General features: G+C 35.7%; 4 protein-coding genes and 1 pseudogene across 10 annotated transcripts; 3 read left to right on the forward strand and 2 right to left on the reverse strand.

The window, feature by feature from the left end:
• Window positions 1–2,281: 2,281 nt before the first annotated feature.
• Window positions 2,282–5,929, forward strand: LOC108324291 (putative disease resistance RPP13-like protein 1). Its single transcript, XM_052875514.1, has one exon. It carries the CDS (start codon window positions 2,470–2,472, stop codon window positions 5,698–5,700), a length of 3,231 nt encoding a protein of 1,076 aa, XP_052731474.1. The 5' UTR covers window positions 2,282–2,469; the 3' UTR covers window positions 5,701–5,929.
• A 5,647-nt stretch (window positions 5,930–11,576) lies between these two features.
• Window positions 11,577–41,557, reverse strand: LOC108326633 (uncharacterized). 3 transcript variants are annotated; one of them, XM_017560237.2, is made up of 23 exons: window positions 40,870–41,554; window positions 40,161–40,222; window positions 39,849–39,986; window positions 39,447–39,722; window positions 37,789–37,875; window positions 31,760–31,861; window positions 31,607–31,672; window positions 30,734–30,841; window positions 30,582–30,643; window positions 29,640–29,684; window positions 18,265–18,338; window positions 17,510–17,577; window positions 16,342–16,410; window positions 16,147–16,241; window positions 15,980–16,061; window positions 15,810–15,888; window positions 15,642–15,729; window positions 15,394–15,547; window positions 14,642–14,830; window positions 14,487–14,546; window positions 13,540–13,802; window positions 12,029–12,134; window positions 11,577–11,750 (listed from the first exon to the last, which is right to left on the reverse strand). In XM_017560237.2, the coding sequence occupies exons 1-23, from the start codon at window positions 41,387–41,389 to the stop codon at window positions 11,697–11,699; spliced, it is 2,847 nt and encodes a 948-aa protein (XP_017415726.1). In that variant the 5' UTR covers window positions 41,390–41,554; the 3' UTR covers window positions 11,577–11,696. The 3 variants fall into 3 exon arrangements, with proteins under 3 accessions (XP_017415726.1, XP_052731274.1, XP_052731273.1); XM_052875314.1 differs by having other exon boundaries at window positions 40,148–40,222; window positions 40,870–41,031; XM_052875313.1 differs by lacking the exons at window positions 11,577–11,750; window positions 12,029–12,134 and adding an exon at window positions 14,266–14,314 and having other exon boundaries at window positions 13,663–13,802; window positions 40,870–41,557.
• LOC128195989 (uncharacterized) lies at window positions 21,973–23,414 on the reverse strand (annotated as a pseudogene).
• An 11,549-nt stretch (window positions 41,558–53,106) lies between the features above and the next one.
• On the forward strand, window positions 53,107–87,507 carry LOC108324864 (serine/threonine-protein kinase Aurora-3). 5 transcript variants are annotated; one of them, XM_052874402.1, is made up of 7 exons: window positions 53,110–53,597; window positions 53,774–54,016; window positions 71,969–72,064; window positions 85,183–85,397; window positions 85,472–85,544; window positions 85,642–85,726; window positions 87,434–87,507. In XM_052874402.1, the coding sequence occupies exons 1-7, from the start codon at window positions 53,400–53,402 to the stop codon at window positions 87,490–87,492; spliced, it is 969 nt and encodes a 322-aa protein (XP_052730362.1). In that variant the 5' UTR covers window positions 53,110–53,399; the 3' UTR covers window positions 87,493–87,507. The 5 variants fall into 5 exon arrangements, 4 of the variants coding, with proteins under 4 accessions (XP_052730363.1, XP_052730362.1, XP_017413284.1 ...); XM_017557795.2 differs by lacking the exon at window positions 87,434–87,507 and adding an exon at window positions 86,621–86,823 and having other exon boundaries at window positions 53,113–53,597; XM_052874403.1 differs by lacking the exon at window positions 71,969–72,064 and having other exon boundaries at window positions 53,107–53,597.
• A 10,277-nt stretch (window positions 87,508–97,784) lies between these two features.
• Window positions 97,785–101,023, forward strand: LOC108325462 (putative vesicle-associated membrane protein 726). Its single transcript, XM_017558539.2, is given in 6 exon segments — window positions 97,785–98,039; window positions 98,707–98,848; window positions 99,086–99,206; window positions 99,358–99,420; window positions 100,818–100,856; window positions 100,858–101,023. Coding segments are annotated over 6 exon segments (576 nt in total). The 5' UTR covers window positions 97,785–97,849; the 3' UTR covers window positions 100,879–101,023.
• The last annotated feature ends 20,506 nt before the right edge of the window (window positions 101,024–121,529 follow it).

A 121,529-nucleotide genomic window follows, 5' to 3' on the forward strand; every position in this document is an offset into this window, starting at 1 on the left:
GGCCTTGGTTTAGGAAGTCTACTTATGAAGAGACCTATAACACCATCATTTATCCTATCAACGGTCAACATGTGTGGGAGATTACACCATATTCAGATGTATTACCCCAAAAGAAAAGGGCAATGCCAGGAAGGCCCAAGAAAAAATGAAGACTACAGGCTTGGGAGTTGAAGAAGAATGACAGTGAATTAAGAAAGGGTGGGAGCAAAAAAACATGTGGTCTCTGCAAAGAAATGGGTCACAATAAAAGATCTTGTCCACAACGACCTACAACAACAGAAGTGTCTCCTAACCAACCTAGTCAACCAACACAAGTGACAATACCTTCAACACATGTCCCTATTGACCAACCAACTTAGGAGTCTACTGTGCTTCCTTCTCATCAATGAAGTCTTATTTACTTCCATTTTGAAGACACTGTTTTAAATATCATGTAATCTGTACTGATGAAGGAACAATGTTTTATGAGTTATCTTTTGGTGTAATTTCATTAGGTTGTTATCAGGTTTGTTATGCACTGAGTAAGACAATGTAATCTGCATTGGTGTAATATGTATTAGGTTGTTATCTTTTGGTATAATTTCATCAGGTTTGTTATGAGGTTTTGTCATTGTAAGACAATGTTTGTTTTGTTATAAGATATTATAAGACAAAGTTTATTGACCATTACGTATTGATGTGGTGATCATTCTTGTATGATGGTTAACCATTACGTATGATGTTACTTGTGCACTTTCTTTAACTTATTGCCTCAAATTAGCAAGTATTTGGATTAGCAAAGGAAATATAACAAATAAGACAAATAAGACGACAATATTAAACACTAACAAGTCACCTTTATAAATAAAACAGACAATAACATTCCAAATATCAAATTATATTCCATAACCTTTCACTAACAAATCAACCTAGTTTCACCAACATTGATATCACAATTACATTACAAACACATATAATAACCACCATCCCCGTTAACACCTTCAACCACTTTTGCAGACTAACAACACTATTATGTAAACAGGCTATTTTCAGCTTTTCAACATCTCTCTCTTCCATCTTCATCAAACTTCCACCCACTTCTCTATTTCTTCCACTTTCTTCTACAGTAACCACATTTCCTTCATGAATTACATCTTCACTGCACCATTGAAAGAAGTTGCATCCAGAAGAACAATCTTCACTCCCACCCTGTCCAAGAAGAAAACACACTCCGTGAACGCAATCTTCACTCCCACCCTCTGGAAGAAGAAGAAAACCACATTAAAAGTCAGATTATTGCATCCATTAAACTTACCTTGAACTTGGGGCATCCCCAAAATCTTTTGCCCTTGTTTTAGGGGTTCTTGCAATGTGGAAGACTGCATTCTAACCACAGAAGCAAGTGGGTTTTATACCCAACCTGCTGACACTGCCACAACTCTGTTGAAACCCCGAACCCAAGCATTTGCAAGAAGAGGATGAAGTAGACATTTGATGAGTATAAACACTGCTTCCACAACTCTACTTCCAGCACTCTTCCTCCCTAGCACGAATAAGTATAAACTTTCGATGTCAGGGTTGATTTAAATATTAGGGCTTAGGGCTACCAACATAAAAAATTTAGTTGTCCACGTGGAATGTTTCATTATACAAAAGAACACTCATTCAACTTAATACATATTGCCACGCATATAAAAATATTTACAACTCACCATGTGCATACGGCGTTAGTCGAAAATTAACGGATAGGGCTTTATTGTCTCAAATTAACAAGTATTTGGATTCAATTGGGACAAAAAAAAAACGAGGACCCAGTTGAGATTCGCGAACAAATATGATGACCAAAAGACATTTTTAACCTTATATTAAAAATAAAATATGTTAATATATATTGTAGGAACTATTTATCACAAAATTAACTTATTAAATTATAAGTATTTAACTAACTAGTTGTTAAACGTAAAATAAGGTAAAAAAATAAATATAACTTACATAATTTTATTATATGATTTTATATTTATTATATTTCTTAGTGTTTTTATTTATTTTTAAAAAAAATATATTTTTATTATAATGAATCATTTCTATAAAATGAAAATAAACAACAAAAAGTAAAAAAGAATAAAAAAGATACACATTAAAACATAAAAATTAATAATAAAATTCTTAAAATAAAATAAATTGCTTTAAAATATTTTGTTAAATACATATTTTTGTAAAAGTAACTTTGAAGTTATTTAAATAAGCTACTAGCCAATTAGCCTCATCCAACATTTCTGCTTTATAGAAAAGGGATTCCATGTAATTCAGAGATTCCTTAAACTTTTCGGAGTGGTTGCCAGCTGCAGAACGCCGACATTGACTTCAAATAATCATTCAACTCTGCGATCTTTCAACACTGCAAAGCCAAGCAAACAACATAATTACAGCAGTTACTCCACTTTACCATACACCAAAAATCTATAATCTTGGAACACACACAGCATAGCTATGGAACTTGTCGCTGGGCCATTAATGGGAGCTATTTTCAACGTGTTGCTTGAAAGGATAGCTTCCACTGAGGTTGTCAACTTCTTCAAGAACAAAAACTGTGAGAAGTTGCTCAAAAGGTTGAAAATCATCTTGCTGTCAGTCAATGTTGTTCTCAATGATGCTGAGGAAAAGCAAATGAAAAATGGGGCAGTGAAGGAGTGGCTTGAGGAACTCAAAGATGTGGCCTTTGCTGCTGAGGACCTACTTGATGAGATCTACACTGATGCAAAGATCAAGGCAAAACAGGTAAACACGCTTCACTCTGGTCCTATGAGTTTTTATTGTAAAGGGGTTGAAGAGAAAATTGAAGATGTTCATGAGAGATTAGAATTTATCATGAGACAGAAAGAAGTGCTTGATCTGAAAGTGGGTAAGGAAGTCAAAATGGCACACAAGACTCCAACCTCATCTGTAATGGAAGCATGTGATGTGTTCGGAAGAGATAATGATAAAGAATCCTTGGTTGACTTGGTGTTGACTCATAATGAGAAAATAGGTATTATTCCCATTGTTGGAATGGGAGGAATTGGAAAAACCACCTTAGCTCAACTGATATACAATGATCAAAGAGTGCAGAAGGAATTTGATGTCAAAGCCTGGATTTATGTCTCTGAGGAATTTGACATTTGTAAGATTACAAAAACCCTTTTGGAGGCTGTCACGTCTTGTAGTTGTGACGTTGAGGATTTAAATTTTCTGCAGAGGGATCTAAAAATGCATGTAATGAACAAAAAGTTTTTGTTTGTGTTGGATGACGTGTGGAATGAAAATTATGACAATTGGGACAAGTTCAGGAGTCCATTTAAGCATGCTGGGGAACATGGAAGTAAGATTATTGTAACTACTCGAAGTGGGTGTGTTGCATCCATCATGCAGACTGTTTCACCCTATAATCTCAGAGAGTTGTCCAATGAAGATTCCTGGAATTTATTTTCAAAACATGCATTTGATTATGGTGATTCAAGTTTGCAATTGCATCAAAGTTTAGACAAAGTTGGGAGAGAAATAGTGAGGAAGTGCAAAGGGTTGCCTTTGGCTGTGAAGACACTTGCAGGACTTTTGAGGTGTAAAAGTGATAGACAAGAATGGTGTAAAGTACTGGACAGTGAGATGTGGGATTTGCAAGATTCTGAGAGTAACATTCTTCCGGCTTTAAGATTAAGTTACCATTATCTCCCATCACATTTGAAGAGATGTTTTGCTTATTGTTCAATTTTCCCAAAAGATTATGAATTTGAGAAGGAGAACCTGGTTTTGTTGTGGATGGCAGAGGGTTTTCTCCAACAATCCAAAAGACATAGAAGAATTGAAGAAGTTGGCAATGAGTACTTCTGTGAACTGGTATCTAGATCATTTTTCCAGCAACCAAGGCGTGGCAAGTCATGTTTTCTAATGCATCACCTTGTAAATGATTTGGCTCAGTTTGTGTCAGGAACATTTTCTATCAGAATGGAATGTAGCAATTCTAATGAAATCAAAGAAAGAACTCGCCATTTGTCACACATTATTGCAGATAGTTCCTCATACGTAAACCTGAAAGATGTTAGCAAAGCAAATTGCCTACGCACTTTTCTGCAAATAAGACCAGTAGGTACATCCATTGATTTGTTCAACAACATGCCAAATGATCTGTTAACAAAGTTAAGGTCCTTAAGGGTGTTATCTTTGGTAGGAACACATATCTATAGCTTACCTAATTCAGTAGGTGAACTAAAGCATCTCCGCTATCTGGAAGTGGCTGATACTGAGATTGTGAGGTTACCCGAATCCATCTGCAGCTTGTTCAATTTACAAACTCTCAAGCTAGTTGGATGTCACAATCTTATTGAACTGCCAGCAAGTATTCATAAGCTTGTTAATTTGCGCCATTTGGATATTAGAGGAACAAGTTTAAGGTGGATGCCATTGCAAATCAATGAGTTAAACAGCCTCCAAAATTTGAGTGACTTTTTTGTGGGAAAGGGATGTGGATCTTCCCTCGGTGAATTGGGTGAGTTAATATGCTTACATGGAGAATTGTTTATTCATTGCCTAGAACACATTGTTAGTGACAAGGATTGTGAAAAGGCAAAGTTGAAGGAAAAGCATGGTCTTGAAAAGTTGTCTTTGGACTGGTGTAGGAATGGTGAAACTGAGAACTCTCAGAAAGAAAAAACCATACTGAACAGCCTGCAACCACATACAAATTTGAAGAAGCTGGATATCTATGACTATCCAGGTACAGAATTTCCAGAGTGGTTGGGGGATCACTCCTTCTACAATTTGGTGTCCTTAATGCTTAATGGCTGTAAATACTGCTATAGGCTGCCTCCCCTTGGACAACTTCCAATGTTGAAAGAGCTTCAGATCAGTAAATTTGAGGGACTAGTGAGTGTGGGATCTGAGTTTCTTGGAAATAGAACCTCTTATTTAACTAATTGCTTTCCTGCACTAGAAATTCTAAGGATTGAGTCTATGCCATTATGGGAGAAATGGTATCCTAATGCTGAAAATGCAGGAAGTAAAGCTTTCTTTCATCTTAGAGAGATTCATATTGGAAACTGTCCCAAACTGAGGGGGAATTTACCAGATAATCTTCCATCTTTGACATTACTTGTAATCAGAGATTGTAAACGTCTACTTTGTTCACTTCCTAATTCTCCATCTCTGCGCGTGTTGAACATTCAGAATTGTGAGAGTCTAGAATTCAAAGTACACTCACCTCTGTGCCACCAATCACTAACATCATTGTTCTTGCATGGTAGCTGTGACTCACTCGTGTTCTTGCCTTTAGATCTCTTCCCCAATATCAAGTCTTTGGATATATGGGGATGTAAAAATCTTGAAGCACTTACTGTTTCAGAATCAGATGCAACCCGTCCAAATTTGAAGTCCCTCCATTCCTTGCGCATAAGGCACTGTCCAAATTTCACATCATTTCCCAAGGGTGGATTTGCAGCATCAAAGCTCACTTTGTTAACCATCAACTACTGTCAGAAGTTGAATTCTCTGCCTGAACAAATGCATGACCTTATGCCAAGTTTGAAGGAAGTTCAACTGAGGGGATGTCCCAAAATTGAGTCATCAAGTACGAGGCCACTAAGGATCAGGATTTGCAGCAAACACATGGAAGGCAAACAAAACCTCTCTGATCCTCTCTTTGCAAGGTTGAAAGGTCTGGCTACTGATCAAAGCCCCTCATCAAGTTAGACAAGATAAATGCAATGATAGGCAAGCAATCACAAGGAACTATGATACAAATTTACAGTGTAGTCAAGTAACATAACCTAGATGATTAACAATGGGTTTGATCAATCATAGCTTCTACCTATTACGTATATAATGTAGAACAATTCACTAATGTTCTCTTTGTAAGTTTAGCTTTTGGAAAAGATGATTCATGGGAGAAACATTTGACTTCTTCCACTTAAATAAATAATCTAGGATTAGACTCCAAAAACTAATCATTTTTACCTCATTGGATAAGAGAAACTATGATGACATACTGTATGATGGTAAAGGAATAAAAGAAAATAGAGCAAAGGAATTTGAAAAAAAAAATGTAAAAGATTAATTATAACTAGAAAAGGTATATTATATGGAAACATCACTCGTACAAAGTTAAAGTTTAGATCTATATTTAAAAACCAGAGTGATTAATTCCTAAAACCTAACAACATGTTATTCCTTTACACTTAAAAAGTGCGATTCTTTTAATTATTAGAGAAAATAAAATATTTGTAAATATAAAAAGAATACAATATCATGAGAGTTTAATTTTATAATTTTCAAGAAATTTGAATACACTAAATTGTAAAGGATTTCCTTTCAAATTGTTTAATATTTTATGGGTTAGATATGTTTGTGGTTATTTAATTTTACGTGAAAATTAGAATTAATCCATTGTTGAAACTTTTAGATCAATTTAGTATCTTATTTTTATAAATGTGTGAATTTAATCAATTCACTCAAATTTCAAATTTTATTAAGTTTATTTGAAGTTTCAAATATGTTTTTCAATTAACATTGAAGTAAAAATATGTTAAATATGTATACAACTTAAATGCTACGGTGTTTAAAACGTGAAATAAACTTAATAAAATTTTGTTTAAATAACCAAATTTACGCATGTCTAAAGTTGCCGGAGTGTAACATCCCATTTTAGTAATATAAAATCATTAAAATAAGAGATACAAAAAAGACAACTTACAACAAACTTTGAGATTTCAAGAGAAGAAAAATCTAGACCTAAAAAGCAAAAGAGACTAACTATATTGTTGCTTCACCACCAACCCCTATGCTAAGACAACTGGAAAGATGCATTCTCTAAGCTCACACCCATAAAGGTGATCATCGCAAAAGAGAAAACACACAGACAAACAAAAACAAAAGTAAGGGTAAGCTAGATTCAAAACATTACATCATATCAATTGAAATATCTCGCATAATAATCATACAGATAGCATAGATCAACTCAAACATCTTAATGTAAAAAGACCTAGACCGAGTGTCCAAACTTAGAATGAATGTCGAGCTATGGCAGGTTGTTTGTGGTGGTCTCTACTGCTTTGCAAAGTCATTGCTAATAGGTTTCACCCTACCACACTCACAAAGGTTAGTCTATTTCATGCCTTGGATCATACTGGAAGCATTCAAGACTAAGACCTCTTGCTACTTTCACCACATGTGTAAATCTTCTCTACTTGAGAATGAAAGACCATTAGAGTTTCAGGATAACCCCCAAGAATGAGCTCCTTGCATTCATTCTAACACACTTGAAACCACACCAAGAAGTTCCACCTTGGAACTAACATTCATAACTTTGAAACCATTGATATCACTTCACATTCACATAGTACACCAATACATGAGACTATTGATCATACATTAAAGAAATAGAAACAACCATACAAGTCATCAGAAATCACCCAATAACAATTTATTCATGGCATCTTGATACTCACATTTAGGTAAGGAAAACAACTCTGAAACTCTCATCAACAACTTTGGAAGGGTCCAAAACCCCAAAAACGACCTAAAGAACGTCCAAAACAGACATCCAGAACCCTGAAAACTCCCCAAAAATGTTGTAGTGCAGTCTAGTGGTGCCCAACGGCACCACACCGTGCCGCCTAGCGGTATCAGACCAGTCAGCTAGCGCCTAGAGACACCACACCTGTGCCGCTCAGCGGTATGACAGTAACCAAAACTACTACGAGTTTGACTTTCGGGACCTTACCCCTAACTTCTATAAAACCCTAGGACCCTCCAAAACTTGAGAAAACTTAGGGAACCTTGCTGTCACTCAATTTGACACTTGAAAACTCATTTTTCAATCCTACAAGCTACCCAAGTTCACTTCTACCCTTTTAAACCCTCAAACCAGTTTGCAACCTGCATAAACAAGTTTGATTGCACTTGCTAAGACACTCCAAAACCACATAATACTCCCAACTGTCCTACTTCTCATTTTCATCCCTTAGAACCTTTAAAATGGGCTAAAAACTCAATCAATGAAGTCATTTTCCATTTCAGAACAGATTTTACCGGTTTAAGCACCTAAACAAGTCCTAATAGGTGTAATAACATACATCTAACCTTCTAAAACAGTGCAGCCCACTTACCTCAACATTTCACTACTCAACACCCTCTTTTTACACCAAAAACACTTGAAAACAACCTCTATAAACTACCCTTTTTATTTCACACAGTTTTTAACCATATAATCCCTCCTAACAAGTTCTAAATTATCTCATGACAGTCCCAAAACAGATCCCATGGCATTCCCATACCTATTTCTAAATTTCACTACCCAAAATCCCTTCTTTTAAGCTTAAAGTACTCTCACAACCACTTGAATTCATTTTCAAACAATCAAATATCCTTATCACACACAATTAAAACATTATACAGTAGCAAACATATTATCACATTAATTACAATAACATCATATCATTAAAATCACCAATTTACATACGTCAATTTATCCAAACACACCATATTTTACTAAAACGTCTAAAATTTATATAATTACTAAATTTACACTACAAACATAACTAAAACAAAGTCTAGCTTCTCTTACCTCAAAATAACAGCTCAATCCACGAAAGTGTCCCACCAATTGCTTGAAACGCAAGAAATTCCTAAACGGACCCTACGAGGCACCAAAATTGAAACAGACAGAGTTCTTAGAACTCTAAATTCACCAAGAGCAAGAAAAGATAACTAAATGATACATGAATTGACCGAAGCAAAGAGGATAGAAAAATGAGTAGAAACTTACTTGCTCTAAAACAGAAATTGGTCGGTTGGATTTGTAGGCCTTGACGTCGTGATCGTCTAGGTACCTCCTTATCGTCAAACACATGACTTAGGAGCAAGAAGATTTAAAGAGAAGGTAGAGAACTCTAGAAAATGGGTTTCTAAAGAGATGATGTCTTTTAAAATAATGAAACTCGTTTATAACAAAACTATTTATAATAAAACCGTTTAATATTAAAATAATCGAGTCGCACTATTTTTACACTACCACCACTTCTAAATTATAACAAAATAAAAAAAAATATTTTAACATTAAATAAAAATTATTAATTTAAAAAATACTTGTTAATAATTTTTCGGTACACACTAGCTTAGTTTGTTTTTGTATAAAGTCCACCAAAAACGTTTCAATTAACAAAGTGTTTTTCTTCTTTATCAGTATTAACATATGTTATTTTTAATTTATGTTAACCATAATTATTTGTGACAAAAATTAGTTATTCTTTAAAGTTTTTTTTTGCTTACATTTGTTTTCCAACTTCTATATCTTTATTAGTTGACATTTTTTTCTGGCAAATATTGGCCACAATCCTAGGAATTGTTGGTTAAAATATTTCGGGTGTTGCTCCCTCCATCACCTCAAGTGCTTCTGCATCTCCTCACCATTTTTTTTATTCCAAAAATACTCTACATCTCTCCACTATTTTCTTTTATTCCAAAAATACCCTACATCTCCCCACTATATTCAACAATCTTTCTCTTTCTCTCCATATTAATGGAGCATTCACATGGCTCAGATTTAAACTTGTGATATATTACAAAATTTTATTTACACTTTCCCTTAAATAAGTTTGATTCAATCTTATTTTCACGGTTCAATATATTTTTTTTTCTTCAAATTACATAATAAATGGTAAAATTTTGTTCTAAATTTCTAGAAAAATGTTTATATATATATGTGTGTATTTTTTTTACATTTAATATCTATAACTTTTAACATTATATTATGTTTTAACTTACCGACATATTTGACTCAAATAACTTGAATAAAGTATTTAATTTATTAGATAAATAATATAAAAATATTATTAAATACTTAAAATATAAAAGAAAAGTTAGTTGTTAAAGATTTAAAATTTATTTAGTTATTTCGTCATTATAAAGTTAGTATATAATAATAATAATAATATATTATTTACTATTAATATTATAATGTTTGTTATTTTGTATTTGCATCTAACTTTTAAGTTTATAAAATGGAAGTGGTAGAAGCACTAATATTGAAGTTTCCTCTCAATTTTATATTTTTCAATATATCAAAAGTTTAAATCTAAGCCATATGAATACTCTATTAATGCAGAGAGAGAAAGAGAAAGATTATTGCGGATAGTAGAGAGGTGTAGGGTATTTTTGGAATAAAGAAAAATAGTAGGAAGGTGTAGAATATTTTTGGAATAAAAGAAAATAGTTGAGAGATGCAGAAGCACTTGTTTCTCACTAAACATTCGGAAAAAAAATCCTAATAACAATGAACCACAATTTCTAAATACACCATAAAATAATTGTTACATCTTCAAGTGAAAAAATATGATAGACATTCACCAAAAAATAGCATCAATAACACTGGTCAAAGAAAATCATGACTAATGTTGATACTGAAATAATCCTGACCTACATCACCAGATAAACAATCTTAGCACTATCAACCAAAACATAAAATTTTTCAACATTGACAAAAGTATTGACATGCACAAGTGCAAAAATAGTCTTACAAGTGTTGACAAAAAAAATCCTAACTAGTATTGGTGAAGAAATCATCTCAACCATTATGTTGATTAATATTCTCAAGAAAAAGAATAACATTAATTGAAAGTTATCTCGATCAAAAAATGTGTTTAACACTAATAAAAAATGCATTATCCTGATGTTAACCAAAAAGACTTAACTAATATTAATTGAAAAATAACATTGACCCCATATCAAGCTTTCACAAAGACACCTAAATACTAACTACCAAAAAATAATCGAATTCAACTTTAATATGAAAGAAACCACCAACAATATTAGTCAACAAAAAGATATTAAGTTGACGGCATAAATGAAAGTAACCAAATTATGTCTTCACCAAAATAAAGTTGACGAGAAATATAAAGAAAAGAAACAAGAATTTTAAAAACGGGAGAATATGAAGAATAGTAAATTCTTATAAGTGAAATTTGAAATTATACAACTTTAAGTAATTAACATACTCTTGTTGAAATTAGTCCCACAACCACCTCAACTAATACCAAACAATTTTGACTAACATCATTCAAAAAGTGCAACAGTAAACTATTAATTAAATCCTTCAAAGTGCATATATTTAGCCATCATATTACGATCTAAAATTAAGGAATTCATAAATGAGTTTTTAAAATTTTAAAAGATATGTATGATTTTAGTATTTAATGTTAACTTATATTTAGGAACCAAAATAGTAAGTGCTTAATTTTAAAGGTTAGGATAAAACAATAGAAATTTTGAAAAACATATATTATATTTCTTTAGTTTTGTAATTTAATGGGATGCATTTTGAGGGACAAAATAGTAGTTTACTCCCAAATTTGAATTCCAATTCACATTTTGACAAGATTCAATTAACCTGCATTATCTATATAAAAATCTGCATTGAAATTTAGCTATGTGAAGCAAGGGGCTGGTTGGGAACATAGACGATTAGTTTTTGCTGAACAAATTAACTTTTAGATGAGTAAACTGTAATCATAAACAATTAGTTTCGTTGACCCTGCCACTCCATTCCCTTCATTTTGCAAGTGAAAATGATAAACAGCAAAAAAGACCACAACTAAAATTGGTAAGAACTTTGATTCTGAAACATACAACAAAGCTAATCTAAAGGGAACTATGGGAGCCCATGAAGATAAATATATTATTTGCTACACCCATTAAGATAGAAATTCCCGAATACGGACAGGTCTTTTGACTGCATTAGTAAAGCCCTGCAAAGAAATCAACAAGACACAATGACCGTATTAACGAAACAAATATTGCTATTAACTTAAATCATAGCTCCATTTTTCTTAAAAGTAGCGAAATTACATGCAATAATTTTGATAATATGTTTCTCTTATCGTCTCCAATGCTCTCGAATATGGCTTTGAAACCACAACAATGCATCTTTATTAATTAAATGCAATTACATTTTATTTTTCTATCAAGTGCAAGATAAAATAAAGAAACTTCCATTTTCATTCATTACTAAAGAAATGTAGTGTACCTCATTAAATTTAAAAAGTAAAGGGTATCGATCTTTCTCCAAGATAGCTTCTTCTGGTAGAGATCTGTCATTACTTTGTACGCCCTTAGTATTTACCTTTTTAAACCTGCCATGAAGCAAAGAAAGATAAGCAGTAAACAAGGACTATAGAAAGACAATCATTTAGTAAGGAACAATTGCCATCCATTAACCCAACAGTACAATATAAACATCCAAGTGGAACCATTACAAAAACCAATGGACATAAAATCTTTTTTAATTAGTAGTAATCAGTTGAAGAGGAGATTTTCATTGTGTCTTTGCCCGATTTTACCAAAGTCAAAAATAAAAATCAAAGAAAAAGCCAATAATTAAAATAACCTTGATCCAGGCCTTGATGTAGCTGCCGACAGAATCAATATTTTTACCAGATATAAACATAGTGATATACTATGAACAACTGTAAGACAAAATAATGTGCTCTCGTACTAGATGTAGGTAAGAAAATGAATAACTGTTTCAAGAATCATGACGCGGGGTAACTTCTATGGGAGATAAGACCACCAAAGAGATTTATTGCACTGAACCTACTAGGAAAAAGGACTTTGGAGTGCGTGATTTCTCCTAATCGACCATTTACAACTCCAAGGTGCTTCTCCCTCCTAAATTTTTCTATTTGACAACAGTGATAACAACATCAACCAAGTAACTTCTCCAAAGAAGCTTCACCCAGTTAAAGAACCACTTCACGTTGAGCCCTTTTCTGTTCTCCTAGTATAAAAAATCCATAAAAGGAGGTCTAAGACGTGATTTCATTAAGCACATCAAATTTGAACTAAATTCTAGAAATACTTTTTAGGTACTGAAATCAATACCATGCAAGCCCAGGAAATATCTCAACCTGGACATACAAATTTATTAAGGAATATGGACTTCAGCTAGGTTTCAATTTAAAAAGACAAAATAAGTTTCCAATTTCAGACCCTTAATTAAGTTTCCCAAATTAGAAGCTCTTATTACAGTATATAGATTAGTTTAGCAAACATGATTCTCATAAGTCTTATTTTCAACAGTGGTATCAAAGTCAAGTTTGTCTTGATGACCGACTCAAACGAGTATAATGATCCCTATACCGAAAGTCTTCCTGGTAAAGGATATGCAGGTAAGCAAGTCCCGTTAAGATACGGCTGTTGGAAAGGGCTACTCGTGGTTGTAGTTAGTTGGGAATGCATCCGCTAAAGGGGGAGTGTACCTATGTGGAAGAGACTCACCCTTCAGGGGGAGATTGTTGGGAATCCAAGTGAGTCCAAGTCCCACATCGGATAGAAATGAGAAAGTAGAGCAGTATATAAAGGTGAAAGACACATTAACTCATAGCCTTAAGGTTTTGGGTAAAGAATGGTGTTGATCCCTTATATAGTTGGCTCAGATGTTATTGGTATTTGTGTAACCCATAGGGAACCTCCTACTAGACCCAATAGTTTTAAGAAATAATAATTGACTCGACATACAAATAACTCAGGAAGAATCACCTATCAAAGAAACTGGAGGAACTTCTGGTTGCTTTTTTAATATTTCCCACGTTTTGTGGTTTCCCAATATCTGTTGTACTTGAACTTTTATTGGTATTCAAGTTTGATGAAACTATTGTGGGATTTGCATTTGATTTCCTTGCCACAGCATTGGTATTGGCTAATGGGATGTTGTGAGTTTCAGTCTCAATGATTCCATGCCCTTCATTTGCTAAAGCCCTAGTTTTGTCAACACCAACTTGTAAAATCTTATGCTTTTCAACCTGTAACCATAAAATAATGGAGCATAAATAGAAATGAAAAATGGATATAGACATCCCTAACATAACTACTATATTTTGAATAAGTTTTGGATAGTCAGATTATGAGTCAGTTTGTTTAAAATTAAAAAATAAGTATTTCTGAAATAAGCAATTTTTTTTAAAAATCACTTATTTTACAAGTAGATGGAACTTTCTTATTAAAAAGAAGCATAAAAATATTTATTTTTAAAATAAGCAAGTTAGATAAACACAAAAAAAAAACATAAATTTGCTTATTTTATTAAAAAATATTTCTTTCTCAAAAAAATAAGCGCAAACAATACCTTATATTTGACATTCAAATTTCATTTTCATTCTTTCAAACTTGAAGCTTTAGGCAAAACTAATTGTTAACCCTTCAGTCAGAGCATTAATTATACAAATAGGTATAACTATAGGTGTTTATACAAGTTGTAGAGCTAACCTAGTTGGGCTTGCAACTTATATTGTTATGCCAAAACCTTCTTTCTTTCCTTCGATTTAAAAACAAAAAGGACTATCATTGGTCAACAGACATATTTTGCATATATAAAAATAAGTTATACAAGAGGAGACAGAGGCCAAGGTTTGAATATCCTCCTTAAATAGAAAAGGATGAGAAAAATTTGTAACTAAACTAAAACGTCAGAGTTAATGAAATCTAACCTCATGCACCAAAATCTGCTTCATAGCTACAGAAAGCACATAATGATTTGAAGTATAATCCTGCAGAAATGTAGAGAATAGAAAAGATATTAAAATCTGGCTGAGATTGACATACTTCAAAGACAGAAGTATGACCCATAATCCAAAGTCCAAACCTTGAAGTTTATAAAGTCACTGATAGGAGGAACAAAAGACAGTGCCAAACCATCTGCTACTTCAGACTTCAGGGTTTGATACGGCATATCTGATTTCACAGTTTTATATGTTATAGCATATGATACCATTTTGCTAACTAATTGAGTAAGATCATTCTTCTCCGTGTCAGATAGTACTTGTAATGCCACCTAAAGACAAGAAATCCACATCAAAAAAGGGAAAAAAAACAGTGCAACTGGGGCTGAACCAAGCAAATGAGTCAACTTGTCTTTCAGAAAAAGACACCAAGTCCGTTACTACAAACACTGGATTAAAAATCAAAGAACTGGTCTTTATACAGTTAGGAATTTATTAATGAAAACATAAACAAAATACATGAGCTAAATTAAAAAACAGAATTAAAGAAAGAAAACTAACAATGAAGGATCTTCATAAACAGAACTGTAAAAACAGTCTTACAGTCTGTTGCAAGGCTGTGAATAAATCAAACTGGACTAAGGTTTTGTTCGAACTGAATTCAATAATAAATAATAAGACTAAGGCTTTCTTCATCTTGACAATTTCTTTGTCATAAACATTTCCACAAATAATTTATCAACAAAGAATAGTCTCTCTCTACCAACACACTTGAACATCAAATAACAAGGAATCTGCAATTAAATCTACTCAAGCAACTATAGAGGATGAAGACAAGGTGACAAGTGATTGGATAACAAAACCATATTCAGAACAAATAGAATTAGTACATCACCGGTCTTATAGTTGGCGGGGACAGAATATGTAACAATGGAGAAATTAAGTCTTCTACAAAGGAACTAGCTGATAAGTGCCTTGCAATATGCGGTGGGATTTTGTGGTGCCAATTATTCAAAATGTCCATCTTTTCCATCATCATTGTACGATATCTGAAGATGTTTATAAGATACATCAGGAAATTTGTTTTGTATGAAAAGTGCACCATAAAATTTTTCTAAACAAAATACAAGAAGAACAAGATACCTCTGATAGGACTTTGGCCATTCAATGTTTGGTTTCTGAATTTGAGATACTATATGATGTACAGTAATTGCAACTAGGGGCAAATATACTGATGAAAGGAAAGATAGAGAAGTAAGAGCGATATTTAACTTGTAAACAAAAATTAAAGTAGGCCAATTATTTTCTTACCATAAAGGGACATATTATGTGTATGCACTATATATTGATGCAATAGATCATAAACTCCAAGATTGTTGAAGCACTTGACCTTCAAACAGATATCAAAACAAAACTCTAAATGATTCAAAAGAATAAGTGAATGAATCCAAGGAAATAAGTTGTGTTTGATAAATGCTTACAGTTTTCTGCATCAGTGGGTCATGATAATTGAGCCGCAAAACATTTTCATGAATTCCATCCAGAATCAAGTCACTATCACCTCTGCATATAACTATTCCTATTTTACCATGAAGATATATTTGAAGAAAAGAGGAAGAAACAAGTAAGACAGTAAAACATGGCCAACCGTTTTGACACAAGGGAGTACAGTGAGTCAAAGTCAAAGGAATTCCCTCTATGAGATTTTCTTTCCAACTTTTTTGTTCTTCGCTTATGAAAAATCTACACAGAATTTCAATCAATAATGAACAAGGTCAATTTAAAGTTGTAATATTAGATAGCTACTGGATAAATAGACAAATTTAGTAGAGATGAATCTTACCTCTTTCCAGATGTCAAAAACATTCTTTGATGTGTCCTTCTGGCCAACTACTTGAGCACCAATATCAAACTGTGCACCAAGTAAAACAAGTAAAAAATAATGCAGCATGTAATGAAAAAAAAAACACATTTCCTCACTCAAAAAAAATTGTTCTCCAAGTTCTGAAGTGAACATAAAGCCAAAAAAATGCTCATGAATTATAAGGCCAAAAAGAGACACGTTTCTCTTCTTTATAATACTATATGCTGACAGGAGCTTTATAATACAACTGGATTGACGAGGTGCTATTGGCATATGGTCAGGTGACGGTTCAGAGTTGGGAAGGAGTGGGGTAGGCTGGTGTCTAGTATATGCATAGCCAGGTTTAAACCGTTCCACTTTGAGTGGTACAATAACCCATAAATGCACATTGGACAGACTGGGCCTCAAGTTTGTGACGTTCCGAAGGTGGAAGGTGTACAAAACATCAACAACCAAAAGGGTGAAGATCATCATAACTCAGCTGTCTGGAATAAAGATGAAAGAAAGGAGAATCGAGGCCAAGAACTTGGGAGGGAAGGCAATTGATCAAGTAGACAACAATGGTCAATGTCTCAACCCAAAAATGAGAAGGAAACGAAGCCTGAAGAAGTTATGTTGATCATTGTTTATTCATTGTTTTATTTTTCTTATTTTGTAATACAGTTGTATCTCTTTTTCTGTTTCTTTATTTTCTTTTTATTTCTGTAATTTTCGGAGGTTATACACTAGTTTGTAACCACCCATAACTACTCAACTTCTTTCTTTTTCTCTATAAGTTCTGTCTCGCAGAACTGCAAAATGTATTGTAGGCACCCATATCTCTGAAATATTGTTCTCCCTTATCCATTTTTGAGCCACAAAATGAGAACACATTTAAAATGTTATTCTTCTCAAACTTGTTTTCTGTTTTAGAGACAACATCTCAAATGTAACAAAGTTATCTTTCTATTTGATTTGATTTTTTCACTCAAACCACAACTCTAGTATTGACAAACTCTAACACGCATTTCAAACGACACACTATCACTGTTGTTGCACCCACTTTCAAAACATTCTAACACAATATCCATATAACAAATTTAATACTTATATGAATTCACTAGGCTTAAAAAATTTATCAGAACTTCGTGATCACACTAAATCTTACCACATTGAGAGCTTCTTTCTTCTTTGAGAGAAATTGGAGAGTGTTCAAGCATGATCTAATATCACATTCTGTAATGAATAAACAGGAGAGCAAGAGAAGGATTAAATGATTGCAAAGATGAATTGAAGAATGTAACATTGAGCAAAAAAAAATCTTTAACTAGACAAGGTGTCAATATGGACACATCACATAATCATTACCTTTATCATGAATCAACCATTCAAGATGCGACAAAGACTATCCGTACTACATAAAGATTAACACAATATTTTGAACATGGGAGCATGTGGTAGATCACAAAATGGAAGTTCTTGTTGCTGAAATGGGAGAGGTTGTGAATGTGGTTAAAATGGTGACCCATTATTTCGTCAAGACAAGGCAAATCTAGAAAAGGAATTCTTGTATGCTGAACATAAGCCTAGACAGTATGTTGTATGCCAGTGAGTGAACGTCATTTCCCTTTGTTTTGCACTGTACATTTCTTTAATTGCTGTAATCTATTATAGTGTATTTTAAGTTTAGCAGCAGCTTATGACCATATATAAAGCTGTACCTTTTGTTTCATTTTCTACAACACAGATTCTCTCTGCTATATTCAATAGTATAAAGAGTGAAAAAACTCCTTATATAGACTTCTTTCCACTTTTTCCCCCTATAATTAACGCCAGACACTAAAGCATGCAAAAATGTATGAGCAGCACCAAATAATATTAACTTGCACAAAGGCACAAAATTAAAAATTATAAGAAAAATACCTGTATATTCTGCAAGAGCAGTGAGTGCAATTGCACTGGCTTTCATCCCCTCCTTCTTGCATATGTATGTCAGCCTACAAAGATAGTTTGTTTTAGGATGAATTTATCAAATTAAATGAACAGAGAAGACACTGCAAAAGATTAATGAGGTATCAAATATGTAGTCTAGAAACAACGAGCACTAATCCATAGAGTTTACAATTCAATCAAAGTTAAAAGTACAGCCGCAATCCATATCTTATTAAAATGTGGCTTAAAAACAGTGAATAGCTAGTTTGGTAAGTTTCTGAAATTTGTGACTTGGTTCTAAGCTTGGTGTCAGAATTTCTCTTCTTTAAAAAATACTATTTCCTAATTTATTATATCCAAATTAGGAAAGCTTATATTCTACAATGAGTAGGCAGATATTTACTCCTAATATGTACAACTTATAACAGGAAACAAAATAATTAACAGAATCCCTTATTGGCATCCGCTCTCAAACTGATGAGGCTGATTATCAATTTGCTAACAAATTGATTGTAGGGCTGATCAAGGTATACAGCCTTGGTAAAGATGATTACAAGCTGAATTGAGATGTAACATGGGGAAAGAATTAACATGTGGAATGTCTCTTGAATAGAATGGAAATTCACCTCGATATGCTCCATACGCTCATGAAAAATTGAATTATCAAGAATCGTAGCTAAGTCAAGAGTCCATGGAGCCAAATGATTTCAGATGAAACCATAGACTTAGCTTAATACTCTAATTCAGTTGAGGACTTAGATACACAAGATTGCTTTCTACCCGTCCAAGAGAGCAATGTGGGGCTGAGATACACACCCCAACTAGTGATAGATCTTTTTGTATCAAGGTAACCTGCTAAATCTGTAACACTGTAGCCAACCACAATGGCGGCTTCTCCATAGGAAGGAATAGGTTGCAAGTCGAAGTGTCTTCAAAGAAACAAATAATAAGTTGAACAATGGCCATATGAAGATGCAAGGGGAATGCATAAATTGGCTCACTTGTTGGGCTGCAAATGAAATGGCAGGGCATGTAATGGTCATATAATTATGACTTCCAACAAAGTAGTAGTATAATAAAGGGTCTATTAAAGGACCTCCCTCATCGCAATGAAATTTGACACTAACCTCAGGAGGAGTGTCCATTGGAGAAAAACACTTGGGGAGTCAATATAAACTTCAAGGGCAATAAACTAGTGAAGACAACTCGATCTTTCAAATGAAAAGAAGCTTGGAGTTGTTGCTTAAGACATTGAATGGTTGCACGATCAAAACTAATATTATTGTATTGTCTTCAACATATATAAGAACAACAATTCCAATGTTTCTATGATGAATGAAGTCATAACTAAGTGAAAGAAAACCAAAGAGAGTAGAACAAAACATTTCAAACCATGTACAAGGAGCTTGTCACGAGCTATACAAAGAACCTTTAAGCTTGCACAGGCCATTAGATAAGGAAAACAGGCCCGGAAGAAGAGTCACATAAATATCTTCTACCAAGTCATTGTGAAGAAAGACCATCTTCAGAACAATTTGAGCCAATGACCAGCCTAGAGAGGTAATGTTGTAAATAGCATATTGTTAATTTAAAAAAAAAAAATCTCAATAACTGTTCGGGTATAAGGTGGGAGGTAATGATAAGGGTTGGGAGGTAATGAGAAGGAGAAGAAAGGTAGGAGGGAAGTGAGGCCGAAAAGTATTGTTCGTAAAGACCGAACGGTGGAAGGCATTGAGAGGTAAGGCCGAACAGTGGACAAGGGGGAATGGTCGGACCGAACGGTGGACAAAAGGGGAGCGACCAAGCCCAACGGTGGGAGGCAGGAAGCAACCAGGCCCAACGGTGGGAGGCAGGGAGCAACCAGGCCCAACGGTGGGAGACAGGGAGTGATCAGGCCGAATGGTAGAAAGCAAGGAGCGATCATGCCGGTGGGAAGTAGGGAAGGACTGGAGCCGATCGGTTGAAGAATCACCATCTTAACTGCGCAGCAGTTAGGGGGGGCGAGAGCTAATTACAGTAAAAGGAGCCACAATAGGAGAGAATATTCAGTATAAGTTAATTAGAGTAAATAAATATATATATCCTAGGAAATATTCAATATAAGATATTCATATTAAATATAGAGATATTTATATTAAATGCAGATATATTCTAAGGAAATATTTAGTAAGAGATGAGGCAAGAAATAATTAGTATAATTAGTATAATTAAGGGTATTTTTTTATTATTGAGTTTTGTAAAGGAGGTTATGCTCCAGAATAGTTGATGGAGGTTATGCTCCCAATTATTAGAAATAATTGACGGAGGTTATGCTCCCAATTATTGTTTGTTTTCTATTTGATTCAGTTATTCTTATCAATAAAAGATATACATTCGTTCAATTCCATTCTTTCATTATTCTTTTTCTTGTTGTGAGAGGGTGATTTCGTTACGTCTCCTACTCGGATACGTAACAATAACCCATAGTGATTAGGAAAAGTATATCTAGAATCTTCCTAATTATTTCAGCATATTTTCATTTCCTTATTTTAAGGAACTAATTATTACAAATAGAGATGATAAGAATGTAACTAGTGTGATTGTTATAAATAACTATTTATTTTCTTACATAGTTCAAGTTAGTATCAAAGCACCTAATCTTGGGAGCTTTGTTTCTACTGCCACTTTAATAGCCATCACCGTTGTTATTCGCCATCACTTGCCAATGAAGGCCCAGAAAGGTTTACCTCACTTTAGCGATCACAACATAGATAGTTGCATCAACAATAGAGTTGCCAAATCCCATCACATGCCAACAATGATATCAACACATATAGAACACTATCCATTGCCACAAAGAGGGTTGACGGGACCTCTTCAGCTCATTCCAAGGAGTGTGACATCTCTTTTGGCTCCAATTTGAGTAAATATAAACCTTTTGGTTCTTTTGCTAAATAGGTTCTTTGTTATGTCTTTGTTTTAGTTTTCTTCAAGGTCTGATATGAAAAGCTTATAAAGAAGAACTTGAAATTTTTTAAACAATGAGTCAATTAATGACTAAGTCCTCTAGATCATATACCATGTACATTTAATACTATTGGCCCTTTGTCTTAGGGTGTTTGGCTTCTTTATTCGAGAGCATCTACACATTTCATCGAGAAAAGGAAAAAGATAATGTGTTATATATCCTATTTCTCAGTAAGTCTACACTAACAATCTTTCTGATGAATCGAAACTTTATTGTTGTCATTGATGCCACAAAAATCCCTACCTCAATCCATGAAGCCATAAAAAGTGAACTTGTTAGGTTCCTTTACTCAGGGAACCAAAATAGATCACTCTATTCTCACACAACTCTCAAACAGCATAATATGATAGTATATGTATGTGTAATGTATTGAAAGAAGAAAATACATGTAAGTATCCCCCTCCCAAGGAAGCCTCCCTTCCTCCACTTGAACAATATATCTAGTCTATACTCAAAAGAAAAAATATCTAATACCCTCCTCAGCCAACTCAGCCTTTATTTATACTCTCTTTCTCCCCTTAACAAACTAACAAACTTTCCCGCTATTTAATTCCCTAACATTAACTCTCTACCGTTCGGTATTATCACTTTATATTGTTCGGCCCTTCACTCCCTCCTCCCTTGCAGCCACCGTTCGATATTAATATATATAAACCGTTCGGCCCTTACTTCCCTCCTCTTTTATTCCTCCTCTCATATACTTTTAACTTCCTAACATTACCCTCCTCCCCAACATCAACCTTGTCCTCAAGGTTGAAGTCAGGAAACTGTTGTCTGATGTAGTGTTCCTCCTTAAGTAGCACCATCCAAACCACCCTCTTGCCATTGTATTAAAACTTGGGGTATTTCCTCCCCTTACTGCTGCTGGTTCCTTCGTTGTAGCACTTTTCCGGGACTTTGCAAATCCATGATAAACTGAAGGAGTAGCCACTTGATAGATGTAGTGCAGAAAGGCATATTCGTCCAATTTGACAGTAAGTGGAAAATTTCATTCATAGTGTATATTCACAAAGAACTAGAATAAGCCAGTCACCATGGCCAGTTTCCTATAAATCAAGGCCTGATAGAACATTAGCCTCGCTACTACACTCCAACAGTGTACCAGATGTTGTCTCCTTGCAGGCATTGTGCATTGACTCTCTCTCAACAGAATTAACTTGATCATTTTCAAAAGATATAAACCTTGCTTCGTCCTTAAAGCATTTTGTCTTATACGTTTTCTAGTCATTCTTACATATGATCTGTTAGACTTAACCTTAAACTGATTATCTATAGCTACGATCCTTATGCTATTATTCAAATCATGATATGCTCCTTCCTAGCAAAGTTGTTGAATTTCTCCACTTCTTCAGAAAGAGTTTCATTTTTGTAGCTTTCCTTCCTCAAAAGCATCTAATAGTCCGCTAACTGGTTGTCATTGGCAGCCTTTAGCAAAGCGAGCTCGACTCTCAAATCATTGACTTGTCCAAGAAGCTCTTCCTTCTCGGTCTTCAAGTGCTCTATGACATCTTTTGCAGCGGACAAGCAATTGATGAATTTATAAGTTGTTGTTCTTCGTTAAGGTGTTCCAAATCAGATAGTTTCTTAGTCTTGACTTCGGTGTACTTGTCATGGAGCTTCGTGTACAGAACCTCCATTGCGCTCACAAACTGTACTAAGTTAATTTGAATTTGAAGTCTATCTTCCTTCAATGGGATTCGATGGTCTATTTTCCTCTCAGGTGGCAGCCCCTGGGGTTCTCGACACACCCCCTCGAAATCTGCCAGAATTTGTTGCAACCCCGCTTCCTGCACTGGTGCCAATCTCTCTGCTTCCCATTCTCCCTCAGTCACTTCTGCTTGGCTTAAGCTCCAAACTACAGTCATGGTTTCTATCTCCCTCTCCTTTAACAATGCCTCAAGAGTAACCACTTTACGTGTCAATGTTGGATCCCCCTAAATTTCTACTTCCTTTTTCTTCTGACTCAAATCGCATCATAAGTTCTCCCCAGTTTACCTTAATTTCTCCCAGTCTTGCTAGCCATGCCACCCCTAATATCACATCTACTCCTCCCAAGTCAAAGAGGTAGAATTTCTCTATCACTTCTAGTCCTTCCAAAACTAGTGGAATATAAAGCACTCTATTATTAGATGATATAATTATTGCGGGAGATGGCAAAACAAAAAAATTGGCAGCCCAAATTGAAATGAAGCACCTAGAAAACTTGAATTTCCTTGGAATTGAGGCTGCTTATTAAAAAAAGAAAATGGATTTTCATCCCTAAGGGAAAATATGTACTTGAAATCTCTATTGGAAATGTCACATCAACTAAAAATAAGGTCAATTTGCAGTATATAAGTGGGTGCAAATCTCACCTTACAAGTTTTTGTACTTTTTAACATGATATTTGAGTCATGAGTTAAAGTTTATCCCAACAAAGTTTGTAATTCCCTGAATCTATTGTTCTACCTAATATCAAGCCGCTATTGAACCATCCATTAATGTCTAGTTTCACACTCAAGATGTATATGCCTCAACGTTAAAGGGTGTGTTGGAAGTTCTATATCTACTAGAGATAAGACTAATTTACAATATATAAATAGGCACAAATGTCATCTTACAAGCCGGTTTTGTGAGATTGAAATAAACTTAAAATTTATTTCATAACAATCTCCTCAAAGAAACATATAAGCTAGGATGTAGAACTTCAAAAGCTCCTATTGAATTGAATCACAAAATTGGAACTAAAGAGGGTTCTCATGTAAAAAAGACTTAATGTCAGATATTGGTAGGAAAAATAACTTATTTATTGCACATGAGACCAAACATTACTTGTGCACTAAGTGTGGTAAATCATTTTGTGCATGTTCCGAGAGAAAGACACATGCATACAGTTGACAAAATTCTTCAATACTTGAAAATCATGTGAGGGGTTATTGTTCAAGAAAAAAAAAACACTTCAAACCTGGGGATATATACTACTACAAACCATGCAAGTTCTATTATGAATAAAAATCTACCTTTGGGTATTATATGTTTATTGGAGAAAGTTTAGTAACCTAGAGAAGCAAAAAACAAGATAGAGTGATAGGTTCTTGGTCAAGAAGGTCCAAGAACTATCAAGACGCAATAGTAAAACAAACACCCAAAACCAGAAAGAAGAAAAGAATTGTATATTTCCTCTGTATAGTATTCCCAACTGTACAAGCCTCCAAAAGGGGGATGAATCCCACCTCCACAGGATATGAATTGTCCTGTCTATACAACAATCAAAACAATCGCTAACCCTCTTACAGAGTTATACAACCCTTGGCATGTTTAACCATCTGATCTTGAGCCTTCTGTAGATGGAATTTGAGTTGAACTAAAGCCTCATCTCGAGTCAGTAATTCCTGCGCCACTGCCTCCACTGCGGTCTCACCCGATATGTATCTCGTCAAGGCTGGTGGGGGTCTACCATACACTGTTTCAAAAGGGGTGCACTTCGCTGACCCTTGGTAGCTGGTATTGTACCAGTACTCTGCCCAGGGTAAAACAGCACATCGTTTCTTCGGCTGTTCTGAATAGAAACAACACAGGTAAGATTCCAAAATTATGTTTAGGACTTCTGTTTGCCCATCTGTTTCCGGATGGTAAGCCATGCTCATGTTGAGCTGTGTGTTCTGGAGTTTGAACATCTCCTTCCAGAATATACTTAGGAACAACGAATCTCTGTCATTGACAATGGACAGAGGTACTCCATGTAGCTTGACTACTTTTCTGCCACTGTCTTGGCTGTGTAGGGGTGCTTCAGTGCTATGAAATGGGCATACTTGCTGAGCCTATCCACTACCACCATAATAGCATCAAATCCTTGTGACTTTGGCAACCTTACTATGGGCAGGGGTTGAAGCAACCCTTGGGGCGAAGCTACCAAATACTTATGTTGTTGGCAGATTAGACATCTTGCTATAAATTATGTCACCCTTTTCTTCATCCCTATCCAATGTAAGGATTAGGCAATCTTCCTGTAAGTCCTGTAGATGCCAGAATGACCTCCTGTGGGTGTTGCATGGAATTCCTTCAACAGTTTTGGAATTCACTCAGACGCTGCAGATATCATTAACCGCCCTATATAGTGCAGCCTATCATTCTCCAAGGTATAGGAAGGGTGTGAATCAGCATCAGCTTTCAATCCTTCCACTATTTTCTATAGCACTGGATCCTCCTCCACCTCACTTAGTATGTCCTGAAAATCCTGCCAATAAGGCCTGGATATTCCCTTCAACTCCATTTCTCCCTCTTCCTACATTTCTCCTTTTCGTGACAGCGCAGCTGCCCCTCTGTTAGAGGCTCCTGTTTTGTACTGGATCTCAAAATTATACCAAAGCAGTTTTGCTAGCAAGTTCTGCTAGTTCTGAGTTGTAATCCTCTGCTCCAGCAAGTATTTCAAACTCCTCTGGTCAGTATGTACTATAAACTGTTGTCCCAACAAATACGGTCGGTTGTGCTGAATGGCTAGGACCTGGGCCATGAGCTCTTCTTCATATATTGACTTGCTCAAAGATGTTGCTGAAAGTGCTTTACTGAAGAAAGCCACCGGTTTTCTATTTTGAGATAGCACTGCCCCTACTCCTTTGCCTGAGGCATCACATTCAATGTGGAACTATTGTGAGAAATCAAGTAATGCAAGGACGGGGGCTGTTGTGATAGCCTCTTTCAGTTTCCTCATTGACTCACTGGCCTGTGGCGTCCAGCAGAATTGTCCCTTCTTCAAAAGATCTGTCAAAGGCTTAGCTATCTGCCCATACCCCTTTACAAACCTCCTGTAATACCTTGTTAGACCCAGAAACCCTCTAAGAGCTTTAATGCTTCTGGGTTTTGGCCAGTCTATGACTGCTGCCACCTTGGCCTTGTCCATTTCCACCCCTTCGTCTGTTATCAAATGCCCTAGGTAATGTATTTTCCTCCTTCCAAAATCACATTTCTTGTTGGCATACCACTTCTACTCCATCAAAGTTCCCAATACCTCCCTGATATGTTGTATGTGATCTGCCCAGGTGCTACTATAAATCAAGATATCATCAAAAAACACTAGGACACTCTTCCTCAAATACTTCTGCAGCAAGTTATTCATCACGCACTGAAATGTTGCTGGTGCGTTTGTTAGGCCAAATGGCATGACCAAAAATTCATAATGGCCTTGGTGTGTTCGAAACGCAGTTTTCGGTATATCCTCTTCTCCCATCCTTATCTGGTGGTACCCAGCTTTTAAGTCCACCTTAGAAAAAAACATTTCCCCCTTGAGTTCATCCAAAAGCTCCTCTATCACCAGTATAGGGAACTTATCCGATATTGTTGCCTTATTCAATGCTCGGTAATCTATGCAAAATCTCCAGCTTCCATCCTTTTTCTTCACTAGTATTACTGGGCTAGAATAAGGACTATGACTCAGCCTTATGATTCAAGATTCTAACATCTCTGCTACTTGCCTCTCCACTTCAGACTTCATTGTATAGGGTATTGATACAGTCTTATATTCACTAGGTCGACCCCTTCTTTGATGGGTATCCTATGATCCCATTGCCTAACTGGAGGTAAGCACAAGCACCTTCCTCCCATTCACACATCCCTGCAGCTTCATAGTCTTAGGCTAGGTGAGGCCCCCTGCTGAAAAATATGAAAGCTCCATGGGTTTTTGCTCCTCTTCTTCCCCGTTTTCCCCCTCATCTTCCCCCTCGTCCTCGGCCAGAATAGTCACCCTCATGCTCCTCTCCGACAGCGGTGACCCGGGCTGTAGGGACCTTCACAGCAGAAGCATCTCCCTTCCTCTCTCCTCTTGATATATTTTGAATAAGGCAAATTCCTCGGACCACGTCCTTTGGTTTCACTCCCCACTGTACTCGCTCCCCTAGCCCCTCGTTCATTGGGTTTCCTTCCTTCCTCACAGAACCTACACTCTTTGCGTCGCATGTTCGCCCCGATGTATTGCGATTGGGTTCAACCCGCGTCACTGCTCCCGTCGTTCATCGCCACGACGCTTGGATTCGTCTCGCATTTCCGTTCCAAGCCTTTGCTCCCCCATGGGTATCTTCTACATCCCTTGCGATCCACATCGCTACTATCAATTCTTGCGGATCGTGCGGCCTAACTCAATTCCGAATGTTTTCCTGGAGATCCACCAGGAAGTACCCTAGCAGTTGCTCATCCGACACTCCTCTCGTCTGACCCATCAAGATTTCAAAATCTTGGACATATTCCTCCACTGTTCTGATCTGCTTACTAGTCGCCAATCGCTCAAAGATCGACCCCCTGTTTCTTTCCCCAAATCGCCCTATCATCGCCCCGTTCAAACCTTCCCATGTGCGACTTTTCGCCTTAGAATCTGAACCAGTAGCCCGCGCTACCTTCCATACTGACAGAGGCCAATCGCACTTTCTCATCTTCCACTACCCCCTGTAACTCAAAGAACCTCTCTACTCAGTTGATCCAATTCAAGGGATCCACTCCTTCGAAAACAGGTAACTCCAACCTTTTCCTCCAATTAGTTTGTGCTTCCGATCGACTTCCCTCCCGTCCGCCAACTTCTTCCTCTTGCCTCCTCCGGTTCTCGTTGACTAAGGCTTGACTGCCATCCGACTACTGGCCCTCCTGATTTCGTGCTCTCCCGCCCAACATCCTCATTGTTTCTTGTAGATCTTGGCGCATTGCAGCGGAGTCTTGACGCAACGCCATTGTTTCTTCATCCCATCCACCGCAATTTCCATCGCTTCAAGTTGGCCTTCTACCACATTCAACCTTCCATCCATTCTCCCCTCCATCACCCTTTCCTCTCTCAATTGGATCCGACAGGTCGGACCAATTTGATAGGTTCTTGGTCAAGAAGGTCCAAGAACTATCAAGACGCAACAGTAAAACACACACCCAACACCAGAAAGAAGAAAAGAATTGTATATTCCTCTGTATAGTATTCCCAATTGTACAAGCATCCAAAAGGGGGATGAATCCCACCTCCACAGGATATGAATTGTCCTGTCTATACAACAATCAAAACAATCGCTAACCCTCTTACAGAGTTATACAACCCTTATATAGGTTGCTCTCCCCCCCCCCCCCCCCAACAGTCTAACTAACTACCCCCTACATTAAAACAAATGCATCTCCCCTTACTCACAGTAGTTAACTAACACATTAACAGTCTATATTCTCTTCCTTCTCTCGTAGACTCTTAGTATCCTACCATAGAGCATCTCATTCGAGTTTTTAAATTGAATTTCAAGCCTTTGGGCAAGGTGTGTGAGAAGTACTCTAGATGATTCAGCATAGTGTTGTGAAGAGGCACAGTAGACTAGCATCTAACATAAACATGACATGGTTTGAAAAATTCCAGAGAATGAGAAACATAAAGCACTTAGAGAGGATAACAAAATCGTTAAGAGTTAAAATATAAAAAAATATCTAATGGTAAAAGAACCAAACTCCTAGAGATACTAAAGTGACAAGAGGTTGCATCATAACACAAAAAATCCTTTGAACGATACAATAGCCTAAGATTGCACACATAATTGATTAGACCCCATTCTTGTGACGTTCAGGAGGTGAAAGTTGGACAAAACAAACACAACCATCGGAGTGTAGATCAATATAATCAAGATAAACTTGAAAACGGTGAAAGAAAAGAGAATCAACCATAAGAACCTGAGAAGGAAAAAGATTTAACTAAAAGACAATTGTTGACAGAACCCCAACCCAAATATTGGAGAATAATAACACCATGTTACTTTTCCCTTATTCTAGAATATTCTCTTTTTTGTTGTACTCTCGGTTTGCTATGAAAACTATCCTTTTGTTATTTTGATATTTGTATTAGCACTCTTATACCTCTTGAAATGTAATCTTTCTTTATTATTATTATTTATGTGTGGGAACCCAACTGTTAGGTTAGGGTTTTAGGAGGTGTCTGACCTTTTGTATTCTGCACCTTTGTACTCTATAAATAAATAGTAAATTGTAACAGAGTAATAAGAAAAAATACACTGTTTTTACTTCATTCAAGTTCTTCAACTATACCTTAAAGATAGCTTCTATAAAATGCTCCCTTTGCACACTATTTTTGGTGTTGAAATAATGAAAACCCCCCTTTACATTTTCTTCTTCTCTAACATGGTATCCAAAGCTCCTTAATTTTTTTTCCATGGTCCCAAACCCCATCCCTTTCACATCACATTCTTTTTCCACCATTGTCATCCAAACACTTGATAACTTCAATCATCTTCCTTTGCTAATTTAATTTAAACATTAATAATATAATCTATACAAACGTTTTTTTATCAACAGTCTTACTACGTCAATTTTGTAATATATCTGTACGAGGTATGAACTATTTCAAGCTAATCATCACCTGCTCACTGCACGATTGACTGTTGGTTGAACAAATATATGAACCCTGACATGGAACAAAAGTATGTTGTCAACAAATCAGATTATATACACATTTGGACATACAAATTAAAAAGATGCAAATAGGAAAGACAGGAATGCTAGCTTAGAAAAGAGTAGTATTTAGGGATAAAGAATCAAAGGAGTAGCAAAAGAAACGCCATCTGAAATTCAATATATTAAAAGGTGTAAGAATATAAGATGATTATCCATATGGACGAATCCTTGTGTGTTTGAGCACAGTCAAGGAACTTATTATAAATAGATTGTTAGAGCCCAGAGGAACACTTTTACTTCAGCAATAATGGGAAGAAAAAGTTTGTATAAGGTGAGGAGGGGTTTGGCTGATGATAGTTGCTGGCTGTAAGCATCCGTTCAGCAAAGGTCAAAACATAGGCGATGTTGTTGGCAAGGACACTAGTTTTTCAAAGTGCATGGCTTGAACATGACTCGAAGTCAGTTAAAAGAGAACAAAAAAATATTAGCATGAAGAAAATAATTTTATCGATTATTTCATATAAGCAGAGATAAATTATATAGAAAGAAAAGAAGGAAGAAAATGAAAAGAAATAAAACAAAAAATACTCCCAAAATTAACTAGTATTATACAACACTAATAACTAGGAATGAGACACAAATAGAGTAACTGACAGTAATCCTTCCTATTAATGAGGTACCATGATTCTCTAACAACTCAGGAATCGATTTCCAATGAAAGTTTTCCGTCAAAGGTTTCTCAAATAGCAGGATAAGACTTCAGTCGCAGCTGTTAGGGATGAATTTTGTTTTTAAAGTTGTGGGAAATAATAATAGTAAATTTATGCAAAGAAAACAATGTACGATACTATGGAATATTTAACACCTAAAAAACTAAGGAGATTAGTTATCAGAATCAGAAACTTACTTAGCTACCTGACGCAATGGTCTTAAGGCAGGTGCATATAGATCATTGCAAATGCATATCACCTACATTAACAATCAATATCATCATCACTGCAAATGATTTGTCTGGTAAACAATACTAACAATATGAACATCAGAACATCCAAAACTCACAGGTCTTGAAAGCGAAGCAGTTTTCGAACCCTTTTTTGATGACTTTCTCTCCAGTTGTCCTTTGCCCACAGTTTGTTTCCCTGCATAAGGCTTCCTTTCGGTAGAAATCTGCATGATTTGGTTTGAATAGAGATTTATGATTTCATATAACAAACTTTCATTAAAATATTTCCATGTTACTGTTGTTTATACTTTTCCTAGAAAAAGGGGGCTCCACCTCAATCCCAACTTCCCCTACCCTATTCGTTGTAGGTTTACCAATGTTAAACTATATTATGAAATAGAAAGACATTCAACTGAAATAGCTGATGCGGGATCTCTAATAACCTATATAATTTTATTTGGTTGGAAGAAGCTACATATTAGTGGTAAATATTTGTATTTTAATTAAAGGTAGTTAGTCAATTACAAGTGAAACAATTGGCAAGGAGCTTCAGTCCTCTCAACCTAGGGAAATTTGTTAAAAAAGGTACAATTCTAAAACAAAATGCATACAAACAATACTTCAGATAATCATTTTGTTCAGATCCCCAACTCTACCCTATCAAAAGTGTATATCTACTTTTTAAAACCAGAAAAACAAAAAAATTGCATTCAGTTACATACAAATGTCAGCAAGCCTATCACATGTCTAGTAAGAAAATTTATGTTCTTATATTGTTCTCATTGATGAATGCGTAAATAGTGAACACAACCAGTAAATGAATTATATTGAAACCACAAAAACATCGAGGTATAAAACCTGTTTGATCATTGTGATGAAATTGAGACCTTGGACAATATTAAAGGAATCTTCAATATGACTACAATTAAATAGGTTTGCTTAGACAGCACACTTTAGGAGACAGATCAACATTTGCATCTAGCACTAACCATCTTTAGAAGAACCTCCACAGCACCCTTACCGTCACCAAGAGCTCCATCAATTTCATCCACCACCTAAGGAAATGGAAACAGATAAGCATTTCACCTTCATGCATTGATACTAAGATACAAAATGAAAATATTGAAAGAAAGAAAAGCTACCAGACACTTCGGCCTTGAATCAGACAAGACAGAGTTCATTTGAACCACATCAAGAATCTTGGCTTCAATTGTTGATGTAGAACGATCATCACTAGCATTAATCTACAAAATTTAAAACAATTGTTTAGTATATACGTTGAAATTATAGGAATTTATGTAGAGTGGGAGGAAAGAGAGAGCAAGCCAACGAATAATTAGGATCTGGTATTGATGTGAGTTGATAAGAAATACAACTATTACCACTAACCCCTATTTATGATAATACTAGACATCTAGACCCAATTAAATAAGGAAGCATATCCTGATATTCAATGACCAATGCCATTATGATACTTTAAATATTCTAACATATATAAGAACATGAGAATACTATCCAGAGATTATAACATTCTCCTTCAATGTAAATCTCACAAAGCTTTTGAGGGTGTTATAATTAAACAGCTAAAAGAGAAAAAAGGTAAATATAGCATAATGGCATTCAACAACTTAGACAAGACCAAGGAATACTGGACTAAAGACAAGGTTAAACTGAAACTGGGACAGAGACAACAAATGTGAGTTGTAGCCAATACAAATGATCAGTAGTATTATTCATCATCAGAGATAAGTCACCCACTGTTTTTTCATTCCCACAAATACCCCTCCTTTTGAAGTAATGCTGTTCAATGTATGGTTAGGAACTAAACGTAGGCATCTTCTTCAACAAAGATTCAAATATCAGTTCACCATATTATGGGGAACTAGCCTTTCCTACTACAGTGTCACCATTGTATAGCAAACTTCACACATGATAACACAAACATGAACAAGTTAATATTTGTAATATAATCATTATTAATATTTGTAAGATAATTATTATTGCAATAAAGGAACAGCTTTGTGTTTATGAAATTCAATTATCCCTTTTGTTCACTACAAATATGCGAACCTCTGAAATTCAACATTCCAACATTTTCTTTTCAACTTGTTATTCTTAATCAGTGGGTTAATACTAACTTAGTCTTACAAAATTGACTTGTGAGATGAGAATTGCAACTCACTTACATATTATAATTTTTATAATTTGGTTTTATTCGTAGTTAATGTGTGATCTCCAACACACTCAATTGCATAAAGGAATGAACATCTCGAGTGCATTATTAAATATTTACAGGTGGTCCAACAAAAGGCTGATAACGATGACATAATAGCTACAGAAAAACTTGACTAGGATGAATTTTGATGTCATCTTAGCAAGTAGGTTTATGTCTAACTCAACTTACTTATAACTTGAGGATCGCACTCCACTTATATATTATAATTTAGCCTTATTCTTAATCAAAGTGGTATCTCTAAAGGTTAATAAAATTTAGGTTTAGATCCTAGCCAACCGTAATATTCTCTTTTTGTAGCTTCCTTAACCCCAAGCCAACCCAAGTTCAGATCTCTACACCAATGCTCCTTTCATGATTAGGCCACCACAGCCAGAGGCATACTTAGTTATTGAGCTTGCCACCAACCATGCAATCCCGTCACATTCTTCCCATTAATGCATCCTCTTCACAAACCCTAGTTACTCATCAACCCCAAGCACACCGTAGTGCTTTTTTGGCCTGGTTCATAACTGCTACAATTTTTAGGCTACAACTGTCCAATTGTGGCTTCAAGGCAAAGGTTGACAAACATACACTTTATCCCAAGGATACCCCAACCAAGGTCCAAGTTCATTATCACCAAATTTTGTGCTTCTCCATTGATATTGGATCCCAAACAGCAATCTCAATGATAAGCGTTTAAGACATGCTATGATGTCTAGATAAGGCCAAGGTGTACTCAAATGACATTTATCATTCTACAATGTTGTTTACAACCTTATTTCAGTTAAGGTATAAACCATGGACATGCTGACATGTGAACATACCTAAGCTTGATAGTTTAATTGTTGATTTTCGTGATCACAAGCCTTACGATAATAAAGTAATACAACATCTTTGTTGGAATAATTAAGTCTACTTGTGTTAGTATAATCTGTACAACTAAAGTGGGGAGTAGTGTCTTGAGTTATCTCTTACTGTACTTTTGTGCCTAGCAGTCTAGGACAATCCCTTGATCTTTCATCTCCCCATTGTATTAGCTCTTCATCAATATAAATAGAAGAACATAAGAAGAGTCCCTTAAGCCCTCCAAAAATATAAGTTTTCTATGTTTTAATATTAAGTTGGTATCAAAGTGGGTTGATCCCAAAATACCTATCTCCGTCATCAACGACAACCATGTCCGCCGTTGTCCGACCCCATCGGTCTCGAAAGTTAATTTGTCCCCTTGTCCCCTTACATGGTAATGATCCTTCGTGCTTTACATCCAGACTTTGATCAAATAAGAGATCAACTTCTGACCAGTCATGATGAGGACCCTTCCATGGATAGCTTGATCACATGTCTTCTTCGATTCCCAATGCCTCAAACTAAGGAAGCTCATGAACTAATGTAATCATCTATCCTTGTTGTCACACGAAAAAGAGGACGTGGCACTACAAGAGGAGAACATGGAGGTCAGGGGCATCCTTAGTGAACGTACTGTAAAAGGATGGTTCATACCTATTGGAAGTCCAACATCGACTACAGATAAAACCAATTTAAAGTATATAAGTGGGTACAAACCTCACATTACAAACCGATTTGTTAAGATTGAGTTAGGCTTAAAGTTACTTCTTAACAATACACAAGAAAATTGTTTTTCCTTGCATGGTTTTCCTACCAAAACAGCCAATGTCTATAAAGTTGAAATTGTCGACTCCAAATTCACTAAGAGTGTCTAAGGTTAAATTCTATTAGCTTGGCACAAACATCTAAGACTCCAAGTACATCAACAATGTGCATTACCCAATCCATGGTAGGTCAAAATTCATTGGTAATTGACTCAGGTGCTTCAGATCACATATCTGGTAATACCTTTGTTCTCAACCATTTCCTTTTAAGAAAAACATCATTTATATAACCTTTGCAAATGGCTCTAAAATTTCTTTAAAGGGAGTCAATCAACTCTCCCTGTCTCCCTCCACAAATCTAAAGTTTGTCCTTTTTGTCCTTAATTGTCCTTTCAATTTAATTTCCTTAAGCCTGTTAACCAAAACGTTAAATTGTTCAATAACCTTTGATAACAAATCTTGTTATATAGGAATGTGGTTCAAGGAGACATATTCGAGAAGAATATCAAAGTGGAGGATTATACCATTTTGGATCTCGTTCACGTGTGTCCTGTGTTGCAACTTCTAGTCCTAAAATGTTACATGATTGACTTGGTCATCCTCATTGTTCAAAAATTTGGGCTAAGATGCAGTAAAGCAGATCATTCAGTCTTCTATTGTCATACCTCTCTCAGGAAATGTGTTTACTTAATAGTATATGTTGATATACTCATTACAGGAAATGATATTGTTGGAATATCTCAACTGAAGGAGTACTTGTGTAGACATTTTCAAACCAAGGACCTTGGAAGCCTTAAATACTTCTTGGGCATTGAAGCTCAATCAAAAGATGGAGTTGTAATCTCACAAAGAAAGTATGCTCTTGATATATTACAAGAAACAGGTATCACTGATTGTAGACAAATAGACAATCATATGGACCCAAATCAAAAATTCACGAAAAAGGTGAATTATTCTATGACCTAGAGAGATATAGGAGGCTGGTTGGAAACTAATTTATCTCACTATTACAAGACCTAGTCTATTTTTTTTTTCAATTAGAGTGGTTAGTCAATTTATGCAAGATCCATGTGTTGGCCACTGAAATGCCATCATTCACATTCTAAGGTACCTCAAAAAGGTTCCCAGACAAGGGTTGTTATATGAAGATAGAGGAAGCGTTCAAGTCTCTTGGTACTTAAATGCAAATTAGGCAGGTTTGCCTATTGGTAGACAAACTACTGTTGGATATTGTTTTCCTTGGATGAAACAGTATTTCATGGAAAAGTAAGAAACAAAATGTAATGGCCCGATAGAAAGCTAAAGTTGAATATAGGGCAATGGCATCACTAACATGTGAACTTATATGGGTGACGCAGTTCCTTAAAGAGCTTAACTTCTATGACATCCAAACTATGAAGATGTATTGTGATAATCAAGTTCCTTAAAGAGCTTAACTTCTATTGATTGTCATTTTGTTCATGAAAAGAAATATGCATTGAGTTTGTTGAATCAAATTACCAACTCGCAAATGTGTTGACCAAGTCCTTAAGAAAACCTCGGATTGAGTTTATTTGTTCCAAACTTGATACATACAATTTGTATGCTTCAGATTAAGGGGGAGTGTTAGAATAATTATTAAGTGTACTTATGTTAATGTATTCAATAGGACTAAAGTAGGGAGTAGTCTATTGGGTTATCTCTTCTTACTATACCTAGTTTTGTGCCTAGCAATCTAAGACATTTTGTTGATCTTTCATCTCCCCATTGTATCAACTCTCCATCAATATAAATAGAAGAACATGAGAAAGGTCCTTTAAGCCTTCCAAAAATATAATTTCCCTTTGTTTTAATCTTAAATGTTTTGAACAACACAACAGTTTTTTCTTGGTCAATGCACTCGTTAGTTGTCTTCCTAAGCTTAATTCAATTCATTATCAAATATTGTTTGTCTGCTTCTTTTGGTCCGTGTAGAATATGGGTATAAATATTGCACACTTCTTGTATAATTAAATACAGAATTTTGTATAATAAATATAGATTTGGTTGCAAGAAATCCCAACATTTAAGGGATTGGGATTAGACATTCCTAATTTATAGTCTTTATTTCCAAAGATTTATTCCCTTTATCTCATGATACTTATCTCCTTTAATTGGGATTATATTTTCCTTAAAATACCTATATAATGTTTCATTTTGGAATCAAGGAAAATAATCCAACAATTATTGCGTACTGCATACACAATTTGTGCTGCAGCATCTCAGCTCTAGGTTTTCCTAGAGTTGTGGTCTTTGTTCTTACCACATTGGGCCTTCATTGACACTTTATCTTCAGGTGGGTTCAGCCTCCATTGCTGCAATTTCGACTTGCCAATCTTTATTGCTACTTTTTTTGTAAAATCAGTCATCAGATAATAAGTCATTGATTTGCATCTCCTTGATTTTTTATCCAAAAACCCAAATGGAGGATCCAAATTTTCAAACAATACTGGGGAACTCCAAGGCTTCATACAGACTAGACAAAGAAAACACTCTCAGATGGTCCCTAACTTGTTTGGACCTACTTAAGGTAAAGGGATGCCTTTGTCATGTTTTGGAAAAGGGTAATGAGGATCCAAAATTTTTTACATGGGATGAAAAATATCCCATCCTCTGACCAAGAAAAGGAAATGGAGGAAAGGTATAATCGGGAACCAAAAGAAAAGTTGAAGAGGACCTCCATTCCAGCAAAGCTAGAAGACAAAAAGCAGGTGAAATGGGGACAAGGGAAGTCAACAAAACCAACGGAAGTGTCACAACATCCTCCTGATGACAAGAAGGTTGGGGTGTATATGTCACGCAGCTATGTAAGCCACACAAAGAAGTGTGCTTGCTGCCAGGTGGTGAGGAAACATCCTTTGTGACTGATCAAGTTTGACTTTACTCGGAAAAGGTGCTGCAGATATAGAGGTCATCAGCCAAGCAGAGGCAAATTACATTTTATTTTCCTTCTCCTTTGTCGATAGTGAGAAGCATGGCAGAATCTACTTGCTCTAATACCAACTTCAAAAAAATGAGGAAAGGAACTTCAGAGATATCAACTTAGATCTCTTTAGATTCACTTTCATATTCTTGTAACAAAAGTGCAAAGAGAGAGCAAGACAAATAAAAAAAACTTCACTAGAACTTAGAATACATAACAAAAGTGCAAAGAGAGAGCAAAACAAATAAAAAAAAAAAAGACTTCATCACTAGAACCTAGAATACAAATAGTTACAGCACAAAAACAATTATTGCTTAGAAAATAATTTAAATTATTCTAAAAAAGTAAACGCGTACACAACTTGAAGACTTGTGATTCCATATGTAAAATAATTCAAAATACCTCTACCACATGATATCCACAATGCCTAGCAGCTACATGTGCTAGTGTTGTTTTCCCAAGACCTGGTGGTCCACATAGCAGAAGGATCTGTAATCATTTTAAAAATCTAGTTACCAATGGGATTCAACACTCGGCATCTAATATGATTGATATCATAAAACATTAATATAAATAAAATGGTTCCATCTCATGTCATGTACAAACAACCAAAGAGCATACTGCAATTGCAAGACTACAAGGATAATAATACCACCTCCAGTCCTTTATATAGAAACAAAAGAGAGCACTTTTTTATACTTATTATAGGATACATGCACTTCAAGTGTATTAATTGCTAAATTCCATATACGGTAATTTATTGTAAAGTTTGTTAATAAGATAAACAACTTGTATTTCTTGGCCTATTAACAGCATAAGGCACACATTGGCAGAAAAATTATTATAGGAACAATGGTAATAATATATGTATGAGAACGGCAAACCATTATTCTTGTGCTTATATATGTAGAAAAATCATTATTAGAACAATGGCAAAACATAATTGTCTGTTTACTTTTGAAATAAAACTCAAATTTATGACATTGCTAATCAAAACTAACCAACTTTTATTGGTCTTGATAACTTACTTATTAGTCTCTTTTGCATAGAACTGAACATAGTATTATCAAGAACCAATTTTGTCAAAATTATCAATAAACAACTTCACTATCACTTTCTAAGACCATAGTTTTTTTTTTCCCTTAGGCCGTATAAAAAACACAAAAATGTTCCTTTAGGTCCCAAGAGTGCGTCTTTCTATGATATTTATCTCTCTCAAAGGAGACAAGTGCTTGTCTTCCCGTGGTCACATTTTTGTTTCCAAAGATTGTTTAAAATGAGCACAAGTTTCCTAATCCCACTTTATTTCCTTACTTGCAACCTCATCATCCTTTAGTAAATAGGTCTATACTCATTTCAATCTACAAAACTAGTAATGTTTGCACTTCACTTATACAAAATAATTTGATTTTATCTCTCGTCCATGTGGAATCTTTAACACTCACCACCTCATTCTATTTTTCTTCCTTATATACCTCAAACTTGCCCAGCTTCTCACCCTCTCAATTTGTCCCTTCTCCACTAACTTCATATGCTTCTCCTTGTGACCCCCACCATCCTCACTCATCATTACAAACCACGACCCAATCTACATCCTCAACTTTTCAAGATGTTTATGTTGATTCCTCTATGCTCATTCCATCCTCAACTATTGATATACACATCTTTCACAAAAAGTCAATCCTATTCAAATATGAACCAAGTTTGGCATAGTTTAAAGACATCTTCATCTCGATTACTTACTCGTGTTGAATCAATATCAATGAAACATGCCCTTGTTGATCCCACTTTGATATCAAGTTTGGAAATAAAGTTTGTTATTAGTTTAATGGATCTTTTTATCTTACTCGGTCCAAGTATGTTCAGGATATACTTTCAAAGACCAACATGTTAGCGGCAAGTCCAATTTTCTCACCAGTGGTAGAAGGTTGCAAGCTAACCAAAGATGGTTATGTTCTGATAGGAACTGAGATTTTTATTCAATCAAGAAAAAATCAACACAGGGAGTGTCCCTGTTGTTGCACACAATAACAATGGAAAACTGAGAATCTTATATATACCTTTTGTTCTGGGGGACCAATATTCCTTGACTTCGTACTCCATGCATCTTGAGTACTCTTTGAACTACCACTGTCATCCATACTTACAGAATTTACATACCTTCCCCCATTACTCCATTTGGATCCTCCATTCTTCCTAGGAAACTTTGAATTCAAAGGTTTCTGATTGTGGACAATAGAAGAATGGCGTTTCAAAGCAGACAAAACATCATCTGATGTGCTCCGAATTTCAGATCCAAACACAACAGAATCCCATTGCTTCAACCATAACAGTACCTGTCCTAGTCAACCAATCAAATTAGTCACGGCAACATAAGCCAAGCCTAGAAAACCAAAGAATGAAATCCTTAACTGCAGCAGTTCTAATAAATTATTTCCATAACTAAATGGTACTTTAGATACCTCACGATTTGTCTGTTCATCACTGAGAAGCTCGGTGAAGGATTTCGGAGCATATTTATCAACCCAAAGTTTCTCATTAACCATTTGTGCTTCAGGAACATCTGGAACACTTTGACCTTCAGAACTAGCTTCCAAGGCCTTCAGCATCACAAGAACAGGAATAAGCAATCACTAACATCAAAAAGCTACATTTGATTACCAAATTCAGATGCATTCCAAGTAACAAACAACACAACACAAAAACATTGAAATTTTCATTCAAGTTTCGCCCTTAGAAGCTCAGAAAGCACATTGTTAACCTTGAGTCCAAACCTTAGCAAAAGCCTCTTGCTCCAGCCTCTCAAGTATAACATTAATTGGTTCGGAACTAAGCTCTGCAACCAAATACAATTCATGCAAATAAGCTCAGTAATCAACAAGGCTCGTTATCAAAATTTAAGCCAAAACCTCACACCCAAATAATAGGATTCCTTAAGACATGTTTGGGTGACGGATTTTGCATTGGAAAAAAAGGGAATATATTTATTTATATTGAAAATCAAATCGAATATTTTGCGTTTATTTAATAGTTTTTTATAAGCAAGTCATATATCTTATCTAGAGGAACAAAATCTCCCCCGATTATATGCATCTATTTACTTTACAAAAATTAAATTAACTCCCTTAGTTAAAAAGTTACCCTTCCTTCTTTTTTCCAAAACCTTTCCTCCAAAAACGCCCAAAGGACTTGAAATTGTGATAAACACAGATAATATTAGTGCATATTCAGTTCAGGGTTTTTTTTCTTTCAGAAAAAACATTAATCTCATTTTTACCAGTTTCATCCCAACCACCAAACTATTAGCCTTTACCCTAAGCAGCTCTTCATGAAAATAAATTACTCATGTAGACTTAGAAATATTAAAATCCATGTACCTCAAACATTGAAAGAAAATAAAAACATCATACTAATCTCAAATCTTACAATTAAAAGTAATAAAAAATGTAGAGAGAGAGACAGTTCGCGAGACAAAAAAATTACCAGCAGAATATCCATTGCAATCGAGCGTCTTCACGCGCTCTTCTCCTTGAAACCGGGTAAGCTTCGCATAAACCCTGTCGCCGTTGGGCGCGGTGATCGGCATGCACTCGCCGTCAATCTCCGAGGCGAATCTCGACAACGTCTTCTCCTTCGCGAACGTTGTTTCCTTCGCCGCCGGCTCCTGCGGTGGAGGAGAGTAGCGAAGCCAGTCCTCGTCGGCGGCCTCCTCGGCGGAGGAAACCTCCTCGACGGTAACCCTAACTTTCGCTCTCTTGTCCTCTTCGGGAGGTGAACTCGAACGCGACCGCTTGTGACCGCTTGATTCGATATCCACCGAAGGAGCCTCGAGATCTGGTGGCGGTTGTGGAGAGTACGGTTCAGCCGGGGGTTCGAGGTCTGCGAAGTGATAATGATGATCTTCTCCTTCTTCTTGATTTTGCTCGGGTTCGTGAAAATTTGATTCCAGAAACTCCAGTTCATCAGGGAGCGGAATATCCATTTCCATATCATCTATGTCCATTCTTGGAGTTTGATTCGTTGTACAAAGAAGCGAGAGAGAGAATGAGGTTTCAACTTGTGTGAGGAGAAAGGGTTTGTGTATAGGTTAACTGAAGAAGGTTTTGGCGGGAATGAGGCAAAAAGGTGCCATATCTGTGCTGTGTTGTGACGTGAGTTATGTTATACAAGTGTACTACAAAAAACAAAGCATGTCAAGGCTGATCAACCGTTGATTAAGTAGAATAAGGTACCACATATTGACCGCAATTGTTTCATGTGGAAAAGAAATATAATTAGCAACGTTTGATTTGAAAAAATACATTTTGATATACTATTATTTTCTTGAAATAGTTCTTTTTTCTATTATCCAGAATTTAGAAAAAGTATTCATTTTGGTCTTTTTTTTAGAAAACTAAAATATTTAATTAAGTGTTTTTTTTAAATGTATTTTTTGGCTGTTTATTTATAATTTATCGTGAAAGGATTTATTTAAATAGTTTCATGCAATAAAGAATATATTTATATATTTTTCTCAATTAAAAATTCATGAGTAAAAAGTTTCCAGTAAAGAAAGAATAGTGATCTTTTGTGTTGATTCGTTATAAATATAATTTTACAGCTTAATTATATTGCCATATCATAAATAATTATTGTAATCTAAGTATTGTATCATAAATAATTATTGTAATCTAAGTATTGTATCATAAATAATTATTATAATCTAAGTATTATGAAGTCTTTTGATTGAGTCGGGTTACACTAATACATAATGATGGGTTAAAAAGCTATTTCTTTATTTATAACCATAGTTTTGAAATCTTTTCTTTCAAAATAAATTGGTAGATCTTAGTTTTTATAACTAATTCTTTCATTAATAACTATAATTTGGAGAGTAACTTACGGAACATTGAGTGTGAAATGATTTATTGAATGTTATCTTATTCTTAGGAGATAAGATGTTTGAGTTTATTTTGGAGAAAATTAAGTTTACTTCTTTTTTCTACTATCCACTCCCAAAAGTATTTTCATATTTCTTTTTATTATCTTATTACTTACTCCACCTTTATATTGATATATTATTGTCTTATTTGATTTTATGTTCCTATATTTTACTCAAATGAAAGCTTTCACACTTAATTCTATGGATTAAATATGTTTAGCGGTGAGCATAATTGAGTTTCTTTATCTATCTTGAATTCTCTTAACATAAAAATACAATGAATTCTTAAACTATTTCAAATTATTTCATAAGTTTAAACTCATTTGTTATGTATTTTAGTAGTTAGGAGTAATTTTATGTGTTTGTTGACACTCTAAATAATTACTTAATATTTTAAATATTTAATTGATACTTGTGATTAGGGATGACAAAAAAATCTGCGAGCACGAGTATCCACGGGTAAAATTCACGTCGGGTAGTTATTGTCTGCAGATATTTACTACCCGCGGATAACGGGTAGCGAGTATTTTCATACCCGCTTCTAAATGGGTAGGATACGGATAATATACTACCCGACCCACGAGTACTTGTTACCTGCAAAAAATAATAAAAAAAATAGTTAATATATTTTTTAATTAAATTTAATCAAAAATAAAATTATATTATATTTTATTAGATTAAATTTAATTAAAATTAAATTTTAATTTATATATAATTTAATTTATATATATATATATATATATATATATATATATTGTAATTTTATTTTAAAAATTTATAAAATGTTTTTTTTATCCGCGGGTACGCGAGTATCCGCGAGTTTTAAAATACCCGCGGATATTTTCTAAACGGATACCCGAGTGGGTTGCGGGTAGGCAATCCGTGCCCGACCCACCAGTTGTCATCCCAACTTGTAATATTCATTCTTTAAAATTGTGTTTGGATGAAGTAATTTAAGAATAGATTTATTTATTTGGGAAATTTAAAATATTTCAAAAAGTAAAATAATTTGTTTGGATGAAACATTAAAAGAATTTTAAAATTAAAGAATTTTAAGGATGTATTAAATAACTAAAATAATATAATTTAAAATTTACTAAAAAGAAGAAGAAAATTGAAATTTTACAAGTTATGGAATTTTTCATTGGTCAGAATGAAGAAAGTTTATAAATCCAAAAAGTGAATTCATATCAAGTTTCGGCTTGATCAAATCATCTTGACATTTAGTTTGAGTCGACTCAGCTCAACTATGAGTTTCAACAAACTTACTTTACCTTCGGTCAAAACCAAATATGAAGTGGACTAGGTTTGGATCAATGGTCAAGTTGAATGGATCGGGGCCAAAATTCAACCCAATTCATCAAGCTAAAGGATGAGTTATGTCAGTTCTTGTAAATTAGACAAAAACCAAAGCTCGAGTCGATTCAATCGGGACCAAAGATCAAGTTGAGTTAGACTGGGCCAAAGGTCGGGCTAAGTTAACTTGAGTAGTCGAGTCGAGTTAGTTTGGGGTAAGGTCAAGTGGAGCTCAAGCCAAAGGACGAGTGGAATGGTACGACCCAGAATTGAACTAGATTAAAGGTCGAATCAAGTAAGCTTGGACCGAAGGTCGAGTCGAATCAACATGGGTCAAATGTAAGCCGAGACAGTCAGGGTCAAAGTTCGAGCCAAGTTGGTCCAAGGTGAATATCCACTCAGTCAGTTAAGGTCGAAGGTCGAGCAAAGTCGATCAAGGATGGAGAGGAGTGGAGTGGCCCAAGCCAAATGTTAACCAGAGTAACCCCAGGTTGAAAGTCAAGTAAATTCGGTTTAGGACAAAGGTCGAGTGAAGCCAGTTTAAGCTTAAGGTTAAGCCAAGTTAGCCTAGGTCAAAGGTCGAGTCGATTTAGTCTGAGTTGAAAGTCGAGCCAAGTTGGTCCAGGCTGAAGGTCAAGTAAAGACAACTTGGACCAAAGGTTAAGCCGAATTAGTCGGGGTTGAAGATCAAGCCAAAGGTCCACCCGAGCTAGTTGAGGCTGAAGGTTAAGTGAAGTAAGCTCAGGGTGAAGGATTAATGGAGTGGCTTAGGCCAAATGTCAAGGGACAAGGCTTGGGTCGAAGGTCGAGCCAAGATAATTTTAAGTCAATAATCGAGCCGATTAAATCAAGTCAAAGGTCAATCCAAGTCGAGCAACAGTGATGGTTGAGCCAAGTCAAGCTTAGCCGAAGGTATAGTTGAGAAAGAACAGGTCGAATGACGAGCCAAGTTAGCCCGAGAAGAGTTAAGCTAAATCAACATAGGGGGAAGGTCGAGCTAAGTTGGTTTGGGTTCAAGGTTGAGTTATGTCAGTTCGTCCCAAAGGTTGAGCCTTGACAACCCATCCCAAAGATCGAGTTGAGTCAACCTTCTTGGAACAATCAGTACCGATTTTGCGCAGCGGAAATAACAAAACAAAGTATGATACGAATTGTTTAAAAGTGAAGAGCTTGTTCTGTCAATTTAAAAAATGGTTCCTTTAATTTTCTTATAAACGTTTTAATTAATAGTTGATGTGCAAAAAATATAAATAATGTAGGGAGTAGAAAAATCACACATAAGATTTGTATCTTGTTCGAATCAAAAGATCTACGTCTAGTCGTTAATCACTATAAATAGCGATTAACCTTTTCACTAAAATATTGTTTCACAATTCCAATATGATGAATAGAAATTAAGTACAGCAAAGAAAAACCTTCATTCGACAAACGAACAAGAAGAAACCACTCAGTAAACATGAAGAGATCCACTACGACCTTTAACACACAAAGCGCGAGCTTCTCCTATTCACAAGACTTGACAATGAGCACATTATCTCTTTGAGAGCTTCCTCAAACAAACTGTATTCTCAAAATGGCATAAATAATGTTGAAAGGTTTGAAAGAGAGTGTATATAGCCTGCTCGACTGAAATTGAAACGACATATTACAACTGTCAGTGATAATCGATTATTGTAACTGATAATCGATTATCAGCAAGATTTGGAATAGTTTGAATATTGACATTTCAAATCAGTCGGCTTCAGTTCTTCAACTCCTTCTACCATTCAACTTGAGCCCTGATTGCCTTCTGTTGTTCGGCTCTATTCCTCACTGCCTTTGATCATTCGGCTTGAGTCCTTATTGCCTTTTGTCGTTCGGCTTGTCTCCTTAAAGTTTTTCAGCATTCGATGCTAACTGCTCAGTCTCGATCATGCTCTCCACTGCTCGGTCTCGTTCATGCTCTCCACCTCTCGGCTCAATACTTGTAAACTTTCCAACCTTAACATTTTCCTCTATAGTGTTAGTTGGACTCAACATCGTCCAGCTTGTGTTTGACACCGTTCGGTCTTCCACTGTTATGCGCCATTCAGTCTTTTAGCAGTGTTCCGCCTTCAACTGTGTTTAACACCGTTCGGTCCTCAACTTGTGTTCGGCCAATGTTCGTCATCCATTCTGTATTCAGCCTTGAACTACGATATGGTGTTCGGCCTTTATTGTTAGTGATAGTTTGGTCTTCAACTAAGTTTAGCCAATGTTCAACTCTGTTCGGTCTTGTGAATGTATGTTTGGTCTTGAACTGTGTTTGGCCATGAACAGTGTTCTGCCTTCAGCTGTGTTTGGCCTTCATATGTCATTCGGTCGTTGACTGATAGTGCCTTCAATTGTTATATGTCGTTCGGTTTGTATCTGCGCTCTTGTTCTTTTCCTCGCGGATCAACATATTAATATGCTTTTAAACTCAATACGATTTTCATATTCTTCACTTTGTAACATCATCAAAATCTTTATTCTTAATACATCAATGCTCCACATTGGTAAAAATCTCCCCCTTTTGATGATGATAAAAAATCCCTTGTTTAAAAGCATCTTTGTGTATCTGCATAGAATACAAACTCACAAACCAAGACATGTTAGAAGTAATTGCACTACTTGAAAACACTTTCCCCCCCTTTTTTATCATAAGCAAAAAAGAAGTTAAAAGAACTCCCCCTCAACCAATCAATTTATGCAAGAAATGATAACAAGAGGAAAAAATTAATGTACCATATGGATCGTCCGGTTTAATTAAAAGAAGGAAAACCCAATTATTGTGTACTTCTTAAACCCGTTCGGTAGCTGACGTACTTCTCCCTGTGTACCATATGAACCGTCCGGTCCGTATCACAACTATAACCGAACAACAGAGCATGCGTCGTTCGGTAAATACACCAGGCAACCGACGTAATTAAAAAAACGAGCTAGGATAATCGATTACAGCCTCTTAATAATCGATTAAATACGCTAGACTTACGAAAAACTCAAAACTATTATGAATTTTACTTCTAAGACATATTTATTACTCCCAATTCTCTTATTAGGTCATAAAAATAAAGACAGCCTCTCAAGTGGCTTTCACCCTCAACAAAAGAACGATGCAATTCAAATATTATAAAATTTGAAAATTTATAAAATGAGAGGCAAATACATGATGACATACCAGAGTATAGATAAATAACAAGGTATCTAACAACCTTATATATCTCCCCCTTAAATGGGTATCAAGTATCACAAGATCATGACATAAGATGTTAAACAAAAATTTCTCCCCCTAAATGTGATATTTTCCTTAAACTCAAAAACAAATTCTGAAAAATATTTTAAGATATGTTCAGTCCAATGCAATGCAGAAATGCTTACAAGCCGGTTCAGATTAGTATTTGCAATTCCAAACCAGTTTCAATAATTCTTAGCAAATCAAATTCAGCTTTTATCAAACTTAATTAATTCATGAAATCAATAGTCATTTTTCAAGCGGTTAAGATATTAATGATTCAGCAACTAATTTATAAACTAAAATAAATGCAACAACACAGTTTAAAAAACACTTAGCTCAATCACGTGGCGCTCAAACCAAGGCTTTGGATACCACTTGATGGAGTCACTCCCTGGCTTGGAGCATCAATTCCAAAAACAACATACCATAGAGCTCTTTTCTCCTTTTTGTAAACTTATCCTGCAAAATTAAGCAAGAAAGTTTTTGGTCCCCATTTAGTACATCATCAACCGTTCTTTTATGAAAGGGACCATTTAGTACAGCTTCCTAGATGCCTCTGTCAACAGACCCCATAAAAATTTCCATTCTGACTTTCCAGAAGGCATATTAATCACTAGTAAAAAGGGGTGGTTTATTGATGGAAGCACCTTCGACATATACTTGATTTTGATGACCGAACATTTTTCGAAAAGTTTTGAAAGAATATCAAAGCAAGCTCTTATACCAATTGTTGTTGGAACAATCAATATCGATTTTGCGAAACGGAAATAATAAAACAAAATACGATACGGATTGTTAAAAGCAAAGAGTTTGTTCGGTCAATTTAAAAATGGTTCCTTTAATTTTCTTATAAACGTTTTGATAAACAGTTGATGTGCAGAAAATGTAAATAATGTAGGGAGTAGAAAAATCACACAGAAGATTATTATCGTGGTTCGAATTAAAAGATTTTACGTCCAGTCGTTAATCAGTATAAATAATGATTAACCTTTTCACTAAAATATTGTTTCACAATTACAATATGATGAATAGAAATTAAGTACAACAAAGAAAAACCTTGCTTCGACATTCCTCACTGCCTTTGATCATTCGGCTTGAGTCCTTATTGCCTTCTGTCATTCGGCTTGTCTCCTTACAGTTTTTCAGCGTTCGGTGCTAACTGCTCGGTCTCGGTCTAGGTCATGCTCTTCACTACTCGGTCATGCTCTTCACTGCTCGGTCTCGGTCATGCTCTCCACTATTCGGTCTCGGTTATGCTCTCCACTACTCGGTCTCGGTCATGATCTCCACCTCTCGGCTCAATACTTGTAAACTTTCCAACCTTAATATTTTCTTCTATAGTGTTAGTTGGACTCAACACCGTTCGGCTTGTGTTTGACACTGTTCGGTCTTCATAACATGTTATTTTAGCATGTAATACTATTCAGAACTTTCAAAGAAGAAAAAAAGTAATGACCTTGTAATTGAATAGTTGCAGAACTATTGAAAGAAATAAGAATTTAGGATAAGAAAGTTTAATTAAAAATGATGATAGGGGAAATTAATTGAGAATAACGGGAATAAGATTTTGTATTCATACCTTCTGCTTCTGTGACCAAATTGGTCCTCTCACTTGACTGAATCAACCCTTATTCAATCTGCACAATCTCCTTCTCTATTATCACAAACATATCTAGAACTTCTGGAGTGCTTATAAATCTAACAAACCTATTGAAAATGAACCAAAACAGACAAAAAACATCGGTCTTATAAAATCATTCCACGTGATTATAATCTGCACACAAGTAATTAAAGAAGGCTAAACATTCTAATCCAATTTATCTTGGTCTGATCTAAAATTCACAGTTTTCTGCATTCAGAACATTTTAAACCAATTTATTAAACTCCCAAATGTTTGAAAACCAAAAGGAAGAGTAGAAGTATACAACCGAAATAAGTATACAACCGAAATAAGTGTAAAACCAATTTATCTCACCTGATATTGTTCTCTCTAGGATCAGAATGTCATTCATACAGAAACATATATATATATATATATATGAAACATAGATCATTCAAATTTTATTGATTCACGTGACAAGGTCATGAAAAAATTAAACATGCGCCAGTGGGAAACATGGATCAGTAGATTTTATTGATTTTATTTCAGTGTTTCGTTGGTGTTTCATACAGTATCAGTTTGATTTGCATTGCAGGTACTAAGTTCTAACAGCCAAGACAAACAAGTTACTGAAATTTAACAAAAGAAAGAAACTGACTGCACCATAATGATATAGTCGGTGCCTTGATCTTTGGGTGTAATATATCTTTTTGAAATTGGGAAATCTAACAGATTTTAGCAAACTTCTCCTAATCTGTTATATATTTGTATGTATCCTACATTTTTCGTCTGTTTATGAGAAAATCTAAGACTTGTCTTTATTGCTATCACACTCTTACTCACAATAAAAAAACGCCCAGCTAGAAAGAGTTGAATAGTTGTGGGTTGTCATTATCTTCTAGACATCACTAGTAATTAATGGTGTCACTTTTTAGTATGTCTCTCAGACTTCCTACCCTTCAAATGTTTCAGTTTATCATTTATCTTTCATAGATTAAAGACATGCTTTAATGCTTGATCCTCTCTCAGTGCTACTTACTCGGATGGCAGAGAAGTTTATTCAAATAGTCTTGCAAACTTTCAATCACGTTTAACTCCAAATTTAAAATAAAATTTTTAACTGGACAAGCAATGTTCACAACATACATTTTACAGATACTTCAGAATTATAGTTAGTAATCATTCAATCCAACTCACTATCAAAATTAGCAATCACATACCGTTCGAATATATTATGCATCTTCATACTAACATATTACAACTTCAACATTTAAAAGTTATGCTAAAAATATATATACTTACCTTCAATGGAGGGTCTAATTCAAAAGGGGTTTTGATTGGTGGAGATTGTTCTGAGAAGTTGGGGTTTTTTAGAGTGATTGCTTGATTGTAGAAGGCAACGATTGGTCATGCTTGTTCAAGATGTTGGGATCGCGGGGGAGTGTTCTCTGCATTTGAATTTGGGATTTTAGAGATTGAAGTAGGTTTGTGCTTGTAAGAGAATGATCGGGGAAGAAAGTTTCTAAGAGATGTGAAGGAAATGATGCTAGAAGAAGGAGTTGTGAGAGTGCAACAAATCTCTTGTGGGGTCAAGACCCATGTAATCGAATACCAGAGGAAAAATGATCATTTGTACAGAAACTTCAACTGTACTCCCCAGCTAGATGAACAACCTCCCCAACTCTGTTTTTCTAACCTTTGCTACTTGTTTTCTTCTTAACTTTCTCTACCGAACTCCAAATGACTTGATTCTTGTTTTGTTGGAATCTAGACTCAAAGATCTTTCAAATAGGTGTCAAGTGCATCAAAACAATTTACCCCACTCAATTGTGGACAAAATAGTTCATATAGGTGTTTAAACCAAGGTAGGTGAAGTTCATATAAGTGTTTGGCTTGTGCTAGTAGAATCACATCACACCTTAATTATACTCCTATTTTACCTTGAATTATGGAAAATTTATACAGAAATAAAATAAATTAGAATAATATAAGAAACATGAGACAATAACGTGAAAGTAAACTCATTTAGGAAGCTTAGAAAAGAGTTATTTTTGGGAAATTAACTGCATGTACTAAAGTGATCTAAAAATTATGACTTAGTAATAATTTGAAAGATATTTGAGTCTACATTCCAACAAAACAAGAATCAACTCATTTGGAGTTCGGTGGAGAAAGTTATGAGCAAAACAACGAGCAAAGGTCAAAGGTGGCAGAAATATATAAAACGTTAACTTTAAGGAATTAACTGCTCCTACTCAGGTGTCCAAAAATTATAAATTAGTACAAAAAGAGTTTTGAGTCTACTTTCTAATAAAAAAATAATCACATCATTTGGAGGTATGTGGAAAAAGTTATGATTAAAACAATCAGTAAAGGTCAAAGTTGACAGCATGGGTTATCTTATATGTATATCTTTCCCTCTTGTTGACAGATCTATTTTTTTTATTGAAAATGCCTTTTAAAATTTGTGCATTGTAACAACATTAGATGACATATTTCTTAATTAATAAAATGAAAATTTTTCCAATGAGACTCCGAGAAGGAATGTCACAACAATGGTCATGCACCTCACCTCAGTTGGAGAAAACCACCTAAATAGACATTTTTTTAAGGAAATCAGTGACCTCACCTCATTATTGGTGCAGGGAGCACACCCAATAACATTAAACTCACTCACCCATCTCAAAAAATGAAAAATTCAACAAAAATAGAGCATGGGGAGTAGTGTCCATCTAGCTGGGGAGTACAGTTGAAGTTTCTGTACAAATTACCCTTTTTCCTCTGGTAATCGATTACAAGACCCCTGTAATCGATTACCAGAGGAAAAAGGGTAATTTGTATAGAAACTTCAACTGTACTCCCCAACTACATGAACATTACTCCCCAAAGTCATTTTTGTGTTCCTATAAGTGATTTTTTCTATTTTTTTGCATGGATGACTTGCGTTGCTCATCATTGTTGGTATCAAGTGCATCAAAACACAGTTTGGCCCACTCAATTGTGGATGAAACACATGTTGGTTATCATTGATGGTGTCAAGTGTATCAAAACACAGTTTCCCTCCACTCAATTGTGGAGGTAAAAACTCTTATAGGTGTTTGAACCAAGGTAGTTCAAGTTCATGACGATTTTTGCACAACTCGTAGAGCACGAACTTATTAACTTCCGCAATCAATTTGATTGACAACCACCTTCTTAGATTACATTACATTGTATACTATTATGTACCTTTTCATTTCAAAACTTGTTGTTTCTTGAAATGTCATTACGTTTATTTATTAATGTATGTGCTTTTTAATATTGTTATAATTTTTCATTACTCAATACCCTTCATTATTTCTTTTATATTTGTTTAATATTGAAGTATTCCAACTTGAAGTGTTCCATTAATGTTCCATCCACAAAACTTTCAAAAGACAGCGAATCCAAAATATTCACGGGGAGTGCTTAAGCCACGTTTGGGTAGCACTCTTCAACTTTCGGTACAAAAGGGGATTTTTCTACTGGTAAGCGATTACCAGCTCCCTGTAATCGATTACAACAACATCAGTCCTGTGTCAATGGTGCAGGAACTCACCTCTCAACCTAGAAACACTTTAATTTGGTCTTCCATCCACATGAGACTGACCTAACTTGAAATTTCTTGTTGTGAACACCATCAACCATGGCCAACAGGGATAATCAATCCACACAACATTGAAAACACACTCGTAAGGACCCTTGGAGAGTGCTTAAGCCATGTCTGGGTAGCACTCTTCATCTTTCGGTACAAAAGGGGATTTTTCTAAAAACATCCAAATTGCGTCTTCGAAATAATGGACTTGTGCTCCTCACTCAAAATTCCATTCAAAGTAGCAATACACTTTGTTTTCAATGATGACGAACAAACAACTACAAAAAAAAAATATTTGTTAGTACAAATAACCAACAAAAGTCACAACCCAAAAGCAAAAACCAGCAAAATGTCCAACAAAGGCCAAAAGCAAAAACCCAACCCCAAAATACGAATACGGAAAGGGAAAAGTTCATACCTTGTTAGAAGAGCCAATGTCAGCGGACGAACCCATTGCACAAAAAAAGCTCAGAACTTTGACAAAATCGACACCGAACAAGACACTTTCAACATACCAACCACAGAGATCGCTGAACGTATATCGTTGAAATCACGAACTCGAGAGAGAAAGAGAGACTTCGAGGCCACCGACGACGAAACTTCCTCAACGTCCAGAGAAATTGCTCAACTTCACCAAATGGAGGGAGAGAATATCAAATGAAAAAACTGAAAACCTAAAATGGAGAGAGGAGAGAGTGTTTTGGAACAAGGAGAGAGTGCTGAAAGGAAGGAGGGTGGTTTCGGAATAAGCAAATGTCCAACCCTGACCCCTTTTCCAAATCAGTCTTTTTTTTAAAAATAATTTCAAAATAGACCAATACAACGCTGACACGTGACGTTGTCAAAACGTTGTTAAAATTGCGTTGTCAACATATCGTGATCCAAAAGTTTAAATACTTCATGTTGATCTTTAACCCAAACCTATTATGCCAATTAAACTTTAATTTTGATTAGAGAACACGAAATGCACTAAGGATTTCTATCTACGTTTTGTCTTTGACATTATAACTTTATCTGTTAATATTGGGTTTTCGGTAAATTTCTTTTTTAAGTATCTGGTTGAGTTAAATTTTTAAGTATCTGACCTATCCCATCTTTGTTAGCAGCAGCACTAAGTAGAGCTCAACTATTCTTTGCTTCCGCCATCGTTCTTCGCCCTTTCACCGAATAAAATCACGATTTCTTTCCATTCCTTTGATTTAATCGGTGAATCCCTCTTTTCCTCCGATTAGATCTCTTCTTACCTCTAACCCTAAAATCTACACCGATCAAACCTTCGAAGCCTAGGGTTCTTGAGTAGATTTGTTTTCTTCCGTTCGTTTCTTCAGCTCGATCAAGTCCAGATTTCATGTTTCTCGCTGATGTGCCTCGAGCCGCCGTGTATCAGAAGCTCCACGGAATTTTGCATTTTCCTCCAAAAATGGCTTCTCAAAATCCAGCGGAAGAAGAAAACTCAAAGCAAAATTGGTCCCTCCAAGACTTCGAGATCGGTAAACCTCTCGGCAGGGGCAAATTTGGTAGAGTTTATGTTGCCAGAGAAGTCAAGGTTCTTAATTCTCGCTTCATTCCTATTTTCTTTAACATATATTCTCTGATTCATTCAAGTAATTGAAATATTAGAATGTTCACTTAAGCAATGATCTTTAGAAGTGTAGATTTTGTCCTCTGAGTAGCCAATAGAGTTAATTTTTTGTATTTAATATAATTTGAGTTTGTTTTCAGAGTAATTTTGTTGTGGCGTTGAAGATTATATTTAAGGAACAAATTGATAAGTATAAAATTCATCACCAACTAAGGAGAGAGATGGAGATACAGACCAGTCTTCGGCACCCTAATATCCTGCGTCTTTATGGTTGGTTTCATGACACTGACCGTATTTTCTTGATTCTAGAGTATGCTCATAAAGGTGAGGTCTACAAAGAGATGAGAAAGAAGGGTCACTTTACAGAGAAACAAGCTGCTACGGTAATCTATTTTCTCAAGTGTGTGCAATGTTTTGAAGATCTTTCATAATTCATGAGGGATTTTCTTTTTCCTTCCAGCTTACCAAAATTGATTTGTGTACTTTGGTTTTTGAAGAAATTATGAGTTTTCTGAAAGTTAAGTTTATGATTCATTTTTGTATCGGAGAGAAATTCAATTTTTACCATCTTATTCTCTTACCCTGTGAGTGTTTGTAGAGAAGTTTATCCAAATAGAACCTAGCTCTATCATTACTTTCCTCTGGCTTGATTTGGAGGAAGCTTTCATCTTTCTACTTGCAAGGAAGATAAATGTTTTTAATTGGTTCTTGCCATTTTTCAATTATTGGGTTTTAATTCTTGAGAAAAGATGAGTATGAGAAGAAAGCAGCTGTAGTTTTTCTAATTTTAGAAATTTGATTTTTGTTTCTGAAGAGGTTGAACAGAATGCAAAGTCGGAGTAATCTTTGAAAAGTTTTTAAAAATAAAATTATGAGTTGTTTATGATGACTGCAGCAGATGTCCTAGTTGTAGTGGCCTGCAGTGTGAAATGTTAATTTAGAGCAATGATACACATACACCTCCATATTATCAATACCTATTCTATACTTATTTTTTCTTTCTATCTCTCTCTTCTTATAACCTATAACCTATCATTTTTACTCTCTCTAGGTGTATATTAAGTGTTGATGCACCTTTTTAATATTCATGAATAATTTTTCATTGATTTATAGAGATGTTAATTGTGTAAACTTCGTCAAAAGTCCATGGAGTCGTTTTCTTGTGTATTTTTTTTCTACGTGATTTAAATTAAAAGATATGTATACAAATTATGGATATTTTTGTATTTTTTGAATTAAAACAAGAAAAAAACAATATTTTAGGGATTTTTGCGAGCAAATGATAATTTTTTCGGAAGTACTGAAAAATCGTGCAAGAGAATTCCTTTTGTTTATAAAATAAATAAATGGACACTATGTTATATTATATTTTGGACAAGGCTGTGTTATGCATCAGGATCTAACAAAAGATAAGAAGAAATTTCAAATTTTCATGTGTCTTTCTTCTTACACAAATAGATCTTATAAAGATCTTGAATTGTTTTTGTGAGTCAATTCCTAACTGACATTTGTCTCTAATTCTAACGAAAATATTCCCAAGTATTAGATAATGACATTGACATCTAATATCTAGATGCAATTTTTGAACTTTGATATTTTCGTAGTGGGCCTTTATTAAGATATTTTAGGAAGTTTCAGATTTGATTTCTATTGTTTTTAATTTTGTCTACTGGGTGTATTATGTTTTTATTTCTAGCATATCACTCCCACAATCTTAGGAGGTGAAGGGAAGCATGGTTGTGTAAGAGTTCGGTTGTACCGTGTAGGGTTATGAGGGAGCCATTGTGAGTAAAGAAAGTTGGGTCTGGAAAAGTTGGCCTATAAAAGGTTTAGAGAATGTAACCAATCCATACTGAGAATCATGTCACCTCCTTCCAAAGGAATGAGGTAGAAGTGAATAGTTAATGTCTGTGTTTGGATAAAAACCATGACATTGGGACAAAGGAAAAAACATTGGATTCTTTCCCATTGCCAACCATAACGGAGAAACATTGAATAGAGATAGTACAAAGGTGAAGGTGATGGGCTACATGTGTTTGTAAAATGTTATAGGAACTGCTAGTATCAATTAAGATTTTAATCGGGAAGTTGTCGATATGGCCTTGAAACTTAAGGTGTGAGCTGAGGGACTATCGGATAAAGCTTGGAAAGAGAGATAGACATTAGTGGGGTCATCTACGAGTAAGCGGCAATGGTGTATTCTGGTGTGGCTTCTTCACTTATCAAAACTAACACACGACTAGTTGTGCATTTGTGGCCAGAGAATACTTTTCATCACAATTGTAACATAAACCGGTGGCCCATCTATCTTGGAGTTGAGTTGAGGTAAGTTTTTTTATACTAAGGGAAGGTGTTTGACAGGATATGGAGGGTTTATGAGAGAAAGAGAAGAGCTATGAGAGGGGGAGAGAAGAATTAATGAAACTTAACTGTAATAACAGTTAGGGGGGCAAGAAAAGAGCTCATATAAAGATCTATTATATTGTGTACAAAGTTAGATTTTGTTTTCATTGTATAGACAAGACTCTTTTATCCTGTGTAGGGGGAATTGGGCTCCCTTGGAGGCGTTGGGACTGTACAATGGAAGAGATATCAATACAGATTTAGTCTTTTGTCATTTGTGTTCTTGTTTAGGTGCCTGTGACACCCGGGCATTGACGAGGGCGGGGAGTGATCGCCGGTGCAAGAGGCATGGTGCAAGGGGCACTGACAAGGAGCGACTCCTGGCAGGCTTCCAGTGGAAGGGGTACAGGGACAAATCAAACATACACCGGGATGAGAGGGATCTAGAGACTGTATAGGTATGAGACTATACAGTTGAAGGATAACTTAAAGGGATTGATTTGGATACTCATAAGAACTCCATGGTTAAGCGGAAGGGGTACAGGGACGAATCGAACATACACCAGAATGAGAGGGATCTAGAAACTGTATAGGTATGAGACTATACAGTTGAAGGATAACTTAAAGGGATTGATTTGGCTACTCATAAGAACTCCATGGTTAAGCGTGCTTGGCCTAGAGGTTAAGCGTGCTTGGCCTGGAGTAATTTAGGGATGGGTGACCTTCTGGGAAGTTTTCCCGGAAAGTGTGCGAGTGATGACAAAGCACACTGGAAAGCCTCGTGGTGATGTGTGGGGGCCCTGTAAGTTGCCGGGACGTTTCCTGAATGCCGTCTGGAGCCATCCGATAAATAGAGAACTCCACTTCTCGCGAAGAAGGTAAACCAGGAACTTCTTCAGGGAAAACATCCATGAAGTCATTCACAACCAGAAGGTCTACACTCTGGTTCCCATGCGCTGAAGAGTTTAAATTAGAAGTTCTATCCATATGAAACATGATTAGGAAGCAGCTGGCACCCTCGAAGATGTCTTGCCTCAATACACAGAGTGATAACGACATGTCTTCATCTTCATCAGGAAATATTAGCTTCTTACAACCGCAATCTAAAATGTCCTGACTAACCCAGCTGCTGCCAGCCTAGCGTGGTTGTGGTCCTACCCTCCTAGTAGTAGGACAGTCTCTGGCATAGTGTCCCTCTTGCCTGCAGATATTACACCTCCTATACCCTTCTAACTGAGGGCAAGAAATCTAGAGGTGTGGTCCACCACACCTGAAGCATCTAACGGAACTGGCAAAACTGTATTGCCCCGATGACTGAAAGGAAGAACCCCTGGACCCGGAGGAAGAGGGTCTAGAGAAACGGGTCCTTCTAGAACTGAAGCCTCCCCGGGATATCACAGGTCCACCAACCCTAAGTGGTTGGCTCTGCTGTCTCTGAGGTCCCTCGGGTTCTCCCTTAGTCTTTTCCATATCACGGGCCATCTCTACCAAGGCGGAGAATTCTCTAATGCGCAATCCTTTCACCAGTAACTTTATATCCTTCCTCAAGCCATTCTCAAACTTGCGACACTGCCATTCTTCATTTATTGACATGGTATTGAAGCGAAGCAGGGTGTTTAAAACGATCTGCATACTCCGATACCGATCTGTCGCCCTGAGTCAACTCAAGAAACTCTACCTCCTTAGCAAACCTGACACTATCTGGGAAGTATTCAGTGTAGAATTTAGTTCTGAACAACTCCCAAGTGATAGGAGTCCCGTTCTTCTCCATGATCGTCTTCACACTGTTCCACCAATGTCCAGCTTCTCCTGTCAGCAAGTACTGGGTGTAGGCCAGCTTCTTCTCATCCGGACACCCTTTGGCTTCATAGATTTGTTCCATATCTTGGAACCAATGATCGACCTCATCCGGACTGCACTTGCCAGTAAACCTGTCGGGATGATGTTGGAGAAAACTCTCCAAACTCCACTCCTGAACTGGAATGGCAATAGGAGTAGAAGCACCAGAAGTAGGTCTTCCATTAGCCATCATTTCCCTGATGTACTTCTGAGTGTCCTCAACTGACACTTTTGCAGCCTCTAGGTTTTGAAGAGCGATGGTGTTTTGTTGCACCAAGGCAGCATTCTGAAGTTGCATAGCCTCAAGTACAACCTCCAGTTTTCTGGCCTTCTCAGAAGGCTCAGGCTGAAAAAGAGGAGGTGGTGGTCTAGGTGCCATCTTCTGCTCATACAGACAAAAACACCATTAGTCCAATCCAAGGAAATAAGGACAACCATCCAACACAAGACTAAGAGTACACAGCACAAGCAGGGTACACACATACCCTACAGGATCCTCTAAGGACATAAACTGCTCTGATACCATAAATGTGACATCCCAATTATATACGTCATGCATATATAATAAATACGTCATCTGAATGACTGTAATCCTTAATTACTCTTGACTGCTTTCTTATATTATGCTGCCTTGGTGCAACAAAACACCATCGCTCTTCAAAACCTAGAGGCTGCAAGAGTGTTAGCTGAGGACACTCAGAAGTACATCAGGGAAATGATGGCTAATGGAAGACCTACTTCTGGTGCTTCTACTCCTATTGCCATTCCAGTTCAGGAGTAGAGTTTGGAGAGTTTTCTCCAACATCATCCCGAAAGGTTTACTGGCAAGTGCAGTCTGGATGAGGCCGATCATTGGTTCCAAGATATGGAACAAATCTATGAAGCCAAAGGGTGTCCGGATGAGAAGAAGCTGGCCTACACCCAGTACTTGCTGACAGGAGAAGCTGGACATTGGTGGAACAGTGTGAAGACGATCATGGAGAAGAACGGGACTCCTATCACTTGGGAGTTGTTCAGAACTAAATTCTACACTGAATACTTCCCAGATATTGTCAGGTTTGCTAAGGAGGTAGAGTTTCTTGAGTTGACTCAGGGCGACAGATCGGTATCGGAGTATGCAGATCGTTTTAAACACCCTGCTTCGCTTCAACACCATGTCAATAAATGAAGAATGACAGTGTCGCAAGTTTGAGAATGGCTTGAGGAAGGATATAAAGTTACTGGTGAAAGGATTGCGCATTAGAGAATTCTCCGCCTTGGTAGAGATGGCCCGTGATATGGAAAAGACTAAGGGAGAACCCGAGGGATCTCAGAGACAGCAGAGCCAACCACTTAGGGTTGGTGGACCTGTGATATCCCGGGGAGGCTTCAGTTCTAGAAGGACCCGTTTCTCTAGACCCTCTTCCTCCGGGTCCAGGGGTTCTTCCTTTCAGTCATCGGGGCAATACAGTTTTGCCAGTTCCGTTAGATGCTTCAGGTGTGGTGGACCACACCTCTAGATTTCTTGCCCTCAGTTAGAAGGGTATAGGAGGTGTAATATCTGCAGGTAAGAGGGACACTATGCCAGAGATTGTCCCACTACTAGGAGGGTAGAACCACAACCACGCCAGGCTGGCAGATCTATTCAGAGGGGTGGGAACAGACCTTAGGCAGCCGGGAGAGTCTATGCGTTGACTGGGGCTGAGGCAACCAGTGCAGGTAATTTAATTGTCAGTAGTTGCTTGGTATTTGGAGCTTCGTGTGTGACGTTGTTTGATTCGGGGGCGATACATTCTTTTGTGTCTAAGGCTTGTGTGGAGAGGCTTTGTTTAGTTGTCAGAGAGCTTCCATGTGATCTGGTGGTGTCTACACCAGCAGCTGGGTTAGTCAGGACATCTAATGTGTGCTCCAGATGTCCTATTGGGGTAGAGGGGCGCAGGTTCAGAGTGAACCTTATTTGCTTACCTCTGCAGGGGCTAGAGGTAATTCTGGGAATGGATTGGTTAACAGCCTATCGTATTCTTTTAGATTGCGGTTGTAAGAAGCTAATATTTCCCGATGAAGATGATGAATATCGTTATCACTCGGTGTATTGAGGCAAGACATCTTCGAGGGTGCCAGCTGCTTCCTAATCATGTTTCATATGGATGAGACTTCTAATTTAAACTCTTCAACGCATGGGAACCAGAGTGTAGACCTTCTGGTTGTGAATGACTTCATGGATCTTTTCCTTGAAGAAGTTCCTGGTTTACTTCCTTCGCAAAGAAGTGGAGTTCTCTATTGATCTGGTCTCAGGAGCAAGGCCAGTATCCATAGCCCCTTATCGGATGGCTCCAGCTGAGCTGGCTGAGTTGAAGAAGCAAATTGAAGGGCTGTTAGAGAAACAGTTTATCCGACCGAGTGCTTCGCCGTGGGGTGCGCCAGTGTTGCTAGTAAAGAAGAAGGATGGTAGCTCAAGGTTGTGCGTTGACTATCGACAGCTGAATAAGTTGACGATCAAGAACAAGTATCCATTGCCGAGGATCGATGATCTGATGGATCAATTGCACAGAGCTACGATATTCTCCAAGATTGATTTGAGGTCGGGTTACCATCAAATTTTAGGGAAAGCCGATGATGTGCTGAAGACGGCATTCAGGTCCAGGTATGGCCACTATGAGTATGTGGTTATGCCTTTTGGTGTGACTAATGCTCCAGTAATATTCATGGACTATGTGAATCGAATTTTCAGACCCTTCTTGGATAAGTTCGTGGTGGTGTTTATAGATGACATACTTGTCTATTCTAAAACTCGGGAAGAACATGAAGATCACCTTAGGGCAATGCTTGAAGTGCTGAGAGAAAGAAGATTGTATGCCAAGCTGTCCAAGTGTGAGTTTTGGATGGAAGAGGTTCCTTTTCTTGGACATGTGATTTCAGCTGGAGGAATTGTTGTTGATCCCGCTAAGGTGCAAACAGTACTTCAATGGGAGAGACCTAAGACTGTTACAGAAGTCAGGAGCTTTGTGGGTCTACTATTGCCGTTTTACTGAGAGCTTTTCGCGGATTGTGGCGCCGTTGACACAACTGACTAGGAAGGATCAACTTTTTGTTTGGACAGACCGTTGTGAGACTAGCTTCCAAGAGCTAAAGAAAAGGTTGACTAGTGCGCCAATTTTGGTTATCCCTGACACGGGTAAACCTTTTGAGGTTTTTTGTGATGTCTCTCATCAGGGATTAGGGTGTGTACTGATGCAGGAGAAGAAGGTAGTATCGTATGCATCAAGACAACTCAAGGTTCATGAGAAGAATTATCCCACTCATGACTTGGAGTTGGCGGCTGTGGTATTTGCTTTGAAGATTTGGAGACACTACCTGTACGGTGCGCAATTTCAGGTGTTTAGTGATCATAAGAGCCTGAAATACCTTTTTGATCAGAAGGAGCTTAATATGAGGCAAAGGCGATGGATGGAGTTTCTTAAAGATTTTGACTTTGATCTCCTTTATCACCCTGGGAAGGCTAATGTGGTGGCGGATGCATTGAGCAGGAAGTCAGTGCATATTTCAGCCTTAATGGTCAGAGAGTTAGAGTTGGTAGAAAGCTTTAGAGATTTGAGGTTGCAGGTAGAATTTGAAGCTGACAGTATCAGATGCAGTAATTTGGTGGTGTCCAATGACTTGTTGAAGCGTATTAAAGAAGAGCAGTCGAAGGATGTTAAGCTCCAAACGTCATCCAGTTTGATTGGGACTGAACAAGGTAAAGATTTTGCCTTGGGGGCTGAAGGTATTTTGAGGTTCAAAGGTAGGGTCTGTATACCCAACAATTCAGAAATGAAGAGGTTAATCCTTGAGGAAGGTCATAAAAGCCGTTTTAGCATACATCCTGGCATGACTAAGATGTATCAAGACCTCAAGGAGTCTTTTTGGTGGTCCGGTATGAAGAGAGATGTAGCTCAGTTTGTTGTCTCTTGTTTAACGTGTCAGAAGGCTAAGATAGAGCATCAGAGACCGAGAGGTTTGTTGCAACCATTAGAAATTCCAGAGTGGAAATGGGATAGCATTGCTATGGACTTTGTTACCCATTTGTCACGCACTGTCCAAAGACATGATGCAATATGGGTAATAGTGGACCGATTGACCAAGAGTGCCCACTTCTTGGCAATCGATTTGAGAATGTCTATGGCGAAGTTGGCGCAACTGTATGTTAAGGAGATAGTGAGGTTACATGGGGTGCCTTCGAGTATTGTATCAGATAGAGACTCGAGGTTCACATCCAGGTTTTGGCAAACCCTTCAGAGTGAGATGGGAAGCAGACTACAGATGAGCTCGACTTATCATCCCCAAACGGATGGACAGTCTAAGCGGACGATCCAATCGCTTGAAGATTTGTTGAGGACTTGCATTTTGGATCACCTAGGGGTATGGGATGAGATATTGCCACTGGTTGAGTTCACTTACAACAACAGCTACCAGACTAGTATCGATATGACACTGTTTGAAGCTTTATATGGGAGGCGCTGTAGAACACCTCTTTGTTGGTTTCAGGATGGAGAAGCAGTGTTGACAGGACCAGAGCTAGTTCAGCAGACTACAGAGAAGGTGAAGCTTATACAAGAGAGGATGCGGGCATCTCAAAATAGGCAGAAGTCCTATGCTGATCGAAGGCGCAGGACGTTAGAATTTGTAGTTGGGGATCATGTGTTCCTCCGAGTGACTCCTATTACCGGTGTAGGAGGAGCCATTCGTGCTAGGAAACTATCTCCTAGATATCTTGGTCCTTACCAGATCCTACGACGTATAGGACCAGTAGCTTATGAGATAGCCATGCCACCTCATTTAGCAAACTTGCATCCAGTGTTCCATGTATCTCAACTGAGAAAATACATGTATGATCCTTCTCATGTGCTTGAAGTTGACAATGCACAAGTCAGAGAAGATTTGTCAATTGAAGTGCAACCAATAAGGATTGAGGAGAGTCAAAACAAACAACTTAGATGAAGAACTGTCAGACTTGTCAAAGTTATCTGGAACAATGGAACGGGCGACTCTACCTGGGAGTTAGAGGACGAGATGAGAGAAACTTACCCCCACTTGTTCTGGTAAGCCTAATTTTCGAGGACGAAAATTTTTGTTGTTGGGGAGAATGTAAGGACCGCACGTTTTATTAAAAGGAAGTGGTGGGGGAGGGGCTTCATGTCCAGCAGCAGCTGGTGGATGGTGAGTCATTCCACCTTGAAGTGCTCCAGCCACCAGGAATCATCATCATCCATCTTCATAGTGGGCATGGCACTGAGGAGGGAAGGGAATGGCTGAGGACCGTCCAGCTAGCACCATCCAGTGGAGTGCACAAATTTTCTTTCTCTTAAAGGGAAGAGCCCATTGATTCAAAAGGGGATTGGGTTCTGCAATTGTGGGGAGTGAAATCCTTGCTGTAAAAATCCGTGAGAGAGGTGAAGTTGAGAGCTTCTGGAATTGCAAAGAGGCCAAGGTACTGCAAGTCTTGTGAAGGTTGATTCAAGGTCTATAAAGGAAGTCTTCAAGAGATATGGGGAGCTAGATCTGTTTCTATAGATTGTAGGAATAATAAACTGTGTTTGAGATATGTGATATTATGTTGTTTGATGAGAATCTGGGGAAAAAAGGGGATGAAAATGGGGCTCTGGACGTCTGGTTGCGATTCTGCATAATTTTGCAGAACGCGCGTTCGTCCAAATAGTGCTCGCTCAAATAAGGCTCGACCAAATAGTGCTTGGCCAAATAGTGTTCGGTCAAATAGTATTCGACCTAACAGTGTTCAACAAATAGCGTCCGGTCTTGGTTTGGTATTCTCCTGTAGTGATATTTAGTGTTAGATATATTATATCTTTTATCTTTTAGTTAGTTTGTTATTATTTCTCATTTGTATTTTGGGCTTAGCCCATATTTCTTCTATTATAAATAGAGAACCTTATGTGTGTATTCAACACAAGGGAGATTAATTCAAATATAGTTTTTCACTATATTCAACTTGGTATCAGAACAAGTTCTCTGATCTCTTCTTGTGGCCTTTGCTGTCTGTCGGCGGCCGTCCGCCATGGCTGTCAGCAGCCCCTAAAATATCAGTCGGCAGTCCATTTTCTCTTCTTCTCAGTGTAGCCAGTCGTCGACCATCGCCGCTTTCCACTGCCGTTGCTGCTATCGTTGTCGCCGCCACTTTCCGTTGCCGCCACCGCCGGCCACCGTCACAGTTCCGACGGGTGACCTGCAGATCTGGACTGTCTCTTCGAGCGACGACCAACCACGCCGGTTTCGAGAGCCAGTTCTCAGTCATGCGTCGCCACGCAGCGCTTCTTTCCAGCCAGTCCGTTGCCGGTCGCCGTCACAGTTTCGACCGGTGACCAGCAGATCTGAAGCGTCTCCTCGAGCGATGGCCAGCCCCGCCGGAGACAAGCACAAACTCTGCTCAACGCGCTCCACGCGCCGCCTTCTTCTCGTCAGATCTCGGGCGCGTGTTTTCCACACGCCGCCTTCCCGGTGTCAGAGTTTCACCGCGACACCTCCATAGCTCTCGCCCGATCTCCCTCTCTTTGTTCAGACCTTCCAGTGCAGCCATTGCTGCCATCTTCGTCTGTCTTCGTCTCCGCCGTTGATTGTCCAGGCACCGTTTTCCGCTGTACAGGCACTGTTTGCCGCTGTCCAGCCACTGTTTCCCGCTGTCCGCACCGTCTGCCGCTGTCCGGCACCATTTTGCCGTTGTCTGGCATCGTTTTGCTGCTGTCCGACGCCGTTTGCCGCTGTCCGGCGTCGTTTGCCGCTGTCCGGCGTCGTTTGCCGCTGTCCGGCATCGTATGCTTCCAATCACTGTAGGCCCCTATCACCTCGTCAGTTAGTGATGGCAGTCCCTGTAGTTTTGTTGCTTCCAGCCACTACAGGCCCCATCAGTCAGTGATGGCAATTTAGTCCCTACAGTTTTATAGTAGTCAACCGCCGCTGCAGTCGCTACCGCCTCAGACAGACGCAACTGCGTCAGTTCTTCTTGGGCTAGAGTTTAGCCCGATCTTCTTGTGATACACGGCTAAGTATCACCACTTGGGAGTTGTCCAGCAAAGAATTTTGGACCTCCAACGTATCTTTGGATCTTTGATGTCTTTGTTTCAGCATTGTAGCTTAATATTTTGTTTTGTTTTAGTGGTCCAGCAACTGTGATATTCCACATTTTCGCCGTTCACACTGAGGGGGAGTACGTTTCCAAGACACTGCAAATATATATGGGTGTAGTCCCTGCAGTTTTGTAGATTTCAGCTACTACTGTTGATCCCGTCACCCATCCATCATTGATGAGGATTTAGTGTAGTCCCTGCAGTTTTGTAACTCTTAGCTTTCAGCTGCCACTGTTGATCCCGTTACTCATCCATGATTGATTGGGAATCAGTCCTTGCAGTTTGTCATTGTCCACCACTGCTCTCCTTCATCCACTTTTGAAGTTGAAGTTTCACAAGCTGCTGTTAGTCCATCTATGTTTGCCTCACACTCTTGAAGACAAATCATCTAGTTCAACACTTAGTTCATCTATTCCAAGCTTAGTTCATACAATTTGTATGCTCCAGCTTGAGGGGGAGTGTTAAATATATTATATCTTTTATCTTTTAGTTAGTTTGTTATTATTTCTCATTTGTATTTTGGGCTTTAGCCCATATTTCTTCTATTATAAATAGAGAACCCTATGTGTGTATTCAACACAAGGGAGATTAATTCAAATATAGTTTTTCACTATATTCAACATTTAGCGTTCGACCTTAACCATGTAATAGTGATTGTAGCGATCGGTCTTGAATTGCTATTCTCAGATTTCTACTGTTAGCGTTCGGCCTAATAGTACTTGATTTCTTGGCGTCCGTCCAAATAGTATTCAACCAAACAGTATTCGACTTGATAGTGTTCGGCCTCTAAGAGTTCGTTCAAACAATGTTTAACCTCATAGTATTTGGTCTATATGACCTTCGTTCAAACAGTGTTAAGTTTGATAGTGTTCGGTCTGTAAGCGTTCGTCCAAACAGTATTCAACCTCACAGTATTCGGTCTCATAGTATTGATCTATCGCGTTCGTCCAAACAGTTTTTGAATTCATAGTATTCGATCTAATAACGTTTGGTCTCTTAGTGTTCGTCCTAACAGTGTTCAATTTAATAGTATTCGAAGTGATAGTGTTCGGTTTATAAGCGTTCGTCCAAACAGTGTTCAACCTCACAGTATCCGGTCTCATAGTATTTGATCTATAAGCGTTCGTCCAAACAGTGTTCGACCTTATAGTGTTCAGTTTCTAAGTATTCGTCCAAACAGTATTCGATTTGATAGTATTCGGTCTCTTTGCGTTCCTCCAGACAGTGTTCGACCTCACAGTGTTCGGTTTGATAGCGTTCGGTCTCTCAGTGTTCGTCTAGACAGTGTTCGACCTAATAGTGCAGTAAATAGTGTTCGACCAAAGAGTGTTCGTCTAAATAGTGTTCGGCAAATAGCGTCCGTCCAAATAGCTTTCATCCTAATAGCGTTTGGCAAATAGTATTCGCCAAATAGTGTTCGGCCAAATAGTGCTTGACCAATAGTGTTCGATTCTAAGTCCATTTGCTCTTGTTCTAGGTTGAATTGAGTGTGCACAATGTTTGGAATATATATACCGTGATGTGATTTATGTGAAAAGTATGTGAATGCATAAGATATGTTGGATTTACTGTGATAATATGGAGGTATCTAGTTATTCATGACTTGGGTTAAGTTTCATAGTAATAGTATGATTCATGGACGTAATTCCATGATCCTCAAGGAGAGGATACATGGTGGTGATTTGGGGGAATATAGAATGATTGCATGGTAGCTCAGTCTTGGGGGTTTTTCTGACGCTCCAATGGTCTTTCATTCTCAAGTAGAGAGGATTGATCCATGTGGTGAGGAGTAGCAGGAGGTCCTAGTCGTGGAGGCTTCCAGTATGCTCCAGGGCGCGGAACGGACTAACCTCGTGAGGGTGGTAGGGTGGAACCCATTGGCAATGGCTTTGCAAAGCAGTAGAGGCCACCACGAGTGCATAACCCGCCATAGCTCGGTAATCATTCTGGTCCGGACGAGTCGGTCTAAAGCAACGAGTCGGGATATAAAGTAACAAATCTTGTGATGTCAGTTTACCATGTTCGGATGACTTATGCATGTCGTGTGAGGTTGTATAACATGCTTTTTATATCTAGCTCACCCTTGCTTGTTTGTATTGCTTGTGTATGTTTCTTTGGCGATGATCATCCACTTAGATGGGAGCAGATGGCGGGGAGGATACTTTGGGAACAACTCTTGATGGAGACGGCAGTGTTGCAGCTTAGATTTGCTAGTTTTATTCCATGAATTCATATTATATGAAAGAACTTTTGAGTATTTAAAGTTTTAAATTCTCTGTAATTTCCAGGGAGAAATTCTAATACTCTAGTTGTCAATTTCGCACTATTCTAAGGATGACTGTAATCCTTAATTACTCTTGACTGCTTTCTTATATTATGCATGATGACGTATTTATTATATATGCATGACGTATATAATTGGGATGTCACACTTGACCCACTAGGCTGGGTTTCTAGAGCCGAGAAGTTTTTCGACATACAGAACGCCACGGGGAGAGAGAGACTTCGATTGGCTTACATATGCATGGAGGGGAGTGCTAGTTACTGGTTCTGATTTTGGAGAGCCAAGGCCAATAATCCTTCTTGGGAGGAACTGCAGGAAGCTTTGGTGAGGCGATTTGGCGGACGAGACAGAGGAAACGTGTTTGAGAGACTCGTCGCGATCAAATAGAAAGACTCAGTGGATGAATACATCCAGGAGTTTGAGATGTTGGTAGCGCAGACGAAGGGGGTGACTGGAAGACCAACTCCTAGGATATTTCTTCGCTGGCTTGCAAGGCGACGTAAAGAGTCAAATTCGACCGCACAACCCGAAAGATTTGCTGAATGCCATGGAAGTCGCGCAGGATGTGGAAGAGGCGCACCAAGGGGCAAAAACAAATGGAGGAACGATGGCCAAGAGTGGTCAATCGTGGGGGCAATATTAGGGAAGTATGGGAACGATTACAAGATCGGATCCTTCCTGCTACAGTCATGGAAGGTAGGGGATCATGAGAACGAAAGTGCGACCAAGAAAAAGGGAACTCTGGGAGCGGTGGCGTCAAGAACGGGGAGCAACATGGTGAGCAACGCTCGCGGCAGAGGCATGGTAGTAAAAACCTGCCATACCCTAAGTATATCAAACGAAGGGAGGAGGGAAGGTGTCTTCACTGTGGGGGTCCCTATAGTCTGGGCCATCGATGCCCTGAAAGGAGTCTAAGAGTAGTGATTCTAGGGGAAGACGAGGAGGAGGAGGAGACCGAAGAGGAACGGGCAGAAGAGATGGTTCAAAAGCAGATGGAACTCTCTTCGTTCTCGGCGGGAGGCCTCACCCAACCCAAAACAATGAAGCTGCAAGGGTGGGTAAGAGGAAGGAGGGTGCTGATTGTTAATGGTTCGACAAGTGTACCAAATCGTATAAAGTAATAATAAATGGTAAGACCAAGTATCGTTTTCTAAGAGACTCATGTTACTAAACAATTATGTAATACCTTAACTAATTAAGACTGAAGAACAATTTATTTGAATTAATTTTTAATGCAATAAAAGGAAACATAATAACAGAATGTAAAATTGCAATTGAGGCTAAAACAAGAATAAATAAATGATATTGAATGATATGAGATGATGATGTTGTTGGGGTTTAGATTTCACCTACTTCACTTTCATGCATATTAGAACTCATCTTCTTCATTGGAATGTTAATGTCATTTACGAAATAACTTAGAACTCGATCCCTCGGCGTAAAAAGCCTAGCCTTAATTATTAGACCTCAATCCCTTGAATCCCTAATAACCAATTCCGCATTACGAAAAGAAGCTTAGACAACCAAACGTCCTATCCCTATCCCTAGGCAATATTCCCTTTGGGTGAAATTCTCCAGATCATGATTCATAAGATATTTCCCAATACTCAAATAAATCAAACATCGAGTCATGAATGGCCAAAACAAGACAAGCATTACGAATAGGAGAAAATCACTAACATTCAATGAAAGAAGCATAAAATATTTAAAACATGTTCAAATACATGAAATTCAGAGGTTACATCTTCCCCAACAACAAATGAGTTTAATTCTCCATTGTCATGGAGAACCTTGGCTTACAATGGAAGAATGAAAATGAGATGGAAAACCTAGAAAGAGATAAGGAAAGCTCTCGCATGCCCAATCTGCCTCAAAAGTGTCGAAAATAGAGTTTCTGTGCTTCAGCCGTCAAAAGATGTGAACCCTAATGCGAGCAAACCCTTAAATAGATCAAAAGTGGCCCATAAGCCTACGTCGCCAGCGCTCAACGCCCTAACTAGGGGCAAGCAGGTGAGTTGCGAGGAGACTGGTGCTCAATACCCTGGTTGAGGGAAACCAGGCGTCCTACGGTGCATGAAATTGGCGTTGAGCGCCCCAGAGGAGGGCAAGCAGTCGTGACTACGTGACATCTCCGCTGAGCGCCCCAGAAGAGGTAAGCAAGCATCCTGCGTGACCATTAGCGCTGAGGGCCCCTAAAGAGGGCAACCAGGCGTGGTTGCGTGACAACTAGCGCCCAGTGCCCCAAAAAAGGGCAACCAAGCGTCCTTTAAGCCTTTTGCAGCCTTCTCTTCTTGTGCTTTTGTTGTCCTTCTTGAGTTCCAACTCCTTGATACTTTACTCCTCTTCCAAAACATACCAATAACCGACAAAATTGAGGGAATTTAGTGATAAAATCATTAAGTATAACCTCGATTCACTTATTCACAAAATTAAACTAAAAAACAAGAGTTTAAGCAAGCTTCAAAGTCAGAAAGGGTTGATTTATTATCAAAATTGCGTCACAGATAACGGTAAAATCAATCGTTATCACTGATCTTGATTGAGAGTGGCGCTAGCCACAACTTCATAGCTAAGGAATTAGTGGAGGACTTGGGACTGCCAGTGGAGGACACATGACCCTATCAAGTGTGTCTAGGTGACGGTCAAAAGAAGAGAACCCAAGGATGTTGCAGGGGAGTCTCGTTACAGATGGGGGAAACAGAGATAGAGGAACAATTTTATTTGTTCGAGTTAGGAGGGGTTGATTTGATATTGGGGGTGGACTCACTGGCCAAACTAGGGGAGGTTACCATCAATTGGGGGAAGCTAACAATGGCTTTTAGGCAAGGGGGAAAAAGGTGACCATCCAGGGAGATCCCACACTTGCAAGAGAAGTAGTAGAACAAGAAGCAGTGTTAAAAATGAAGGAAGTGGAGGCTGTTACATTAGAATGGAGTTTGGGGCGGACAGAGATGAGTGGGGAGGATAACGCTAGTCAAGGGCTGACGAGGGAACAAAAGGAAGAGTTGGAGCAAGTGTTGGAGCAGTATGCAGGGGTCTTTCAGGAGCAGACATTGTGACTATCCATGATCAGTTTCCTAATTTCAACCTTGAGTACAAGGTTGATCATCAGGCGGTGGATAATGATAGGATATGGAGGGTTTATGAGAGAAAGAGAAGAGCTATGAGAGGGGGAGAGAAGAATTAATGAAACTTAACTGTAATAACAGTTAGGGGGGCGGGAAAAGAGCTCATATAAAGAGCTGTTGTATTGTGACAGAGTTAGTTTTTGTTTTCATTGTATAGACAGGACTCTTTTATCCTGTGGAGGGGGAATTGGGCTCCCTTGGAGGCGTTGGGACTGTACAGTGGAAGAGATATCAATACAAATTCATTCTTTTGTCATCTGTGTTCTTGTTTGGGTGTGTGTGTAGAGTTTAGATAGGTTTCATATTCAGAAACCTATCAGTGTTGAAGATGGACTTTGAGTTTGTGGTAAGGGACTTTAGGAGGGTTGAGGAAGGGTGTTTAGGGTTCATGTATTGGAATCGTTATTTTAGATTCCAAAAGCTTGGCAAGACATAGAGCTTGGGTGATTGAAGTGGGTTGAAGGACGACTACTCTGTGAATCTGAGGGATGAGGCCAGAGATTAGACAATTAAGTATCATCTCGGGAGTGAGGCCCAAAACACTTTGAAAGTTTTGCAAATCTGTTTGATATGCTGTAACAGTGCCATGTTTGCAGAGTTTGAATAGCTTGGCCTAATTGTTGGCATATGTTGATGGGCCAAAACGAAGTTCTAGAGCATGATTGAAACAATTCCAATCACTGAGTTGTTGATTCTAGTACATCCACTTGAGCCAACTGAGTATCTCGCCTTTCATATAAAGAACAAACATGTTTAATAAAAAATCCTAAGAAATATTATAAAATTCAAAAAATTGGTCAGCTTGAAATAGCCAATCTAAGGAATCTGTTCCATAAAAAAGAAACATATGGATTTTTGGTGGATAGATAGGGGAAGGGATTGATGGTGGAGGAGAGTGAAAAGGTGGAATGGTGGTGGTTGTTGCTGTAGTAAAAATGGTCTGGAAAATATTGGGAATTGGGGTGGAGTGGAAGGCGTGGTGCCTATGGACATATTGAAGAGTGTCAAAAGGTATATTGTGGGGTGGTATTGTGGTAGTAGTATGAGAAGATAAGGTGGATAGTAAAGTAGTGAGCGCATGGTTGATGGTGTCGAGCTTGGTTTCCAAAGCCGTTTGATGAGATTCCAAAGCTTGTTGAAGGGTGATGTAGCGACCATCGTGGTCTTGAGTAGTGAGAAGTTGTGTTTGAAGGTTGGCTAATTTGTCCAAAAAGGTATCCAAGGTTTCATCTAGGTCATTTTTTGGTTTAGGAGACATGGAAGTAGGTCATTGAAAGCACCAGAATGTTATGCACCGGAAAGAAGATGAAAATAAACTGATGAAAGATATGAAGAAAATGCAAATTTTACTCTCTATCTTTCTTGTTACATGGATAGGTCTTATAAATACCTTGAATTATTTTGGTGAATAAGACCCTAAGAGGCATCTGTTGCTTATTCTAGCATAAAATATTTCCAAGTGTAACATAATAACAACTAATACCTAGATGTACTCTTTGAACCATATGGGCTTTCATATTTTTCTGGTGGGCCTTGATTACTCTGACATGCTATCACTTTGTGTCATTATCTTTGTTTGCTCCTTTATTGAGGTAAATTGTTTTATGTTGACTCATAACTCGTCTTTTATTTTTATAATTCCAGTATATTTTGAGCCTTACAAAGGCGTTGGCTTATTGCCACGAGAAGCATGTTATTCATAGGGATATCAAGCCTGAAAATTTGTTGCTGGATCACGAGGTATGCTAAAATATCTTTCCTCCGCCAACGATGTATTTTTCCACACTAGTGTTCACTTATGGCAATGTTTGGAACTCTCGTGCCTAGAGTTTTAGTGTAGGTGCTCGAATCTGTTTTTGCTGTAATGCTAAAAGATATTGATGTCAAATCTCTAATGCCCTTTCTTGAAAAAGAAAATGAATTTTATTATTTTCATTCATGTCTATTACATTCTCCTTACCTTTATTTGTAACAATCTAATCTTCTAAAAAAAGAAAATAAGGAAAAAACATACTGAAATTAAAAAGAGAACGTAACACACACTAACTACACAAACACACCAAACAGAACACACCAAACAGAACACAACAAACACTAACGACACAAACACAGATATTAAAAACAGAACACACACACACTAAACAAAACATAAGACAGAACATTGGTCCCCGGCGACGACACCAAATTTGATGTCGAGGCCGCACTCGACTTATTGAATGAACACAGAAATCATAAATACATATTATTGAATGAGAGGGCTTAATTCCTTCTCCTACATTAGCATTACATTTATAAGGGAAGAAAGTAACTACCCATTTGCTTTCCAACTCACTTTGGTTGGAATACAACTCACACACACAGCTCACACACAACTCATACTGACAGCACACACACTAATCATTCTAATAATAATTCTAACACTCTTCCTCAAGCTGGAGCATATAAATTGTATGTACCAAGCTTGGAACTAATGAATTCAATTCTAAGTCCTCTTAAGGTCTTAGTTAACATATCTGCAAGTTGATCATTTGACCCAACAAACTCAGTACAAATTTCTTTGGACAACAATTTTTCCCTAACAAAATGGCAGTCAATTTCTATATGTTTGGTCCTCTCGTGAAACACTGGGTTTGATGCAATGTGGAGAGCAGCTTGATTATCGCAATACATCTTCATGGTTTGAATGTTATAGAAATTGAGCTCTTGAAGAAATTGCTTCACCCATATAAATTCACTTGTTAGTGATGCCATAGCCCTATATTCAGCTTCAGCTGTTGATCGGGCTACTACATTTTGTTTCTTACTCTTCCATGAAATGATATTTCCCCCAAGGAGAACACAATATCCAGTAGTAGACTGTCTATCAATAGGCGAGCCTGCCCAATCTGCATCATAGTATCCAGAGACTTGAATGCTTCCTTTATCTTCATATAACAACCCTTGTCCAGGAGCCTTTTTTAGGTATCTTAGAATACGAATGATAGCATTCCAATGGCCAAGACATGGAGCCTGCATGAATTGACTGACCACTCCAACTGCAAAAGATAGATCCGGTCTTGTAATAGTGAGATAAATCAGTTTTCCAACAAGTCTTCTGTATCTTTTTGGATCGGAGAACAATTCACCTTCGCTTGAAGCTAATTTTTGATTTGGGTCCATAGGACTGTCTATTAGTCTACAATCAATCATTCCTGTCTCTTGTAATATATCAAGAGCATATTTCCTTTGAGAGACAACAATTCCATCTTTTGACCGAGCTACTTCAATGCCTAAGAAGTATTTGAGGCTTCCAAGATCTTTGGTTTGGAAATGTTTGCATAAGTGTTTCTTCAGCTGAGATATTCCAACAACATCATTTCCTGTAATGACTATATCATCAACATATACTATTAGATAAACACATTTCCCAAGAGATGTAGTACAGTAAAAAACTGAATGATCTGCTTCACTTTGTTTCAAGCCAAATTGTTGAACAATAGAGCTGAATTTTCCAAACCAAGCACGTGGTGACTGCTTGAGACCATATAGAGAGCGATGCAATTTGCATACCATTCCATACTTTCCCTGAGCAACAAACCCTGGAGGTTGCTCCATATAAACTTCGTCCTCAAGATCACCATGAAGGAAGGCATTTTTTATATCTAGTTGATGAAGTGGTCAGTGACGAATAGCTGCCATTGCAAAGAATAGACGAATAGTAGACATCTTGGCCACAGGAGAGAAAGTCTCACAATAATCAATGCCATAAACTTGAGTGTATCCTTTAGCAACTAAACGAGCTTTGAGACGATCAATGTTGCCGTTTGAATCAACTTTAACTGTATACACTCATCGACAACCAACTGCCTTTTTACCCTGTGGAAGAGGTACCAACTCCCAAGTTTTATTTTGTTCGAGAGCTTGGATTTCTGCAATCATGGCCTCTCGCCAACCAGGATGAGCAAGTGCTTCTTCCATATTTTTAGGTATATGAACTGAAGACACTGAAGATATAAGTGCACAATAGGAAGGAGATAATCTGTGATAACTAAGAAAGTTATAGATTAGATGTGGGTTGCGAGTGGAACGAGTACCTTTCCGAAGAGCAATGGGCCAACCTGAATCATCTTCGGGAGTCGTGGGAGTAAGTGACGGTGAGGAAGAATCTGAAGGAGAGGATTCACCATTTTCTGGATATTCTACCTGTGTAACGTTGGGAGATGATGGTTCAGGGGAACTAGGACGCTGAGTTGGAGACACAGGAGGAATATTTGACTCAATCATGGGAAGAGGAAGGACCTGTTGGATAACCTCAATCTCTTGTTCAGATGAAGTGAAGTAGGGAGTTTGTTCATAAAAGGTAACATTTGCAGACATAAAGTACTTTTTAGTTTCAGGAGAGTAACACCTATAACCTTTTTGAAGCCGTGAATATCCCAAGAAGACACATTTGATTGTGCGAGCTGAAAGCTTATCTAGTCCAGGAGACATGTCATGAACAAAACATACGCAACCAAAGATTCGAGGAGAGGTGTGAAAGAGAGGTTGGTTGGGAAAAAGAATGGAAAAAGGATTTTTATGATTAAGAGAAGAAAAGGGCATCCTATTAATAAGATAACATGCAGTTAAAACGACATCGCCCCAGTGATGAGTGGGAATATGGGTACTAAGCAAAAGAGTACGGGTAGTTTCAATCAAGTGTCGGTTTTTTCTTTCTGCTATACCATTTTGTTGTGGTGTATGAGGACAAGTAGACTGATGTAGTATACCATGAGAGTTTAAAACTGCAGAGAAATTTGAAGAGAAGTATTCTTTTGCATTGTCACTTCTTAGAATCTTGATAACTTGGCCAAATTGATTTTTGATTTCATTTAAAAAAGAAGTAAAGATGGATAACAATTCAGAACGATCTTTCATAAGATAAACCCAAGTACATCTTGAATATTCATCAATGAAAGTAACAAAATACCGAAAACCAAAAGACGAGACACGACTAGGTCCCCAAATATCAGAATGGATAATGGAAAAACTAGAATCACACGTTGTTTGTGACCTTTTAGGAAAGGAAGACCGAACGTGTTTTCCGAGTTGACATGACTCACATTCTAAACTATTGACATTACCAAGTTCAGGGAACAGTTTTTTTAATTTTAACAAATGAGGATGACCAAACCGATCGTGTAACAGTTTAAGAGTAGGAGCTGCAACACATGACACATGGGGATGAGATCCAAAATGGTATAATCCTCCCGCTTCATATCCTTCTCCAATCCGTTTCCCTGTCCCACGCTCCTGTATAACAAAGGAGTTGTTATCAAAGGTTATTGAACAATTTAATGATTTGGTTAACTGACTCAAGGAAATCAAATTGAAAGGACAATTAGGAACAAATAGAACAGATTGAAGATTTAAGGATGGAGACAGGGAGACATGACCAATGCCCTTTGATGAGACTTTTGAACCATTTGCAAGGGTTATTAAATGAGATTTTTCTTGAAAAGAAAGGGTTGAGAACAAAGAGGTATTACCGGAGATATGATCAGAAGCACCCAAATCAATTACCCATGAAGTTTGATCTTTGGGAGATTGAGAAATGCACGCTGTACTTGAAGATGTTTGTGGCATGCTATTGGATTTTAACCGTAGGTACTCTTGATATTCATCTTCAGTAAATTTTGAATCTGAAGGGTTAGACTGAGAGATATTAGCGATTTTTTGAGGAAAACCATGCAATAAGTAGCAATTCTCTTGAGTATGACCCATCCTTTTGCAATATGTGCACGGACCTCGCCCTCGATCTCCACATCCTCCTCCTCTAGTACCACGTCCTCTTCCGCGTGCGATAAGCATGACAGATTGCTCTACAACCCCAAAAGTTTCTTGAGGGTGTGGCATCGAAACCCGAAGAAGACGTGTGGTCAAGGATTCCATGGAGGGAACTTCATGACTGGTTAGAAGTTGATCTCGGATATGAGCAAGGTCGGGATGCAGAGCTCGAAGAATCATTACCATATAATACTTGTCTAACCTTGTTTTGATATCTTCAGAAGATCCTGCTTCTAAAAACATCTGCAATTCTTCAGTAGCGGATTGGGCTTCAGCCATAAAGGATACCATATCATGGTTTTCCATTTTAAGGGATGCAAGTTTATTTGCCGTGTCATACAGACGTTGAATGTCATTGGCATAAATGCTTTGAGCTTTCTTCCAAAAAGAGTGACATGTCTTGAAAGCTCTAAGGGATATGAAGATTTGTGGTTCTACGGATTGCCACAACAAAGCACACAGTTGGAAATCTGCTTCTTTCCATTGATCTGCTTTTTCAGCTGGTACGTGTGTTCCATCTTGCTCAAGATGATCATAACATTCGTGACCAAGAAACCACATTTCAACAGCAGCGGACCAAGATAAATAATTTTTTCCATTCAGTTTTTCAGAAGTGATATTGGGACTTCCTGACAATGAGATAATGCTGCCAGTTGCCATTGCACGGTGTCTATGAATCTGAAGTCCTGAAACTCAGAAATGGCTGCGGCGAGTTGACTGGAAGCAGCACGAAGTGATTCCGACGTCGGAACGGTGGCGCGTGAACAGTACGCGCCCAAGCTCAGCTGGAGAAAGGTGGCGCGTGGAGGCGCGTGGAGAGGATTTTTGGACTGATTCCAGTGGGGTTATCTGTCGCTCGGAGAGGCGCTCCATTTCTGCTGGTCGCCGGACGAAACAGACGTCGGAACGGCGGCGCGTGAACAGTACGCGCCGAAGCTCAGCTGGAGATAGGTGGTGCATTTTAGACTGATTCCAGCAGGGTTATCTGTCACTCGGAGAGGCACTCCAGATCTGCTGGTCGCCGGACGAAACTGGGTTGACCGATGGTGGCGGACGGCGGCGGATGGCGGCAGACGGTTGACGGACGGTGGCGATATGTGGTGATGAGTGTGCCAAACAGTGAATAAAGTTTGAAAAAAAAAGAGGTTGATATATGATTATGGTAGATGATGAGTGATAATGGTGGAGCTATATCTGATAGCTCAACTGAGGAAAGAAAAACCAGAGCGGGATCGACCCGCTCTGATACCATATTGAATGAACACAGAAATCATAAATACATATTATTGAATGAGAGGGCTTAATTCCTTCTCTTACATTAGCATTACATTTATAAGGGAAGAAAGTAACTACTCATTTGCTTTCCAACTCACTTTGGTTGGAATACAACTCACACATACAGCTCACACACAACTCATACTGACAGCACACACACACTAATCATTCTAATAATAATTCTAACACGACTCAAATTGAATTGTGCAATTAAGTGCAGTATACTAGGATGTGACTCCTAGGTCGTCCCTTAAGGACCAATTTTGGTTCCGTCAAAGGATCAAACACGTAGTGGGGGGTTTTGAGCAGATTTACGAATTGAAATTAACATAGCAAACAACTTAAACTAAACAATGATTAAAAACAGGTTGGCTATTAGTTCAATTGCAATGCTTCCAATCCTGGATTAGCAATAATTCATCCGCTCCTCTCACCACTAATCCAACACAAATTAATCAACTAAGTGAAGATTAAAACGGTTTTCATAATAGTGAATTAAGAAAATGCAATGCACATATTTAATCACTTCTAGCGCCACCAGAGATTAAGCAACTGCGGCTCTAATCAACTAAGCGGAGATTAAACACAAATTAGACCACTAAGTGTGTACCTAATTGCAAGCACATAATAGATTACATATGATGCAAGGTATGAAGAGCAGAATCACAATGACAGTGCAATAATCTCAAAGAAGCAATGCAATCTCCCTGGTTACCAACCCAGCAAATTCAAGCTTTCACTAAAACGAATTGGAAACAGCAAAACGAATTGGAAAACATCAAAGACAAAGGAGAACGAAATTGGAATACGAAAATGAACTGGAACACGTGAAATTGGAAAATGAAAGTGCAGAAGCAAGAGCATTAAAATGAAATTGCAATGAAAACGAAATTAGAATGAAAACTGAAAAACGAAAAATACAAAAACCTAACACAGAGCAACTCTTTACATCCCAACACAATGGAATGGAATAAAATGTTTCAAAGTTCAACTGCATGGGTACAAAACCCTAGGCAACAACCCTTAAAATGGGCTTCTCCCTAATACTAAAAATGGGCCCAAAGTTTAAGTCGGACCCAAAATACAAAGGAAATAAAATTCCAAACGAAATTAAAATAAAACGCTGAGGTGGACGATGGTAGATGACGTGGCAGCCCTCTTGAAGTCCAAAATATAATTCCAGAATTGTCCTAAAAGTAATAATGGGAATAATTAAGCTCAGATAATTCAAATTAATTAAAATATGAATTACTGGTCAAATTAAGTCCAAATAAAAAAATTGAGAAAATAATGGACAATTAAGCAGAATTCAATAATTAAATTTGGTACAAAAAGCTAAGTGAATAGGAGAAAATAATGATTCATAAGACAACCTTCTTGGTTAAAGAAGGATCCCCCTTGATTATCACTTCTTTTCCTCCTTGGATGAAAAATTAAACTTATTGTTAACTCCTTCCAATTGATTCTAACTTCTCCAAGTGTTGCTAACCAAGCCACCCCTTAAATAAGGTCCACTCCTCCTAGTTCAAATAACAAAAAACCTTCCTGTAGTTCCAGCCCTTCCATCTGCAAAATTAAATCTTTACAAACTCCACTTGTAACTTTTTGATGGCCATCTCCCAAACTAACCTTACAAGGAAGGGTTTTATCTACTTCCAAACCCAGTTCAACTACTAATTGATTAGAGATAAAGTTGTTACTGACATCACTATCAATCAAAATCAAAATTTCCTCCCTTGCAACCATCCTCGTAACTTCATTATATTTGTTTGAGTTAACCCTCCTGCAGAAGAAACAGATAACTCCATCTGTTTTTGCTCTTCTTCTCTGTCTTCAAATTCTTCTTCCTCTTCATTCTCTCCCAAAATTAACACCCTAAGATTCTTTTCAGGACATTTATGGCCAGGACTATATGGCCCCCCACATTGAAAGCACCTTCTCTCTTCCCTATGCTTGATATATACAAGATATGGTAGATTTCAGAATCCCCTGGTCTTGTTTTCCTCTGAACTAGAACTGCCCACCTTAGATTCCAAAGTTACTCCCCCTCCGTCTCTCTTTGTCGTGCTCAAGTGATTGGAGCTTCCTTGTTTAGTTCGAGTTCCCTTCATGGTTTCTACTCGAGAAACTATTCCCTCTTAGCTTGGATATAGATTATTCTTGAACGTTGTCAGTTCTCCAGTCTTGACATCCCTTGAGACTCCTTCCACATCCGTTTCAATCTCCGTTGCTCTCATTAAATCTTTGGGATTATGTGGTCAGATCTAGATTCTAATATTGATATGCAATCTTGCAAAGAAGTATACCATTGACTGTTCTTGCGTCAAATCCGTGGCTTGTCCAACTAATATTTCAAATTCTTGTATATAGTCCTCCATTTCTCCTTTTTGTCTAACAACGGCCAACTTCTCAAACAATGTTGCTCTATCCTTTCCTCCAAATCTCCTTATCAACGCTTCTGTCAGATCTTCCCACGTAGGATTGTTGGTTTTCTTCCTCCAAAATCAAAACTAATGATTGGCCCCTTCTTCCATACCAATAAATGTCAACTTAATCTTCTCCCTGGGTGTAACTTCCTGTACTTCAAAAAATTTTCAGCCTTAGAAATCCATCTGATAGGATCCCTTCCTTCAAATGAAGGTAGTTCCACCTTTTTCATCGACCCCCGCTAGTTCTCTGTTTTATCTTCCTCCCATTCTTCGTCTATCTCTCTTCCCTTCTTCCCACTCTAGCACCATTTATCGAATCCTTGCTCCCTTCAGACCCCTTTTCAATATTCTTAAGTTTGCGCATGACATCATCCTCCATCATTTCACTGAGTCTTTGAAAGTTGACTCTGGATTCTTCTTTCATCTTCTCCATTGTCCTCTCTAACATGCTCATTCTACCCTCCATGACTCTCACTCTCGATGTTTTGGTATCCAACAGGTCAAACCAATTTGTTAGGTTTCTTAAGAGTAAGAAACAAGTCTTCAGATCAGTTATACGTATAAAACACTCAAAACTTATAATTCAACATTAATTCACACTACCATTAATGGAAAAATGTAATTAAGAGAACATTCAACAACACTTAAGTGAAATAAATCCCTTCATACAGGATAAACCCTGTCCAAACTATGAAAAAAATGCATCACACCCACCAAGAGGAACCGTTTCCCCTTAAAAGAAACCTTTAAAACATAATAACTACCAATAACTACTGTACTAACCACTCCCCTAAACCATCCAACCTCTCTTAATTGCCCTGTAACTTCTGGTTTGACTTCTTCGTCCTAACATACACCTTTAAAGTCCTATTAAAGTACTAGATCAAATGATGGCTTCCTATTCTGAGGTAGTATGATTTACCCATATTTGAGCAGACCCTTTGTTGTTTCCCATGTGCTCAAGAACATTATTTCTTCCATGAAGTTTGAAGCATGTTTCCTTGGTATGTTTAGATCTTTTACAGTATGAACAATAGTCTTCGCGATTACTTTTTTCAAATGACTTTCCCCTAACATTTGTTCTTTCCAGTTGTCATGTGTTGGAGATCTTCCCATCAAGCATGATAACTCTCCGAGTTTTTTCCCTTCTTACCATAAAAAATAGTTTTGATAGGGATGATAATTTTTCTCTTTCTAAGATTTGTACCCAAATTAGGTTGTACTCATGATTTAGGCCATGGAGAAATTTAAAGATTCTTCCTCTTTCCACAGCTTCAACATGTGCGGCAGCATCTGTTTTACACATCTTTATTGTTTGGCATTGATCTAATTCAATCCAAAGTCCATTCAGGATTCCGAGATATTCTGATATGGAAAGGGAGTCCTATTTTGTGTTAAATATCCTGCTTTCAATGTCATAGCTTGCAACTTAATCCTTTTTTAATAAAAAAGTACTCTGTAAATCATTCCATATCTCTTTGGTAGAAGAATGAAACATATAATTTCGACTTATCTCAGGAATCATGGAATGCCACGTCCAAGTCATAATTAGTGAATCTTCATTGTCCCAAATAGGAAAATAGTGTCGTCTAGTCCTGACCCTCCTCTATCTTTGTGATCTAGTCTTGAATGTCCCTTGAGAATCCTTCGAGTCACTGTTATCGAACTCGCGAGTGAACTCGTTAACTCGGTCGAGTTTACGAGTTCACATAGTGCTTTTGAGTTAACTTGTAAGCAAACTCGGTTTTGGTGTAGGATTGGTGGAATCGGTGGTAGACTCGATAAACTCACCTGAAATCGTGAGTCTGGTTCTGATTTTGCGAGTTTGGGAAGAAATTTCGAAAACATAAAACAACTTCGTTTTTAGGGCTCACCAGATTAGGTTTTTGAGCTTTCGTTCAAGAGATTCTGTTACGTATCCCAGTAGGAGACGTAACTAAAACAACCTCTCAATCACTCAAAACAAACAAAAGAATGACAAAAGAATGGAATTGAATGAATGGATATCTTTTATTGATGGTAATGCAACCAAACAATGGAAGAAAAGTGAAATGCAAGTATTGCTCAAAGATTGTAAGTTGAGGCATATTTAAATTTAAGCATCATCTTTTTGGAACTAGGGAAGATTTTGAACCTTGTGCTTCTGTTTCAGATGAAATAAAAAATTTGATGATAAAAATAGTTGTGGAAGCTAAGAATGCTTCATGAAAGAAAAGAAAGTTAAATATCATTGATGAAGATGATGAAGAAAGTGAGAGTGTTGAAGGAGGACATAACGTATTCAATTTTAAAGGAAAACAAAAAGTTGCTACTACTACCAAGGGGGGAGTTCAAGCAACTATAAATCAAATGATGAAAAAAGGATACAAAGAAGAAGTTGATGCTCATGTGGCTGAATTCTTTTACACTAGTGCAATTTCTTTTAATGTAATTAGAAATTCAGCTTTTACAAAGATGTGTGAAATGATTAGTAAGTATGGAGTTGGATACAAACCAACATCTTATCATGATATTAGAGAGAAGCTCTTGAAACAAGCTGTGAAGAAAATAGATGTAGTTCTTGAGGAATATAAGGAGGAGTGGAAGAGAGCTGGATGTACAATTATGTCTGATGGTTGGACGGATAGAAAAAGATGTTTTATTTGCAACTTCTTGGTGAATAGTTCTAAAGGATGATTTTTCTTTATTCACTTGACACTTTAGACATTTCAAAAATAGCTGATAAAGTTTTCAAAATGTTGGATGATGTTGTCGAGTTTGTTGGAGAAGAAAATGTTGTTCAAGTTGTCACTGATAATGCTGCAAATTTCAAGGCAGCCGGAGAGTTGTTGGAGCAAAAGAGGGAAAATTGTATTGGACTCCATGTGCATCACATTGCATTGGTTTGATATTTGAAGATTTTGAAAAAATTTGAAGGTCCATGAATTGACCATTAAGAAGGGAAGAAAGATTACCACTTACATTTATGGAAGATCAATATTGATTTCCTTGTTGAAAAAGTTCACTTAAGGTAGAGACTTGATAAGACCGGGTGTGACTAGATTTGTCACGGTTTATTTAACTCTTGCTTGTCTTCATGTATTGAAGGCATCATTGTTGACCATGTTTAGCTCTGAGGAATGGAAGACAAGCAAGTTTGGAACTTCACAAGAGGGGAGAAAAGCAGAACATGTGGTATTAGATAGTCGGTGTTGGAAGAATATCTCCACATGCTTGAAAGTTGCTGCCCCTCTTATGGTGGTCTTAAGATTAGTGGACTCAGATGTAAAACCCGCAATGGGTTTCATTTATGAAGAAATGGATTGTGCAAAAGAGAAGATTAGGTCTAACTTTAACAATATCAAAAAGAGGTAAATTTTCAAACTTTTACTCAATCAATGTTTAATTACTTATGTGTGAAATTATTTCTGATATAGCATAATTGATGTAGTTATGAAGAGGTTCGGAGAATAATTCATGCTCGATGGGATAATCAACTTCATAGGCCTTTGCATGCAGCTGCCTATTTTTTGAACCCCATTTCCACTATGAACCTAACTTTAGATGTGATGATGGTGGAGAGGTGAAAGAAAGATTGTACATTTGCATGAGAAGATTGATACCAGATATGGCAGAAAGAAGAAAAATTAATTTACAAATTGTTGAATTTCATTATGCTAGAGGACTTTTTGGAATGGAAGATGCAAAGGAGTGTAGGAAAGAGTTAAATCCTGAGAAATGGTGGGATATGTTTGGTGATGCAACTCCGGAGTTGAAGAGATTTGTTATTCGAATTCTAAGCTTGAGTTGTAGTTCTTTTGGATGTGAGCGTAATTGGAGCTCATTTGAAATGGTAATTTAAATTATTTTTAATTTATAAATTTCTTTATTATGTTTATATCTTCACTAAAAATATTATATTTCATTTTAGGTTTATACGAAGAGAAAGAATCATTTGCATTAAAAAAGATGAATGATTTAGTTTATGTGATGTATAACTCCAAGTTGAAAAGTAGACAAATTCGAAAAATTGTAGCTCTTCCATTTGATGACATTGAATCAGATGATGAATGGATAACTGAAGAGGCAGATGATGTTGTTGAGATTGAACAAGTTGAAGGTGAAAATGATGGTGAAAATGTTCACTTAGATGGAGCAACAACATATCCTGCTCTAGATGCTCTTGATCTTGATAACATAACATTTGGGGACAATGAGGATGCACAACATTCATCAAAGGAAGAGTTAGATGGGGATGATGATGCCATTATTAGAGGATTAGACATAGAGACTTTGACATTTCAATTTATGTTTTACAATATTTCTATGAACTTATGTATTTGAATTTATATAATTTTGTTATCTTATTTGAATTAGAAATGTTATTTATATATTTTTTTCATGCAAAGTAAATTCTTACGAGTTTACGAGTCGAGTTTATTGGACTCTCACGAGTTTACGTAAACTCTCGAGTTTACGTAAACTCTCGAGTTTGACAACCTTGCTTCGAATGTACTAGATCCATTGTAAGAAATTCCGACCATCCTACCGATAGGCACCCACCACATTTGGAACATCATTAGGACCCAAAGGAATAATTTTTACCTCAGACATCCCTTGGAACACAATCAGGTTTCACCGGTGGCCTTATTCGAGACGACGAAGACGTGTGGGCTACACTGGGAAAAAGAAGCAGAACTTAAAACTCAGATCTACTCAAATCTGGGCTAGGACGCTCCAGGGACCTGTGGAATGGACTCAAGAGGCTCCGACGACCCTTTCTGTGATGGTTGCAGTGAATGGGTCTCGCCGGAGCTAGGCGTGTGGGCTACATGCGTCGGCAATAGTGGTGGCGTGTGGCGGCGTCTTTTCCAAAGCGATTTCTAGCGTTGTGTGCGCCGGAGTTGGGCACACCTTTCTACCCTATCAACAAACCCAATCGACTATGGCGGCAGCCGTAATGGCAGACAACGACGATGGTGGCTACTGATGAGCGGAATGGAACTCCCAAGATTAGGAGTTCTGATACCATCTTGAAAAAGAAAATGAATTTTATTATTTTCATTCATGTCTGTTACATTCTCCTTACCTCTATTTGTAATAATCTAATCTTCTAGAAAAGGAAAATAAGTAAACAACATACTTAAAAATAAACTAGAAGATTATATAGATATTTTCTCTAATTAGAAAGATTTTATAAATATTTTCTTTAATTAGGAAGATTTTCCTCTAATTACAACACCCTTTTCCCACTCTCATCAAAAAGAGACTAAATGAAAGTGAATCCATTCGGTAGATAGTTGGAGCCAATTGATTATATTTGGGGTTTAAGGGCACTTGTATGTTCAACTAATAGTGACTTGATTGCAGGGTCGTCTTAAAATTGGAGACTTTGGTTGGTCTGTTCAGTCTAAAAGCAAAAGACATACCATGTGTGGCACATTGGATTATTTAGCACCAGAAATGGTTGAAAATAAAGCTCATGACTATGCTGTTGATAACTGGACTCTTGGTATCCTTTGTTATGAGTTCCTCTTTGGTGCCCCTCCATTTGAGGCTGAGAGTCAAGCTGATACCTTCAAAAGGTACAAAACTTCTTGGGCTATATGTTTATTTAAAGTAGACGTTGTTCTTTCATTGTGTATTTAGCTTTGTGTAGGATAATGAAGGTTGACCTAAGCTTCCCTTCCAACCCTTCTGTTTCTTTAGATGCCAAAAGTCTGATTAGCCGGGTAAGTTAACATCCCAGTATTGATATCTTGGCCAAAGTAAATTCTTTCAGTGAACAAATTAGTCGTCTTTCTGACAGCAATCTATAAAATAATGTAGCTTCTGGTGAAGGACTCCTCACGAAGGCTCTCTCTTCAGAAGATAATGGAACATCCTTGGATAGTCAAGAATGCAGATTTTTCGGGTATTTGCTTGTAATACCGACTTAATTACTCATTTAACTGGGAACGAGGGATTAAAACTGAATTCTGTATGTGATGTAAAATGCAAGCAATGTGAGTGTTTTGTAGTGTACTATCATCAGCTTGAATGACTCATTATCTTCGCCGTGAGGTTAGGAGCATTAGGATTGTGTATATGCTGATCTAAACCAGGCATGACGAAGATTTATTTTTGCATGCTCAATACTGAATGTCACCCCTCAGATTTAACGATTTCTCTTTGATGAGTTAGTCCTATGTTGAAATTTGGATAATTAATATTGATATTTTGTCTTTCTTTTTCGTAAGTTTTAAATGGAAAAATGATTTTATAATATGAAATCAGTTACCAAATTAGGATATTTGCTGTTCATGATGAAATTTGGATTCTAATTCCAGCGGAGCTGCTTCAAAGGGTGCTGCAATTCTAAAACCAAAAGCAAATTTGTCAAATAACGTGTCCTGTGATATTAACTTATTTATTATTATTATTATTATTATTACTTCTTTCTCTGCCTTTCAATCAGAGGAACAGAATTTTTGTGTTGTCAAATAATGTGTTCTAGGTTGATGAGATTAACTGTGAATGAGTACTTTAATAAAAATAAGAAAAACTAATGAAATAGAAGTCCGTTGCATACAATTGAAACTCTAATAACACACGGATACTTTAGTTGATATTAGAATCAAGAAACAAACGGATACTTGCAGACAACGTATCTCTTTATGTGTATGTTCTCTTTGTTTGAGTATATGTACGTTTTTCAGCTTTTTCGTCAACTTCTTTCTATTTTCTCTTGCTCTTTTATTGTTGTTCTTCAGAATGTATTGGGTACTAACTAAACTTCTGTTCTTCATTGATCTCCAATTATGATCAGCTTGATTTGTGCTTTGAAAATCTTCATGGAGTCATCGATGTAATCTGCAGCTTTGAAGCTTTTGGATAATTGGATAACTTTATTTTTGCTTGACTTTTGCAACTTCTACTTTGAGATCTTAGCATCATCGCTTTGTATCGGTATCCTCATCTTCATGGATTATCTTGATTTAACTCTTCAATGCATCTATTTCCGTTTTTATATCATTATCTTCATTCTTTCCTTGAATTACTTCATTCTTTCAATCATAGTTGTAGATGACCTTGTAACATATATTTGTGTAATTTGATGAATTTAAGGATCATGCTCAACTTGGCATTTAGAAATTCTTGATTGAAATATTCTTTTGTTGCATCATATTATCTTGTTTCCTTTTCTTGATTAAGAAGGCTTGGATATTTTATCTCCGACTTTCTGAATTTTTTTCTTTAGGAAACTTTTTTACCATATTAAATAATATCTCAAATATATTCAGAGCAAATAACTCTTGATATGATTTATCAAAGAATGAAACAAATTTTATGTCAATAAACCTGTTAGGACCCTTAAGATTTCCTGTTAGTGGAAGACAAGTGTAGGTACAAGGGTTTCTAAAAATCAGAAAGTGAAAGACAGGTGTGCAGCGTTGAGTGGCCGATCGGTTTAGTGACGGTAGTATTTAAAGCAAAATTTCAAATTTGGTGTCACTTTTCTGCGTGTACCCCTTCATCTTCAACCTTCTGGGTTCTTCATTTTCTCCTTCTTCTCTCTACAATCTTCTTCTTCTCTCTATAAATTCTTACCTTTTCTTTCATCTGATCATCATTCAAGCAGTGTCTGAGTCTTCCTGGTGTCAAGGGCTTCACTTTGCACCGATCAAGTTGTGGTTTTAAGCTGGTGAGTTCCTTCTCTTCTTAGAATGTTCGTTTTCTGACACATGCAAGTCAAGTTCTGGTTGCATGAGTTTATCATCTCATTCTAAGCACCTTTCTGATCTTTTGTTTGGTTTAGTTTCATAAATCGTGATCCGTAGGATTCTAAGATTTCAGGTGGTGAGCTATTCTATACAAACTGTGAGCGTTTGGTTAAGTTTAAGAGGTAAGGGAAACTTGTAATTTAATTATGATTCTTGTTTTGAATGTTGGCTTGGGTGTTTGATGTTTTGTATATATATATATATATATATATTTGGTTGAGATGAATTATAAAGGTTGTTGTATGATTGTCTGTATGTGAGTGATGGTTATACATGGTGAAAACTAGGTATGAATAGAGTTTGAGTTTCAATCTGCGTATTTCGTAATTGTTTTCGAAAGTCAGTCTTGACCGTTCGGTTTTACTTTGAGCATTCGGTTTGAACTGGATTCTTCTTCTGTAGAAAATTTCAGTTAATGACCGATTGGTTTTATATTATTATAGTTGTAAATAAGCGTTCGATCTGGGTATAGTTTTCTATTTTTACTTCTTAAATCAGCTTAGTTAAGGTATTCAATAATACTTAAATTCTTAAATATTATATTTATTCTTTGATGAAAATAAGTTATATGTATTTGTATTTAGAATATATTCTTTCATTGTATAAGCTCAGTAGTGCTCGGTCTTGAACCAAACGCTCGGTCTTGTCATAATCTTCAATTATGTACTTATATTTGAAACTTGGAGTGTTAGGTCCAACTTAGTAGTGTTCGGTTAAAAGCTTGTGGTGTTCAGTTTAAGTTCTTAGGTTTCGGTTAAAAGTTTTCATGATTTTAGGGTAAGTCTAATTATATGCATTTCGTACATTCTTAGAGTTCTGTATAGTAAAGACCGTTTGGTCATAACTGTTGAGTATCAAGTAAACGTGTTGTGTCACCAAAGTCTTACCTAGTATGGACTGGTCGGTCCTATTCTGTGGATAAGTGAAAGACCGCTCGGTCTTACACTAAGTATTCCATTAAATTATTCTAAAAAATATTCTCTCGTTCGGTCTTGCTTCTAAGATGGAAGTTGTTTCTTTCATTGCTGTTCTAAGATGGGATCTTATTTTCAGTGTTCAGTCTGATTGTATTGATGATGAAATATGATGATATTTAAAATGTGATATGAATTGAATAGTATGGATATGAAAGAGTATTCCAGAGAGGAATATCTTAGGATTTGTTATGGAATGGTAAAATATGAATGTGGTCATGCTAAGGTAGCGTTTATCCTGATATTTTATGATTACTCATTCTCAAGTAGAGAGGAGTAAATCATGTGTGAGAATGGCAGGAGGTCCTAGTCCATAAGGTTAATATGGGCGAAGTATAACAGACTAACCCCGAGTGGCAGCTGTTGAGGGCATCCCAGTTACTACATCACCCGGGTGCAAAAACGTCGTAGCTACACAAAATTCATACAGTCCGGACAGTCAGAGGAAAGTGGTCGGTCATTGCATGCATTGATGTATGGTTATGGTTGGAAATGCATGATTGGTTGTTGCATGATTGACTATTGAATTATATTAGGTTTATGTGAAATATATGTTTTACTGAATTAATTAAATTACATAAGCTTACCCTATTTACTGTCTTGTCTATATTGTCCGTTCGGCCATCATTTCCTGTTACAATGATCATCCTGTGGATATGAGCAGGAGGAGAAGAGTGTCTACTGGAAGAGGCTCTAGAAGAAGTGGAACTAAAAGTTGAACCGTAGGACCGTTTGGTCGATAGAATTAGTTCTGTTTTAATATAAACTTTCGGTGTAGGTTTGGTGTTTGAACCGTTCGGTCTAGTTTATTGTTTTGTAGAGTTTAAATTCTGAAGTCTGGTTGTAAGGCTGTTCGGCCAAGAGCGTACCTCTTCCCTTTCAAAACTGAACTGTAATATTGTTAATTGTGAATATTCTATGGTATTAGTTTTGGGATGTTACAAAACCAATGATATAATTATAACAAGTTAATCATATAGAAAAATATTTAATTCAAAGCATAAATCATTCAAACAGTGAATCAAAACATTAATAAACATGTCAGTCATTAAAGTGTTAGTTGATTTCTTATAATCGTTTGATGGTTATTAGGAAACAATTTTGTTCAATCGTCTGATCATGACATTTTGAACCATTTGGTCTAGTGAAGGTTTCATTTATTCCTCATTGGTAGTCGTATGAGGATCAACTTTAGTGGGCTCATATCGTCTGAGCAATGTAACTTATAGCGTCTGATCAATGTAACTATTGTATGGTCTGATTAATACTTTTCACGGTATTATTTGATGATTTTGAATGATTTTGAATAACCAGTTGTAATCTAAAATATTATGTGTTAGATGATATAATCAATTCTTTGTCTATTCCTTGTAAAGCATAGTTGGGAAAACCACTTGAAGCATGGGGTTTGAAGCATGGGGATCGTACTGTATGGACTTAACAATTATTGTATGATGTAAGCTCTGAAAATTGTTATACATTGATATAATGAAATTCTAAAAGATGGTTCGTAAAGTAATACATGTACTATGATACTTTATATAGTTAAATGCTTATGATTTATTCCTATAGATTTGTCATCATAAAAAAAAGGACATAAAAAAAGGGTTAAATATGATTTTAGTTCCTAAACTATCAAGTGATTTTGTTTTTAGTCCCTCTTTCAAACTAAGGTACCTTTTGGTCCTTATCCTTTAGGAAAACATAATTTTTCGTCCTAAAAAAGAACGATGTTAAGTAGAGGCTGAGCTGGCTAACGTCTGGCCACGTATTCAGATAGATTTCCTTGGTAAGTTTTGGCACGTGTTATTGGAAGTTTGATGACATGTCTCCAGAGAGACGAGGCTGTGAAAGAAATTAGGGTTCTTGGGATTTATTCACGCGAATGAGATTTGGTTTTGCGATTGTTGTGGCTCGAGTGAAAGAAATTAGGGTTCGTGTTCGATCGATTTGCTTTGGCGATTGTTGTGGCTCGAGTGGTCTCAAGGGTGAAGAGCAACGACGAGAAAGAAGCTTCAAGAGCAGAAGGTTGGATTTCATCTTCTTCAGCATTGTTGCATTTGGTGACGTAAGTTCACTCTTCTCTTTCGTTTGAATAAAGGGATGGATTTGTCATTTATAGTTTTGTTGGGACTAAAGGGATCTTTCTTTACTTTCGAAATCACTGTTGAAGGGAAATGAAAGCTGACAGTGGTGGAATGGTTGCGCGTGAAGGGGCATTGGTTCAGGAATGTCCCAAACATGTGGATCCTCCTCTTAGTTGGGTTCAAAAATCTGTGGTTGTGGGGAACAATTGTTGTTGTTGAAGGCAACTACATTGAAGAACAAAGGGAGACTATTTTACAGATGTAGAAATTGGGCAGTAAGTGAGAAGAAGTGCTTTACTTATTCTACATTGTGTTTGTATTCATGATTTGTAATTTTTTTGCAGAGTAATTCAAGCTGTAATTATGGGTTGATGAAGGAGATTATGAAATTGAAGGAAGCTTCCAAACAGAGAATGAAGAAGTTGAAGTCTGTATTGAAAAGGTTGTATTGGATTTGAGGAAGAAGAAGGAGAAGTTGAAGAGGAAATTAGAGCAAGAGAGAAAATTTTTGAAGATGATGATGTTCTTCTTTGTATTGTCATGGACATTAACAATAATGTTTTGTATTATGTTTGTGTTGAAGATAAATTGGAATTAGATTGGTAATGGTGTGATGTAACAGAATTATGGCCTGATGTTTGTGTTATGTGCATTTGTATCGGCATTAGTGTTGTAATTTGAAATGAATGAGTTTGAACATATAAGTGGGTGTTGTATCAGTAAAGATGGAAATGAATGAGTTTGTGTTCTGTTTCATTTCTATCAGCATTAACCAAAGCAAATTAAGAGAGTGTGTTAGACCGTTCGACTTGCTTCACTAAAGTTTCAAAATGAATGAGTTTGTGTGTGTCATTTCTATCAACATTAACCAACACAAATTAAGAGAGTGTGTTAGACCGTTCGGCTTGCTTCACTAAAGTTTCAAAATAATGAGTTTGTGTTCTGTGTCATTTCTATCAGCATTAACCAAAGCAAATTAAGAGAGTGTGTTAGACCGTTCGACTTGCTTCACTTAAGTTTCAAAATGAATGATTTTGTGTTGTGTGTCATATGTATCAGTGTTAAGCAAAGCAAAATAAGAGTGTTAGACCGTTCGGATTGATTCACTAAAGTTTCAAAATGAATGATTTTGTGTTGTGTGTCATATGTATCAGCGTTAAGTAAAGCAAATTAAGAGTGTTAGACCGTTCGACTTGCTTCAGTAAAGATTCAAATTGAATGAGTGTGTTCTGCTTGCATTAAGGGTGTGTAAAAGATTTCATGGCAATTTGCTTTGCTCTTCCAGCTTTCCAGGGAGTAACTCCAACACTAAAAGATTTTTTGATTTCATCTACGATTTGGATCACAGTCATGCCTCCGACATTAACAAATTTGTCTATCAATACTTGTGCAATCCACTGTACACTTGCACTTTTGTTACCAAAAAATCTTCCACACTTGTGACGCCCAACCAGTGTTTTCACTTTAAGAGTTTGGCTACCTCCTTCCTTGCCAGCCATGATTACAAAACCACATCCCTTTTTACAAACTACCCTCACTCTATTCAAATCATTCTTCACAAACTTCAATTCTTTTCCATTTAAAAGAATATGTTCCTGTAGCGCACTTTTAAAATCTTTCAATGACTTAAACTCCATCCCCAATTTAAATTTGAAGCTCTTGGTCATATCATCCGCTCTATACTTTGGAAACTTCCTGTTATTCTCACTCACACCCTCATCACTATCTACATTTGAAGACAACTCATCTGAAATGTAGTCTTCATTTATGTCATGCTCTCCAACTTCTTCGTTAATCATAAATGACCCATCACTCTCTTGGTTTCTGCTCCTGATAGTCTTATTATTCTTCTTCATTCTACTCCACCTATCCAAAATAGGATTAATATTTCTTCTCTTTGCCTCCACCCTATCATTGTCCATCCCAAACCCATCATCATCATTTGCCATTCTTTCCTCTTCATTGTCATCAAGATTGTCAATCACTTCGGCCTCAACCACATTGGCCTCTTCCTCTTGCTCTTCCTCTTCCCCATCCTCTTCTTCTTCATCGACATTACCATGTTCTTCAACAACATCACCATGTTGTTCATCCACAATAACCTGTTCTTCGTTATCCATGTTTACCTCTTCCTCCATCTCCTCTATCTCTACTTCAGGTGCCTCTTCACCAAAAGTAACAAAGTTAACTTCAACTGGCTGACTAGGTTGGACATAGATTTCGACCTCATCATTTTCTGCCTTTGCATAGTTAGCCAACAACATTGCTTCGCTGTCATCGCTGAGTATTCTCAGATTGTTCATGGCCTTTTGTTTCGACTCGTTCCACCATAGCTTGAACTCTGCATCATACTTGAATTCTCTAACAAATCCCATTGCTTCAAAGTAAGACCACCTGTTGGGATCAATTCCTTTTATAACATGTATTTCTCCTTCTACATATTCTAGCCCCTTGTTCTTCACGAACTTCCCCATGTGATGCAGAGAAACATAAAAAACCATTGCTAATCACTGGATCGACAATGAAAAATAATTACCTTGTTCAATGAATAATGCATCCATAACATGGTAATATGAAAAATTTACACACACAATGCACCGCAAACACTGCATCCACAGTAAACCAAAAGTAAATAATTACCTTGTTCGATGGAAGACGAATCCTAATCGCGAACGTAAATAATCACCAACCACTCCAGCCAAAACAATGCTGAAGAAGATGAAATCCAACCTTCTGCTCTTGAAGCTTATTTCCCGTCGTTGCTCTTCACCCTTGAGACCACTCGAGCCACAACAATCGCCAAAGCAAATCGATCGAACAAGAACCCTAATTTCTTTCACTCGAGCCACAACAATTGCGAAACCAAATCTCATTCGCGTGAATAAATCCCAAGAACCCTAATTTCTTTCACAACCTCGTCTCTCTGAAGACATGTCATCGAACTTCCAATAACACGTGCCAAAACTTACTAAGGAAATATGTCTGAAGACGTGGCCAGACGTTAGCCAACTCAGCCTCTACTTAACGCCGTTCGTTTTTTAGGACGAAAAATTGTGTTTTTCTAAAGGATAAGGACCAAAAGGTACCTTAGTTTGAAAGAGGGACTAAAAACAAAATCGCTTGATAGTTTAGAAACTAAAATCATATTTAACCCTAAAAAAAGGGAGAAATTGTTAAAGTTCTAACGATACAAACTTAGAAGAAAGCTTCCCAATGGTTTTCTAATTATGTTTTAATGATAATAAAAGCTATACAATAATGAATATATATGTTAATATGTCTAACATATTTTCATAAAAAGGTCTTTAAGTGTATAAACCTTCAATTACAAAGAGTTTTGCAAGGAACAAATGAAGATAAAATTATATTGTCTAACATATAAGCTAAGTTTTAAATGGATATTTAAACCCATAAGATAATACAATGAAATGTGTTCATCAGACACTCCAAAAGATTAGAGTCAGATGACACAAAGTTATCAAATGCTCCAAGGTATAAGTTGATTAGACAATTGATCAAACAAGTTGGTTTTCAACGATAAGACAATTAGTTTTGGTACAATATCAAACGACTACTTAAATTTGTCTACTATTGATACAAGTTGATTAAAGAATATAAGCATTGTTTATACTCGAGTTCAACAAACACAGATGCATAAACATGATTTGTAGTATCAAATTATTTGGATGAAGCCACGCGAATGAATTCTAGACATTGGACTTAAAACACTTCATTAAAAGCACGACAATTGTTTGATCCATGTCATTTGGAATATTCCAAGACAAGTGAATGAGTTGTCACTTGAATCGCCTTTCTCAAGATAAGACTCTCAATCAAGAACACTAACTCTCCAAAACGACAGAGTTTTGTTACTCATTAATCAAGTATGAAAAACTTATACAAATGATGCCATTTATTTATAGGTAGATATGCTTAATGGGGAAATGGCCAAAAAATATAACAACTTAGCAAAAAGTAATAACGTAACGAAAATTCAATCCCCCTTCTTGCGATAATGTGCGAGGAGCACCAAACAAATAGAACAAAAAATAGAATCCAAAGCACAAAGAGACACCAACAATTTTTAACGTGTAAAACCCCTCAATATAAGGGTAAAAACCATGAGTCGTCCAGACCAAAGAAAAATTCACCATAATCAATAATAGGATACAAAAGAGTCTCCAATAATAACACCAAATGGTATTTTCAATAAGCCAATTTAACTAAGCACAAATGCTTACAAATGAGAACAAAAAAGATGAAAATTCTCCAAAATAGGGCTGCTGGTGCGGGACAGTTTTCTCCCCAATTAGACCTCTGATTCATGATCCGACCAGTCATAATGAAGAACCATACATCTGGAACCCACTGTCTAAAAATTAGCCCAATCCAACAGTGAACGACTTCACAACGACGAAAACACCAATGCAGGTTTAGGGTTATGCGGGAAATGCTTTCTATCTTCCTTTTTCTCTCACCTGGCCTTTTCCTCTCTTCAAATGACTCTAATGTGCCCAACTAATCTGACCCATCTCCATTTAACCTTGTGAGACATAATGGTCCTCATTATTTGAGCCTATTTTCCACATAGGAAGGGAACCCAATAACCTAACAAATCTTCCCCTCACGACTATGTGGAGATATCCGCCAAATCAGCGATCTCACAACAAACTTCAAACTTTCCTCTTGGCAATGCCTTGGTCATCATATCAACACCATTATCATCTGTATGAACTTTAGCTAATTCCAACAACTTAGCATCCAAAACATCATGTATCCAATGATACCTCACATCAATATGTTTGGATTTAGAATGAAAACTTGGATTCTTACCAAGATGAATAACACTTTGACTCTCACAATACAACAAGTATTTACCTTGCCCAAAACCAAGCTCCTCTAAGAATTTCTTCACCCATAACAACTCCTTACATGCCTCAGTAAGTGCAATGGATTCTGCCTTAATAGTAGACAACGCTACACACTTTTATAACTTTGATTGTCAAGCCAAGGCTCCCCCTGCAAACTGAATCAAATAGCCTGAAGTGGACTTTCTGGATTCAATGTCTCCAGCCATATCTGAATATGAGTAACCCACCAAAGTAGATTTATCACCTCCAAAACAAAGCCTCAAACCACTAGTATCGCGAAGATACCTCAAAATCCATTTCATAGCATTCCAATGCTCTTTACCTGGATTTGACAGAAATCTACTAACTGTACCAACAACATGTGCAATATTAGGCCTTGTACATACCGATGCATACATCAAACTACCCATCGCAAAAGCATAAGGAACTTTGCTCATATCTATCTTCTCAGCTTCACTTGAAGAACTTTGTTTAACACTCAACTTAAAATGAGTAGCAAGAAGAGTTAAAATATTGTCTTTTGGTATCTGCGGGTTTTAAAATACCCGTGGGTATTTTCTAAACAGATACCCGCGTAGGTAGCGAGTACATTTTTATCCGGCGGGTCGGGTTACGGGTAGGACTATCCGTGCCCGACCCGACCAGTTGTCATCCATACTTGTAATATTCATTCTTTAAAATTGTGTTTGGATGAAGTAATTTAAGAATAGATTTATTTATTTGGGAAATTTAAAATATTTTGAAGTAAAATAATTTGTTTGGATGAAACATTAAAAGAAATTTAAAATAAAAGAATTTTAAGGATGTATTTTAAATAACTAAAATAATATAATTTAAAATTTACTAAAAAAAAAGAAGAAAATTGAAATTTTACAAGTTATGGAATTTTTCATTGGTTAGAATGAAGAAAGTTTATAAATCCAAAATGTTAATTCATATCAAGTTTTGGTTAGATCAAATCATCTTGACATTTAGTTTGAGTCGACTCAACTCAAGTATGAGTTTGGACAAACTTAACTTGACCTTCGGTCAAAACCAAATATCAAGTGGACTAGGTTTGGATCAATATGGTCAAGTTGAATGGACCGGGACCGAAATTCAACCCAATTCATCAAGCTAAAGGTTGAGTTATGTCAGTTCGTGTAAATTAGACGAAAACCAAAGCTCGAGTCGATTCAACCAGGTCCAAAGATTAAGTTGAGTTGGACTGAGCCAAAGGTCGGGCTAAGTTAACCCAAGCAGTCGAGTCGAGTTAGTTTGGGGTAAGGTCGAGTGGAACCTAGGCCAAAGGACGAGTGGAATGGTACGACCCAATGTCAAACGGAATTGACCTAGATTAAAGGTTGAATAAAGCCAGCCTGGACCGAAGGTCGAGTCGAATCAGCCCGAGCCAATCATGAGCCGAGACAATCAGGGTCAAAGTTCAAGCCGAGTTGGTCCAGGGTGAATGTCCAATCAATCAATTGAGGTCGAAGGTCGAGCAAAGTCGACAGGGACGAAGGAGAAGTGGAGTGGCCCAGACCAAATGTTGACCAGAGTCGGGCCAAGTTGGTCTCGACCGAAGGTTGATCAAAGTCAGATCCAGACTAAAGGTCAAGTCAAGTCATCTAAGCAAAAGTCTAGTTATGTTGGCCTAATCCAAATGTTGAGCCAAGTTGATATGGGCTAAATGTCAACCCAAATCAATTTGTGTTGAATATTGAACTAAGTTGTCTCGAATTGAAATTAAAACAAGTTGTTCTAAATTGAAAGTTAAACTAACTCAACTTAGACTCAATGATAAAGTTGAGTTTTGCTTAAAATATAAATTAAATTATTTTATCAAAACAAAAATAATTAAAATTTAAGTTATTTTATCCAAACAAATTATTTAAAAAATTAAAAAAATCTCAATCACTCAAATATTATTATGTATTTCAATTTTTTAAAATTATTTAAGTCTCTTGTCCAATTTTTCAATTTTTCACAAATATTAAATATCTCAAAAAAATATATAATATTAAGTTTAGTTTGATATATATATATATATATATATATATATATATATATATATATATATATATATATATATATATATATATATATATATAAATTGAGCATCGAGTTAAAATAGCCGAGGAAAAGTTTAATTCGTAGAAGAGAAAAATTAGGAGAAGAAATTGTTTGCGAAGAGCTTGAATAGCCGCATTTTCGGGGTATCATTACAAACATTGGAGATTTCCAAACCAAAAGTCTTGTCTTCTCTACTCCTACCATTTTTTTTTGTCTATTCTTCATTCTGCCCCTCTCTTCATTCTCTTTGCATTTTGAGATATTCAAAACTTTTTGTGTGGTTTTTGAAGATGGGGCAACAATCTTTGATCTACAGCTTTGTGGCTCGAGGCACCATGATTCTTGCTGAGTACACTGAATTTTCTGGGAACTTCACCACCATTGCCTCTCAATGCCTGCAGAAGCTTCCTTCTACAAACAACAGATTCACCTACAATTGTGATGGCCACACTTTCAATTATCTTGTTGAAAGTGGATTCAGTACGTCATGCATCTTTCGATTTCATGCATCATATTCATTTCATCATCCATAGCTTTATCGTCATTTGATCTAGATCTTGATGATTCTAGCTTTTGTTTTTCCATTTTTTTTGTTTGAATTACTGCACATGTTTGATAGCCATGATAAAAGGTGAATTGTCCCTTTCTCATCCCTTTCTCAGGATCTCACTAACACATTTTCTTACCATCTTTTTATCTGATGCAGATTAAAGTGCAAAAGTTATGGTTTATATTTTCATAAAGAGATTATAGCTTTAATATTGCATCATAAACAGCTAGTGGAAGTTGATACAAGAAACAAATTGTAAAATTAACATCACACTGAACAAGATGACGTGAAAACAAACGAAAACATATACATCATAGAACATCTCACACATTGTTTTTGTTCAAATATTATATCGTGGAGTAGTGTCAAATTGTTTTACAAAACAGTCCTTGAAACCATAAATGAAAATATCATTTTGAAGTGTTTTTAACAGAAATTGTTTCATATTATGTTGTTCCTTTTACAAAAGAAACAAGGATTGTAGGATCAGAATTTGATTGTATATGTTTGACTTTTAAGAAAATAGAAACAGTTAAAAGGGGATCAAAGTTTAATGATGTTTTGTAAAATATTTGGTTGAAATTTTGGATTTTGTAGCCTACTGTGTGGTGGCTGTTGAATCTGCTGGTAGACAGCTTCCTATTGCTTTTCTGGAACGTGTGAAGGAAGAATTCAGCAAAAAATATGGTGCAGGAAAAGCTGCAACTGCTTCTGCTAAGAGCCTAAACAGAGAATTTGGGTACATTTTTTAATTACTATGATACATTTTCATGCACTTGACAAAAAACAAATAATTTTTTATATGATGTCGTTCAATTATTTATGAGAAACCCTAATGTCTCTAACACTCTTTCTGATACTTTATTTATCATTAGATAGAGTTTTATTTCATCATTATATAGTTAATTATAAAAGAATTATCATGAGAATTTGGAAAATTTAAACATAATGAATGCATGGTTTTTGAAATGTTCAGGCCAAAACTGAAACAGCAAATGCAATACTGTGTTGATCATCCTGAAGAGATCAACAAACTTGCCAAAGTGAAGGCTCAAGTTTCTGAAGTGAAGGGTGTAATGATGGAAAACATCGAGAAGGCAAGATTTATATAAAAATGGTTAATTTAGAGTTATTTAAAACGATTTCTGCCACCATTAATTATTATTATTATTATTATTATTATTATTATTATTATTATTATTTGATTTGATTTGATTGAAATATCTATGAATTTGGTTTATTTTATAGGTGCTTGATCGAGGAGAAAAGATTGAGATGTTGGTGGATAAGACTGACAGTCTTCGCTCACAGGTTCCATTAATTTTTCTGTTTTTTTTTTCTGAGATAAATATATGTTTAATGTCTATAATATGATAATTTTTACTTAGTTTTTCTTAGTATTTTTTTTCGTAATATTTAATTGTTTTACATTAGTTCTTGATTATGTCTTACTTAGATATATTAATTACTGTTGCAACATGTCATTGATGACATGTTCTTTTACATAATTGTTAATTTAGTTCTTACAAATGAATTTTATTTTTACTTTTTTTCTCCAGTCACCCAAAAACTAATGATGAGTAGTAGAAGGAAATACCGAAACTAAATGCTAACTAAATTGTTTTACAAAATACTAAAACAGAACACAAAAAAAAAACATAACACAAGAACAAAAAAAAATTATATAATTTTTCATCTAGTCTACATATTTACTAAGTTAGTATATAACTTTTCATCTAGTCTATCAAGTTTTAGGTTATAAAAAGATCTCTACTAAAAATACTAACTTTAAATCTAAAGATATTTTAATAATTTTAAAATTTAATTTAAAATAAAAAATAGTTATTTATTATTCATTATTAATAGTTATTATTTTTTATTTTATTTTTTATTTTAAAAAACAACTATCTTTTAAAAAATATAAAATAAAAGATAATAACTAATAATAAACGTAGCACAATAATGATGATAAATAACAAATTTTTATTTTTTTATTTTAAATTAAATTTTAAAATTATTAAAATACTCTTGAATTTAAAGTTAATTTTTTTTAATAGAGATTTTTTTTAACCCCTACATTTTGCTAAGTGTACCAACTAAAAAACACTTTACGTAAATTTGCAATAAAAATATATATATATATATATATATATATATATATATATATATATATATATATATATATATATTATCTTTAACCATACCTATGAAATAGTAAAAATTAACGTATAATTTTGAAAGGACTAGAGCGAAAAAACAAAATATAAAAACTTTACAAGATTAAAATAGTTTTATATAATTTTTAATTTAGTCTCTATAAACATATTGAAGAACTTCAATTTTTTTATTCTACAGTCATCCAAAAATTGAATGATAAACAAATAATAGCAAAAATAGAATAAAATTAAATATTATGAAACTTTATTTCTAAGATACAAAAAAAAAAGAGTCAAGAATATAAATAATTTGAAACTTTAATGATGACTAGTCTACTTTATTACATTTTAATTTAGTCCTGCATTTATAGTCTCGTTTTATTTTAATCATTATGGTATTTTTATTTTAATCTCTGACTTTTTAAGCATCTAAATAATGGTAGAAAATTAACACAAATATTGAACATTATATAAATTATTTTAAAAGCACTAAGAAAAGAAGCAGAAATTGAAAATATGTTTAAACCTTTTGTCCATCACTTGTTGTCGCAGGCACAAGACTTTAGAACACAGGGCACAAAGGTTAAAAGGAAGATGTGGGTTCAAAATATGAAGATCAAATTGATTGTTTTTGGCATCGTCTTAGCATTAATTTTGATCATGTTTATGTCAATATGTCGTGGCATCAGCTGCTTACAATAGGGTTTTTGTTTTTTCCTTTCCTTTGATCAATTTTGCAAGATTTAATTTGTTACATTTGTGCCTATATTCTTAATCTCATTGGTCATTATTCTTTAGTTAATTATATTATCTATGAATGGGCTCATGTCTAATATTTGTTAAATATGTACATATATCAAAGCAAGGTAAATAACATTATGATAAATATTGATATTTTTTGTTTCTAATACATAAATAAATATAATATCAGTGCAATAAATTTTTTTAATAATTTTTATGTGATTTTATTATAAAAAAATCAATTTTACTATACATTATCTTTTAAATAAACCTTTTATCATTTGCTCGTCTTATTCTATAAATTTAAAATTATATTTGTATATGAATACTCATACTCATTTTAATACATCTATATACCAGTTAATAAACATGTATTTAACTATGTTATCTGTATTAATAAAATTTAAAAAACAATTAACGGAATTAAAATTAATATATTAAAACTATATATTTTTATTTTATTAAATATATATCATTACTTATTATATAAAACTAATTTACCCGTCAAAATAGAAGCATATCTATATGTTTTCATTTCATATCAAATCAGTTTTGATAGCACTTTGATTAAAAAATTATTAATGTATTAGAATGATATAATTATTTTAAAGATAGATATATTTTTTTCTTTAAACTATATTGTGATTTTTATTTCGTTTTTATATGAAACTTAAGTTCTAGTACTTAAAAAAAACATAAATAGTTCTTTTAGTTTAATATATTAACTTTTGTTTAATGTGATAAGTCATGTTAACATTTTTAAAAACTATAAATTATTGACCAGTGTACCTTCTATTACCTCTCCCCTTTTTTCTCTTCTTTCATGTTTGTTTTTCCTTCCACTTTTGTGGTGCTATTTTTCTCTATCCTTTATATAATATTTATCATCTTTCCATTTTTGTGTTTCTTCTTCTCCAACTCCATCACTCTAATACGCCTTGCTCCTCATATATACCTCCAATATCTCATCTTAAGAACAACTAAAACAACTAAAAAATTATTATGTAAGGATAGCCATGCTTCTAACTCCACCTTAAAAACAATGGATTTCTCCCCTTGTCTTAGTCGTGTTTACTCAAGAAGCAAAGAATCTTCATATCCCTCCTTAACAAAAAAAAATAGATCAAATATTAAAACCATTATATACCTAAACTTAATTTTAAATTTTATAGCACAAGTTATGAGATTGAAAAGACTCTTTTAGTAGCACTTGAAGCATCAATGACAATGACACAAAAAAACCTTTTTTAAGGACATTATCTTTTGTCCCACCCTAAAGGGAAGAAAACATCATCCCTACCTATAAACCCAATTGCTCATTCAAATTATAGGTTTGTACATGGGAACATGACTTATGTACAAACAATTGGAAGTAGCTTGACAGTTAATGTTGCATTGTTATTTAAGGCTCTAAAAGTGCACTCAAGAAGGCTATAAAGAATGGGGTAAGCAATGCTGGTCCTCTCTCAAAGCTTCAATCATGTGTGAATACATGACTTCGTGATTTGGTGCGTGGCATGCATTGCATGGTTTTCCTGATTCTCCACGTGTTCATAGGCTTGAGTGTTTGAATTTCACTCAATTTGGAGAATCATGGGAGAGGGTGAAGTGTTGGGTGACCACAAAGCAACCAAATATACCAACAAGTATACTGGATAGTTTGTAATATAACAAGTGTTGTATCCACAGGGATTTGACAGAAAGCAAAATGCCTTAACTAGTTTAACTGTGAATGAAATAGTAAATGGGTTCTATAAAGTGTAAAACAAAGTTGGTTCATGAAAAAAAGTAACTTTGACAATAAAACATGTTGTACAACAATTGGAGTTGAAAATGGTTGACTTCCAGATAATGAAAATGTGTTAAAGTTTGACTACACCACTCCATCCCTCTCTTGTAATGGTTCAATTTTAGTTATGAAGCTACAATTAATAATGTCCTAGGAGTTCTCTTTGAATGTCACTCTAGGTCCGTTCTTGGCACCTAGAGCTTAAGATCATCAAACTCTAGTATGATTTCTTAATAATTGCTTCAATGGATCACATGCATTAAGATCTATAGCCAATTAGAGCCTTAGATCTATTCCTAGCATCTAAAAACAGGAAGAGAATTGATTGGACCACAACTTAGAAGTAGTTCCCACTAAATCCCAAACTAGTGAAATTTTGTGAATCGTACAACAAAATATTTGTGTATGGACAAAAACCAAGAGAGAGAGAGGCTGAGTTGATGTACTTAATAAAAATGTGCCTTTTAAAATCTCCCCTTTTTAAAACTGATTTTTAAAATAAATTTTGATTCCTTTAGAAAAAAAATAAAGAGTATAAGGAAAGAATTGCAGAAGTAGTTTGATATTGGTTCATATCAAAACATCATACGTCTAATTGTTAATGTCTTTAAAGATGAATTAACCAATCACTAAGAAACAACCACAACTTACAATCAAAGAGAATTAAGTTTGTGTTAGAGAACGTCTCTCTTGAAGACAAAAGAGATAAACAACACCTCCTTTGAACATACAAAGGATGAACAATTTTTCCTAGCCACAATAGAAACACTTAATTACTTAGACACACTCAATGAAAGTTTACACTCTACCCACACTAGGTTTTACAAAACCTCTTTTGAAAACTCAAACAATTTCTTTTGGCAGCACAACACTAAACTTCTAAAAAGAAAAGTTATTTTTAAAACTAGGTTTATGTAAAATATATAGACTTTTATTTTCAAAAATTAGGTCAAGAAACCGAAGAGTTTGGTCGTAACTGTCGTTGATAATTGATTATCACAGAAACATTTTGAAAACCCTTTTCTCAATGTGATAATCGATTAGCAGAAGGCAATAATCAATTATCATAGAGACTTTTCATAAAAATTGTTTCCTCTATGTGATAATCGGTTACTAGAAGTGATAATCGATTATCACATAGACTTTTCTAAAAATATTAAGTCAATTTGGATAATTGATTATCACTTTAGTTAATCGATTATTATAGAGCGTTTTTGAAATATTTTAAAAAACTTCAGGAGTAATATTTTACAAGTTGTTGTGTAACTTTCTAAACTAAGTCCTATACACAAATATAAAAAACTTATTACAAAAGATTAAAACTAACTATAAGTCTTTGACTATCTTTTGCATGATTGAGTTATTGGACTTGCTTTTATCATCATCAAAATACTCTTTTGCCAACAATCTCCCCCCTTTTGATGATTATCAAAATATGGTTTAAGGTTTTTTGTAATATCCTGAACACTCATAACTCAAACAAGAAAGGAGCATTAGATGGACATAAAATTATATATGCTTACTTTAAACTTTTTCTCTCCTTTTTAATCATAATAAAAAAAAGGTTTAATAGGTTCGGAGGTCCTTATATTTGTGAGTTTGTTTCAATTGGGTCCTCCAATTTTGAAAGTGATCAATTTGGTCCCTAATTTAACAAAATTGAGTCAATAATACCCTTTCCGTTAAATATAATGGACGGTGTTAACTTTTTAAACATGTGGCATGTTGAGGCATCCTTTTATTTGCAGGTGGCACAGTTTTATTTGAAGGATGCTTCAACATACCACATGTTTAAAAAGTTAAAGACGTCCATTGCATTTAACGGAAATGGTATTATTGACTCAATTTTGTTAAATTAGGGACCAAATTGATCACTTTCAAAATTGGAGGACCCAATTGAAACGAACCCACAAATATAGGGACCTCCGAACCTATTAAACCTAAAAAAAATTAAGAATTTATTTAGTCCCCCTAAAATTGTTAACTTAATTAGAATGAAGCTCCCCCTTAATCAGACATCTTAGGTAAGTAGAAAGATAAATATTGTATAAATTAAAATTCATCGCTAACTTCATCATAACCAACAAAATGTTCGTCAAATTTGGTTTCTAGACTAAACACTTTAGTGTTTAAATTTCTAATTAGACTACAAATTTCTTATTGCCTAGTGCTTTGAAGAAGAAACATTTCTTTCATTCCCCTATTCATATTGGCAACTTTTTCTTCTATGGAGGATGAAGACCCTGCAACAAAACTTAATGATCCAACAATAGTAGTAGCATCAGGTATCTCTTGATCTTATTTGGAGTCCTCAGCTAGTACATCTCCTTTATTAACAAGGGCACCTCCATGAAGAATGAAACTCGTTTGGTTGAGGGCACTTGTGCTAGTTTTGTGGGATGCTAGAGTTCGTTGAACTAGTTCTCTGACAGTGCTCACTTCTTTATACTCACGTATCCTTGAAATCAACAATGAGTAAAGAAGAAGGTAGGCAAAAAACCTCTTTGCTTTAAGCATTGTGTCAACTATTATAATGGATCAATAAATATATAGTGACATGATTAAGCAGTTCAAGTATGATTTGGAGGTCTTCCTCGGAGCACTGTGCATGATTTGACACCCTTGGACATATGATCCAGACAATTAGATAATGCATAAGTCGCTCATCCATTTTGAGCCCACTAACAAAGAGTTGCATGTTTATTAGTTGTTAAGGATTCTTTAAAAAATACCTAAATGCTAACACCCTATTGAATCCTTCAAGTCCTATTTGTACATTTATTATATCTTCTCAAACAAGAAGATGTGCAACATTGGTCCATATATCATTGTCAAGAATGATATCAATACCATTTACTTTGGTGAAGGCTACCCCATTTTTGTATTTGAAGTTGTATTAAAAGGCTGGAATGAGATCATGTTAATAAGAAACTTATAGTTCCACAAGGTATTGGAGCCCCTAGTTTACCAACAATTTAGCAAATTGAAACCCAACAGTGTTGAACCAAGCTGTGTCGATGAACTTGGGAGCTATAAATTTTTTGTCTTTCTAGAAAGGGATAAATTCTTGTCTTCTTTCTAGGTCAGAAACTCATCCTTTAATGCTTGTGGGCCTAATTTCATGTCTATGAGCTAGTTTGTCACTTATTCTTGTTGAATTTTTTTAGGGAAGATTCAACCATGGTAATGAGGTTTTTCGAAACTGAATGTAGGTGGAGAAGAGTATAGAGTTTAAGAACTCAAAAATTTTGGAGATGGAGAGAAGAGGTTAGGGTTAGAAGATGGAGAACTCGAATATGAGATATTTTGATACAATAATTGATTTTTAAGTTCCTATTTATAATCCCAGGTCCTCAATAGTCATATTCTCCATCATAATTGCAAAACTAGCCATTGTAACGGCTATGTTTTGAAATCATAACGTTATGAAACTTGCAATAATTGATGATCATTCAAATTAATCGATTATTGTTTCGTCATTTAGGTTCCATAACTTATGATAATCAATTGTCACTCAAGATAATCGATAATTTCAGAGCCAATTTCAACTATAAAACATATTAAAAAGAATGGATTTTTCACATTGTCCAAGTCTTGTTTACCCAAGAAGCAAAGAATCCTTAAGTCCCTCCCCAGCAAAACATAGATCAAATATTAAAACCTTTATACCTAAACTCAATTTTAAATTTCACAACACAAGTTATGAGAATGAAAAGGCTGCTTTACTAGTACTTAGAGGATCAACAACAGTGGCACCAACAAAGCCTTTTCTTTTAAGGACATTATCTCGTGTCACACTCTAAAGGAAAGAAAACATCATCCTTACCTGTAAACCCAATTGCTCATTCCAATTGCCCATTCAAATTATAGGTTTGTACATGGAGGAACATGGTTATATACAAACAATTATAAGTAGTTTGATAGTTAACGTAACATGTTACATTATAATTGAAGGCTCTTAAAGTTGTGGGTTGTGTTGCACTCAAGAAGGTTGTAAAGAATAGGGCAAGCAACATCGATCCTTTCTAGAAGTTTCAATCATGCATACATGACTCCGCAATTTAGTGGGTGACATGTACTGCATGGTTCTTTTGATTCTTCACTTGTTCATAGACTTGAGTGCTTGAATTTCACTCGATTTAGAGAATCGCGGGAGAGGGTAAAAGAGCGGGAAGAATGATTATGGAAGATAAGGAAGAAGAATCAAAAGGGATAAAATTATTTGTCACTTATAAAAAAAAGGTTATTTATAATATACTAAAAAGTTCTTTTTATTACAGTAAAAGAAAGGAAAGTATAATTGGATCATGAAAGAGAATACAAAAGTATCGTGTATTTAACAAACTACACACATGCTCAATATAAAGGTAGTAGAAAATGAAAAAATCAAAATGGGAGGAAAATGTTGTCAACTATCATCTTAGAAATGATGGATAAAAATGAATATTGTTTTGGAGGCCGAATTCGAGGTTGGAGATGGTTGAGAAGCACTACAGCAGACTAGGCAGGACATGTAGGAGGTCAATCGAGCACTTAAGTAGACCGGATAGGACGTGTAAGAGATTGACTGAGCACTATAGTAGACCAGGAAAGACGTATAAGAGACTAATTGAGCATCGTAGCAAACCAGGCAGGATGTGTAGGATACTTACCGAGTACTGCAGCGGATCGAATAGGCTACTGATGAGATTGGCCGAGATGTTAGGAAGTTCGGCTACATTTTGTTCCGCTTATCCAAAACATGTGGGAGGTTACTTGCAGAAGGCATTATGATGCTTAAGTTTGTAAGTGACTGTTCGGATGACTAAAGATGCATATTATGTGTCTGATCTAAAGACATAATTGAGACCTTTATATAATAGTTGAGATGGGATTTTACCTTTTATCGGCCTAATGAAGGTTCAATCATACCTTAATCTTCATTCAGGAGCTAATTTGTCGGTGGATGGCCATTAGGAGATCGATCATGGATGAACGACCTGGTGGTTGAGCTATTGAACAAGTCGGTCGACCAAATTGCTGTGGAGCTCGACCATGCGGTTTTGGAGGTCGGGTTGGTGGCTGAACCGTACGATACACAAGCTCCCCAGGCCCGAGGATGATATAATGTGCGAAGGGGTTAACATGCCATTTCTGATGAAGATGAATTCTCAGTTGGCACTTTGTCTTTGTGTGCTGTTGTACATTGATTAACCTGGGCTTGTTGATGATTGAAGTACCCCATGAAATTGAGCAAAGGATTGGTTGAGAAGTTGAGGCCAATATGGCCGATAACTTTGAGACCATGGTTGGTCGAACACTTGATGAGGCCAAGGTTGGGCAAGCATTTGATGAGGCCAAGGATGGACGAACACTTTGTGAGGCCAAGTATGACTGAGCACTTAATGAGGCTAAGGATGACCGAGCACTTAATGAGACACAGGTTTGCCTAGGACTTTATGAAGCCAAGGATTACCGAGTACCTATAAGGCCATGGTTGGCCGAGCACTTGATGAGGCCATGGTTAGCCGAGCAATTGATGAGGCCATGGTTGGCTGAGCATTTAATGAGGCTAAGGTTGGCTGAGAATTGAGGCTTTAAGAGGCCGAGCTATTAAGAGTGTGACACAAGTTCACGAAGAACATTCCATGTTGACCGTTGGAGGTGCAACAGAAGCTCACAAAAACGTTCTCTGCCAACCTATTGAAGGTGCAACAGGAGTTCATGAAAAACGTTCCCATTTAACCTGTTAAAGGTGCGGTAGGAGTTCAAGAAGAACGTTCCTTGCTGACCTATTGAAGGTCTAACAGGAGCTCATGAAAAATGTTCCATACTGACCTATTGAAGGTGCAGTAGGAGTGCACGAAGAAAGTTTCATGTCGACCTCTTGAAGGTACGACAAGAGTTCACAAAGAGCGCTCCCTATTGACCTGTTAAAGATGCAATAGGACTTCATGAGGAAAATTCCCTATCGACTTTGTTCCCTTTGTCCAAAATTGGTCGATCGGTAGGCAGTGTCATGGGACTTGTATAGAAAGGAAAAAACAATCTACATTGGATGGTCAAAAACATCAAAATCGAAAGGTCGGTGCAAAATGAGACTGAGTAGTGTAATATTGGAAACAATTTAGGCTATAAGATGAATGGTGAAGTTGGGGAGATCGAATGGTCTATGCTTGATGCTTAGACGAAGATGGTCGTGCACTAAAATGAAAGTTAGGTCGTTGAGATTGAAGCTGAATGAGATTAGCAGGATGTGTAGTCATCCTCCCCTGTGCCTTTCGTCTGACTCCTTGTGATTGCAATGGAATGCCCGCTTGGGCTCCACAGTGGGCAACAAAATGTTTTGGGGTGTAAGGGTCTTGGGTCGAATTCGAGGTTGAAGATGGTTGAGGAGCACTGTAACAGACTAGGAAGGACATGTCAGAGGCCGATCGAGCAATGTAGCAGACCGAGTAGGACGTGCATGACACTAACCGAGCATTGTAGCAAATCAAGCAGGACGTACAGGAGACTGACCGAGCATTATAGCAGACCAACAAGACGTGTAGAATATTGACCGAGCACTGTAGCAGACCAAATAGGTTACTAAGGAGCTTGGCTGGGCTGTTTGGAAGCTCAGTTATATTTTGTTCCACTTATCCATAACATGTGGGAGGGTACTTGTAGAAAAAACTTTGATGCTTAAGTCAGTAGATGACCTTTCGGATAACTAAAGATGCATATTGTGTGCCTGATCTAAAGTCATACCTGAGACCTTTATATAATAGTTGAGATAGACATTTACCTTTCGTCGACCTAATGACGGTCCAATCATACCTTAATCTTCATTAAGGTGTTAATCTGTCGATGGATGTCCATTGGGAGATCTGCCATGGACGAACGACCTGATGTCCAGGTTATTGAACAAGCCGACCGACCAAGTTGTTGTGGAGCTCGGTCGTGCGATTTTGGAGGCCGAGCTGGTGGCCAAGCCATACGGTGCACATGTCTTGGTAGAGATTTCGAGAAGACATTGACAAGTTGATGATGTCTTATAATGTGAAAAAGTTTGATAACACCTTTGTCACTTGTTCACGAACATAATAGAAATTAATTTCCAAGTGTTTTGTTCGTTCGTGATGTGTTGGATTGGATGCAATACTGATTGTAGCCTTGTTGTCATAATATACTACAGGAAAAGGTGTAAATATGTGAAAGTCGGTAAGTAAATTTCTAAGCTAAGTGATTTTAGTGGTAACATATGCAAGGAATTTATACTCAGTTTCTGTGGAAGATTTGCTATTGTTGGGTTGTCTCTTCGCTTTCCATGAAACCAAAGAATTCCTAAAAAATATATGCAAAAACCAGTAGTAGATTTCCTAGTGTTAGGACATAAACCCAATCAACATCCACATATGCATGTAAAGAGTAATCATAAATGGATTCAAATAACAGACATTGACAAACAATGTGTTTTTAAGTACCTCTAAGAAGAAAATATACAACATTTAGATACTCATAACAAGGTTTAGACACAAATTGGCTCATTTTATGAATTGTATAACAAATATTAGGTGTAAATATAATTAAATAAAGTAATCCATTGATTAGACGTCTACAAATACTTAGGTCGGGTAAATAATCACTTGAATTATAGTGAAACTTATTATTAGGAATCATGGGAAAGAAATATGGTTTACAACCCAACATATCATAATCATAATCAGAAATAAGAGATAATTATTATATAGATTGATATACCTATGTAATGTTTTTTGCTATACTTATTTAATTAATGTATGAAGAGACTCATTTAATGTGTATTGCAAGATTCATCTAAGCAGCAAATGAAGAGACTTGTCTAATGTTTATTAATAGAATAATCTAATTTGTGTGTGGAAAGACTTATCTAATGTATATTGCTAGAGTCGTCCATTAAATATATGAATGTCTCGTATAATGTGTATTGCTAAACTCGTTTAATTAATACATCAACAATCTCAGATAATTTTTTTACTTTGCTCATCTAATTAATATATTTCCAAACTTATCAAGAATAATTTTTGTTATACTCGTCTAATCAACGTATGAAATGACTTGTCTAATATTTTTTGTTATATTAATCTAATTATTGTACGAACAATATTGTGTAATTTTTTTGTCATATTTTTCTAATTAGGGTATGAAAAGACTCGTTTGATGTGTATTGCTAGACTCATATAATCAATACATCAACAAACTTACATAATATGTATTGCTAGAATTGTTTAATCATTATATGAATGCACTTGTATAATGTGTACTGCTAAACTTGTCTAATAAGTGTATATTCAGACTCGTGTAATGTGTATTGTAAGACTCATCTAATTAGTGAATGGATAAACTCGTCTAATTTATGTATAAACAAATTTGTCTAATATATATTGCTAGACTTTGTCTAATTAGTGTATAGATATACTCATCTAGTGTTTGTTGCTATAATCGTTTAATTAATGTATAAACATAATCGTCCAATCAATGTATCTACAAACTCGTTTAACTGTATTGCAATACTTGTTTATCCAATGAATGGACAAACATGTTTAATGTGTATTAATAGACTTGTATAATTTGTGTATGGACAAACAAACTTGTGCAATGTTTGTCTTCTTAGTTTATAGACAAACTCGTCCAGTGTTTGTTGCTAGGCTTTTTTAATTAGTGTATGGACAAACTCGTCTAGTGAGTATTCTTGGACCTGTTTAATCAATGTCTGGAATAATTCATCTAATATTATTTTACTATACTTGTTTAGTAATTGTATCGACAAATTCATCTAATGTATATTTTTAAACTTGTCTAAACAATGAATTGACAAAGTTGTTTAATATATCTTTTATACTCATCGTATATGCTTAGAGTCATCTAATCAATGTATATAATACTTCATTTAATATTTTTTTTATACTTATCTAATTAATGTATGAGCAAACTCCTTTATTGTATCTAATGATTTTTTTATATTTGTCTAATCAACGTAGGCACAAACTCGTCCAATATGTATACTATTATACTCATATAAAGTTTTTTGATATATTTGTCTGGTGTGTGTTGTTGGATTAGTCTAACCAATGTACATCTAATATATATTTGTAGACTCGAGTGATTATAATATAAATACATTAGTAGCATATTTTAAAACAATTAGTTTGTTAGTTTTTACTTTTTGTTTTAATAAGTCTTAAACTCTGTATTTTGAAATTGAAAATGATAAAGAGAAAATTCAAAGAATATAAAATAAAATTTATAATATTAAAAAATATGATTATTTTATTACAAATATCTAATTTAAAACTTATACTTTAGTTATTCTTTATTAGTTTATTGGTTTAATAGGTTCGGAGGTTCCTATATTTGTGGGTTCGTTTCAATTGGGTCCTCCAATTTTGAAAGTGATCAATTTGGTCCCTAATTTAACAAAATTGAGTCAATAATACCCTTTCCGTTAAATGCAATGGACGTCATTAACTTTTTAAACATGTGGTATGTTGAAGCATCCTTCAAATAAAACTGTGCCACCTGCAAATAAAAGGATGCCTCAACATGCCACATGTTTAAAAAGTTAACGCCGTCCATTATATTTAACGGAAAGGGTATTATTGACTCAATTTTGTTAAATTAGGGACCAAATTGATCACTTTCAAAATTGGAGGACCCAATTGAAACGAACCTACAAATATAAGGACCTCCGAACCTATTAAACCTAGTTTATTTAATGATTAATTAATTGGAAGTTATAAATAAAATAAAAAATAAAAAATAGTATAGGCAAACTAATTTAAAATAATAAATGGATACAAATATAAAATAAATTTATACACATATAACAACAAAATAGATAAAAATAAAAAAATTAGAAATAAAATAAATAAATAAAGTAAAATAACTTTTATGTAAAAAAAGTAAATATAAATAAAAAATTTTAAAATGTCATAGGACTAAAAAACTAATTTTTAAAATACTTATCAACAAAATAAAATGAATACTAAGGTAAATTTGTTAGTATATATATATATATATATATATGAAAAAATTAACATTTATCAGTTTCTTGACATTTTGTCTTTTTTAATTATCAGGCCCTTTTCATTGAGTCCAAACAGGTAGTTTAAATTCTTATATTTTTACGTTAAAAAAACAAATAGAAATAGGAATATTAGAACATTTTTTTTATAATATTAAAAAGACAAAAATAACTTCAGTTTTTTCATAAATTAAAATTAATTCATATTTAACATATAATAAAAACCATAAAAACCTAATAGTAATATGAATATTAATGTACTTTTGTGTGTATATTATATATAGTCATTTAATTGTAACACATTTAATTATATATATATATATATAGTTATTAAATATATATATAATTGTAACACATTTTTATTAAGTTTTAATATATCGATAAAAATACCAAGTATTATATTTATTTAAGATTTAATAGTCGTCCTCACTTTTGTTGAATAATGTTAATTTAGTCACCCGTTTTAAAAGTGTTTGAAATGTGTTTTCACTTAAAAAATTTTACGTCAAAATCGTCCATTCTGTTAAATACGCACAACGACGCTCCTCTGTAACACAACAGACTTTTCTCTTTCTTTTGTTAGTGCGTCAAATTGATTGTTAGCTTTTGAATGAAAAAAACATTTTGACACGTAACTCTCTTACTTATTCTTTTCATGGAATCATATTCATATTCTCTACACACAAAACAATACCTACAAACATGAACTGTTACGACTTGAGTTGAGATTGATGAAAGTTGAATTTAAAGCACACATATGTTTGATGTATATATATAATACATATAGGTTGTTGAACATGCAAGCATCCTCCGCTATATTCATTTTGTTTTATCTTTCTGTAACTGATGGAACAATGAAAGAAACTTTGGCACCGAACGGTAGAGAATATTGGCACCGAAGGGCAAAGGACTTCTGCACCGAACGGTAGAAGACTGTTATTGTAACTGATGGAACGATGAAAGAAACTTTGGAACCGAACGACAAAGGACGTTGGCACCGAAGGGCAGAGGACTTCAACACCGAATGACAGAATATTGTTGCTGTAACTGATGGAACAGTGAAAGAAACTTTGGCACCGAACGATAAAGGACGTTGACACTGAAGGGCAGAGGACTTCTGCACTGAACGGTAGAAGACTGTTGCACCGAACGAAAGAGTAACGAGTGAAGGAGATGTAACCCTGGAGTAATGGCCCGAACAGAATCTTTGTATCGTGGCGGCATACCTAAAAGAACAAAAGATTTTATTTTGGGTATTGCAAAAAGACGAAAAGATTTTTAAAAGCAGAAAAAGAATATCGATGCAGCTGTGAAAAAGGTTTTCTCCCATTTTGGGTATTGCAAAAGGCGAAAAGATACTACTGACAAAAAGAAGAAAAAGGTCTGTTGAGTTGCAGAGGAGCAGAGGAGGGAGAAAAAAAGGTTAACGTCATTTGTACGTATTTAACAGAAGGGACAAATTTGACGCAAAATTTCATAAGTAAGGACACATTTCAAACACTTTTACAATGGGTGACTAAATTGACATTATTCAACGAAAGTGGGGACAAAATAAACTATTAAACCTGTTAAAATAGAATGACTCAATTTCTCACACCAAGAGGGGGGTGAATTGGTGAAGTATAAAATTTAAAACTTTCAAAATCTTTTTCACCAAAAGAGATGCCTTTATACTTTTCTTAAAACGCAAGTTAAAAGATTTTCAATGTAGTGGAAATTTAATCAAATGCGTTTAAAGTATAATCGATTGAATGTAATAGAGTAGGGATAAGAAAGATCAAACGTTGAGTTTTTATACTGGTTCGGCCAAGCCTACATCCAGTGTTCTTCCAATCACATGAAGCCAATGCACTATAATGATCAAGGTTTTTACAACAAGGTTTTTATAGAGACCTCACGTCAAAAATATAAAACACCTCTCTAACCCTCTAATCAAAATATAGGCAATACATAAACAGACTAGCAGCAAGAATCCCCTCTCCTGCAGTCCAACCCCTTTGAGGCACCCTCAAAGTCAAGAACGCAGCACGTCCTTCTTCCTGTAATCAAAACAGGGAACTCAACCCAATCTTCAGCAGATTGTAGAACCTGATCTTGTAGTAGACACCCAAATGTGCAGATAGATCAGACTTTGAAAACTCAGCAATCTTGCTCTTCAAGAAATTACAATTAGTTGATCACCACGGTCAAACTAGTTTCTTGGAGCTTTTTCTCTTTCTGTAAACTTTACACTTTTCTGCAAAAGAATATGAAAATGTTAGAATCACAAAAGTCTTTACAGAAATCAAATTCGCGTCAATATATAGATGAACTTGTATCAGACGCAACATAATCGACTTTGCTACTAATGCATTCGAATACACCAATTCAGCTATAACAGATAGTAGCAGTCAAAGCAATTAATTGAATTAATAATTAATGCAGTCGAATAACATTTAATGCTTGGTCAACACATTTAAAAATATAGCCGTTGTGACAGTTTATATCAAGCATTAACAGATTTCAAAACAGTAACAAACTTAATCGAATACACATCGCATGCAATCGATTATGCAACAGTGTTATGCAAAGTTTTGAAAACTTTTCTCTTTGAAAAACTCTCACAGCACACTTGAAAAAGTTTGTCAAATACACGAGTTTTAATCAATTCACCCCATAATGTAATCGACTTCAAACTGTTGTTTTGCCACACAATTAAAGTTCAACATTAGTGCTTGTGGTTTTTCCATCCAAAAACATGTGTCATGCATTCATGTATAAAATCACATATATAACACATTGAAATGCAATGAACAACACAGCAACAACACAATCATGTTCTCATATACGCATAGAACATGTAACACATAAAACACATGTGTTATTAATTATGCGTTGTCATCATCAAAAACTCAGATATTACTAAGATTGTGGGTTCAGCTAAACTAGTGCTTCCCCTATCAACAATCTCAATAAAACCTTTATTTAATAATATATTATATCAATTAACTATTAAATATTTATTCCAAAGATAAATTATTAGAGTTAACTTATATATGTGTGTGTGCGTGTGTGCGTGTGTGTTAAAATTCTTAAAATGACTTTTAATTCAATATTAAAAGTAGATTAAATTTGTATCTTACAAGTTATTGTTATAAAAAAATTTCTCAAATTTTTAAAATGTTTGTAAAATTATAATTTACAATATGATTTGTATTTTCATTATTTAGCCTCTCTTACTAAATACATTATCATATAAGTTTACAGAATAACTCACGTAATCTTGATTAATTAATTTGGAGTTTGAGATTATTTCAACTATGACAATAATGATTAATAACTACTTAATTAAGAAAAAAGTATCTAATTACCATAATTAGTATGCTAATGAAGTGAGGATAATAATAATTGGACTTACTTGGACTCAAAAGACAATTAAAGAACATAAAGAATACTAAAAAAATAGGATTAAATTTATTTTTAGTCATTATACTAATACAAAATTGAAATTGGTTTTTGTCCCCAACTTTGGCACGAACTTTAAAAACTAATATTATAATGTAGAATATGATTCAATTTTTCGATCATTCAACCTCTTTGATGAGATATACTGATAAGTTTGTAGGATAATTTTTGTAATCTCATTTACCTAGTTTGGAGTTTGAAATAATTTCAACTATGACAATAATGATCACTAATTACATAATTAAGACAAATTATCCAATTATCATAATTAGTATGCTAATGGAATGGGAGTAATAATAATTAGACTTACTTGGACTCAAAAGGCAATAAAAGGACATAAAAAAATACTATAAAAAATATTATTAAATATATTTGTAGTCTCTTATGCAAAATTGAATTTGGTCATTATCTCAAACTTTGATACAAACTTTAAAAATCAATATTATTATTTGTAATATGATTAAGTCTTTTGATCATTCAACTTCTTGGACCAAATACATTGTCTGATAATTTTGTATGATAATTCATGTAATCTTAGTTAGTAGTTTGGAGTTTGAGATCATTTCAACTATGACAATAATAATTAGTAAATATTTAATTAAGACAAAATAATCAAATTATCATAATTAGTGTGCTAATGAAGTAGGTGTAATAACAATTGGACGTATTAGGACTTAAAAAATGAAGGACATAAAGAATAGTATAAAAGAATATGATTAAATATGTTTTTAGTGTTTATACTGACGCAAAATTGGAATTGGTCTTTTTCTAAAACTTTGATATAAACTTTAAAAACCAATATTATAATTCACAATATGATTCAGTTTTTTTATCATTTAACTTCTCAAACCAGATACATTATCTTATAAGTTTGTAGGATAACACAAGTAATCTTGGTTATGTAGTTTAGAGTTTGAGATCATTTCAACTATGACAATAATGATTAGTAATTATTTAATTAAGGCAAAATCATCTTATGATCATAATTAGTGTGCTAATGAAGTAGGTGTAATAACAATTGAATGTACTTTGGACTCAAAAAACGATAAAAGGACATAAAGAATAGTATAAAAAATATGATTAAATGTGTTTTTAGTGTTTATACGGACACAAAATTGGAATTAGTCTTTTTCCAAAACTTTGATATAAACTTTAAAAATCAATAATATAATTTAAAATATGATTAAGCTTTTTTATCATTCAACTTTTCGGACCAGCTACATTGTCCTATAAGTTTGTAGGATAACTCAAGTAATCTCGGTTATTTAGTTTGAAGTTTGAGATTATTTCAATTATGACAATAATAATTATTAATTACTTAATTAAGACAAAATTATCTAATGATCATAATTATATGCTAATAAAGGACAATAATAATTGAACTTACTTGGACTCAAAACAAGGTAAAAGGACATAAGGAATAGTATAAAAAATAAGATTAAATTTGTTTTTAACCTCTGTACTAATGCAAAATTAAAATTGATCTTTGTCCCAAACTTTGATAAAATCCTTAAAATCAATAGATATAGTCTTTTTAACCTAATGACATTTTTTTATCTTAAAAGATGGTTTAAGTTAACATTTAAGTTTAAACATGTTAAATTATATAAGCAATTCAAATGTGAATCTAAAAAACCAATTTAAAATGTCAAATATTAAAAAGTTTTTACATTATTGGATTAAAATGACTATATATATTATTTTTGAAGTTTGTATAAAGTTTAGAACAAAGACCAATTTTAATTTTGTGTTAATGTAAGGACTAAATGCATAGTTTATTTTTAAAAAAAACTATATTAATTGGATTAAACTGACTATTTTTATTTATCTTTTAGAGTTTAGAATGAATGAATTTCAAATTTTGCATTTACATTTAAAAATTAAAAAGTATTAAACCTTAAAAAAAAGGGAAATAAGACATGTCTCATAGGTGAGTGAAGTTGACTTTTTATATTAGCATTTATGATTATCAAAGAGTTATACGTAGTTTGAGTGTCAAAATCTCTAGGTAGTTGTTGAGAAGACTGTACCAAATATCATATAAGAATAATAATAAAGGAGGCAAGTGATTATAGGATCTTAAAAATAATAATTAAATTTTTATTAAGAAAAATGAAAGTAAGAATTCAAAATCTTAACACATGCCTTTGCAAAAAACATTTATTTATAGCAATGTTAAAATCAAACAAAATTCATTAAAATAACAATCCAATTAACAAAGTAATTCATTCACCTCTTTATTGAATATCTTATTATTTTACAATCTCTCAAAATTTAATGGAATATAATTATACCTTCTATACAAACTAATAATTTTACTTAAATATCACAACTTCAGAAATATAAGGTGAATATGTCTTGAATAATATTATTTTTAATAAAAATATTTTTGTTTTTAATATTTTCTGAAACTTAATTTTGGTACAACTTCTAAATCGGAAAATTCATTTTCTAAATTTAAAAAAAAAACATAAAGTTAATATTGTTTTATATTTATATTTAATATTTAAGTATAAAATAGGTTTCCCATAAGTAATTATAATATTATTGTGTATTAATCATAAAATTATATAATTTAAGCGCGTGAAACAAGATAAATATATAAAATAAAAATAATTTTATATATTAAGAAAAATAAAATAATAAAAGCTAAAAAATATTTAATAAGTTAATAAAAATATAATTAAAAACATCAAATTTATAAATTAAATTAAGCCTTTTTTAATAAAAAAATTGCTTACTAAGAATAAACAATTTGCTTAATAAAAAATTGAAAAAGGAAATTCTCTTACCTGAAAAAAGTATTTTATGAAGGGCACTAAGACATGATACTTGTTTTTGTTGGGGCCTCACAGGTTGTGTGAATCTCATTGGATGCTTTTATTTTTTCTAGTAAGTGTTGTGTCAACAGTGTCAATGACGTGTCAATATTTCATGCGAAAAGAGAACACTTGAATGGGATGTTTACACGTCAGCTGATGTAAAATATAGTTTAAACATATTAAAAAAAAAGTTAAACAGTTTGAAATAAAGATTATTTAAAAGATAAAATTAAAAAAATTAAAGAAAAAAAAATTCTTTTAATATATAAATATAAATGTTATGTTGTATTCGCTTGCGTGAGAAATTAATGAAAATTGTTGCAAACGGATTTATTTTTCACATAATTTTTCTTCTTTCCTTTTTCTATTTCTTTTTCCCTTTGTGAAAGGCTTACCATATATAATTTTTATTTATTTGAAATTTGTTAAAAGATATTTTAAGACATATTTTTTAATTTGGAAAAAATATCTTAAAAGATATTTTAAGATGTATTAATTATTTTTTAATTTTTTAAATTTTACTATTTCAAATAATTTTTACCAAAAAAATATGTTACTCATAAATATTATTTTATATTATTATTATGATGGTTAAGAACAATTTGATAATCTTTATTTTTTATTTATTAAAATATTTTTTTAATCTATCATATAATTCAATTTTTTTACAAATTTTGTTTTCAAATTCACTTTGAATCATTTCTAAATCTCTTAAAAGAAAATAACACACTTTATTTTTAAATCTCTTCAAATTCATTTGTAACATCAAAAAATATAGTGTGAAACTATATGAAAGGGTCATCACATAATAATAAGGTAGAACAATTATTCTAAATAAAGTTAACTTACAATTATGCTAAAATAACCATAAAATTAACAACTTTACAAAATTCTATCCTGATACAAAACTATGTACAAGACCGAATAGTCTTATACTAAACAGATGGATCATTTCCTTCCAGTGCTTACTTTAGAGGGAACTCCTCTCCCTCTGCTCACACCCACATGATGATCATTGCAAAGGATAAACCGAATGGATAAACATGACAAAACAAAAAAGAAGGGTAAGCTAGTGTAATTTAATTTATCAAAATAAACATCCAATTCAAACAAGTACATAACATGTAACAGCCGAGCACTTAAAATCATGCAATGACCGGCCACTCAAATAGGCAATGACCGAGCACATTAATACAAGCAAAGACCGACCACTTGACTTGACCATCTGGATCGTATGAATATGTAGCTATGGTCGTTCGTGCACTCGTGGGTGAAGTAACTGGAAACCCATCAGCTGCCACACGAGGTTAGTCCGTTATCACTCACTATAGGTCCCCCCTAGGTTAGGACCTCCTACTATTCTCACGACATGTCTCAGGATTCTCTACTTGAGAATCATTGATCATTAAAATGTTAGGATGAACCCGTGGATTTCGCTGATTCATACTTTACCACCTTGATAACCAATCATTAAGACATTCCTCCTTGGAATTCTCTTCCATACTAGTTGGAACATAATACCTTATTGAAATATCCACTCCCTTATTCATGCACAGCAGATTCATATAACTGAATTTAACAAGTTCTCAAACAACAATGGAAACCACATGCAAGACCGAACACCCTGTGAACGTTGGAGACCGAACAATTTCTCACTACCCAAAGAACATGACCGAAGGGTCCATAATAGGTAAGGCTGAAGAAGTGATCGAACACTATTAAGAACCGACCACTAGGAGAGTCCGAATACTACAACTTGTTCAAATATTATAGCAAGGCCGATGACTAAGGTTAGACCGAACACACTAATGAAACTGAATACTAATGTAGACCGAATCCTAGTAGAAAACCGAGAACTAGTACATACCGAGTACTAGTCCAAGACCGAGAACTAGTACAAGTTTGGGTGCTAGTACAAGACTGAGAACTAATACAAGTCCAAGTGCTAGTTCAAGACCGAGAACTAGTACAAGTCCGAGTGCTAGTACAAGACCGAGAACTAGTACAAGACCAAGTGCCAATTCAAGACCGAGAACTAGTACAAGTCCGAGTGCTAGTTCAAGATCGATAACTAATACAAGTCTGAGTGCTAGTTCAAGACCGAGTGTTAATACAAGACCACCCACCCACCTAAGATCGAACGGTCATGAACGGGTAAGACTCTAAAGAGACTGAACCCAATTAATGACCGAGTACCTGAATATGGTCGAGCGGTCAACAATGCATGGCCGAGCGGTCAGCAGCGCATGATCAAGCGGTCAACAACGCACGCTCAGCTTTCTGCATAATTCTGCAGAACTTCTGCAGAATGATGAACACGCTAGACTTTACCAAAACTAAACATTTTTCCCAACTTCTAATCCTCCATACATGAATCATATACCAATTTACACCTATCCAAGGGTACCTAAATCTTTCTAACATCATTCCAAAGAGTCTCATAC

The sequence above is a fragment of the Vigna angularis genome, chromosome 3 (assembly GCF_016808095.1).
Source record: "Vigna angularis cultivar LongXiaoDou No.4 chromosome 3, ASM1680809v1, whole genome shotgun sequence".
Lineage (NCBI taxonomy): Eukaryota > Viridiplantae > Streptophyta > Magnoliopsida > Fabales > Fabaceae > Vigna > Vigna angularis.

What these genes read in the sequence shown, in the direction of transcription:
- LOC108324864 (XM_052874402.1), top strand. Translation starts at nt 53,400, where the DNA reads ATGTTTCTCGCTGATGTGCCTCGAGCCGCCGTGTATCAGAAGCTCCAC. An exon ending in ATGTTGCCAGAGAAGTCAAG is followed by an intron (nt 53,598 to 53,773) that starts GTTCTTAATTCT and finishes GTTTGTTTTCAG; the next exon opens with AGTAATTTTGTTGTGGCGTT. An exon ending in CAAGAATGCAGATTTTTCGG is followed by an intron (nt 85,727 to 87,433) that starts GTATTTGCTTGT and finishes TCATTCAAGCAG; the next exon opens with TGTCTGAGTCTTCCTGGTGT.
- LOC108324291 (XM_052875514.1), top strand. Translation starts at nt 2,470, where the DNA reads ATGGAACTTGTCGCTGGGCCATTAATGGGAGCTATTTTCAACGTGTTG.
- LOC108326633 (XM_017560237.2), bottom strand. Translation starts at nt 41,389, where the DNA reads ATGGACATAGATGATATGGAAATGGATATTCCGCTCCCTGATGAACTG. An exon ending in GTGGATATCATGTGGTAGAG is followed by an intron (nt 31,862 to 37,788) that starts GTATTTTGAATT and finishes TAAATTTTGTAG; the next exon opens with ATTAATGCTAGTGATGATCG. An exon ending in TACTTTTTAAATTTAATGAG is followed by an intron (nt 11,751 to 12,028) that starts GTACACTACATT and finishes ATTTCTTTGCAG; the next exon opens with GGCTTTACTAATGCAGTCAA.